Source organism: Lycium ferocissimum, chromosome 8 (assembly GCF_029784015.1).
Source record: "Lycium ferocissimum isolate CSIRO_LF1 chromosome 8, AGI_CSIRO_Lferr_CH_V1, whole genome shotgun sequence".
Taxonomy (NCBI): domain Eukaryota; kingdom Viridiplantae; phylum Streptophyta; class Magnoliopsida; order Solanales; family Solanaceae; genus Lycium; species Lycium ferocissimum.
Window position 1 is genome coordinate 32,138,440 of NC_081349.1, and position 131,826 is coordinate 32,270,265.

At 34.0% G+C, this 131,826-nt stretch overlaps 12 protein-coding genes across 16 annotated transcripts; 8 read left to right on the top strand and 4 right to left on the bottom strand.

Annotated features, from left to right (window-relative positions):
* The first annotated feature begins 10,596 nt into the window (after positions 1–10,596).
* On the top strand, positions 10,597–14,037 carry LOC132066258 (transcription factor bHLH126-like). The gene is made up of 6 exons (XM_059459603.1): positions 10,597–11,047; positions 11,232–11,265; positions 11,322–11,438; positions 12,019–12,360; positions 12,836–12,948; positions 13,598–14,037. Exons 1-5 carry the CDS (start codon positions 10,752–10,754, stop codon positions 12,911–12,913), a joined length of 867 nt encoding a protein of 288 aa, XP_059315586.1. The 5' UTR covers positions 10,597–10,751; the 3' UTR covers positions 12,914–12,948; positions 13,598–14,037.
* A 1,800-nt stretch (positions 14,038–15,837) lies between these two features.
* On the top strand, positions 15,838–19,751 carry LOC132068060 (transcription factor bHLH125-like). Its single transcript, XM_059461524.1, has 3 exons — positions 15,838–16,588; positions 17,428–17,775; positions 18,519–19,751. The coding sequence occupies exons 1-3, from the start codon at positions 15,974–15,976 to the stop codon at positions 18,597–18,599; spliced, it is 1,044 nt and encodes a 347-aa protein (XP_059317507.1). The 5' UTR covers positions 15,838–15,973; the 3' UTR covers positions 18,600–19,751.
* A 6,411-nt stretch (positions 19,752–26,162) lies between these two features.
* On the top strand, positions 26,163–30,408 carry LOC132068061 (DNA repair protein recA homolog 3, mitochondrial). Its single transcript, XM_059461525.1, has 7 exons — positions 26,163–26,311; positions 26,830–27,044; positions 27,368–27,455; positions 28,106–28,278; positions 28,410–28,556; positions 28,784–28,918; positions 29,475–30,408. The coding sequence occupies exons 1-7, from the start codon at positions 26,230–26,232 to the stop codon at positions 29,862–29,864; spliced, it is 1,230 nt and encodes a 409-aa protein (XP_059317508.1). The 5' UTR covers positions 26,163–26,229; the 3' UTR covers positions 29,865–30,408.
* Positions 30,409–31,666: 1,258 nt separating this feature from the next.
* On the bottom strand, positions 31,667–38,919 carry LOC132068062 (uncharacterized). Its single transcript, XM_059461526.1, has 8 exons — positions 38,860–38,919; positions 37,314–37,337; positions 37,090–37,195; positions 36,863–36,931; positions 35,877–36,370; positions 33,570–33,831; positions 32,088–32,296; positions 31,667–31,938 (listed from the first exon to the last, which is right to left on the bottom strand). Exons 1-8 carry the CDS (start codon positions 38,862–38,864, stop codon positions 31,872–31,874), a joined length of 1,236 nt encoding a protein of 411 aa, XP_059317509.1. The 5' UTR covers positions 38,865–38,919; the 3' UTR covers positions 31,667–31,871.
* Positions 38,920–51,830: 12,911 nt separating this feature from the next.
* On the top strand, positions 51,831–56,572 carry LOC132068069 (isopentenyl-diphosphate Delta-isomerase I). The gene is made up of 6 exons (XM_059461533.1): positions 51,831–51,901; positions 53,325–53,380; positions 54,815–54,906; positions 55,188–55,290; positions 55,381–55,518; positions 55,965–56,572. Exons 1-6 carry the CDS (start codon positions 51,837–51,839, stop codon positions 56,216–56,218), a joined length of 708 nt encoding a protein of 235 aa, XP_059317516.1. The 5' UTR covers positions 51,831–51,836; the 3' UTR covers positions 56,219–56,572.
* A 2,162-nt stretch (positions 56,573–58,734) lies between these two features.
* Positions 58,735–63,042, top strand: LOC132066833 (probable WRKY transcription factor 26). 2 transcript variants are annotated; one of them, XM_059460035.1, is made up of 5 exons: positions 58,735–58,959; positions 59,235–59,434; positions 60,510–61,153; positions 61,791–61,949; positions 62,062–63,042. In XM_059460035.1, exons 2-5 carry the CDS (start codon positions 59,336–59,338, stop codon positions 62,606–62,608), a joined length of 1,449 nt encoding a protein of 482 aa, XP_059316018.1. In that variant the 5' UTR covers positions 58,735–58,959; positions 59,235–59,335; the 3' UTR covers positions 62,609–63,042. The 2 variants fall into 2 exon arrangements, with proteins under 2 accessions (XP_059316018.1, XP_059316019.1); XM_059460036.1 differs by having other exon boundaries at positions 59,244–59,434.
* A 3,267-nt stretch (positions 63,043–66,309) lies between these two features.
* Positions 66,310–69,629, bottom strand: LOC132068064 (tyrosine-protein phosphatase DSP3-like). Of its 2 annotated transcripts, XR_009417307.1 has the most exons (6): positions 69,118–69,628; positions 68,220–68,313; positions 68,050–68,104; positions 67,780–67,823; positions 66,452–66,818; positions 66,310–66,402 (listed from the first exon to the last, which is right to left on the bottom strand). XR_009417307.1 is itself a non-coding variant. In XM_059461527.1 (5 exons), the coding sequence occupies exons 1-5, from the start codon at positions 69,261–69,263 to the stop codon at positions 66,564–66,566; spliced, it is 594 nt and encodes a 197-aa protein (XP_059317510.1). In that variant the 5' UTR covers positions 69,264–69,629; the 3' UTR covers positions 66,310–66,563. The 2 variants fall into 2 exon arrangements, 1 of the variants encoding a protein (XP_059317510.1); XM_059461527.1 differs by having other exon boundaries at positions 66,310–66,818; positions 69,118–69,629.
* A 2,730-nt stretch (positions 69,630–72,359) lies between these two features.
* LOC132068065 (uncharacterized) lies at positions 72,360–75,187 on the bottom strand. Its single transcript, XM_059461528.1, has 2 exons — positions 75,106–75,187; positions 72,360–72,643 (listed from the first exon to the last, which is right to left on the bottom strand). The coding sequence occupies exons 1-2, from the start codon at positions 75,154–75,156 to the stop codon at positions 72,386–72,388; spliced, it is 309 nt and encodes a 102-aa protein (XP_059317511.1). The 5' UTR covers positions 75,157–75,187; the 3' UTR covers positions 72,360–72,385.
* A 1,640-nt stretch (positions 75,188–76,827) lies between these two features.
* On the top strand, positions 76,828–86,923 carry LOC132068066 (probable methylenetetrahydrofolate reductase (NADH)). Its single transcript, XM_059461529.1, has 11 exons — positions 76,828–77,346; positions 81,971–82,031; positions 82,130–82,212; positions 82,704–82,877; positions 83,345–83,518; positions 83,609–83,709; positions 83,792–83,903; positions 85,078–85,158; positions 85,240–85,417; positions 85,894–86,228; positions 86,577–86,923. The coding sequence occupies exons 1-11, from the start codon at positions 76,945–76,947 to the stop codon at positions 86,658–86,660; spliced, it is 1,785 nt and encodes a 594-aa protein (XP_059317512.1). The 5' UTR covers positions 76,828–76,944; the 3' UTR covers positions 86,661–86,923.
* Positions 86,924–88,843: 1,920 nt separating this feature from the next.
* On the bottom strand, positions 88,844–91,780 carry LOC132068067 (L-ascorbate oxidase homolog). Its single transcript, XM_059461530.1, has 3 exons — positions 90,762–91,780; positions 89,887–90,346; positions 88,844–89,152 (listed from the first exon to the last, which is right to left on the bottom strand). The coding sequence occupies exons 1-3, from the start codon at positions 91,660–91,662 to the stop codon at positions 88,849–88,851; spliced, it is 1,665 nt and encodes a 554-aa protein (XP_059317513.1). The 5' UTR covers positions 91,663–91,780; the 3' UTR covers positions 88,844–88,848.
* Positions 91,781–96,981: 5,201 nt separating this feature from the next.
* LOC132068068 (2-alkenal reductase (NADP(+)-dependent)) lies at positions 96,982–101,054 on the top strand. 2 transcript variants are annotated; one of them, XM_059461532.1, is made up of 5 exons: positions 96,982–97,499; positions 98,860–99,037; positions 99,719–99,876; positions 99,998–100,080; positions 100,388–101,054. In XM_059461532.1, exons 1-5 carry the CDS (start codon positions 97,233–97,235, stop codon positions 100,764–100,766), a joined length of 1,065 nt encoding a protein of 354 aa, XP_059317515.1. In that variant the 5' UTR covers positions 96,982–97,232; the 3' UTR covers positions 100,767–101,054. The 2 variants fall into 2 exon arrangements, with proteins under 2 accessions (XP_059317515.1, XP_059317514.1); XM_059461531.1 differs by having other exon boundaries at positions 96,986–97,499; positions 99,710–99,876.
* Positions 101,055–102,866: 1,812 nt separating this feature from the next.
* LOC132068071 (protein transport protein SEC24 B-like) lies at positions 102,867–116,333 on the top strand. 2 transcript variants are annotated; one of them, XM_059461534.1, is made up of 24 exons: positions 102,872–103,016; positions 103,203–103,248; positions 104,368–105,116; positions 105,218–105,445; positions 105,623–105,697; positions 105,866–105,964; positions 106,532–106,643; positions 107,549–107,676; positions 108,192–108,311; positions 108,678–108,758; positions 109,050–109,127; positions 109,243–109,335; positions 110,176–110,230; positions 110,900–110,976; positions 111,205–111,276; positions 111,404–111,487; positions 111,659–111,778; positions 111,894–111,962; positions 113,122–113,199; positions 113,883–114,021; positions 114,211–114,375; positions 115,073–115,218; positions 115,332–115,511; positions 116,260–116,333. In XM_059461534.1, the coding sequence occupies exons 3-24, from the start codon at positions 104,391–104,393 to the stop codon at positions 116,293–116,295; spliced, it is 2,961 nt and encodes a 986-aa protein (XP_059317517.1). In that variant the 5' UTR covers positions 102,872–103,016; positions 103,203–103,248; positions 104,368–104,390; the 3' UTR covers positions 116,296–116,333. The 2 variants fall into 2 exon arrangements, 1 of the variants encoding a protein (XP_059317517.1); XR_009417309.1 differs by lacking the exons at positions 115,073–115,218; positions 115,332–115,511; positions 116,260–116,333 and having other exon boundaries at positions 102,867–103,016; positions 113,843–114,021; positions 114,211–114,349.
* The last annotated feature ends 15,493 nt before the right edge of the window (positions 116,334–131,826 follow it).

Here is a 131,826-nt window from a genome sequence, read left to right on the forward strand (position 1 = left end):
TTAATCATGAAATTAGCATGATTTGAAGTAAATATCAATTTTAGGTACATCTACGCTCATATTTTGACAAAACAAATCATAGATTGCAATTTACATGTGATGGCAAGTGTTTATGTTACCACTGAGGGTTGTAATAAGTTGAATAGGATCCATCCAACTTTAACTAGAGATTCCGAATTTGAATTTTAAAACTATTTTTTTTTAATAAAAAACATTAATCTTTTAATGGAGATCCTCAACTTAAGAGGCGGGGCGCTAGGTGAGGTGTTTTATGCAGTACAGGGAGAGACGTAAGCCCCAAGATACGAGGCATAAGTCTCGTGGATCTACTGGGACGTATGTCTCTTGTATCTTCAAATTTATAATTTCATTACTAAAAAAAAAAGGCAAAAATATGAATTTTCATTAAAATTCTGTAAATAAATTCAAGTACATCACCAATAATATAAAAATATTATTATAGTTATTATTTGAGAAAGGTAATAACACAAAAATTGATAATAGCCTAAATAATCTTTACGATGAAATTTTCTTCCAGTTCATCATCAATCTCCACATATGTTAGTCTTTCCCACCCTCAACTAATATCTGCACTGATTTTTGTTTATACATTTCAAACAAGAAGAAAGGCAAAAGGTGTAACAGCAATGACAAAAAATGGATAAAGTTGCTTCAGGAAGATAATGTTATGAAATCTCTATCCTATCAATTTCAGACATAATCATCTAAAAAAATTGTTTATGACAATGTTATTTTCTATGAGAGTTGTTTTATTTATTTATATATTTTAGAAAAATCACCACAACATGGAAAAATGATAATATGAAGTATAAATATCGTTATACCAATAACAAAAATCTAATCTATAGCAAAAATACTTTTAAAATAATAAAAAATCAAATTTAACGCCGGGGCGTATGCTTTTACTCCCAAGGCGTACACTTTTACGCCCGGAGCTTACGCTTTTGCTCTCGGGACTTACGTCCCAAATTCTAGTGCGTACGCCATATGGATCTATGCCTTTCATTTGTGCCTGGAGCGTTTTTTATACGCCCCGTTCCGGGACTAGCGACGAAAACGCCTTTGAATACACTGATAGAGATTACATATCGTGAACAGTGTTTTAAGAGGCAGGGGCCGAGGCAAGGTGTGTTACGCAGTACGGGGCGAGGTTTAAGCCCCGAGACACCAGGCGTAAGTCCCATGGATCCTCAAGGCATTAGTCTCATGTATCTTTAATTTTGTAATTTTATTACTAAGAAAATGAGTAAAAGTAAATTCTCATTAAAATAAATTCAAATAAATCACCAATTATACAGAAAAAATTATTACTGCTATACTTATTATTTCAGAAAGTAACAACACAAAAAGTGATTGTGGCTGAGAAAATCTTTAAAAGGAATATATCATCGATCTCCACATCTACCAATTCTTCCATCCTCAATTAATATTTGCATTGATTTTTGCTTATATTTCAAAGAAGGAGAATGATAAAAAGGAAAGAACAATGACAAAAAATGGATCACCTATCAATTTTAGGCATAATTATCTAAAAAACTATTTATGCAGTGTTATTTTCTATGAGAGTTGCTTTATTCATTTATATATTTTAGAAAAAATCACTACAACATGATAATATAAAATATTACTACAATTACACCAATAATAAAAAACATGATCTATAGCAAAATTACTTTTAAAACCAAAAAAAAAAAAAAAAAAGCCCGGGATGTATGCTTTTACGCCCGGGGCTTACGCTCCAAATTCTAGGACGTACGCCTTATGGATTTACCCCTTTTGTTTGCTCCTCGGAGCGTTTTTGATAAGCCCCACCTTGAAACTCGCCCCAAAAAACGCCTTTGAAAACACTGATCGTGAATTCAAATTAATCCACTTTAAAACGAGTTTGGACACCTAATAGAAAATCCAAAAAAAGAAAGGTGTGTTTATGTGTCCCAAATTAAGTGGGAAAATGTCGACCGAAGGGACCCACAACAACAATATCGATCGATATTTAAATGTTTGCATTATGCTTTTACGCTATAGTACAGCTACACATAATCCAAAGTCCACATTCATAAAATTGTTTGTCCTCATCCTAGAACAAAACCGTAATTTTGGTCAATTGACAAGTATTTTTCTTTTTTCTTTTAACATTTTTGATTAATTTAAATTCATGTCATATTAAACCTTTAAATGATTAACATATAGTTTATTAGAAATTTTATTCGAACTTAGTTATGTATAAAGAAATGTTATTTTTATCAATCACCCTATCATAACTTTTGATTAAGCGTCAACCTTGCTAATCAGAGGTGTTAATTGACAGCAAATACTTTCAATTCAAATATTTTAAAAAGATAGTCAAACTTCTAAAGAGAGTAGGTGATTGCAATATTTTATGTATGAAATTGTTATTTGATTGGATGTTTGATAAAGATATTATAGGTTGGAGGTCGACGCAGGGATGAAGTAATATATTGATTAACATAATTATTTTATTGAAATTAAGATTTGAATTGAACAGTGAAATTAATTACAAAAATTAACACACTGGAACAGTGAAATTAATTACAAAAATAAACACACACATACACATGCTAAATTTACAAACTAATAACATACAAAAAAAATTGTTTTAGAACCAGAGAAGCAGACGCATTAGAGTTGGGCCTCATATCAACGATGCATTCAAGCATCCGAAATATCGCAATTGAAAATGACATACCGTCGATGCTTTGGAAGTATCTATTGATGATAATAACGACCTAAGACGTGTTAAACTGTAAGGCTCCGAAATTATTGAGCGTGAATCTATATACGAATCATATGTAAACAGATTTAAAAGCGATAGATAGATTGATGGGAATAGATTGTTGTCAACGGAAGTAAAGAGGCAGTCGAGTAAGTTTGAACACTTTAAATTGATAGAACATAAAATATCTAAGATTATTTTATTTGTATTAGAGATGGTGACATTTCGTTAAAATAGAACCACTTCTTTCCAAACAGAGATGGTCAATTGTTATGGTTCTTGAAAAAACAAGAGAAAGGAAAGAAACATAAAACCGCACACACCATCTAGCCCAGACCACCAAAAATTGTGGTGAAGACGTGGTAATTAATTAGTACTCCCGGTTCTTAATTGGAGGTTTTGGTTTTGAGTCCCGAGAATGAAATATTTCTGATAGTAAGTGTTTTAGTTTGATTGGTCGAATTTCAAAAATGGTACCAAACACCGAGTGGAAACAAAATAACACACAAACCATCTAGGTGTATGATTGGTGATTTGGATCTCTTCGCTCCTAACAAAAGCTCTTGTGTTCAAGCCTTAAAAATGAAAAATTTCTTGAAGAGTAGTTTCATGCTTCGATCTGACACAAATTCGAATAAGTCAATTTAGTGAGTTTCAAATATTGAATATTTAAAGGAAAAAAACCAGTTTGTTGGGGTGAATCAGAAAAGTTTGGGTAGAGCCGGATTAGAGTGTTGGCTAAATAAGCATTATGATGGTTGTTTTTTAATTTCATCTCTACTGCGTAATCGGACGTGAGATTTTCTTCTCATCCAGCTCCTTGCGAATAAAAAGATTCTGAACTTTTTAAAGAGAAATATATTATGTTTGGTTTCATATATTGCTAGTAATATTTCCAACCACGTGACTCATGCTAGCTGCATGTAAAAGGACATCTCACAAGTTGCTAAAAAAGCAATTTTTTAAAAGTTAAAAAAGATTGGAGAAAAATGATTGATGACCCTTTCAGAAAATTAATTGTTGATAATTATAGTACCATATGAAGCCCTTTCTAAGTCAAATATTATTTTGAAACTGTAGTTGAATAAAATAAGTTTAATGTTATTTTCGATTGAGGAACTTTAAAACTTGTTAACCATATGAGCTAGATTTTTTTTGGTCCGCTTTTTTAGAGAATTGACTTTTTTTTTTTCTCTCTCTTTTGGAACCACTGCCAATTGCAATGGATTTGAATAATATTAAAATCTCACTTGAAAAATATCAACAGCCTATCATGAACAAATGTGATTTCATTCCTGAGACTTGGTCTTGAAACCTCTTTACAACAACAACAACAACACTCAATATAATGGACAACGTAAAGAATTTTGCATTATTAGTATGATTGCCTTTTTGAGGAACATAGTATAATGTATTTGCAATTGAGTATTGGACGGCAACAAAATGACCAATTAAGCAAAAAGATTTCTTTTGGTCCGCTTTTAGAGAATTGACTTTTTTTTTTTTCTCTCTCTTTTGGTTTAGTAACCACTGCCAATTGCAATGGATGTTTCATTGAGATTAATATTAGGTACAAGTCACCAAAAACTTGAAGAAATATCAACAGCCTATCAGTGAACTAGTAACTTTCTATTTTTTTTTTCTTTAGTAATAATACCTAGTTGAGTCAGATTAACACAACTAGGATTAGAATAAAGATTTAAGTTATAAACATGGACAACGTAAAGAATTTTGCATTATTAGTATGATTGACTTTTTATAGCGCATTAGTTATCATTCTTACTATGTTAATATAGATATTTACTTTAAATTATTTTATAAATAACTTAATTATGTAAATATTTTTACAATATGAGCACATAAATAACTCAAAATTTTGCAAGGATTGCCTTCATTTGCACTAATCTTTAATTCTTGCCCTTTATTAAATTATTAATTTTTTTTACGTTACTGTTATTTAATAGAAAATAAAAAAAATACGTTTTGGAATTAAGAAGAATTTTTCTAATCAATTTCATATCAACGGGGTGTTCAAGCATTGGAAATATCGCAATTGAAAATGACATAGCGTCGACACTTTGGAAGTATCCATTGATGATAATCACGAGCTAAGACGTGTTGAAGTGAAAGGCTATCGAATTATTGAACGTAAATCTATATATGAATCATATATAAAGAGATTTAAAAGCGATATATAGCTTGATTAGAAAAGATCATGGTCGATAGAAGTAAAGAGGATGTAGAGTAAGGTTGAACACTTTAAAGTTTAAATTGATAGAACACAAAATATCTAAGATTCTTTTATTGGTATTAGAGATGGTGACATTTCATTAATATAGAACCACTTCTTTCCAAACAGAGATGGTCAATGTCTGGTTATGGTTCTTAAAAAAATAAGAGAAAAGAAAGAAACATAAAGCCACACAAACCATCTAGCTAGGACCACAAAAAATTATATGGTGAAAACTGAAGACGTGGTGAGTACTCTCCATTCTTAATTGAAGGTCTCGATATTTTTGTGAGAATGAAATTGCTTTAATAGTAAAGGTTTTAGTCGGATTAATCAAATCCCAAACTGTCAAAATAACACACACCATCTAGGAGCATGATTAGTGATTTGGACCTCTCCGCTCCTAACAAGCGTTTTTGTGTTCAAGTCCTAAAAATGAAAAATCTCTTGAAGAGTAGCTTCAATGGTCAATCTGACATAAATTTGTATTAGCCAATTTAGTGAATTTCAAATATCGAATATGAAAGAAGAAAAAAAATCAGTCTGTTGGGGTGAATCAGAAAAGTTTGAGTAGAGCCGGAAGAATTGGCAGGTAAGCATCCTGATGGTTGTTTTTGAATTTCATCTCTACTACAGAACGAGACGTGAGACTTTCTTGTCATTGATCAACTCTTCACAAATAAAAGAAATATGGACTTTTTGAGGAGATATATGTGTGTGTGTATATATATATATTGTTTTGTTTCATATATTTCTAGTAATATTTCCAACGACGTGACTCATGCTACGTGCATGTAAAAGGACATCCCACAACTTGCTAAAAAGCAATTTTTTAAAGCTTAATAAAGGCTGGAGAAAAATAATTTGACGGTGACCCTTTGAGAAAACTAATTTTTTGTATATATAACCTTATGTAGCCCTTTTAAGTCAAACATTAATTTGAAATTGTATATGAATAACCACCAAAGGATGCGGTGCAGTGGAGGGGCTGCTCCTCCCTTAATCAGAGGTTTCGGGTTCGAGCCTTGGGTATAGAAAAATCCTTGAGAGGGAGCGCCTCCCCTCGAATGGGGCCCTAAATGGAGTGAATCCGGATATAGTCGGGCTCCAATGCAAGTACCGGACACCGGGTGGGAAACAAAAAAAAAAAAAATTGTAGTTGAATACAACAAGGCTCATGTCGTTTTCAATTGAAGAACATAAAAACTTGTTAACCAGATGAGCTAGATTTTTTCCTCAGTGACCGGTATTCATTTTGAAACTCGACCAATTTGGATTTGCATCGTAAAATCTCACTTTGAAAGTTGAACGATTCATATCAAATGCGATTTCATTCTTGAGGCTTGGTCTTGAAACCTCTTTACAACAACAACACTCCGTATAGTCTCACCAGGTGAGGTCTGGGAAGGACAACCTCTTTGAGGAACATAATATAATGCATGTGCAATTGAGTATTGGATGGCAATAAAATGACCAATTAAGCAAAAAGATTTTTTTTTTTTTTTTTTGGTTTTGGAGCCACTGTCAATTGCAATGGATACTTCATTGAGATTAATATTAGGTACAACAAAACATTTAAAGAAATATAAACAGCCTATCAATGAACTAGTAACTTTCAATTTCTTTTGGTAATTATACATAGTTGAGTCAGATTAACACAACTAGAATTAGAATAAAGATTTAAGTTATAAACATGGACAACGTGAAGAATTTTGCATTATTAGTATGATTGACTTTTTATAGCTCATTAGTTATCATTCTTACTATGTTAATAGTTACAATAATATTTAATATAGATATTTACTTTAAATTATTTTATAAATAACTTAATTATTTAAATGTTTTTACATTATCAGCGCATAAATAACTCAAAAATTTGCACGGACTGCCCTTCATACGGACTGGTCTTTAAAATTTGTCCTTCATATATGTGGTCTTTAATTTTTGCCGCTGCTGCTTATTTAATGAAAATCCAGATATGCTTATCTTGTAAATTGAACTTTTGCCTCGCTTGGCACAAGTTCTGTAGGAATTAAGTTAGCGGCATAAGTTGTGTAGTATTTTTCCAATTATGTTGAGTGTTGAAAGTTTTGCCTTTTCCGGCATAACTTGTGTGGATGTGATGATACATATGCAAAGCTAAACGCTAACTTGCCGAGCGAAATCTAAGCTTATGCTTTTTTTTTTCCAGATTATATTAAATGTTGAAAGTTTTGTCTTGTCCGGTATAACTTGTGAGATGTTATAATACATATGTCGAAGTTAAATGTAAATTTTGCCTAGCCAAATATAAACTTATGCTATTTTTCAGATTATGTTGAGTGTTAGAAGTTTTGCCTTGTCCGACATAATTTGCCTTGTCATACCAAAGCTAAAATATAAAGTGAAAGCAAAAATCTAAGTTATTTCGCGTAAGAAATGTAAGGACAAAAAATTCCGCCACCCCAAAATAAGGTATTCGCCTTTAAGTATTCGGCCCAACCGCGTTGGAGGTGGTCTTTAATTTGCTTAAAATGGTGAGTTTGCAAAATTTCGCCCTCGCAAAAATTCTGCGGCTCCTTGCGATATTTATTTTATTTTTTTGAAATTTTAATTCGAATTTATTTTTTATTTTTTTGGGTGTTAAAGCGATAAGCAATACTTAAAGACCATCAATTTGAAGGGCAAAAATTAAAGATCACCCCAAATGAAGGGCAATCCGCTCAAAAAAAAGTAAGTAGGCTCGTATAGATTTGAAGCCCAATTATGACTCCTAATGAGAGAAGGAAAGCCCAATACGAACTAGTAGATTCCATGGGCCTGAACTGACTAATTAAGTTGTTTGCACAGATAGGATAAATTGAGGTCGCTCTTTATATTTTGTCCCCGTTTATGGAAGTTTTGCAAAAATAGCATCCGCGCTACACAATTGGAAGAATAAAAAGTTTATGCTTGTTCTATTGTTCATAAGTTTTGAACGACCAAAACTTGATATTATTGGATTGTTCACAAAGTTTACCGGACTGATAAATCTTGTCTATATTGTTCATTTCACAAAGCTTTGCCAGACGAATAAATTTGATATTATCTTCATTCTGCCTATTTTCTTAAATTATTTATAGGTTTTACCGAATTGTCAAATCTTGCGTGTGTTGTTCAACCACTTTATGTAATTGAATTGCAGCTCCATTCAAAAACATTATGTTTAATGGCTTTCTACCTAATTATTATACATTATCTAATAATATATGCGACCAAAAATCCCTTCTCCTAGTTATTTCTCTTTATTAAAGTAAGCCCACGAGGGGTGCTAAATCTTTCTTGCATCATTGGTTGTTGTAGACCTAATCTCATTAAATATTCTTATAATTTAAAAGGTTCCATTAATGCATTGTTCAATTTCCTCTTTTTCTTGAACTTATATATATCACGGAATGTGTATTTTTTTCAAATTCTTTTCTCTCATTCCCATTGCAACAAGATGGACTTTACTGAGATCGAGGATAGACCAACTAATAAATCTTGGCTAGAATTTCATTTATCTACTATTTCTCCGTATAATCTATTATTGATAACTTTATCCCTTTTTTTAAAAAAAAAGAGTAGAAAAACTAGTATAATATTCTAGATTCTCGACATGCCTCAAACAGGTGATTATTTTTCTGGTTTATGAAAATTACGTTGAGGAGTGGTATTTATACCCCTTCATTGAAAAATTACATTGTATAGATAGGTAAATTTATTTTATGTGTATATATACTATATATTGAATATTATTGACTTTTTCATGTGTTTAATTCTTTATATTTTGTATCTTTTTTATAAAATCCTGACTCCGCCGCTATACTTGTACATATATAAACCCTAGAAAGGATATTAGAAACGGGTGGTGGAACTACAACTGCCGAAGGGTGATCAATTGAACGACCACTCCAAATTTGCTCCTCGTAGGTTCACTAAGGCAGTAAAGTTGATTCGAACATGAGATCTTTAGTGTTATTATATCATCGTATTATAAAAATATACCTACTAAATAATAAATAATTGTATCATCATTTAATTTTCATACTGTGTTATGATTTCGATATAATTTGTTTACCAACTAAATGACCCTTAAGAGTGCATAAATAGCTGTATGAAGTCCCATCAACAAGACACATCTCAGACAATTTATAATGCACTTGTACCCAAGTCCAAAGGACCATATAAGACATACCTTCCCATCTATCTGGATTTTTTTTTTCCTGTTAAATCAAATAATATTAGTGGTTTCCAAAAAGAAAGAACATAAAAAAATAAAAACGAGATCATGATTAGAGATACTTCCAAAAATATAATAGTTTAAAAAGGTAGTGGTCGATATTGCTCAAAAAAGGAAATTTTAATTTGGTTGCGTAAACCTTGGAAGCTTTGCTCACATGTACTTTTAGGGGACAAAATCAACAAGATCTTTTCTCTGATTAATTATGGTATGTAGCGTCATTAATAAGATTTGGTTGTTGAATTTGAATAACTAGGTCCTCTATTTATTATTTTTTAGTAAATAGTCCTCTTATTTCTTTGTAACTTATGGATCTTTAAGACTACGATCTAAAAAAACCTTTTGAAACAAGTTGACTAAGTTATGAGAAACGTTAGACTACGATATGACATTTTTTAGACTTTAGAGATCTAGTATAATGTTTTCTTAGTCCCAAAAATTATACTTGCACAACTTTTAAATTAAAAACAAAATTTAAATGATAATTTTAAAAAATGGACATCTACCTAAATCAACCCATTAGAGACTTAGCTTGGTTCACTTGGATAAGTCGAAATTGTGTGAGCTAGTATATATAGACTTATCATATAAGTAATAGTATTAATGCAGTCAATGTACACTTACAAGAATCAATCTTGGATAACCAGAGGTGGATTCAGTATTTAAATTTATTGGGTTCAATCTTAAATTCTTAGTGAACTATTATATTTTTAAAGTTATGGGTTCATATCAAATATTTATTTACAATTTTAGTAAATTTTTACACATAAATTTAGACACCGCATCAAAAATTTTGGGGTTGAACCCCTACCTTGTAGGCTAGATACGCCTACCCTAACGTAAAAATTAAAAGAAATATTTTTTTTTGCCCGAGGATAGCTAAATTCATAGCATGCCCACATACATACATACATCCATAAATACATACCGTCTAATACCCCGAATCGAAAAAAGAAAAAATGTATCGCTTAGGATAGGTTTCGAATTTCAATAAATACATTTCATTCTCTCTTCCTGTTCATCCTATTCGGGAATCCATCCCTTTTTATAATATATACAATAATTTTTTTCCATTTAACTTGTTTTATACTGACAATTTTGAAGTTATTCATAGTATATTTTAAGTTATTGTAGCATGTTAAACTTATTTCCAAGTTAAAATTACTACTTTAGAAACCAGTGAATTTTCGACTAGTTATCTTCCAATTGATCCGATACTGCAAAATTAATTTTTTTTTTGCACCGTCAGTGTATAGAGTTAAACTTGTATTTCTTCTAACCTTTTTTAAAAAAAAGATGCTCCTCCAAAGTGTGAACTAATCAGGATCAGAAAAATGAACAGTATTATATATCCATAATATCATTCATCTTTTCTTAATTAGTTTATGCCAAATCATTATATAATACTGTATATTTTATAACACCACACCACTGCACTGAAGATCTCAAACCCTAACCAACATATCTTTTGCTTTACATAAAGAGATTACAACCACAAAAAAGAAAGGAGAGAGGGAGGAAACACTATGGAATCTCTATGGGAAATCTTCAATTTTAGTGAAATCCAAGATTGTGATCATCAAGAACTTCAAATCCCCTCTACTCCATGTCAAATACCCCATCAAGATCTGGTCAAAAGGACGTCTCAAATACCGACAATAGCTCCTGCTGAAGCAATTGTAGCAGATTTTGCACTCATTGATTTTGAACCTTCTAACATCTTGAGTTTAGAAAGAAATTATATTAATAAAAAGAAAAGATCAAGAAGATTACCAAGTGATCCAAATAGAAGTGATGAAGTACAAATGAAGGATCAAAACAAGCTTTTTTTTTTTTTTTTTTTTTTTAATTTTAAGCCATCACCTTAGGTTGTGATCCCTATGGTGTGGGGGGTTAGGCTCGACCCCTACCATGTCTATTGATGCAAAAAAAATTACATATGTTAGAGGGGGACATGGACCAAACCTCTAACCAAGAGATAACTGCACATATATCCAAAAAGTTAGAAGAAGGATGCAGCCTATACAAAGTCCTTCTCTAGTTAGAGATTCTATCAACTTACAAAAAAATTACATTTGTCATATCTTCTTCTCAAGGATCAAAACAAGCTCATCAGAAGGATTGCACATAGAGATATTGAAAGACAAAGGAGGCAAGAAATGGCTAATCTTTATGCTTCTCTTAGATCACATCTTCCACTTCAATATATCAAGGTAAATAGCTAGCTAGCCATAGCTAATACATCTAATATATTCTATTTTCTCTTTAATTGTCAGGCTTTTATAGAAGTTACATGTTGGAGTTTAACTTCTATATATTGAAAGTGTAAAAGAATTTTTTCGCTATCGGCAGAAACAGTTTAGGGTTTGAAGTTTATGGGTTTTGAAGCTTATTATATATGCGTACGTATTTACTGGATTTCTCAATAAGTGTATAGGATTTGGACCAAAGTTATTATGTCGAACCCATACATCTCATGATAGCTTCCCCCAGGCCGCATCGGGGTCATAATGTTTACTAAATTGTTCATAATAAGTGGAACTAGCAACCTAAAATAAGACAAATAACTTGCTACAACTGGTGAAAATATGATAGTGGAAAATATTTTTATATTGTTTGTCAATATATATAAGTTAGATCCTGCCTGTTATTATAGGCCAACTTTACTCGATAATGTAAAAAACCGATACACTATCAATGCACATAACTTCAATTTTTACACAAAATCTAGCTATGTATATATATATATATATATATGTTGATCTAACTTCTTGATTTGTTTCATTTAATTAGGGAAAGCGTCCAGTATCAGAACATATGGAACAAGCTTTGAATTACATCCAACACCTCAAGAATAATATCAAAGAATTGGAAACAAGAAGAGATAAGATGAAAATTTTGGACAATTCTTCCAATGAGGATAATGAAAACATAGGCCAAAAATGCAATCTGGCAGAATATGTGAAAGTGAACAAATGTGAAGATGGTGTGGAGATTTTGATCAAAAACAAGTTTGCAAAAGAAGGGCTTCAACTTTCAAGAGTGCTTGAAGAACTCATGAACAGAAAATTAAATGTTGTTACATGTGTTTCTACTAAAGTAGATGAAACAATTCTCCACAAAATTCAAGTTGAGGTATATATATATCTATCTATGATGAACACATCTTGTTTTCATGTTTTTGAGAAAAAGATGATATATGTGTTTAGGGAATTTAACTTCTATACACTAACGGGCGACTACGTAAAAGAATTTTAAACTAATCATATGTCACTTAAAAGATAACTACAAGTAATTGTCCGTACAAATGAGATTCAGTAACCTAGAAAATAAGGCAATTAGTTACTTGCAACAGCATGTTGAAAGATCAGATTAATGTTTGTCTTAGAAGATTTACTTGTAATTACCTTATAATCAAGTGACTTGATTGTCATTAAATACTTTTGCTTCGTTAGTACATAGTACGTACTTTAAACTTCAATCATGTTAAGATATATTATTGATAGTTGTACACAAATTTTATACTATCAGTGTATATATAAGTTAAATCCAGGTCATGTTTAGCTAGGTGTGTATATATATAAACCTTGATCACTATTGATCTTTGCAGGTCACTGATTTTACATGCATGGATGTATCTTCACTTGAACAAAAGCTAGCTGAGTTATTGATGCTTAACTTGCCTTAAGGAAAGCTTCTGTATCAGTGCAGATTAATTAGTAGGTATTGATCATTTCTACTAAAACTTTAATCCAAGACTAGAGATTTTCTAATAGTGTTAAACTTATATATATATATATATAGTGATGGTATAAGATATTTTTATCGATCAGTTTACTTAAGATAATTACAAGCAATTGTTCATATAAGTGAAATTGTTAAAATGAACAATAGGACAGACAGCTTATCACAAAATGCTAAAATATACTAATAATGTGACCATTCTTTTCATGGTAATAAGTATATATAAGTTAAATTGTTACAATTCCATGCTTTATTAAGTATTTATCAGATCTTTTCCTATAAAATGAAACTTTTTGGATCAATATTGACAAAAAGCTACGGTTCGTTTTTCCCTGATGAAATTATGTGATTTACAATACATATTACTAGTAATTAGTAGTATCTTGGTTGCGTTAGTTTCACTTATAGTGAACTAAAGAGAAAATGGACTTTTAGAAAAATGAAGCTAGCAATATAACCTTAAACTTGTAGACCTCAATACAATATGACTATTGCCTATTTCTTTTTTTATAAAATATAAGAATATCATCTTTTAGAAAATCGCTTTATTTTCTTATCTTGAAAGTTGTAAAGTCAGCTTTGATCTTTGAAGTCGATCACTTCATGTGTTTTTTCTCGTCTTTTGCAGTACTTTGAAGTTTGAAGTTTATGTTTTCATGCATGCAATGCAAGATTATATAGCTCACTATCAAGGTTCAAAAGTATTACCAACGAGGATTGTGGTAGGATGAAAATAATTTATTCATTCTTAATCAGAGGTATTGAACCATGCGAGTGAAAAAAATCCTGATAAGGAGCGTTTTCTCTTTTGACGGGCCTTATATATACAACACATATCTGAATTAATCAGGATCCCAAAACAGTTATCAAACAAGTTCAAGCTTATTAGTATTCAGGATTTTTAGTATGGCTACACTTACTACCCTTTTGTTACAATGCATGTGAATATAGTGTGTGTATATACATATACATTTGTGTTTAACACATCATTAATTGAGTAAGAAAAGTGTACTTTAATTGACATTTTAATTTTTTAGATTAGATGACTGTCACACACTTCAACACAGTATCAAAGTAATCTTGCATCTGCAAATCTGCTAGAGGACGAAGATCGTTTATATTTGCCCATGCATTCTTTTAATTTGATACAGGAAAAAACAAAAAACAAGAAAAGTTACGGTGGGTGAAAATATAAGTATATTAAAAAAAGAATCAAGAAAAAGTAACATATAATTATTCACGTTAAAATGTGAATATCTCGATCTCTGTAAGCAAATTCAAGTTTACAATGCGGTAATTTTTTGTTGGTCCAAGGTAACAATCTTAACTTGTCTCCTCCAAGATGCTATAATCTGACAACGTCGTATGGCTCAAACAAACGTTAAACTAGTCGTTGAGTCCAAATTAAAGCTCCACTACTAATTAAGAACACATTTGCTTAACAAAGTAACTCTTTTTATGTGAATATATTGGGGATTTAGACTTTATTTTTCCCACAACTCTCTCTTATTTATACAGCAATACCTTTTATTTTTTTTTATTTTTTTTTATGCATCATAATGTAGGAATACTCCTATTTGTAGTATATAATTTTTACCATAGAATAAATAAGAAAGCAGCGAAATAATAAGGCTGTGAAAACATTGAATCATATGTTGTATAATTAAATGGCTATGGGGGGATGGATACACATATACAATGAGAATTAAAATCAAGAAAATCATCCATAGAATCAGAATTAAGTCTTCCTAAAATCTTATTAGTCATTTTATTATAGATTTTCCAAGATTTAGTTGTTAGAGGAAAGAAAAGAGCTCATAGTACTCATGACTACTCAATTATTGTTCTCAAAAAAATTGGAGAAAAAGATTAGGGACAAATATTAGATAATGCAGACCCACCATTGTATAAATTGACTCTCTAAGTTGGAACAAAATGTCTGAAAAGGTTATCAAATTCCAGGTATTTGATCTCATCCTGTTATGAACTAATTGTCCAGATATATGTGACACATATAAGAAAATAATTAATACACATGCAATATTATATTCTAGAATAACATTTGTATTTTTTAAATAAATTTTCTTGTTGAAAGGATATGCTGTGGAAAGCGCATATAATATATTATACTAGCAACTTGTAAGGTACTCTTTTGTAACTCATCTACCTATATGCCTAAGTTATTCCCCTATTTTTAATTCATTCTTTTAGTATATATTTTTTTTCTACTTGAGCAAATAATTTTAGAAAAGTTTCTGACAGGAAAAAAGGAAACTTTATCAAATAATTTCTATTAATCCTGCTGACTAAGAAAACGAGGCATGAATTCAAATTCCAAAGGACAGATTATTTCATTTAATCTGTTTAAGATTTCGTAAGTAAAGTTATTTGGTATATCGCCCTGGTGGGAGGTAAACGATACCCAATAAATAATCGAGATAGACGCAAGCTAATTCGGACATCACTATCATAAAAATTAATTAAAAAGCTTTGACCACAAGGAGGTCTATTCCAGTGTAGGTGCAAATGACTAGCCAAAATACATAAGCAAATAATATAAGATAACCTGTCACAAACAATTAAAAAAGGGCTTTAATAAGAAAAAAATTATACACTGACAATGCAAGTTTTTCTACACTATTAATATATTTTAACTTGTCGCAAATAACATGCCTTAATTTTCAATTTTTTACGTCCAAATTTTTATGGCATGAACTAATGTATAGTATGTTTTAATTACTGGACTGTTAGTATAAAAATTCTTTCGCACTATCTGTGTATTAAAAAGCTAGTGTGAAAGCAAATGGTGGGACTAGAAGCGTAGATATGAATAGTAACCATTCAAAAAACCAATAAACAACTATTGTGTGGTTTGCTTTGGTCAGTGTATTATCTTCTTGTTTATGAAGATATCAAAACCCTAACTAACGTATCTTGTTCTTTATCATCTTTCAATTAGAATAACAAAAAGAAGATCAAAATCTATTAGTGCTTAATTAGTTCAATGGATGATAATTATCTTTGGGAGATCTTCACTAATAAACAAAATATTAGTGAAGATCATGGAGATCATCACCACCAGCTACTTCAGATTCCTAATTTCCAATTAAATGGATTTTGCCAACAAACTCAAATCCATAATCAAGATTTGATAAGTGATCCTCATGTTTCTTTGCCAATTATTACGCCTCAGTTCCAAACAAGTTGTGATCAGCTTTATAAATCTTTAGCAGTCAAGAGAAGTACTTCAATTATTACACCTCAGTTCCAAACAAGTTGTGATCGGCTGTATAAATCTTCAGTCAACACAAGTACTTCAATTATTGCGCCTCATCATCAGTTTCCAACAAGTTGTGATCAGCTATATAAATCTTCAGTCAGCACAAGTACTTCAATTTTTGCGCCTGATCAATTTCAAACAAGTTGTGATCGGCTATATAAATCTTCGGTCAGCAGTGGAAGTAGTAATCTTGATGATGATAATAAGAAGGGGCTAAGAAGTGATGAATCAAATAAGCTCAAGAAAGTTGTGCATAGAAATGTTGAAAGGCAAAGAAGGCAAGAAATGGCAAATCTTGTTGCTTCTCTAAGATCTCTAATTCCATTTGAATTCATCAAGGTGATCTCTAGAACTTACACTTTCTATTTTCATTTTCCTCTCTTTCTCTGCTGATATATATATATATATATATATATATATATTTTTTTTTAAAGTTAAGTTATATCAATTACAAGAAATAAAGTTGCCTAGATCAAGTATATATCAGCTTGTATTTTACATTTTTACCCATATTTTCAGATAATATTTGTCTTATTGTATACTATATGTTGTTTAATTTGGACTCCCGAAAAATGCTAACGCGCTCCTGTCTAATTCTCTGAACTGCACTATTTTTGGAGGATCTGCCACACATCTAGCAGACGTTTTTGGAGAGTCCGAATAATATAGATTGTATATAGTGCATATTAACTTTTTCATCCATTTAAGTTGAAGTTGAAAAAGAAAAATTTGGAAGTTTGAACTGAAAACTGAAAAGTTGTGCTGGACATAAATTTCGCTTGCAAAAACAAAAATGAAGAATTTGTAAGTGAAACAAGCAAAATTGTTTCAGTTGGAATACTCCTCAAACAAAAATTTCAGTATTTCATTAGTACTTCAAATAGTTATTTGTAAGTGAAAACCAGAACTTGCAAACTCTCAAATGTTATCTGTGGCCAAGAAGCATATACACACCTCTTTATAACAACGTCATTTGTCTGGTTATTTTTTGGTTGCTATAGTGAAATGTTGTCACTGAGAACATATAATATAACCTAACATGATCAAAAGCAGTTCAGAAAAAAAAAATGGTTGTTATAATGAAATGTTATTATAGAGTATGAATGTTATAGATTGAGCGGTGTGCCGGAATCAGCTTGTGTTATTAATATGGGGTGAATTTTATTGCAAATTTGTAGGGGGGACGTTCAACATCAGATCACATGCAAGTAGCTGTGAATTATATAAAGCAACTTCAGAAGAATATAGAAGAGTTGGATAATAGAAGAAAAAAGCTCAAGAATATTTCATTGGATGATCAAAATAAAAGTTCAACAAATTATGCGCACAATCATAATAATAATTGTGTCACAGTGAACAAATGTGAAGATGATATGGAGATTTTGATTAATGTCAACAATAGCCATAAAGAGGAAATATTTTCATTGTCCAAAGTGCTGAGATGGCTACTTGAAGAAGGGCTAACTGTGGTTAGTTGTGTTAGTTCCAAACATGATGAATGGACTTTGATCAGGATCCAATGTCGGGTAAGACAGTTGAGCCATAATTTGTAGTTCAATATCTGCAAATAACAGTTTGGTTATTAGTATTTGAAATACTAGTAGAATATACTCTCTTATTTTTCTTTTTAGTATATTAAAAAGGAAAAAGAGTGACACGTTTTTATATTAGGTTTTTATTTTACCTTTTTTTCTGTAACTTCTCTTTCCGGACTGCTGTGGTTTGCTTTTCTTTGAGCCGAGGGTCTATCAGAAACAACCTTTCTACCTCCATAGTAGGGGTAATGTTTGTGTACAGTACTCTACCCTCCCTAGACCCACTTTGTGGGGTTATACTGGGTAAGGTGTTGTTGTGTTGTTATTTTCATTTTACCTTAAAAGGCACTCTTATACATAAATTTCGTGTCCAATTAAACTACGACACCTAAGATGAAACGAAGAGAGAGTATATGGCAAAACATGTTTGAGAAGTATTTCAGTGAAATAATGAAAATTAACTTACAAAAAACATCAGCTTATTTTTTGAGTGAAATTCATATATCTAAATACAACCTTACTTCCAGGTATTTTTCTTATTGTTTTCACTTCAACAAAAAATTATCCATACACTATCGTAAATGACATAGAATGAGTACCCCATGAGTACTTGGTTTAGGGGTTTTATCCAAGTTTTCTTATATATATATATATTTTAGAGTTAAGGAGACAACATGTCGTGCTCATTTATAAGGAATATTTACTCTTCAAATAAATTAATCATTATCTTGCAGGTGAGTGATATATCATCAGGTCTTACTGCAGCTGGGCTGCAAAAGAAACTGACAGATGTGATTAATTGGCACAAGGAATGAGGTGGATCCAGAATTTAAATTTGGTGCGTTTGATTTTCAACATTCTTATCACTGAACTAGCTACATTTCTAAAGTCATGGTTTCAAAATCTAACATCTGTTAACATTTAGTTGTTTTTCACGTGTATATATATCTACATTTTGTGTCAAAAATATTGAATTTGGTTTAGTACTCGCTATCTATCAAAGAATAACAATGTTTAGTCAGTGGCGTAACCAAATACAAGTTTGTGGGTTTGACGTTAGAGAACGAATTCGAGCTTCTACGTTAGTTTGTGCGACAAATAAATATACATAGAATCAGATATATATATATATTTCAAAATTCGCTCTTTAAACTCTAAATCAATATCTAGCGTCTAAATTCTGGCTCTGCCACTGCTGTATTTAGTTTGTGTCCGTACTACCTTTAGCAATGGCGGAGTCACATAGAACATATAGATCAAAAATTTGTTGTCTTTGTATATATGTTAAATCTTGAACATTCTTGACGAAATTTATGATTCCGCCACTGGGCTTTAGTGTTATACATGTTAGTAGTTGAATATACTGCTGCATGCAGTTTTTATTATTATAAGGACTTATCTCAGTGTTGAGAGCATTCGAGCATTTAGCTAAAACTAAGAGACCTCTTCGCTGGCTAATGTCCTTGCTTGCTTGTAAATTAAGTTACATATATATTCCAACTTTGTCTCTTAATTATTTGATTGCATAAGATATGGCTTCTTTTTTCTTTTTGGTCGAAGCATAAGATATGGCTATGAATTCATAATGAGAAGCATAAACATTTTCTTATGCTATTATAAGATTCTTGTTGCTACTAGAAATAGAAGTTTTCCCACCAACATTCGGTGGGAGATTTGTGCTATAGAACATGATTTTTTCACTTCATTCCCACTGAACCAGCTCACTGGGAAAATGCATGGTGCGAAACAGGTTTCCATTGAAACGCTGCGAAACTTCCTAATTTTTCCGTGTGATAATACTACTATTTAAGTTTTTTCTCACCGATATTCAGTAGAAATAGCGACTGAATAATTTTCAGTGAGAAAATAGTGATTTTTTAATAGTGTGTATTATTAAAAGTTAGTATGTGATACGTGTATTAGTGCTAACAAATCACGCAAGCTAATTCAAACACACCACCTTTATGGGCAAAAAAAAGTAATAATAAATACTAGTAGTATTTATTAACAGATACATTTATTTTATCATGTCCCATGTACCCACTACAATAATTGATCATGATATACTGTATCTTAACAACTCATGTTTGTCCCAAATCATGTAGCTCCCCGTGGGAAGCATAGTCTTAACTTTTGTCAATATTTTTTTATTAGGTACGCAAGTTGGATATTAAATGCTTTTCATCTTCCCTTTTTTGGCCTTTTCTTCTTACCCCTATATCGTCAAACTAATAAACATGCATGCTACTTTACTCTTTCTTTCAATTTGTGGATAGAGTTATTTGGTACTTGTGTTGGTGGGAGATAGCAAGTAGCCGATAGAATATGTAGTCACACTCAAACTAATGACATCACCATTAACGTATGGAGTATAAGTTTGTGTGTATTGAGAAACTTTTTCAATAGATAAACATATTGTGTATTGAGCAACTTTTATATAGTGAGCTTTTGTGTAACCATAAAAAACAAGAAGAATAAAAGATGCCTACACTTTAATTTCTTCATGGCTCGATTGCTAATTTGCTGCTTCTTTTAGTTTTAGGCTTGAAGTGTCTGGTGAGGCCGGTACTGTAGCTAATATATATTCTTGTAATATGTTTGGCCGGTTGGAAAAGCTTTATTATATGAATATTCTTTTGCCGAGATTTTAAATATGCAGCCTTTCATAGCATAGCAGAATTCTTCTTGGAGGAGAGTTGTTTGCCCGGGTGACTAATCCTGCCATAATGTACTTCAACCTATTATAACACTGACGCAAATTCAAATATATTAGATGAGCTTGCTGCAATCCGATCCTATATATCCCTGTTGGAGAAAGCTATTGATTCCATTACTGAATCAAACAAGATTAGGATTCTCAATAAAGCATCTGGTATACATTGTGATACTTTAAAGGAAAAAAGTGAGGGGGGCGGGGGCAGTGAAGGGGGGGGGGGAGGGGGGTTATAAGTAGCACCTATTTCAGTCCCTAGGAGTATAAGAAGCTGTATATACATCAGATTTTCTTGCTCTGTCAGCCAAAAATACTTCCCACACACAAACATGCAGGTATATCACTTCTTGATTTCAACACTGCCTCAATATCTTTGGAGTTGATACCAGCTATCGCGACCTGTTTGCACTTAACTCGATGAGTAACAGAGGCTGAGACGAAGCACTTTGATATGAAGACATCAAGCGTGAACAGTTCCATATATAATAAGCCACCGTATGTTGTTTGAATGAAGTTTGTTGTTGTTGTTGTTATGTTGTTTGAATGAAATATGTCTGTTTGGATTCTTGGACTTTTTCCCCTTCTGATATGTGTATGGCTGGGTATTGTCATCGTCTACGAAATCTTCCACCCCGAAAAAGCTTCTATGTGAATAACAAGCCTGTGAAATGACACAGTTGCTCGGAACCTCAAAAAATGCACTACTTTTGGAGGACCTGACACACACCTGTCGACATTTTTGAAGACTCTAAGCAGTCCAAGCAACATAAGATATGATATCTCGATTCAGATTAAGATTGGTTATAATCCAGCAATTGCAGATATCTTTCAATTCACACACTGGTGTTTTAAGGAACTTGCCAGAAACTTGAAAAAACTAACTTAAATGTTTTAGATACTCTCTCTGATCTATGTTGCTCGGACTCTTAAAAGGTGGTGTTGCTGTCTTGTCGGATCCCCCAAAAATGACTACTTTTGAAAGATCCGACATGCACCAGTTGACATTTTTGAAGAGTCCGAGCAACATAAGATATGATATCTTAATTCAAATTAATTAAGATTGATTCTAGTCCAGCAATTGCAGATATCTTTCAATTCACACACTGAAGTTCTAAGGATCAGAAACTTGAAAAATACTGTCAACTTAAAGGTCCTCGGCTACCTGACAACATAGATTGTGAATCCAGAGATACTTAGAAAAGATGGATTGGTTTAAAAGCATTTCTAGGCAAGGAAAATTCAACCCTTGATGGTTAACATGGAACATGAACATTTTTGTGTACTTGCTCAGTGCCAAAAGAACATCTGATATGTTATAAAATGTGTCTCATGAAAGCACCAAAGAAAGTCAAAGCAGTTAAACATCATGCTTGAGCAACCTCTGCAGTTTTTTTTCCCTTTTAGCCCATTATTCCTAAGAAATGCTCAAAACAAAGCGAGCGTGTGGTTGTTACAATAATCGCATACATAAATACATGGAAAGAGGGTCGCAGTGGAGATCATGTACTGTTAAAAGAACTATCCAGACATGGCAGGAAAGACACAACTGTGTAAACAGGGTGGAAATCATGCAACATGCTTAACTCTCGACTCATTGAAGCATTTACCACAAGTTCATACGACGAAAAGAGATTTTTTTGAGGTCCTTATACTCATTATGCCTAGCATTGAATAGACTGGGTATTCACCTTATCAAGATCTCAAATCAATACTCCTAAAAGACATATTTTATGCCAACAAGTCTAAATATGCATAACATCAGATCATATTGCTCTTGCCTGACAACAAGAAGTCAATTTGTGGCACTCCCAAACATGGAGTTATTCAACTTTTCGCTCACAAAACGTTAACTGTGTTTTCATGTCCAAACATAAATTAAAGTTAGATTTACATTTTTGTCAACACCTTAAAATAACAGAAAGACGTCATACATAATCTCATAGTGAAGCTCAAGTCTCAACAAGTTAATTAAAGATCATTTGCATAAACACAAGACAAGACAAGTAGGAAGCAAGCTAACAATTGTTGTGACTCCTAATAATTGAAATCTTTTTATGTTATTGTACAAAATATGGAGGCAGTGACACTTTACTAACTAACTCATTTGTGTAACAGCAGGTTATAAATGAGTCACTTTTCTAAACAAAGGATATATTTACTTTAAATCGTATAGTTCAGGAGTATATCGGCTCATGGTTCAAAGAGGGAGGGACCTAAAGACCAATTATAAGTAGGCCGATTTCTCATACAGGCCGTCACGCATTTTTTGCGTGGATTGTCCTTCATTTGGGGTGGTCTTTAATTTTTGGCCTTCAAATTAGTAGTCTTTAAGTTTTTCCCTTCGCCTAATACCCCGAGGTTATGGGTTCGAACCCCAACTCAGTAAAAAAATCAAATAAAAATAGCAAGGCAGAATTCTACCAAGCAAAATTTGGCCAAAAGTTAAAGACCACCATTTTGAGGGCCATAAATTAAGGACCGCCCCCAGAGACGGCCAATCCTGCAAATTGACGGTTTTATATATTTGGGCCTTTACAATAGTTCGGCCCATCATAATGCTTTACTAGTATGCTATTTGTTAGGCCCTTAGTCTGTTGTTATCTGTCAACATGAAGTAATGCATATCTGATTGATCATAATTCGAACTATAGATTTATCAATTTGAGATTTTTGAATTCGATTTCTCCTCTCCTGCTGATTTTTTAAAAGCAAAAATAAAATAAATTGGGTGTACATATACATCATATACTCCCTCGGTTTCAATTTATGTGAATATATTTTCTTATTTGTCTGTGTCAAAAAGAATGACTTTTTTTTTATGTTTGGAAAAATCTTACTTTTATGCTATAATTTATAACCACACAAAATATATGTGACTCATTTAACACTACAAGTTTAAAAATTTCTCTACTTTTTTAAGCTCCGTAACCAATCAAATGAGTTCATTTAAATTGATACGAAGGGAGTATGTAATAAGATAAAGGTTTATAAAACTGCCTAGTGGACAGTCTATACTACGTACATAATAGGAGAGGAAAAGGGCCAAATATATCCTGTACAATCGGAAGATGGATCAAATATATCCCTCGTTATATTTTGGGTTCAAATATACTCTTATCATTATACTTGAACATATATATACCCTTCATTTTACCGGATAGACACGTGTCATCATCCTATTGGTCTATTTTAAACTATCCCCTAATTAATTAAAATGCAATCTATAATCCGGTATCCAATTAAAAGATCCATATCCATACCCGATATCCAATTAAAATGCGAGCTTTGCCAAAATAGGAGCAAGAGACCCATAGATATGGGTCTTTTAATTGAAAATAAATATATATCAGTAAAGAATTTCCTTTCATTATCCAAAGTGTGATTACATTTAAGATTTAACAATTGAAAATAAAAAAATAAATTTTATACATTTTTTTATCTATAACATCAAAATATACACTCTCTAGTCACTTTTACTTGTTCAGTGTTCTAAAAATAGATTTCACTTTTACTTGTCACTTTTAGCATATCAAATTTATTTTTTCCTATTTTACCCATAGTATTAAATACTCACTTTAAATTATTTTTCAAATTCAATAAAAATATGAATCAATTAATATGGATACATTAGTAAATTATATGCTTCATTTATTATTTCTTAAATAGCATAAAAAGCCCAAAATAGACAAATAAAAATAAATGGCGCAAGTATTATTTAAGTTCAATGCTGCTGTAAATGTATAACAATAATTGATCTAAACAATAAAAAAATTTCGAATTCAACGATGATATGATATAAAGGTTTGACTCATTGACTGTACTACATATATAATTTTTAATTGACAAAAACACAAAAAAAGTTTTTTCAGCTATATTTTCCCTCTAAAACCTCAAAAACCCTAATAACAGAGAGAAGCTCTTGTTTTTCAACAATGGCTATGTTGCTCAGACTTATTCCTCGCTCTACATACAAAAACGTAAGTTGGTTTTGTTTATTTTCAGCATGTTATATTATGTATGTGTATTGTTAGATGATCTGAATAGCTATTTATAGCTAGTGATGAATAACATCAATTCTTGATTTTATTGTAAAAAGGTGTAAAGAAAACCCCATTTCACAGTATCTGTCTTAATGACGAGACTTTTGAATCTTGTGGTTTTAAATTAAAGATGTGTGTACTGTACTAAAATGTCTGTTCTAAACTTGTCGCGTAGGATGTTTAAATTGTCAAACTTACTATATATAAAAAGAGGCTCTCTTAACAGTGTCTTAATGGCGAAGCTTCTTCTTGGTAGTGTGCATACTTCTCTCAGAATATATCTTTTATCGCACCCCATAAGTGAGTTTATTTTGATACCCCTTTCATTTTTTTTGGAAGGAGTTATGATTATACAACTTACCCCACTGCACCAAGTGCTCCATAGCTAGGATTTTTTTTTTTTTTTTTTTTTTGGGGGGGGGGGGGGGGGGTTGTGGGGGGGGGGGGCGGGGCGGCGAGGGGTGGGGTGAGGGAGTTTGGACATAAGTAGGCTTTGCCCTTGCATTTCTGTAAAGAAACTTTTTCCAAGTTCCGAGCTGGTGATGTCGAGTAGGGATGGCAAACAGAGCGGTGCATGGCAAGGCAAAGGATAAATAGGGCGGGGCGGGTGAATCTACAATTGCAATTCTAAATGAGGCAGGGCAGGACGGGGCCTGTCAAATTCAGGTTGATATTTTTAAATGATACTCCCTCCGTTTCAAAATGTTTGTCTTGGTTTTGACTTGGCACGGAGTTTAAGAAAGTAAAGAAGACTTTTGAATCTTGTGGTCTTAAACATGTCATGTGAAAAGTTGGTGATCAAAGAGTTCCCAAAAAAGGAAAGAGGCATTCTTTTTTAAAGTTTTGGAATCATCCCGAGACCCATTTAGACAGAGTGTTTAGTAAGTACTATTTTATAATTAGGTTTGGCTATTCTGGTAGTATTATCAACTTTTATGTTACTGTAAAAACCCTTACATTTGACAACTTCTTCAAAGATAAACAGTATCCATAATCATGTGTAATTCTACTTTTGTTAGGAGCATGTTAGTTAATGCTTCTGTTATTAAAAAAAAAACAAAATGATAAACCAAATTTATGACATATAATTACGTGACAGCAGTTTAAATTACCAAAAATAATAATAATTACATGACAGCAGATACTCTTACATAAACTCCAACAAAGGATGGACCTTATTTAAGCATGATTAAGTCAAGAAATTGTTCGTTCAAATAAGTTGTCACAGAATACCTTATCCTTCAGTAAATAAACTGGAACATCCCCTCTTTGAGAATGAGTTAGATAGTAGCATTTATTTTTGAACATTTCCATCTGAAAAATTGTTTATTCCCCTCTCCTAGTTCTTGTATTTTGGTTGGTAATTATTGCAGATAACCGAGGTTGATAAGCACATAAATTGGCTATGTTGAAGAGAAGAGTTCTAGAAATACATCTTTTTCTTATTTCCGTTAATAGAAAAGTCCACTGTTTCTAGCTAATGGCCCGCCCTCTACCCTCCTACACTTATATGCTACACTTGGTTTACCAGCTAGGATTCTAGTTCGTGATGCATACCTATCACACAAAGCCCTGAGGGCAGCTGTACCAATATTTTTCCCTTAACTATTTCTGGGATGATTAAAAATTACTAGAGGAAATCATCAAGACCCTAATTTATTCGAACTCTGTGTACTCCACATTTGACTAATAATGCCGTTGTTTGTTAATTTGCAGGGTTTGAGAAGAAGCTTATTTGGGGCATCGGATCAGCTATGCTACTTTTCTTCTCGAGGTGTGTAAATTTGTGACTTGGGTTATAGTACTACTGATATACTTTTACATTCACTCATGTTGCACTTTGGTCAACCTATAGCGCGCTTGGTTTTCAAACCTTTTCCTATTCACATATTCTAATTTAAGAAGAAAAAAACCTGTATTTAACTATAAAATGTCAAGACTACAAGGAAAAGTAGATCAAATATATGTATATATATATATGTTTTTTGACGATGGTTAGATCAAATATATTAACACACTTTAATTTGAACTTAAGTAGGTGACGTGAAAGGCTGAAAGCTGCTAGTTGGGCTTTGAAGCTTCTATTCCCATATCCCACTTAAGTGTCTGTCCACCAATATATGGAATTCAAATTCCATAGAGATGTATAATTTGCTGATATATTTTGAATATTTTCTTTCGTCCCCTGTTCAAAATGTGACAAGGTTTCTCCATTTCTAAGCTTAGTTCTAAATAAACATGAAGTTTTCCTCTTTGGATGCTCATTGCTTCCTGTCCTCTGCTCAATTTCAGGTAAGAAAAAGGCAAACTCAGATAGCGATTCAGGCGAAGAGAATTTGTCCAAGAAAGACTTGGCTTTGAAACAAGCACTAGATCAGATTACTACATCATTTGGAAAGGGATCCATCATGTGGCTCGGTCGCACGGAATCCCCCAAACAAGTCCCTGTAGTGTCTACTGGATCTTTTTCTTTGGATATTGCCCTTGGGATAGGGGGACTTCCGAAGGTAAAAGCATAAAACCGTATCCTCTTTCTCTGGGCATTTCGAATATGGTGTATATAAATGGTAGTGTTAATCACTTGGCTCCCAAATATTATGTAAATGATCTTTAAGTAACATTTTACTTTGGAGAACTGGTAAAATCAGTGTTTAAACCAAAATTATTTGAGAAACTTTTGTCACTTTAGGCAGATCGGTGACTGTTTTACTAGATATGTGAATCTGCGTATACAGAGACAAACACATAGTTGTGATCAATGTTAGGTTGACAGGTTATTTTCTTATCATTTTCTTATCTTCGTTGGAACTTATGTCTTGCTTTTGTGCAGGGACGCGTAATAGAGATATATGGTCCTGAGGCTTCAGGGAAAACAACTCTTGCTTTGCATGTAATTGCAGAGGCGCAGAAACAAGGAGGTTTGTCTAGTTTGTACGTCACTAACATGCATTCTCAAAAAAGAAAGGAGAGGAAAAAAAACTACCATTCATTTTCTTTTCCACTTGCAACATCTATCAGGACCAGGATACGTCGAAAAAGGACCTGAGAACAGAATCTCCGGGCATCTTTCCCCTGAATGTCATTTGTGATTTGGTTCTACGTTGTTTTAAGCAAAAGATAAGATTTTATTACCAAAAAAAGAAAGGAGTAGAGGAGAAGTTGATCTAACTGAAATTTACGTTAATGAGCCAGAACTTTTCAAATTCTTCGGGAATAAGTCGACATGGTATGAGGAAGAGACCTACAACAGCATCACAGAGGACCAGAATGATACTCTTACACATGGTGTAATAAGATAAATCGATGTTGGAAAGTTTTTGTTTTATGCTCTAAATAAATACACCACACAGTAGCCACGAGAGCACCAGATAAGAATAACCTATCTTAAGATATGATGTCAGTTCTTTCGCTTTAAGAATCTGTCTGGAGTCCTAGGGGCTCTGCTGCATTTTATTTGCTTTGTGGAGAGGCTCAAGAATGCCTTTCGAAACACAAAGGATATATGCATTTTTTGCTTATTGCAACTGACACATGGAAACTACTTATGCTTCTTCTTGTTTCTTTGTAGGTTATTGCTGTTTTGTTGATGCTGAGCATGCTCTTAATCCAACATTGGCTGAGACGATTGGAGTAAATACTTCAAATTTACTTTTATCTCAACCAGATTGTGGTGAGCAAGCTCTTAGTCTGGTAGATACAATAATAAGGAGTGGTTCGGTTGATGTTGTTGTTGTGGACAGTGTAAGGCAGCTTCAAATTGTTGGTTCATGTTTCTTGTTTTGTTACTTTCAGAGTCATCTGCTTCAGAGTCAATTATATTAATAGTCTCAGGTATCTAAAACCCTTTTGTGGACAATTGACTTCTATGGCAGGTCGCTGCCCTTGTCCCGAAAGGTGAACTTGAAGGTGAAATGGGAGATGCTCATATGGCGATGCAGGCTAGACTGATGAGTCAAGCACTCCGCAAGCTCAGTCATTCTCTGTCGCTATCACAGACCATTTTAATCTTCATAAATCAGGCAAGAGTCGTAGGCTGCCTAGATTCACATCATGCATTGTGCCCTCATCTTTCCTTCTGTTGCAGACTTGGAGTTTCTCTTCTCTCACTCTCTTTTTTTTTTCTTCAATAAGATTAAATTGCATGTTTTGAATGATTAGTTACTTGTGTATTTTCCATTCTGATCGAGACATGCAAAATATCTAGTCGGCGTAAAGAACTTGGCTGATTAATTGCACCCTGGTTCAGGTCAGGTCAAAGCTTTCAACTTTTGGGGGATTTGGAGGGCCTTCTGAAGTTACTTGTGGCGGTAATGCCTTGAAGTTCTATGCTTCTGTGCGTCTAAACATAAAGCGAATTGGGCTCGTCAAGAAGGGGGACGAGGTATGTATGTTAATCGAGATATTAAAACTTCAAGATTTTTGAGCATATCTGACTTAGAGTATATGCAAGACTGGGATTGCAGGACCACCTGTAGTATTACTTGATTGACAGTTGTGTCCCTTTGTTCCTTTATTTTTTCCTTCCCTGAAATATGATTGCCAAAATTGCGTATGAGCGTGGAATCTGTTTTGTGTATTTGACATTTCGAGTGTCCAAAATTTTCAGATATATGGTTTCACATTTTTAGTAATCAGCTTCAATTGTTCCCATCCTTAATGTAAACAGACACAAGTTTAAACTTCATTATTATGAATGCTCCTTCCTTTCTTTAAGAAAGCAGTATGTTCTTTTGGTTCCAAAATTAGTTTGTGTGATCTTGCAGTGAGCAGTCACAGTAATGTGATAGCATAACTATATCCTCGGTCACTCTTTTGTTGAGATTTCTCTGTCGTGAGTTCCATGTTAGCTTTACTGACTTGAATGCCCTTTATTGAGTGAATATCAGGGAGTTGAACTGTCCCAAATAGTCCTTTTTGATAGAGTCTCTATTTTACAGACCATAGGAAGCCAAGTTGTCGTCAAGATTGTAAAGAACAAGCATGCTCCTCCATTTAGAACAGCGGAATTTGAGCTTGAGTTTGGTAAGGGAATTTCGCAGGAAGCTGAACTTATTGACTTGGGAGTCAAACATAAGTTCATTACAAAAGGTGGTGGCGGTTATTACAGTATCAACAATCAGAGCCTTCGTGGTAGAGATGCTGTAAAACATTTCTTAGTTGAGAACACTGGTGTAAGGGAGGATCTTATGACGAAACTTAGAGAGAAGCTTATTGACCACGGGGACAAACCTGATGTGGAGTCTGTACATGTAGACCCTGTTGAGGAGGTTGTATTGAATGGTACCTCCACTGATGAAGATGCCGCAACTGCAGTTGAGGCGTCATGAAGGTTCGGAAAAGCTTACCGGACTTGCCTTACCTAGTCTAATGAGACTGCTGGCATTCATGTCCATATCAGTGTGCCGGTTGAGTCTTGGGAAAAAAGTGGAGCATCCTCGGTTTATCACATGGCTTTGTATGTTGTGTGATTGTGTCAACATCAATTTTGATCGCATGGTCTATGGAATTATTGGATTAGATAAAGGGATGGGCCTGGCTTTAGTTCAATTTTTTCCCATTAATCTGCTAAAATTCTCTTGTACATAACAGTTATAACTTCAAAGAGAATCTGTATCCGATCATTTATTTCAGTAAAGCTCTTCCTCTGTCTGATTGAAGCCTTGACTCAGGCGGCGGGGATTCATTTTATCTCAATATTCAGATATATAGGGTGTGTTCGGGAACTTGTGTAACTTGTTTCCCTAGAGAATGTTTTCCAAAGCTTTTGACCAATCGAACATTGGAAAGCATCCATACCAAACACATACATAGTGGCAAGAATACGTTTTGTATAATTTGAGTTTGAGTTTGCCAAAATATTTAATATCTTTTAGACTGTGTTCATGCATTGTTATTGTTTTCCTGTACTAGATTGTACGAGCTAATTTCGTTGATGCATTTTTTGACCTCACTCTTCACATTGTATAGAAGGTTTCCTAATTTAAACTAGGCCATATCTCTTGCTTAGTTCTATTTTCCATTATCTGTTTCTGCCAGTCTTTAAAGAAAGTGTCGTCTGAAATGACTCCAAAAGCATGTTATCATGAAGAATCAATTTATTTATTTTCGGCTCTTACTTTGTTTTTCGTTTGGGATTCTAATTGTTGTACAATATTCAAGAGTCCTCCTGCAGGCACTTCGATTATTTAATCAGGTGTTTAATAACAACTAAGTTAGGGAGATCCCAATTTTAGAGTTGGAATATTAGGCACGGAAGCAAAGAAGTTTTTTTTTTTTTTTGAAATACGAGATTTAAATATGGGAATTCCATAGGCATAATCTAAGAATGTAATGTTCTAAAAGGCCTCGACTATCGGATCTAAAGCCCGTTTGGATTGGCTTATAAGTTGGCATTTTAATTTCATTTTTTTGAGTTTTGGTGTTTTTACCACAATTAAAGTCATTTTGTCTTAAAATAATTTAAAAAAAAAAAATAATTAAACTATTTGACTTTAAATTATCAAAAGAAATTATAAGTGAAAACGTTTACTTATAAGAAAAAAAAATAAGTTGGACTATCCCAACTTATTTTTTTCAGTTTATAAGCTGTAAACAGCTTATAGAAATAAGCTCATCCAAACACCCTACTAATCGCTTTATGAGTAATTTAAGACACCAATTAGTAAAAAGAATTGTCTGGACATAAAAATGTTATAATTTTCTAGTATTTGAAGAACAACCCAAAGCTGTTTTCACAATTCACTCCCATAGGAATAATCCAAGAATGTAATGTTCTAAAAGGCCTCGACAATGCTTTATGAGTAATTTAAGACACCAATTAGTAAAAAGAATTGTGTGGACGTAAAATTGTTATAATTTTCTAGTATTCGAAGACTACCCAAAGCTGCTTTCACAATTCACTCCAAATCACTTTAAAAAAAAAAACAATTCCACCTTTGTATGCAATTTTCAATTTGAAAACAAATACTACTTTTTTCCAAATGAGCTGAGATGCATCAGCGAACAAATAGGCAGATCAGCTCAATTTCTTCCTCCTCCTACTAACATTTTCTTACTAATGCAAGCTTGGTTGATGATAGAACCTAGTAAAATTAGTCAAGAAAATAAGACAGATGCACACGAATATATGGAAAATAAAGATCCAAAGGAAGCAAACCCATACAGATTATGTTTAAAACATCAAGAAGCATAACAAACTGTCAAATGTGGTGAGAATATTCAGAGGTCTTTCTTATTCTTTTCAACCCTTAAAAAGGGGAATATAACTACTACTCTCCAGGAAAAATAAATTTCATAAACGGCCAGCTAAATGGAGATGATACTTCACGAGAAATTCATTCCTCTTCCTCCGCCTCCTCCAGCCATTTCACAAAGGGCTCCAGCGACTTCACAAAGTTTTGCCTGCCACATTGTTTAAGACAGCAACCCCATTAGAAAAAGACGGATAAGACAGTATCCCAAATTACAATCTATACGACTCAAAATTTAACATCCGAGCGAGTCTCACCCGTTATTTTGGCCAAAGAAACTTAGAAGAAACACATGCTTACCTGCCCTTAAGGTTTGTTCCTTTGCGGAACCAGTGAAGAATGGTATCTTCTGCCAGCACATCTTGGTCATAAAGAGACCTTACGATTTCAGGGAACAGCTTCATCAGTTTAGCATCCTCGTAGCACTGGACTTGGACCTTGTACATGAGTTCCAATTCAAGCTTTCCAGTGGTGCAGAAAGTATTCAACAGTTCCGCCCATTTTTTCACCTAGACAAAAAGGGAAAAGAAGAAGAGAACCAAACAATTATTTAGACGTACCAAAAACTTTGGCAACTGAGTGCCATCTGAGCAGTATTAACAGAAAAACTACAGAAGCATTCATGTATTACGTAATTAATAATTAGACTGCACCAGAAGAAACATTCGACAAGTCAGACATTATGTTCCAAGACTTGAAATAAAGGCAAGCCTTCATTACTTTTTCGTACTAGCTGCACTTATCTTAGTCACAAAAGATAAATAATTCGATGTAGAAAAGTTTCTAGATGGTTAAACACCCTCCTACCCAACTCTATAAAAGAACCCATAAAGAAGAATTGATCGGCTCTACCTCCATCTAAAGTCTGACAAAATCAATCAACTATGATTCAATGACAAAAAGTTGGGGTTGGCTGTATATGATCAAACTTTATATCATGAACAGTTGAGGCTAAGTAAAGGAAAAGTAAATATAAAGGATTAAGTTGCTTTCTAAGAAACATGACGGACTAAGTAGGTGTTTGGAGATAAATTGGTCGAAATCTAAAAAAAAGTAATATTTGAAGTTAAGTTGTAAAAAGCATATTTGGAAGTTGAAGTTGTTTTCGGACATGAAAATATATTATGCGAAGCTAATAGAAAGACTAAATTACCAAAAGGACTGGGAAAATCCCGTCATGAAGTCCTTAGGAGACTTCATGATCAGCAAGTAGCCTAACACTGAATATGGTTGCCTATATGTAGCCCACTAGCACTGTCGATGCCTAGACATATTTCCATACGTAGAATATAAATAATTATTCAGGTACAATATTCATAATAAGCTATTGCTGATCTTAAAGTTGCCTACAATGTTTTGCCTACTAACACTTCTTTACAAGTACACTCTTGAAGCAACAATTATCTCATTGTTTCGAAATCCACTAGCATGTGAACTGCAATCAGCTCACTTTGCCATACAACACAAGTTTGTAACTAAAACGGGAAAACCAGGAGAAACTGGATAAATTAGGCTAAATTTTTCAAGCAGCATTCAGTCATCAGAAAGATATGCACACAATTTGAGTAAGCCAGTGCATTATGTGGCTCGTGCATTGTTATATAGGAAGTAGCTAAAAAATCTCTTCATTCCTGGAACTACAATGAGAATATATTTCATATGTTATAATTTGTTGGTTCCACTAGCAAGTTCTTTTTTAATTCTGAAACAGATACCAACTTGCAGACTTTCAGAAAATAAAGCTACATTACGAAGCTTGTAACTGACTTAAAGGTTAGTTACCTGGCGAAGAGCGGAATTAGCATTTTGCTGTTGGTTCTTTCCTGACCATTGAATAGCATCCATCAAGACATCCCACAAAATTCGCACAACTTCTATATCTGGTAATTTGGCATCTTTGACATGTTGCTTCACAGTTTCTATGACTTCAGAGATAGCAACTTCTTCTGCTAGCTGAGTTGTTAATGTAGATTTCATTTCCTTGAGCCTCACCTCAAATATCTTCTTATCATTATATTCCACCAAAGGTAAAAGGCCAGCTTTGCTGAAATAAGAAAGTCCATATACCATTAGACATAGCTTAAGTAAGATCGCTTGAACAAAATGACCATTTTTTCTCCTTTCAACCCTACTCTCTGACCAACCAAAAAGGGAAAGAGCAAATGATAGTACAATACCTCACTTTTTCAATTCTAACACCAAAATAAGTCCTGAATAGTACCTCTGTCTTGCATCATATTTTCAGTTTTATTAAATATTGTTAGTAGGAGTATAACAGTAGGCTGGCACAGCTCCTAGAAAATCCAGGCACCTGCCTTGTATTAAAATGAGAATGCTCTAAGTAGGACCAAAAGGCATACCAAATATGAACCCCTATTGGCCTGAGACAGCAGAAAAATAGCTTGCAGTAAAACTTGAAACTCCGTACAATGAAATCTCAAATCATGAGATCCTCTATCTTACCTTGTTCCCCATTTTAAGGAAAACATATCCAACCCAAAACAATTTCTCCATTTTTTTAATCATGATTAAATCTTAAAATGATGAAGCTCTAAATAGAGGTCTCAACAGCCAATGACACAAATCTTTACACAAACAATCAACGAGAAATTTATCGAGTTGGAGACGGACAGACAGTTGCAAATTCCACATTCAGTACCCTTGACAGCACCAAAAGCTCACCGGGAAAAAAATGTTTTATTAAAGCAAGTTACAATATACAAAACGGCAGTCCATATAGTCCACTTTTAGCTACTTTCACTGTCATGAAGAAGCTAATGCTACCTGTTATACCTACTATCTAGGAAGCAGCAATTTATTTGCATGTGACCTTTGTAAGAAAGCCATCTAAGTGGCCAATAACATAACATCTAGGAAGCAGCAATTTATTTGCATGTGACCTTTGTAAGAAAGCCATCTAAGTGGCCAACAACATAACAAGACCTTTTAACCGATGAATAAAAGCCGGAAAAGGAAAAAAAATCTCCTAATCAAGGAACTAAAGGAAAAAAAGCATTCAGAAGAAGAGGCATTGCAGGTAAAATCTTAGGAACAATAGGTATGTGCTGTCTGATATGTGGGTTCACTCAAATTTCTTAAATTATACAGGGCACTTTGACCCTTAATCAAATGCCTTAACCTTATTTCTTTGTCTATCATCCCATGAGGAAAATTATGAGACATAATATTCTACAGCTTAAGCACCAAAAAAATTCCCATCAGTCCACCACAACCCCCTCCCCCCAAAAAAACAAAAAAGAAGAAAGAAAAAAGAGCATGGGATGACAATGGGCAACTTCGCTTATATATTTTCATCGTGTGTCTTAAATCAAGCTTGAGAACCTACCATTACATAATATGAAAAAATGCCCTTTATTCTTTCTTATATTTGGGGGAGGGGTTTTTGGGACGCGGCACCAGACACTTCTTCATGTATGGTATCCATTTCATTAACAAAGGATAGTTAGCACTAACGAGAAAAAGAATAGGTCAGGAACAAGGATCATTCTACATAAGAAAACTATCAATCACCAGCAGCAGTAAAATGATGGCAAGGATAGGTTAAAGTAACTCTTGTCAGCCCTAGTTATAGCAGCGGGGCCTGTCAGAGGGGGTTGATGAAGCCTTAGCAGGGCAGCAATGGAAAAAAAACTTCTTCTTGAGCATTATCAATCAATTTATTTATGATAAATAATGCCAACTATTTCATTAAATAAAGTGAAATTTTATCTTTGTCCTTTATGAGATGAATTAAACATGTAAATAAAACACAGTGTTACTGATTGATGATATTACAGAAATTTGAGTTACATAGTATTAAAGAATATACGGTTGTTTAGCCCCACTTTGTGGGATTTCACTGGGTATGTTGTTGTTGAATAGTATTAAAGAATATTAAAAGATGAGAAGTAAAAAAAGAATATTAATGAAAAGAAAAGAGAATATTATGGGTATATGGGAAAAGAACAGAGCTAAGGCGGTGGAGGGTATGAATAAAAGAAAGAGTTAAGCAACCTCACAGTCTCTTCCACCCCACATCCCTACACAGCTCTATAATTCATGTAAGTTTTAAATTTGAGATTTACTCACGTGAAATGCTCAGAGACAGCTTCAGGTGTCCTCTTAGTAGAGGGGAAGAACTCAAGAAGATCATCCTCCATCTTACCCCGCTTAAGGATCGAGATCAAATCATCAATACTATTGTCAATCAGATATTCCTTGAAAAAGTCTGTGATGAAAGAGAGAACTAGCCCTTTGGCGACAAGGTTGTCTTTGAGCAATGGCTGGAGAACAGTCTCTGGGGGGAGGCCTGATAGCTTCTGGGAAAAAGCAAGGGCTGTAAAAATTGAGAGCTTAATCCTTTCATTTTCCTCAAAGAGCTCCAATGACTGCAACATTTTCCGCATGACATTTTCAAGGTTCTTTATAAGAAACGGCCTTCTTCTCAATATCTTCTGTACATAGATGACAGATGGCAAAATGGCTTCGCGTTTAGGTTCACACTCAATCACAGAGTAAGGGTGGCGCTCCCCTTCATCAAGTTTAACTGTTCCAGGTTGTGTACGGCCTCCAATGAAGACAACCTATCACACCACATGTTAAGATGAAATACTAAAGAGAAGCACCAACGACTCAGCAAACGGAGAGTGGTAATTGACATTGTATCATCCATGCAACAATAAACATTTTAAACACTAAACACGTTTACAAACAAGATATCTTCTTGACAAGCGCGTATGACATGCATAACTGCAGCAAATTCCAACAGCTCAATGCGGTATATGATCTACTTAAGTAATAACAAAAAGGTATCAGCATAAAACCTCCTACAACACAACAGGCACTGCTGTACTAGTATCAAAATTTTATACGAAATCAGCCTTCGTAACACAAGGAAAAAAAAAAAACTCAAAAAATAAACTAAATAGAAAAAGTCAAGACTCCATAGGACCAACAAAAGATACTTTTCATCCACCTACAATTATATCCTATGTATATGCACCTTGAGAACATTAGCGACAAAGGTCCTGTATGATGATAATCTTATAAGTTCATTATATAGTATTAGTATTTACCTCGAAAAAGGTATCACCATATCTTGAGAAGTTGAGATCTGAAGACTCAAGGTTCTTAGCAACAAGTTCCTGTGCATAATAAGATACTTAGTTGAGTTTTGTTCCCAAGTATTACCCGCATCAAACATTTAATTGAGATTGATCACCAAGTCTTAATGGCATAACATAATAGAATGGACAAAGAAAGAAGTATAAAGCTGGTGATCAAAATTAAATATCCAAATTACCAGATCACCAGCATTATCCAGATAAATCTGGACCACTGCATCAGCAAAGGCTGCAGGGTCCAGCGGCGCTGCAATATTCCGTTTGCGGGTCTTAATCCGCGTACCACTGTAATCATAGGACAAAATCAACAGATTCTTATGGACAGGCAATGAATAGCGGACAGCAATAACAACAGTAAGAAATAGGGACGGGAGAGAGAACAAAACAGAAAAAGAAACCTTACCCGAGAGTGGGCTTCTCCTTTGAGCTGTCATTCCAAAGCCAAAAAACAAAAGTTTAATAAAGGAATAAGGACAAAAAGCATAACACTGCAATCTCACAGACTATGCAGCAGACAGCATATCACAAAAGCCACTGCCTACAGTGCAAAAATTTTACACCAGAACGACGAAACTCAGAGGAGAAGTTTCTATCTTTTTTGGCTATCAACATACAAACAAGAACATTCCGGGAAAACCAACAGCAGACAAGTACTACAGTGGATTAACATACCTCAACCAGAGACTACTAGAAAGTATTAAAAATCAGAAAAACGAGCATGGACACATTCCTTTACATAATCAACCTACAACATACACATACTTGTATCTGTAATTTATACTCAGCAGAGATACTAGTTCAGCAGTCATTGACTATTGCACTTCTGGTGCTGTACATTCTTTAACAAATGTACAAAATGTCTATTATTTATTTGACATTAAGTCGCACAATCAGAAAGGGTTCCACGCTATCCTTATCATTAAAAAGTAAATCGAATACGGAGGCTGTGAAGGAGTCATATTGCCACTTAAAAAGAGAGATTGATTCATATCAGTTAGTCCGTGAAGGAAATGATCGATGCTTTGATAAAAATAATTTATAACTTCTTCAATAATGTATAGTATTTGTTTTAGTGAAGCTGAGATTCTTCCATGTAAACGACTCTTTTTCATTCTGGTTTTTGCAACTGAAGCTTAAATACAACATGGTTCTAATATGTTTCCTCATAAATAAATCTTCTGAATGTAAAAGGAATTTAAAAAAAAAAAAAAACCTAACTGACCAAAACGTAGATCGATTTATGAAAATTTTTTATAACTAAACACTCAAACAGACGCATCAAACACAAATGCAAAACACATAGCGGCATAATAAAATCATTCGTACTGAAAATCGACAACAAAATCCTAAATTGATAAATACATCAAGCATTCTACTCTTTTTCTTTTTTTCTTTTCTCTACATAGCCCAAATATGCTTTTATATATATAAAACAAATTTCGACAAAAAGCACATAGCAAAAAAATGCTAATTTTGACATGAAAAACTATTACCTAGTAACTTCCTATTAACAGCTGGTAAAATTTAACAGTTTAATTATTTTCATACAAACTCACATCAAAGTATCACAAACACACAATTCTTATGTTAAAAATAAAAAAAATAAAAAAAAAATTAGCTCTATACAATATATACATATATAACCACAAAAAAAAAATGATAATTTCGACATGAAAAACAATATTAAAACAAGAGAAACATAATTAAACTACTAATTACTTTCCTCATAAAAAAAAGCCCTAATTTACCAAAAAGTAGATCGATTTCTAAGAAAAATACATCAAACACAAAAAGCAAAAATAAAACAATCATTAATACCTCAAATCGATAACAAATTATCAGATCGTAATACCTAATTAATTACACATCAAGCAAAAAAATCGAAAAAAAATCGAAAAAAATTGGCTTAAATAAGGAGAGAGATATATATAATAAATCGTAATCGTTACCTCATAAACTAAGATGTAGAAGAATCGAGAAACTTTATGCGCTTTTAGAGATTTGAGAGAAAAATAGCGTTGGAAATGTTGTATTAAAATGAAGAAAAGAGGCAAATAGTGCTCATGAAAGCTTGTGGTAAGATATTTATATGGAGTAGTACTATCCCTTTTAGTTGAGGGTTGAGAGTCGGGTGTTCACGGTTTGGTTAAAAATCGACCCAAATTGAAAATTAAAATCAAATTGATTAAATAAATTGACATTTATTTGGGTTAAATTTGGTTTGATTTTGAATTTTTGAAAATCAATAATATTTAGTTTGATTTTAGTTTTACTAAAAGCAAATTGAAAAAATAAAAATGAACTAAATCGATAAATTTTATACATAATTTTTATAATTATATATAAACAATATATTATAAATAAAATGAAGAAAAGAGGCAAATGAGTTCTCGTGAAGCTTGTGGTAAGATATTTATATGGAGTAGTACTATCCCTTTTAGTTGAGGGTTGAGAGTCTGGTGTTCACGGTTTGGTTAAAAATCGATCCAAATCGAAAATTAAAATCAAATTGATTAAATAAATTGACATTTATTTGGGTTAAATTTGGTTTGATTTTGAATTTTTGAAAATCAATAATAATTAGTTTGATTTTGATTTTACTAAAAGCAAATCGAAAAAAAAATGAATCGAATCGATAAATTTTATACATAATTTTTATAATTATATATAAATAATATATTATAAATAAAATGAGTTCTCGTGAAGCTTGTGGTAAGATATTTATATGGGAGTACTGAGTATATCCTTTTAGTTGAGGGGAGTTACTAACAAGTAACGACCCGAAAATCCGAGTTCGGATCTCACTTTAAAACATCTAAGTTGAGAAGTTTGTTTGGTTTGCGGATTAAATTATTCCGTGATTATAGATATAGGATTATAATCTTTAGACTAATTTATTTTATTTGAGAGGTTGGATAAAATAATCTCAAGTTTGATGGTATGAAGTTGGATAACTCAGGATTAAGTTTGAAATTAAATTTATACTGTGTTTGGTTGACGGTATGAATTATCCTGTTATTTCGGGATTATTATTCTATGGTTTTATCCCACCCCATATAAATTTATCTCAAACTTAATTCTGAGATATTTCGCATACCAAACACAAATTGCTTACTTTTTTGAAAAGCACTTCTTAAAATAAGCAATTTTTAATCATTAGGCCAAACAAGCTCTTATAATGAAAAAAATATCAGTAAAAATCGTTTTTAGTAGGGTTTATATATGAGACACAAATCTAAATTAATTATGTGGATTTTGATCATTCAAGTACAAGATGATTAACATATGTTTGATCAAACTCATTACAAGCTAAAAGTGCTTATCTTTTGTTGTAGATTAGCTGAGAGGATAATGTGTTCCTTATCAAAAAAATTTAAAGACTCAAATTCGAAACCTTTTATTAAAGGTAGAGAAATTCCAGCCATCTTGACAGGTCTATAGATAACAAAAATTTATTAATATAGTGGTAAGTACTTTGTTATTCTTAACTATTGATTTTGAATTCGAGCTTTGAGTATGAAAGCGACTATATAGCGAGAACGTTATCCTTTAATTTAGAATTTTTTTTCCGTAAATTTGAATTTAATCGGATCACAATGTTACTCCATATTCTTAATTATAGATTTTGAATTCGAGTTTTGAGTATGGAAGCGACTACATTAGCGACAACGTTATCCTTTAATATAGAAATTTTTCCCGTAAATTTGAATTTATCACAATGTGAATATGAGGCGAGAAATTAAAGAGAAAAAAATTGAGTGGTGAAGCTCGAAAGACAATGCCACGAGTTTAATTTGGAGAAGGTACGTACGTGGCTATAGAATAGCTTGTGGAGGCCCGGTTGATTTGACAATACTTACTTAGCCCATCTAATTGGAGCTTTGACGTTAAGTCCGACAATGGACAATCTCAATAGGCAAGGGGACATACACAAGTTGGAATGAATGAGATGTTAAGCATTGAGCCCACCTCCAAATGGACACGAGCTCATGGCAAGACAAAATCACAAGGCAAAAGGTAAACGATAAGAGCAAATTTAGAACTTGGAAGTTTATGAATTTTTATGACGAGATCTCGAGTTAATATACAATAATAATCGAATTCATAGTCGAATATATATATAGATATTTAATTAATCTCTTAATACATATATAAAGTCTAAGTAACCGTTACTGATTCACGTGAACTCATAGAATACAATCTAGAACGGCCTCTGAGTAATGAATCTCCTAAAGGGTTATAATTTGAAGAAATCGAAGAAAATTTTTGCTAACTATAAAGCGTCTTGCACGAAAATTCCTGCTTAAAACATGTAAATACAAACATTAAGTTTCATGAACTCAAAATGAATGTCAACCAAGCATACTCGAGAAGGAATAAGCTTGTAGGAACAAGAACTCTGACGCTAAATTTTGTATAACATCTTTTAGAAAGAGTTAGCGACCACGTGTTCTTCCTACTTAATCACAAATACATGTCAGAGTATAACTATATGATTGTCAAAACAGTTTAATCGACTCCCATTTACAAATGTAACAAGTTTATATATATTGTTACATTTATTCTCTTTGGTGTGGTGCTATATTAACTTTTGATTAAAGAAAAGTTTCAGTGCTACAAAAATGGATGCTAAAATTCAAAGAAGTGCACTTTATTAAAGGAGAAGCACACCATGGTTGTATCATTTGACATGTTCACTGTAGAGCATTAAGGTTGAATTGAGTTAAAGCCCATATTAACTTAGTTTAGGAAGAGCCCATGCCTTGGCCCAAGTGTTATATCTCATGAAGTTGGGTTGTATTGACAATTTTTTACACTTCTGTGTTTTTGTGTTTTCCAACTTACGGTCTGTTTGGTCAAATTTCTAAAATTAATTTTTTATTTTAAAGTGCTTTTTAAAAAAGTATTTTTGGCCAAAATCAGTTTATATTTGGCCAATTAATTTAAAAAATATTTTTGAGCAACAATTAGTATTTGACCAAGCTTTTCAAAAGTGCTTTTAAGTGATTTTTCTCAAAAGTGTTTTTAGGCAGAAGCTATTCTTTTTAGCTTCTGAAAAAAAGCTTCTACTACTCCCAGAAGTACTTATTTTCTACCAAAAATTTGGTCAAACACCTGACTTTTTAAAAATAACCACTTATTCTAAAAAATAAGCTCGGTTTACATGTATCTTTGCTTAAGTAATCAATTGAGGTAAAAATATATTAAATGGTCACGATTAAGCGATAAATATTAAGGATAAAGCATTTTTTATTCTTTAATTATTGATAAATTATAATTTTGGTTCTTGTGATATTTGACCAAGCACGTTGAGTCTTCAATTAATTGAAGTGGTGCACTTTTAATCTTTCTACTCACAACTATTAACCGTTACACTACATTTACACCTAAAAAGACTAACTATATTATTTTCCTGTAAATGACACATATCTTGAACTTGTTATTTTAATCATGTTATGTTCGATTGAGTTTTTCTAGATTAATTACTCCGTCAATTTTAATTCATGTTGCGTAGTTTGACTAGATATAAAATTTAAGAAATATTTTTCTTTTTGCTTTTGGAGCTTGTTGTTTTAAATATGCTGTGAGATATTTATGTCTATAAAAAAGATACTACTTCATTACGCATCCAAATATAAAATATTTTATTTTTAAAAAGTAATAGAAAGATAGTGCCACATAATTAAACGAGGGATTATCCATTAATCGGCAATTCGCATATCTTTGTGAGCGCAGCCTATGGCTTATACTATTAGTAGGATTTAAAGACCGAAAATATAAGTTTGTTCTCTAAACATAGTCACATTACTCCAACTACTATATATATATATATATATATATATATATATATACACTAGCAAACTATGCACGGGGTCCAATATGATTAATTTGATTCTCAATTTAGTTAGTCTTTATGGTTTGTATATTTTTGCAAAGATCTTGCGATTTTTCCATAAGTGAGTCTCCATATTTTTTTTTTCTTTTCCTCTTATTTGTTGATGTTGTGTTCGCCCCTTTTGGACACTTATATATATTAGAAATTTTTAGTAACGTGGCCAAGTAATATGGGACGGAGGGAGTACTTCATTTATTAATTCTTAAAGAACGTGAAAAGTCAAAAGTGAACAAGTATAAGTGCACGGAGAAAATAAATGTGTCGCAGAATTAAAATTAAAGTGCATACGTGTATACATTAGAAGAGAATAAATATTCACTACTATGACATATGTCCACATGGGATAAAAAAGTAGTTGGTTAAAGTGTACAACCAAATAATATGGGATAAAGGGAGTACTTCTTAAAGAACGTGAAAAATCAAGTATAGTAATGTGGCCAAGTAATATGAGACGAAAGGAGTACTTTATTTATTAATTCTTAAAGAATGTGAAAAGTCAAGTAATGTGACCAAGTAATAAGGGACGGAGGGAGTACTTCATTTATTAATTCTTAAAGAACATGAAAAGTCAAAAGTGAAAAGTAAAAGTGCACGGAGGAAATAAATATGTGTCGGAGAATTAAAATTGAAGTGTATACATATATACATGAGAAGAGAATAAATATTCAGCAAGAACGTGAAAAGTCAAAAGTGAACAAGTAAAAGTGCACGGAGGAAATAAATATGTGTCGGAGAATTAAAATTGAAGTGCATACGTGTATACATGAGAGAAGAATAAATATCAGTATTATGACATATGTCCACGTGGGATTTATTAATTCTTAAAGAATGTGAAAGTCAAAAGTAAACAAGTAAAAGTGCACGGAGGAAATAAATTTGTATAGAAGAATTACAATTGAACTGCATACGTCTATATATGAGAAGAGAATAAATATTAAGCACTATGACATATGTCCACGTGGGATAAAAAAGTTATTGGTTAAAGTGTACAAGTTATATAGGCTTTTGGTACAAGCATTTTTTGCGTGTATAATTTGTAAAGCTTTGGATACAAGTAGGTAATGCGGTGTTGGTCCCTCTTAGCCACATATATATAATATATATATATATATATATATATATATATATATATATATATATATATATATATATTATTTTATTTTTTCAAACGGGGGCCATTATTGACTAACATAATTCACCTGACAGGATTAAATTAAAAAATATATATCCGGGACCATGGTGGTTGCCACACTTGACCATGTGATGATACATGAACAAAAAAATATATATATACTTTACTGTCTATCAACATATTGTTTTCTTTTAACTAATAAAATCAAGTAACAGATAGTAATTGTATTCCTTCAGAAGTTCATTCTTAATCGGAGATCTCAGGTTCGTGTTGCCTTTGGTGTGAAGTGCTATCTCCTCAATGTCTGATTTTTCAGTGCAAACTCGAATTAATCAAGCCCAAAATGAGTACCGAGCACTTTAAAAAAAATAAAAAATAACAGATAATCGATGAAATAATCAAAGTGTATGCAAGATAAACCATACACAAGCGTTATAAATGTTACACTAATCTTAGAGTGAAGTATAAAATTTAGAACTTATTTAATGGTGTTAATATTTGAATGAAAAAGACGTCTTCCTTACACATGATCACTAATTATTACTTTTGAGGGTGCAATTTCTTTTCATTTCTAAATACTTTTAGGGAATAACACACAGCAACAACTAAAATCTAACATGTATGCAAATTTAATTGTCTTGATATAATACAAAAAATCAAATTATTTGTCTGATAAAATGAAATTGTTTTAATGGTAAATATTTTTAACACAAAAATTTAATTCTAAGTTTAATCAGACAAAAGAAATACTTTTAGTATCATACTAAAACAAAATACAAAAAAGAAATATAAAGGGAAGAAATTTAAAGAACGCTTACGTTCAGAAGATGAAGATAGCGGACATGAGGATGCTCAGATGAATGTGTGGGCATATCTAGAGTGATGTGATTAGTTAGGAATGAATTTATACAGGACAATGTGGGAGTGGCATCAGTGACAAACAAGATGAGAGAAGCAAAACTGAGTTGGTTCGGTCATATGAAGAGGAAGGGCGAGGATGTGCCAGTAAAGAGGTGTGAGAGTCTGGCAATAGCAGGAGTTAAGAGAGGTAGAGGTAGGCCGAAGAAGAATTTGGGGGAGGTGATTAAACAAGACATGACACAACTTCAGCTGACTGAGGATATGACCTTAGATAGAAAGATATGGAGGTCGAGGATTAGGGTAGAAGGTTAGTAGGTAATGTAATTCAGTTATCGCGTATTCTCTTATGCTTTGATGTGTATTACCATTTGTTCTTTGCATTTGTTTTGCCTCTTGTTATTAACAATATTATTTACTACTCACGTAGTTTCTTGAAAGAATTAGCTATAAGTGACCTTTTAGTTTTTGAAATTAATATAGGCGACTCATGGGAACCACTTGAAAGCAAAATCCAATTAAATTTGGGATTAAGAAAATTGGGGTCCAAAATGTATTTTTTCAAACTTTTTAATCTTTTACAAAATATAAAAAGACCCCAACTTAATCCAAAAAACCCATCAACCCCCTTCTCCTCCTCCTACCCCCCGCCCCCACCCCACACCCCTCCAATTTTTTTTTTTTAAAAAGTTTTGAATTTTTTATTTGCTTTTTCACCAGCCACCCCCTTCCTCCTCCCGCCCTCCCCCTCCCCCCACCAAAAAAAAAAAAAAAAAAATTTTGAATTTTTTTATTTCCTTTTCATGACCCGCCCCTCCCAATTTTTTTTTTTTTTAAAAAAAGTTTTGATTTTCTTTATTTGTTTTTTCATCCCCCTCCTCCTCCTCCCAACCCTCCCCCTCCCCCCTCGCCCCAAAAAAAAAAAAATTAAAAAAAATTTAATTTTTTTTACCGACCTCCACTCCTCCTCCTCCCACCCGTTCCCCCTAATTTTTTTTTTAATTTTGATTTTCTTTATTTGTTTTTCACCCCACCTCCTCCTCCTCCCAACCCTCTCCCCCCCCCCCCTCGATTTTTTTTAATCGACCCCACTCTTCCTCCTCCCCACCTTTTTTTTTACCACTCCTCTTCCTCGCCCCCAATTTTTTGTGTTTAAATTTTTATTTTCTTTATTTGTTTTTTCACCACCCCTCCTCCTCCTCCTCCCCCCCCCCCCCCCTCTTTTTTTTTTTTTTTTTAAAAAAAATGTTGAAAAGTTTTTCTTTTGGTTTTTGCACCCTTCGCCCTCCGAAAAAGAAAATTGTTTTGAAAAAAAAAAATTTTTTAAATTTTTTATTTTATTGCCCCCCCCCCCCCCCCCCACTCCAAAAAAAAAAATCTTGAAAGGAACTTTTGATTTTTTATTTTTTTTTTGGGTTTAGGAAAAGTTTGGATAAAATCCAGGTTATTGTTGTTATGTGTTTGTAGTGAAATTGATGTTTTTTCTATTGTTGTCCTGGTATGGTTTAGGGTTTAGGAAAATATATCCAACGAGATAGTTTTTTGTTCTTGTCTGGTATTTATCGGTTCTTTGTGAAGATAACCAACATTTTGTACTTGTTGCAACAAATTCTACACTTTTTGCAACAAATAGACAATCTGTTGCAACGACTCACTAATCTGTTGGACATAGCATCTGTTATTATCTTCTGTTTATAAAGATATCAATGATTTTTAGTTGTGTGACAAGTTCTACACTTGTTGTAACAAATAGACAATGGTTGGACATAAGCTCGATTATTTGGTTACGTTTGTAGAAGATATCCAACAGATTTTTTAGTTTGCCGCAACAAGTTCTACACTTGTTGCAACAAGTAGACAATTTATTTATGAATCGGCAAATGTTGGAAAGATATAGTCAAATTGGCGGCCAACCGACAATCAATCCTCGAAAAGAGATGAAGAACGAGAGCGAAAGCAAAGATATACAAATGAAGAAAGTGAAGAAGAACTAGAACATGAAGAACCGATGATGGAAATGAAGGAGATGAAGTAGATCAAGGAAATGCTACACCGGAAAATGTAGTTCTTTGAACAAATTATTGCTTAAGTTGTGGTATTTGGAGAGTACATTGAACAATTTCTCGTTTTTTTTTTTTTTTTTTTTTTTTTGTCCTTTGTGTTATTTGTGAATGATGTTTATGAACTTATTTATTTTGATTAGTTGTGGTATTTGGAGCCAAGGTGGTGTTGAACAATTTCTATTTATGAACTTATTTATTTTGCTTACTAATTATTGCTAATATATCGCATAAAGAGAATTGCTTAGTTACTTAGTTGTTCGACAAATTACTCACCTTGTTGGAAAAAAATCAAACAATTGCTTAAATTATTGTAAAAACTAAAAATATGTCGACGAGATGAGTTAATTGTTGCAACAGATCATACACTTGTTGAAGAAGTTGCAACAAGTTACTAATGCATTTCAACGAGATGGATGGGCTTTAAACAAGTCACTAACTGCTTTAGACAAGTTGCCTAAATGATTGCAATAGATCATACGGTTGTTGAAGTAGTTGCAACAAATTACTAATGCTTCAATAAGTTACTAATCCGCTCCAATAAGTAACTAATCTGTTTAAACAAGTTACTAATCTGTTTCAACAAGTTACTAATCCGTCCCAACAAATAACTAATATGTTTAAACAAGTTACTAATCTGTTGCAACCAGATCATACAGTTGTGGAAGAAGTTGCAAGAAATTACTAATGATTTTAGTATATATATATATATATATATATTGATAACTAAATATGGTTGATTTCCACTGTTTATCACTAAATATGGGTGAATCAAGTAGTTCATACCAATTCACTCCAATGATCACTCCATTTAGTGCGATTGGACTTAGTTGATCATCTATCCCACCCAAAACACCATCAAATTACTTAAGTATATATATTGATCACTAAATATGGTTAATTTCCATTGTTTATCACTAAATATGGGTGAATCAAGTAGTTCACATCAATTCACTCCAATGATCACTCCGTTTAGTGCGTATTGGACTTAGTTGATCATCTATCCTGACCGAAAACACCATCAAATTGCTTAAGTATATATATTGATCAATAAATATGGTTGATTTCCATTGTTTATCACTAAATATGAGTGAATCAAGTAGTTCACATCAATTCACTCCAATGATCACTTCGCTTAGCAGTATTGGACTTAGTTGATCATATATCCTGACCGAAAACACCATCAAATTGCTTAAGTATATATATTGATCAATAAATATGGTTGATTTCCATTGTTTATCACTAAATATGGTTGATTTCCATTGTTTTTCACTAAATATAGCTGATTCCCTTTATTGATCACTAAAATGGGTGAACAGTAGTAAGATTCGTTACGAAGTACAAGTGTAGTATTCATTAAATAAGTGTAGTATCTATTGGAACAATGTAGTAGCCGTTGGAACAAATGTAGTGTCCTTTGTAACAATCGAGTATACATTTGTAGCAAGTGTAGTTTTGTTGTAACAATCGTAGTATCCGTCAAAGAATCAGGTGGTGTCTATTGCGTAAAGAATCGTAGTACATTTTTAAGAATACACTTAGAATTACCCATCTAATGCATGAAATTACTATCTAATCCATTAAGGATGTTATATATATATATATATATATATATATATATATTCATCACTAAATATCGTTGATTTCATTTGTCTAACACTAAATATGGGTGAATCAAGTAGTTCACATCAATTCACTTTAATAATCACTCGATTTAGTGCATACTGACTCAGTAGATCATCTTTCCTGACTCAAACTACTATCAAATTGATAAAGTATTATATATTGATCACTAAATATCGTTGATTCATTTGTTTATCACTAAATATGGGTGAATCAAGTAGTTCACATCAATTTACTCTAATGATCACTCGATTTAGTGCATACTGACTTAGTAGATCATCTTTCCTAACTCAAAATACATCAAATTGATTAAGTATTATACATTGATCACTAAATATAGTTGATTTCCTTTCTTTATCACTAAATATGAGTGAATCAAGAAGTTCACATTAATTCACTATAATAATCACTCGATTTAGTGCATATTGACTTAGTAGATCATCTTTTCTGACTCAAAATACTATCAAATTGATTAAGTATTATATATTGATCACTAAATTCGTTGATTTCATTTGCTTATCACTAATTATGGGTGAATCAAGTAGTTCACATTAATTCACTCTAATGATCATTGGATTTAGTGCATATTCGACTCAAATTACCATCAAAATGATTAAGTATTATATATTGATCACTACTTATTATTGATTTCCTTTGTTTATCACTAACTATCATTGATTCTCTTTGTTGATTACTAAATATAGGTGAATCAAGTAGCATCCGTTGCAACAACTGTAATATCTGTTGCAACAAGTGTAGTATCTGTTGCAGTAAATGACATAGTTGTTGAACAAGTCCTTACTCTTATTGGATAAAACACAAGAAGTTACCCACTTTCTGTAACAAGTCACTCCACTTGTTGGAAAAACCCCAACATGTAACTTAGTCACGTAACAAGGCCTATCGCTTGTTATAACGTATTGCTTATTTTGAAATCTTTAGTGATTGGATAAAACACAAGTTACTAGTTGTTGCAACAAGTCCCGCATACTTGTTGGATAAAACCCAAATAGTTACGTAGTCAGTTCTGCATTCATTACTTGTTGAAAACTCGTTCGAAGAATTTATTAACAACAATACACACATTTGTGATTTGAACATGATCAACATATCATATAAACCAAGTTCACAAGCACAAAGAACAAATTACCATTCTAAAAAAGAATAACATTAAAATGTCATAAAGTTCCAACAAATAACTATTATTACGTATAATGCTGCAATTAACAACTATGGAGCATTTTTACTGACAACAACTACAAATGTGTTGAATATTTTCTACAAACAGGATCAAATAATCAAGCTATGTCAAACAGATTTATAGTTGTTGGAGCAGACATCTACTTGCCACAAGTGTAAGAACTTGTTGCAAACAATCCGAATCATTGATATCTTCTATAAACAACTAGATAAATACCAAGATAAGAACAAAAAAATCATCTATTAGATATCTTTTCCTAAATCCTGAATAATACCAGGACAACAACAGAAAAATCATCTATTTCACTACAAACACACTACAACAACAACCTGAATTTTATCCAAACTTTTCCTAAACCCCCAAAAAAATCAAAACTTCTTTTCAATATTCTTTTTGAGTGGGGGAGGGGGTGGTGCAAAAAAATAAAATAAATAAAAACAAAAACTTTTCAAAACTTTTTTTTTTTAAAACAAATTTTTTTTGGAAGGGTGGGGGTGGTTGGTGCAAAAAAATAAAAAGAAAATTTTTTCAATTTTTTTTAAAAAAAAAGCAATTTTGGAGGGGGGGGGGGGGGGGGTAGTGAGGGGTGGGAGGAGGAGGGGGTTGGTGAAATTTTTTTTAAAAAAATATCAAAATTTTTTAATTTTTTTTTTGGGTGGTGGGGAGGGATGGGAAGAGAGTGGAGGCTAGTAAGAAAAAATCAAAACTTTTTTTTAATTTTTTTTGGAGGGGGGGGTTGTTGGTGAGGGGGTGGGGGGAGGGGGTTGTTGTTGGTGAGGAGTGGGGGAGGGTTGCGAGGAGGAGGAGGACAAGGGATGTGAAAAAATAAATAAAAAAATTAATTTTTTTGGGGGGTGGGAGGAGGAGCGGGGTCGGGTGAAAAAATAAAAATAAAATATCAAAACTTTTTAATTTTTTTTTTTTGGGGGGGGAGGGAGGATGGAGAATTTTGCAAGAAAAAATCAAAACTTTTTTTTTGGGGTTGGGGGAAGGGTTGCGAGAGACGAGGAGGAGAAGGGGGGGGGGGGGGATGAAAAAAAACAAATAAAGAAAATTAAATTTTTTTAATTTTGGAGGGGTGGGGTGGGGATGGGAGGAGGGTTGCGAGAAGGAGGAGGGGCGGGGGGAGGGGTGAAAAAACAAATAAAGAAAATAAATAAAAATTAATTATTTTTTGGGGGGGGGGGGGGGGGGGGGGGGGGGGGGGGTTGGGAGGGGGGAGAGGAGGGGTGGAAAAAAATAAAGAAAAAAATTTGGCAAGAGGTGGGGGGGGGGGCGGGGGCAAGGTAGGGGCGTGGGGGGCATGGGGTCGGGGCGGGGGGGTGCGCGGGGGTGGGTCAAAGTGTTAAAAATAAAACTTGAGTGCAAAGTGTTAAAAATAAAGTTAAGGGTCAACGTGTCAAAATGAAATTTTTTGGGTAACTTCAAAACCCCTTAATCACTAATAGAAAATTATCAACTCTACCTAATAATTAAAACTTGACTCACCTCTCCTAAAATAAAAAACTAAAGAGTCACCAATAAATTAATGCCCCTAGTTTCTTACTTTGCGATGTGCATTACCATTTGTTGGACATTTGCGTTGCATCTTATTATGTTACTGTTATACTTTTTGTATTTACTTCGAAGTACTTTTCTGTTCTCTTCTTTCCTTCTCTTTTTCTTTATTTGAGGCGGGGGTCTTTCAGAAATAACCTTTCTATCTCACAAAGGCAGAGATAAGATCTGCGTACACTCTATTCTCCCCTCACTTGTGGGATCACACCGGATCACACTGGATATGTTGTTGTTGTAAGCTTAAAAAAATATGGGTCCTAAACTTGTTGGTATAGGCGTCCTCTGTTGACTGGATTTACTTCATAGAATGATGGAGGGGAATGGAATCTGGCACGTTTCTTTTTTTGTCTGTTTTAAGGAAATAAAACTTAAAACATTAAGTAAGTGGAAAGGTGTCAGGAAAAAAAAGAATCAAAAATAGATGGCGGAAACTCCAACCAATCCCACATGTCACTGACTATTATTAGAGATTACCAATATTTCATATCTGTCGTACGCTTATCTACTTTCCCTATAAATTCTCATCCTTTTCTTCTTTCTTCACTCAAATCTCATACTATTTGTTTTAACATAGTAGTTTTTATTAATTGTCATCAAGAATGGGTGATGTTGTTGCTGATGCAAATATGGATGCTGTACAACGTCGTCTCATGTTCGAAGACGAGTCAGTTCTCTCTCTCTACCCCTTTTGGTCTATATGTATATCAATGTCTAATAAGTTTGAGGTTCAAACAATCTATAGAACCTTCATTTGCTTTTTAGACAATTTTTAACACCACCATGGTTATCGAGTCACTCTAACATTTAAGCTTATGCTAGTAATAAACAGGAGCAGATCTATGATTTAAGTTTATGGATTTCTATAGATATCTCAAGTTATTTTTTTATATTATAATTGTGGTGTCCGAGTCAACTTGTGTGCGACTCGACTAATTTTCATGGGTAACTACTACCGGTGGTGGATCTAGTGATTTTTAAGCGTAGTTCGGAAAAAACGATAAAAACTAAACGTAAAAAATAATGCTGTCCCTGGTGATCGAACCTTAGACGCTGCAGAGCATTTTTAATACCCTGGACTGCTTGAGCTAACCTTTTGTATATGTTTAGGTTGTTCAAAACTTTTATATGTACAAAAACACATAAAATCTTTGCCGAGGGTGTTCGGGTGAATACCCTCCCACACCCTTAAATCCGCCCCTGATTGCTACCTCCCACTAGTACAGGTACCACATAACTATGTCCACCAAACATAGTTTGAGTTAATAGTTTATGGATTCAGAATTTTAATGGAAGTAGCTTAATGGGTTCTTAATAAATTATTTATTCAAATTGAGTGAATTTCTTAACACAAGTATAGGCTGAACCAGTAGCTTTCTCTCTAGCTGTTTTTGTCTCTGCTGGAATTTGAATGTGAGACTTCGTGTTGTTTAAGAAATAATAAATGAAGTGCATAATTTACCAATATTCCCATATTAATCAGTGCGCATTTTTATTGGATTGTTAATTTTGGAGTCTTGAATTGATGGGGTTTGTTTTTGTCCAGTTTGACTTTCATGATTCTGAACTCATTTCATTGTCTACTAGGCCACACCCTTGGGTTTACGGTCAAATATGTATAGATATTTAGTGAATTTCTTAATATACATATACGGTCTGAGCAAAACCTATTGGGTTGTGGTGATTGGTTTTAGTTCTACTTACAAGTTATGATCATGTACCTGCAATTTGCTTCTGAGTATAAATGACCATGACTTTACATGTATTATACTTGAGTACCAAGCCCAATTAGTGGTTGTTGTCAATGAATTGAAAATTTGTTTTCTAGCTGTCATGTACAAAGATTCTTAAAATGCTGACCTTCTAATCACTTCAAATTCAAGATGCGTTACTTATGGGATATTAAAAATTCAAAATCTTATGGTAGTTGTTACAAGACATGCTTTCGTGAACATTTAGTGAGTGTGATTTCATAACTCAGAAAGCCAATCTGTTCTTTTAACTATGTTTGATCTGCATTCTGAGAGTTTCGGGAACTTTTTGACTGGTTTCTTGCTGCTTTAACACTTCCTCTTCTTTAACACTTGCAGATGTATTTTGGTGGATGAGAATGACAGGGTTGTTGGTCATGAATCCAAGTACAATTGTAAGTTTAGTTTTTGCTTCCTCTTTGGAATTTCCTGGTGTTTATCTTCTTGTGTACTTCCCTAGAGGCTATATCTTATTTTGACATTGAAGGCAGGGGTAGAGCCACAACAAAAATGTGGGGTTCGGCAAAACCCAGTAGCTTTGGCTCAAATCATGTATTTGTATTAAGAAATTTAATTAATATGTATAAATAATGTATCCGAACTCGGTAAGCAAAAAGAGTTGTAGTTCAGAAACTAACTATAAACTTAAAATCCTGAATCTGCCTCTAATTGAAGGTTTCTGTGATTCAATGTCAACGCTATCTCACAATCAAGGGAGTTTGGTGGTGGAGAATCTAGAATGCGCAATTGTTCCAATTTTCACTTACTTTACATATGTTAGATCCCTTTATAAAGTGAATATCCTCCTACTTTCAGTTCCATTCTTATCTTCTCTATTGATTCAATCAGCATTTTTTTTCCTCTAAGAGCTTTGTTATCAAAATGTGTTATCTTTGCATTACTGGTAAAAATCTCAGAAATAGTTGAGGAAGTCCAGATTCTTTAACTACATCAAGTGTTGTCAAAAGCAGTAAGCTCTAATAAGCCTTCAGGTCTATTCGGGCATGCAATCTAAGTATGGGCTTTAGTGAAAAAAGCACAATGAAGGAAAAAAAGTAAAAGCATATTTGTAATTTAACAATAAGGTAACAAATTCATTCATAATTTTTTCCTTAACAACTAATACAGTTATTTGCTGATTATATTTCTTGTTTAGTACTGGTAGATTCGAGATAGAACTCATGGGCAATGAGGCGCACGCATCAATGGCTTGCCTACACTGAACCGCAGCATAAGCGAGGCGAACCACCCTCCCTGAGCTTTTTTGAGCTTTAGGGCTTATGCACACCTTAGATGAGCCTTTGACAACAGTGACTACATTGGTTGGCTATTTGGTGATTATCTTTTGCTCCATGCAAGGATATTTTTTTTAGAGTGGACAAATAGAGGGGCATGCAGAGGCACACGATCTGTTGTGGTCTTGTTGCACCGACTAAAAGTGTTTTATTGTACAGAAAGGAATATGAAACAAGTTACTCACATTTGTTTCCTTAGTTAAAAGTGACACACGGAGAGACTGGAAGAGTAAACATTTTTCCTTTCTGTGTATACATTTCTGGTATACAAAAGGTGTGGATCTTCTTGATTGGTAGCTGAGTAAACACTAGGATATGAAGTAGAGAGGACGAAATAGTACGATTAGTGTTTTAGCTAAGGATGGTCACTATCTCACATTAGCTTTTAGCTGTCAACAAAACAGTACGAGAGTAAAATTTCTCTGATCTCCTCTCACAACTGGAACAAGAAAAGAGAAAGCATCACGTTCTTGTCTATGTGATCATTCGTTCATGTCTCCTATTTTGCCCCAATAACCCGCTATTGATGTGCAGGTCATTTGATGGAAAAGATCGAATCTGAGAATTGGCTGCACAGAGCTTTCAGTGTTTTTCTTTTCAACTCAAAGTATGAACTTCTTCTTCAGGTATGTGGCATAAACAAATCGCAAGTGTTGCAGTGTAATGAACGTCAAACAGGTCAAATTATTGTACAAATTGTTGTCGGAATGGCTCGTAGAAGTAATCTCAACATTAGAATATTCATATTAAGAGAAGCTATAAAAGTAGTAGTCATATCATCAAATGAGTTGTAGTTGATACCAATCAAAAAAAAAAATCATCAAATGAGTTTTAGTTGATATGCATCTTTGTAGCTTTTGAAGATTAGTATTACTTAATATGCGTTATTCTTGTGTTGTGTGTATAGCAACGATCTGCAACAAAGGTAACTTTTCCTTTGGTGTGGACGAACACGTGCTGCAGCCATCCTCTCTACCGAGAGTCTGAGCTAATTGAGGAGAATGCACTTGGTATGTTTTCTGTTTGAGCTGAAACTTTTAACTTTTACCACCCTCGGTTCTCGTCTTCAACTTATTTTGTGTTGCAATTTCAAATATTAGGTGTAAGAAACGCTGCACAAAGGAAGCTTCTTGATGAACTGGGTATTCCTGCTGAAGATGTACCCGTTGACCAGTTCACACCATTGGGCCGTATGCTTTACAAGGCACCATCTGATGGAAAGTGGGGAGAGCATGAACGTAAATCACACATCTTCTTTGTATTGATCTTAGTGTGCTTATAGCCTGTTTGGCCAAGCTTTTACGAAGCCAAAAGTGCTTATGTTAGAGAGTCGGGTTTTTTGACCAAGCTTTTAGAAAAAAATTCAGTGTTTTTGAATACTAGCTGAAGCTGTTTTTCAGAAGTTGAAAAAAGTAAATTTTCTTGAGAAACACTGATATCACCTTGGTCAAGCACAAATTGCTGATGTAACACGGACAAAAGTGCTTTTCAAATTGATTAGCTAACACAAACTTCTACTCTAAAGTACTTTTTCGAAAATGTTTTTCAAAATAAGTAGATTTCGGAAGCTTCGCTAGACAGGCTATTAATATCTGTGGAACTACTTCTGGTTTTTTGCAAGGGATTTACTGGTATCAAACGTTTGTTGGTATGACTCGTGGCTGATCCGTCTTTGTAATTGCAGTCGATTATCTTCTATTAATCGTTCGTGATGTCAATGTGAACCCGAACCCTGACGAAGTTGCTGATATCAAATACGTGAACCAAGAACAACTGAAAGAGCTATTGAGGAAAGCAGATGCTGGTGAAGAAGGTTTGAAGCTATCCCCTTGGTTTAGACTTGTTGTTGATAACTTCTTGTACAAATGGTGGGATCATGTTGAGAAGGGGACTATCCAAGAAGCTGCTGATATGAAAACCATTCACAAGTTGACTTAAAAAGCTACGTCGCTCGGATTCTCCAAAAATATTGCCCGAACCGTGTCGGATCCTCCAAAAATGCATACTTTTTGAGGATCCGGCCACACCCATCGGCATTGTTGAAGAGTCAGAGCAAACATAGCTTAAAAGGAGTTAGCCAACTGCTTAACATGGTTGAACAAATACATTCCTATTCCTTTAGACAAATAAGTTTGGTGGTAACATTTTCAAGATTTCCTTTTGCATCCCTATGTTTTGTTGTTGTTGTGAGAATTAGAGCAAAGTACTTTTGAACTGATCGGAACTTCGTGTACCATAGATGTTTGTCTGTTGAATTCTAATAAAGTAGCTTCTGGTTTTGTGCTTGGCAAATTTTATGTAGTACAAAATTTTCTGTATCATATGATTGAATTTGCCATTTTTAGCTTGATTGAGAATGTGTTATTGGAATAATTCTCATTAACACATTGAAGGACTTTGGGAGAAGTTATGGAGAAGAGCTTTTTTGGTCATTATGTTGTTTTATTCCGTTGTTAGACCACTCTAAAACAAAGCGTTATCATTTTGGAACTAAGCACCACAGTGAAATTAAGGATGAAAGAATCTCAACCTAAAATATCTGGACTTTAATTTTGTCGACAGACCTTTGGTATTGCTACCAAAAACTTGTTGTCACGGTTCAAACCCAATAGTCAAGATATTTTCAACTTTGACCAGACCTCTCTGAGCTATCCAAAGGTTTGAGCCTCATAGTTTTGTCCCCTTAGATTTAACCCATAATCCTCTTGAACTGTAGTATGCTAAACTTACCTTTATACGACCACTAACTTCTCCTACTATTCTGATGTGGAATTTGCCTAAAATAAGTTTCACACGAACCCATTTCGAGTTCAACCGCCGGCTCTTCGCGAGCTGTAAATGTTGTGTAGGCTTGGCTAAGGAATTCACAACTAGTTACTTTTATTATCATAATATGAAGCATACAACTACAATTACCGCTCAGTCCCAAGCAAGTTGGGGTTGGCTTTATGAATTCTCATTTTATTATCATATAAAACATACTATTGTAATACTCAATGACTGAGATATTTCACATGATCTCATATATCCCAATAGACATTAATTCTTGAAGATTTAAAAATAAAAAAGTATTGAAGCCATGGTGCAATCTTAAACTTCTGGAATAATATAAAGACATAATACATAAATAGGCCTTCAAATTTGGCCTCAGCTGCAAGTATGCCCTCCAACTCCGGATGTGCATAAGTAGGCACCTCAACTTGTCTCTACTTTGTAATGGGTTGCCAACACTCCAATTTACAAAATGATCATCTAGACACCTCCAAAATTTATTTGTCACGTCAACATTTGTGTTTACGTGTTCAACTTTATACAAGTTGAAGTGTCTACTTGTGCACACCCAAAATTGGAGGGCATAACGCCAGCTGAGGCCAAGTTTACGTATTATGCCTAATATAAATTGAAACAAAATTTCCTTTAGTGCAAAAGAAATTATTAGGTTCGTTAATCAGTTAGCTCTCATAACGCAAAAATAGTGAACTAGTGATTAAGTTTGATTTTGACGTTACAAGAATAAGGTAACTGTATGCTTGATTCACGTAAATTTTATCCAAGTATATGCACGATTCTTTGAGAAAATTCTCTAAAGAACTCATTTCTCCTTTTCTTTTTCTTTCAAGATTTAGAAAATGATTAGATCTCTTTGAAGTCTACATACACTAGGAATAATATTTGGAAAAATTTACACGCTCTGTGTTTACACCAAACAAATAAATGCATTTCATATTTTTTCTAGATGTACTTTTATTACTCGACCACTATTAATTCATATATATTATAATCTCAATTTATAGTTAATCATGATAAACTCATGCAGTTTGGTGTAAATATTCAATGTTTGCGAGAGTAATATATACCTCAAGTTCTATGCACTGATTGTATAAATGTATACAATCCGATTATTTTATAAGATAATTACAAGTAAATCTCTATAAGTACGTAGTAACAGATAACCTGGTAAAAATGATAATTGACATGTGTTATCTAGTGTATAATAACATACTCTTACTTCACTTTATATTAAACAAGCATAAACTTGTATAATTTGGTGTAAACACCATATAGTAGTGAACTTTCGAGTAATATATTCCTCCAGTTCTATGCATTGATGATGTATTTTTTTTAATATATATGTGTGTGTACACAATCAAATTATTTATAAGATAATTACATATAATTATCTATAAGTTTCAAAAGATAACTTGACATAAATGGTAATTGATATGTAATCAAAGGTTATTAAATTTAAATCATCATATAATTATCATTATTTCTTAAAGATAAGAAAGTTTTGGATACTAAACGTGGCCCTAATCCCTATATTTCTCAACCTTCTAAAAACCTCCTTTCACTTTTTCCGGCTAACCAACTAAGTTTCCTATTTTCATGCTAACTAAATACTTAAAAAACTCAGTACTTATACTTGCTTTTTCCCTTACAATAAAACAAAACTATTCCACTTTTCACTCACTCTACATGAATTTGTTGAAAATATAGAGTACTCCAAACAAAAACTTGAGTTTTGAAACTCAAGAAACTACTCTTAAAGGTGGAAGTCTTAATAAATGATTAGTGAAAATTGCTCTTAATTATTAGCAAAAAATAAGCCTAGCATTGTTGAATGCTAGGCAGCCAAATGTCGATTTCGAGGCAAAAGAGTTGACGTAGTGACACTTCAAGTATGATTCTAAACTCATTCGAGGATATAAGTCGAAGAAAATGTAGTTGTTGAGAATATAATTAAGTTTTGTGCATGTTTATATCTCAAAAAAAAAAAAAAAAATCATTTGACATTATTCGAGCATTTCTGAAGATAATTTTCTATATTTGATTTTTTTGTATTTCTATATTTTTCTCGACAATGGTTCTGTATTATGAGAATTCATCGTAAAATTACCTAGTTTTACTCTGATCATCAATTTACCGCAACTCTAATTTCTTATTTGTGTTTGAGACTGACAAGGTGAGCAAACTCTCTCTTGGGATTGAAGCGTTGTTATTGTTGCTGGTGAACGTTATTTTCAACAAGTTGCTAGCTATCTCGGCTTACGCGCCATGTTGTATCCACCTTGTCGGACGGATTTCCTGACGATACCTCCCGGCATTAGTCCGGCGGCATTGCTTGATTCAACCATCATGCTCCCAAAATCACTGGTATATATTTTCTTTCTTTTTTTTAAAATATTTTTTTTATGACATTCTTGAATATATATTTGGATGATCATCTTTTGTATGGATATATACGAGACATTGAAAGTTGCGTGGAAGTTGGTATGTCAGTTAAAGTCAAAATTGGAAATTTGTTGAGCCAAAAAAGTAATGAAATGGACAATATGTTGAACTAGATTTTGGAAAAGAAATTGATTACGAATAAATCCTTTTTTCTTCAGATTTTATGCATGATAGTGAACATAAGTTACTAATTACGAGTAATACTTATCAAAGTATTTATTTGTAATTGCCTAATAAAAATGATCTGATTGCCTAAATCTTAATGGATAGAACTGAAGAAAAGTTCGCTTTGGTTTATGCCTAATGCTCACATCAAGTAGTTGAGATTAGTCCTCTTTTAGCTTATGTTGCTTGGATTATTCAAAAAATATTGTCGTATCCGTATTGGATCCTCAAAAAGTGCATTACTTTTTGAGGATTCCTACGCACCAAACGGTAATTTTGAAGAGCCGAGCAACACATGTTTTAGTTGGGTCTATATATTTCAATACTTGATTTATGATCTACCTTCATAACATAAGTTATCTTTTGAAATTAAAAAGAAAGTATCTTTTTGCACCTACAGAAAGATACCTTTTTGCACCTACAGAAAAAGACAAGGTATTACGATAAAACAATTGCAATTTTAAATGGGCCAATTATCTTAATCCAATCCAATTTTGTTCTTTCCTATTAAAAAAGGATACAGATTTCAATATTTCATATATAATCATATAATACAAAGTGAGTAGCATGGAATTTTGGCAAGGCTAATCTATACACAGGGGTGAAGCTACATTTTTAAGTACGGATTCAGTCGAACCCAGTAACTTTCGCTTGGACTTTTTATTTGTATTAGAAAATTCATTAAATATGTATAAATATTTAATAGAGAACAGTAACTAAAACGAGCTATGAGGTTGGTTGCAAGTTCATAACACATAAACTTCAAATCCTGGTTTCGCCTCTTTTTATACATTTATTTAGTATGTAAGTTTTGTATTCCCCTCAATTGCAGGTACCTAATGAAACAAATGTACCACAAACTTTGAACTACATTGATTCAACAAACAATCAAATCCCTCAGCAGCAAGATTTCACCAAGAAACAAAACCAATTTGAGCAGAGGGGCATATTCAGCACTAGCATTAATACTAGCAATTCATCAGATGATGGGTACACATGGAGAAAATATGGACAAAAGCATGTTAAAGGGAGTAATTTTCCAAGAAGTTACTACAAATGTACTCAACAAAATTGCCCTGTTAGGAAAAAAGTTGAATGTGCACCAAATGGACAAGTCATAGAAATTGTCTACAACGGTGCTCATAATCACCCGAAAACTCAACATCTTCGACGAAAAACTATGGATGATTCCTATGTTGTTAGCCAAGAAGATGGATCATCAGTATGGAGAAATGATCAGCAATTTACAAGTTGTAATGGACTAGAAAGAGCATCCTCTGCATCTGTCTTGTCTGATGTCTCCGATCCAATGTTGTCGAACAATTCGAAATCCATGAATATGTTTGAATCAGAAGGGACTCCTGAGCTTTCTTCTACACTTACTAGTTATGATGGTGAAGATGAAGATTTTGCCACTCAAGAAGGAATTTTCATTGGTGATGGTGACAATGAGTATGAATTAGAGCCAAAAAGAAGGTATATTTTTCTTCCTACCATTCTTCTTCTTTCGTTTCATTCATTTTTTGGGACGAGTTTAAAAGTATCAGGCCGCCTAAAAGATAACTACAAGTTACCGTTCTTAAAAAAAAAAGGGATAAGTAACCTTGAAAATAAGGCAGGTTACCTGCTACAACAAGTTAAAATAGACCGATAGTGGAAAAAACTTTGAGAGGAGGGCTATTGTGTGTGTGTGTGTTTGCAACACAAATGGTGATACATCGAATACTATGCATTTTTTTGGAATGAGTTTACCTCTATACACCGACGTTTATAGTATTAGACCGCGTTAAAAGATAACTACAGGTAATCGTTCTTAAAAAATGGGATCGGTAACTCGGAAAATGATGTAGTTTACTTGCAACAACAGGTCAAAACTATGTTGCTCGGGCTCTCCAACAATGTTGCCATGCTCGTGTCAGATCTAAAATGCACTACTTCTAGAGGATCCGACACGCATCCGGCGGCATTTTTGAAGAGTCCGAGGAACATAGGGTTAAACTACATTGATAGTGTGAAAAACTTTTAGAGGGTTTTTGTATGATGTGTGTGTCTTTACAACACAAATGGTGATCCATTCAATTTATTTAAGTTGTGGATTTACCCTCGACCTCAGGAAGAAAGAAGGTTATTCAGTTGAACCAAGTTTATTGTCAAGAACAGTGAGAGAACCAAAAGTAGTCCTCCAGGTGGAGAGTGAGATCGATATTCTTGAAGATGGCTATCGCTGGAGAAAATATGGACAAAAAGTTGTCAAAGGAAACCCGAACCCCAGGTATCTATTTATCGGATACATGTAGTTTAGACAACTTTCTGCATTTTTGAAGAGTCCGAGCAACATAGCTCTTAACTCAGTTGATATTTCTAAAGAAATGTTTCCTGTGTAGGAGCTACTACAAATGTACAAGTGCTGGATGCATAGTGAGGAAACACGTCGAAAGGGCATCAGATGACTTAAAATCAGTAATCACAACATATGAGGGGAAACACAACCATGAAGTGCCATCAGCAAACAAGACGAACGGAGTCGCAGGACCCGTCCGTTCAGCATCTACATTAAATGGGCAACAACCTTGCACTACATCTCGAAAAAGTCTCAAAGATTCAAATATCAGAGTGCAATTTCAAGATCTACCGATTCCATTCGAAAGGAAGCATTTTGTAGGAAGAGAATATTTAAGGCCAAGTTTTGGTGGAAGTTACCTTGACAACTTGAGTTTCGGAGCTTGTTCTTTGCAGCTTCCGGACTTCCCATTGTCATTGCCATTGCCAGCGCGAATGAGTTTTCCTGCAATACAGAACGAGCCTTGTCTTGGTGACTTCCATTTGCCATCCAATCCTTGTCTTGCAGTTGGGAATATGCAACATATTAACGATGACAACAATAATTCGAGATTCCTTAAAACCAAAGAGGAGTTTCAGTACTGGACGTAGCTCGGGGTACTGTCTTCTGATACATCGTTAAGTATAGATTCTTTCATCTAGTGGATGCAGGTGCACTCACTTCTTTCAACTCAAATAATAGACATATACAGTTCAAGATTTAGAAATATATGTATTTATCCTATCGATCAGGGTGGCACCAACCGATGCTATGACACATGTATGTTGGAACCAACAAGAAGCTATATGGAACATAACTTCAACGAAAGGCGATACCTGTGCATTTCAAGAACTTGCAACTTGTATAACAGGCCAAGAGTACTAATCGGTTACATGGCCGAGTAATTGGCCTAATTTTTTGGTACTGTCAGTAACATGAACACCAGTCTTTATGAACATTTGTTGCTCTCGTTTTATGGCGTTAATCAAGCAGATGTAAACGATTCATTAGGCAACAATGAATCCTAATGGAATTAACCTATTTACATTTCATGGATAGACACACTTGACCACTCAACAATATCATTAAGAAGCGGAAATACAATCAATATTCTCTGTTGACATAGCCACATTTCTGAATTCTCGGCTTTGTGACAACCTATGTTGCTCGGACTCTTTTAAAAAAATTGTTGGATGTGTGTTGGATCCTCCAAAAGCTATGTAGTTTTGAAGTATCCAACAGGGGTGCGGAAAATTTTTGGAGGGTCCGAGCAACAACTAGAAAAACGCAGAAAATCTCCAAAAGAGCTGTCGTTTATCTTCAAATTATTTAGTAGCACACCTGAGCCTTCAAGGGGGTGGCCTAGCGATCAAAGAGTTGGAGTAGTAATCTCGGAAAATAAGATCCGAATCCCAGTAGAGGAAACACTAGGTGAATTCTTCACGCCAACCTAAACCTCGGTAGGAACATAACCTGACAAAGGGTTCAGTCCAATTAGGACTCCAATTAAGGAGGTGCCAAACATACCCCCTCATTGATTTGAGATCTTGATAAGGTGAATACCGAGACTATTCGATGCTCTAGGCATAATTAGTTGTTAAGTTACCCCATACACGTGCTGGTGGGAGGAAGTAGATGCCGAGTAAATAGTCGAGGTGTGCAAAAGCTGGATCCGACATCACCATTATAATGAAGCAGCAAAAGAACCCAAACAAATGGATCATAAATGGGGTCCATAATTAGAACTGACTTCAACTAGAAACCTTTTGAACATTGATGAATGGCCTAGCTGCAATCACCGCAATGCAAGTGATGCAATTACAACCTAAAAATAATGACAGTATACAAAAACTTCTGTTGGACAAGGCTATAAAAGTCTATCCATCAAACTTTTAGAAGATTCAGAGGCCAACATTTAGGGCTGGGCGTTCGGTCGGTTCGGTTCGGTTTCACAAATTCGGTTCGGTTTTTCGGTTTGTAAAAAATGGAAACCGAAACCGAAACCGAACTGAAATAACTTCGGTTCAATTCGGTTTTTGCAATTTCGGTTCGGTTTATTCGGTCGGTTTCTTCGGTTTAGATATGGAAACTTTCCCACAGCCACAAGTAGGAGTTTGGACAATTTCTAGCAATTTTTAACAAACATAAGCTAAAACTAGCTACAGGTAATGGGATGCTAAGCTCACAGGAAACAGTACAACCAGAGAAAGCAACTAGTGCTACTGCCTACTAGTGAGATTACAATAAGAAACTAGCTACAGCCTACAGGTAATGGGATGGTAATTGCCTATATATACCTTCTCCAGGCCTTTGTAACTTTCGAATTCCTTGGAGCCATTTTATATTACTAATGAAGAACTTGAAGGGGCTCAATGAGGTTGAGGTATAACTTCTTCCTTTGAATGCGAAAAAAAACAAAAAAAAACCGAGAGAAAACATTACATCTCCATTTCAACCACAAACAAGAAAAAGCAGAAACACACTGAATTTTACCAACATAAACAGGAATAAAATTTAAGCATAGCATACTAATAAAATCCACTGGGTATGCTGTTGTTTTGTTTGTTGTTTTTATAATAACTAGATGACAATCCATGTAGAACAGTATCTAGTATATATTTATGAGGACTCCTAGCAGTTCTTTCGGAAGCTAATAGGAGGTGCAGAATGTTGGTTATATCAAATGCTACATCAATAGAAAAACAGACTGTTTGACATAGTTAAGCATCAAGCCGATACTTCATCATTCCAGAAAATCCTAATAGAGCTCGGTGTGAGACAGTAGAAGTGTTGACTGCATAATAATCACTTCATCAGCCAAAATACAAATTAATGCAGTGGCAGAACTTTTCCCCACATTTCACTTAAGTCCTCTATTACTAGTATTTCTTGTTTATCAGCCAACATCTTCTCTACAATCCAAGAGATATGACAGAGGGAATGGAGATTTGGGCCTCTTTAGTTTATTATTTATGGGCAGAAGCCCAAAATATTTATGCTTCAAGAAAAAAGTGGCTTGTTCAAATTCGGTTTTTCGGTTTAACCGAATTAAATTTTCAGATAAACCGAAAACCGAATTATTGAAATCTTATAAATTTAAACTGAACCGGACCGAATAATCCGAAAAACCGAAACCGAAATTAACTTCGGTTCGGTTCGGTCGGATTTTTGGGTTTGAACCAAAATATGCCCAGCCCTACCAAAATGCTAATGTAAAAATATCTTTAGATAAATCCCTTAAAAAACTACTCATTTTAACATACATGCGAGGCGACTTTGTCTCCCCAGAAGAAGAATAAGCCCGCTCTCTAGTTGTAACTTTCAAAACAATCGGAATTTGACCTCTTGTGTGTCTGTGAACTAAAGAATCATCCTAGATTTTAACATATACGTGTATGAACTATTTTTTGTCCGACAAAAAATTTAAGTAGCGAGTATAATAAAGATGTTTCCGTAGCTGGACAGTAAGACAAATAGTGCAAAGCATAAACGAAAGACATGATGCCTCGACTCAGGAAAGAAGAACTCTCAATAAAATAAAATAATATGTAATGTCCAGTTAATTCAAACTCCGGATATTGGCAACCAATTGAACTGAACATCAGGAGAGCACTAAGAATGGGAAAGAAACAGCTCATACATTGGCAGAAAGAAAGCATGCTCATAAAAGGCTGATAATATTTTTATATTTTATCTAGTGGAGCATTATAGGATGTGTCAATTTGCACAACTTGGTAAGTGCAAATACTAAAAGACTGATGTACACTTGCAAGATTTTAAGACCTGAATATGCATTAAGATGCATTTAGTTAGACCAAAACATCCACATTCTTTATTGGTTTGTTATGATTTACTGGTCTGATCCCAAATCACAGGCCTGATATGTTTCGAGATATAGTTTTCTTGTACTTTTAGCCACTGCTTAGAGTTTGTCTCTATTTTTAAAGTTGTGCAAAATATAGTCCTTAAGAAATTACCATTTCGGACTACATTAGACTCGGGTCAATATATGCTCATATATTGCTCAACCTTATAGACAAAACGTTAGACGTTCAATAACTTACAAAATTTTAGATCGTGGAACGTTTTCTCATAAGATCTTCAGTTTGCTCAAACGATATCTTTAGACCATGGTGTCTAAAAGGTCCATAAGTTGCAAGATAAATAAAAAGAAGGTCATTTACTAACAGCCGTCCCAAAAAAAGGACAACCAACGAAAATTTCTGAATTCTGAAGGATATTGGAGAAGAGAAAAAGAAGTCCATAAACTAACAAGTTTTTTTTTTTTTTTTTCTTTTCAGAAGAAATGAAAAGGAAGAATAAGTACTGTCAATTAAGTTATTTGTCAAACAAAGTTTGGTATAGATAGATCCAAAGTATTGTAAAAAATACAATGAAGCTTAAGCTACAAGACCATTTGGTGAAGTAAAGAAGGAGATGTCGCCGATTGCTACTAAGAACCTAACAGAACTTTTCACTTACATGACATATGGAACGGATTTTTACAATTGAAAGAACAAAAGAATATCCAATCCCTGCCAAAAAATAAAAGGACGGATAATCCCTCTATAGAACAGAAGTCAACTGAGGCTTCTGCAGAATTTCTTCTATATATAGCAAGCGCCTTTTTGTTGAACCATAGTATGTGTAGATAATGCTCTCAAGGCAATGCCTGACGCACGAAACATCATAAGTCTCGAGAAATCTCACGTCTGTTTCCCTCCATTTCGCGCCAGCAAAATGCTTGTACTCGTCCATCACGGAAGACAAACACCAACTCTGCCATTTCCTTAGGCAACCAACAATACGACCAGTTCGATGCTGCAGGATCAGAAATACTATGCATTATAATCATAGCACAAGAGTAGGGAATAAGAAAAGGTTTTGCTCATTTGAACTTGAAAGCAAATCGGATGAGATTCAAGTTTAAACATCCAAACAGTTCATAGTCCTTCTAGCCTCTATATCAAGAAGGATATTTTATTAGGATTTTGAGTTATATGCACTGACAGTGTAAGAGATATTTGCCGAATCAGTGTAATACCAGTTATAGCAGGTTAGTTAACATTTTTTCCTTTAATTACCTAAAAGTGACCTGATTATGTAAATATCTTTTGTACTGCCAGTGTATAGAACTTAAAGCTTTTTATTATTGTTAGAGCCTAGCACTCCAGACTTTAAAGAGAAATCAAATACTTAAAGCTCCATTTGATACAGAAAGCTGGATCAGTAGGATGTTGTAAATCTATGTTGCTCGGACTCATTCAAAATCTCACCAGGTGCGTGTCGAATCCTCCAGAAGTAGTGCGTTTTTGGAGGATCCAACACGATTGTGGCAATGCTTTTGGATAATCCAAGCAACGTAGCTGGAAATAGAGAAAAGAAAAGGCGATAACCATTTGGATTTGTAAACAATGCAGACAATGAAATAGTTCAGATTCAAATGCAACTTAATGAGAATATCATTTCAATATTCTGCAGCAGTATGAGGATTCTATTAACCTATGTTGCTTGAACTCTCCACAATTGTTGCTGCACCCGTGTCTGATCCTACATAACGTGTCGGTTCCTCCAAATATGCATTACTTATGGAGGATCATTCAACATTTTTTAAGTGTCCGAGCAACATAGAAATTAACAAAACATAAATTTCCTAAGCAGGCATAAATTGCACAAAATGGAAAGGTAACAAAACAAGGTAAGTGTAAACACCAAAACGAATAACTATATAAAAATACACATCTAAGAGCTGCTCAAACTAAAACGAAAGAACTTAATGCACCTTTCCGCGCTTGCAGTGGATAAGAACCGGATGGTTTCTAACATCTGGAGACAAATACGAAAAGAAAGTTAACATTCATAAACTAGAACCTATATATGTTGCTCGGACTCTCAAAAAAAGTTACATTTCTCCCATGTAGGATCCTACAAAAAATGCACTACTTTTGGAGGATCTGACACGTGCCCGGTAGTATTTTTGGAGAGTCCGAGCAGCATAGACTGGAATTATAGGTCTAAAAACATGATTAAGAGAATGCTAAAGATTGTATACCAGTTAGCACTTTCAAAGCCTCTGTTATAGCACTTCTCGACATAGCTGATGGCTCCTATACAGAAAAAAATTCAACTTTTCAACCAAGTATTTTAACTCAGAGAATAGAAACAAAAGTATAGTCCATTCATGAATCTCAACATCTTTTAAGATGCAAAATGAACTAATACCTTAGTGCCATCCATTCCAAATTGGAAAAGCTTTACTTTGTTAAATCTAAGAAAATCCAAATTCTCTTCAGGATAAGGCTCTGGACACAAACATCTATAAACAAGTGAGAAAAATAAATTAATCCTTAATTCCTCACAATGATATAAGAACAAACTCAAAAACTCTTGGAAAAAAAAAAAAAAAGAATGAGAAATTGATATTCAAGAAGATTATTCCTTTTTTTCCTCTCTTCCTCTCTTGTTCTTGGAGAATTTTACTAATATGCACTTATAGGTTTTTATTGAAAAATTATACTGTGCAAATAGGGCAAAAACCAATGTTTTTGGTCATATATATATACGTTGTTGAATCGCCTTGAACTACCAGAAAATTCCAGTGAAGTGGCAAACTGTTCAAAAACTGTTACTGTTGAATCTCCTTGTATAAATTTCTAGATCTGCCACTGGTTACAACATATTATTACTCTATTTTTTGAGTTAATAAATTAAACTTGATATGAAGAGTTACCTATTGTTATAGGCCAACTTAATCAAATAGTGCGTCAGTGCACAAAACATAAGTTCAATGACAAAAGGCCCTTTTTCCTCTCTTCCACTCTTCTTGGGAAATTTAACTTATATATGCACTTACATTAAAATTTAACAACGTCAACAACAACAACAACAACGACTTCTACACTAAAATCTAAAAAGTTATTTTTAAGTTACTATAGTCTATATCAGACTTGCTATGAAGAGTCAACTATACACAATTATTTTCTAGGTTACCATGTCAGACTTATACAGAGAGCCGACTATTGTTATAGGTCAACTTAATCGAACAGTATAAAACTTTTTTCACTATTAGTGTACAAAACATAAACTTGATTAAAAAATAAATAAATAGAGAGAGACTAACATGATAGAGCTCAAATTGAGTGACTGCAAAAATGGGAAATTGGAGGGCTGAGGAAATCCAGATCTGTAAATGCAACTATCTTCCACTGCTGAGAAATTTATAGGTGGCACCAAAATACCTTCCTGTTCATGCAAAATCAAATCCATTTGTCTACTTTTTTTTTTTGGGCTGCTCTTTAATCTCACAAATTTCACAAAGAAAACAATATAACAATAATTACACCTCAATCTAAAAAATTTGGAATTATGACTCGATTCCAAGAAAGTTAGAGTTACGCCTTAATTCCAAGAAAGTTGAAGTCGGCTATGTGAATCGTCACGGAGAAAAGGCTTCAACTAAAATCAAGAAAATGTTTAAGTTGTCGTGTGGAATTCTGGGATAAAGTTTCTTCTAATAATTCAACTGAAAAAGTTCATTTTTTGTTGAAATTCTTGTGGATTTGGTTCAAGTTTTTTATAGAACTATAATATGTCCACTTGGCTACGTTAAAAAGTGCCCCCCTACACTATCCAATTGTTTTTGACCTTTCAAATTAACTAAATTATGTTTATTTTCTTTAGGAATTATCATGTCCAAGAGAAAATATCATGCATATATTACTCTTACGTGTAAATGTTTGTTTCCAGATATGTAGAAGAAAATGAAACAAAAAAGAATTGAGTGGTCACAATCAGCACTTTTTGAGATTATATATGTAGTTTTATTTTGCATGGCAAGTTGATTTTTCTGAGGTCATAATAATCAGAGAAGAAATTTAATAAAAATAAATTCTTCTTGAACGAGATATTGAATAATAGCGTAAACTATTTCAGTCAAAAACTTATTTTTCGATAAGTGATTATTTTAAAAAAAAGTTGTTTATTTTGGGAGAAAATGTCGATGAAAAGATTTTTTTTTGTTAAAAATAATTTTTTGCCCAAAAGACTTTTTTGAAAAGTATTTTTGAGAAAAATTACACATAGAAGACTTTTTAAAACGATTTTCAAACACTATGCTTTCAAAAACTTTTTAAATTAATTTGTCAAACATGGCTAATCAGCTTTTAGCAAAAATATTTTTTGAAAAAAATCTTTTTAAAATTGTTTTTAGTAATAAAATATTTATAAGTCAAGCAGTCAAGCTCAAGTGGCTATTGTATTATTTGAAAGTGTCGATCACTTCAAAATTTTGACTTAAATATTAAATGCTAGATGTAAAAGCATGCATAAAATATTATTGTGCTGGATTATTAGATTCTTATAATATCATAGTAAATCTCACCGCAAAATCACATGTGATTTTCCGATGAGATTTAGATAATTTTCTGACTATAATTATTTTTTGAGATACCTATAAGTTGAATGACTTTACAGTAATATGATGAGACATTAAATTATTATCAGCTATAATTATAAAGAGAAGCTGCAAATTTTCCTTATTGTCACTAAGCAGCACATGCCACAAACCACATGGTTTAGACAATAGATTCAGATTTAATTGGACCACCTCTCCTCCACCCCTCACCCCACTCCAAAATAACTCCCACCTTCATTCATTTTTTTTTTTTTTTAAATAATTGTGGTATTTGATAAATTTGTGTGCATCTTAACTATTTTTACTAAGTGATGATTTCTTTCATCAATATATGTATCGAATAACTCAACTCACACACTAAAACTAAGACATATGAAAATTAATCATTTAAATTCTTAATTTGTCCCCCGGAATTGGTAGGTCAGTCCCCTTCTTTCCACAGCTAGGACTTGTGGGGGCTATCATTTATCAGATATGGACAACATATCACAAGAAGACCCCTTCAACATCAATTATAACCAACAAAATAGACTCAGTATGAAAAAGGTTCAATTCAGCCTCGCTCAATTGACCAGTTGCTATGACTATAAGGGAAATACTAACTTTTGATATTGTAGAAATTTCCGAGGGCTAGTGGCGCACGATTTAAATCTTCGCAGACAATGAACCTGTCCTCTGTTCTTCTCTATTTAAATACCATATTTTTATGGGTAAATTACAACTCAACACTTTTGGGTGATCTAGTTTATAAAATGGCCAATAAATGTGTAGGATTTATATATTTATATTTAAATATACATATACTATATGTATAATATACATATCCATGTATGGGTTCTGTATATTTGAGCTACTGCCGGTAATTAAGTTTGGCTGAAGGGACATAGACAAAAGAATCCCTATTTTTATCTGCGTAGTATGAATCCGTGATGGACGTCTACACATCACACGCTATGTTCTTACTGCTAGACCCATAGGATCAATAAAGAAATAGTCAATCTGACAGCAATGAAATGGATCTGACAATGCTATTTCCACATCACAAAACTCTGTGTGCATTAAAGTCTTGACTTAACTAATGACCCAAACATTCAGATAAGAAACATATCTTTATCCCATGAGCACCCCATCGACATCCTCATTAAGCAAAACATTATTTTAAAATAATGTTGATATATATCAACATCACTAAAATATAACAATCTTGATAATCAACCCCACTAAGTGAACTTTATCACCTCACTGATTGACATTTGCTTAGCATATAAAGAGATTTTATGAGTCGGATATGAGGTTTTTGGCTTAAAAAAATCAAGTGTCACGTTATTAAAGAGCTATAGCACTTCCCTACTTGAACAACCTTTATTAATACAAAAGAAAGAAAAGTAATTTTGTTCACTTATTTCCAATAGTTCAAAAACCGTTTAAGCAATGGACTCGAGTTATTTGTTACTTGTCTTTGGTGGAAGGTGATAGAATCTTCAATGCAAAATAAAGTCAAAGTGTTATCGAAAAAAAGAGAGGAAAACTTGACTTCAGAATTATCGTTAGAAAAAACAATTACAAGTTTTGGAAGTGAAAGCACAGAAACCAAAAGGCCTGTTTGGTATATTACAATTGATGGCATAGCAACAAGGAGAGGGCAAGCGGCAGCCTTTGGCCCCATCACAGGATGCGCAAAGTGCACAAATTTATTGCTCGGACTCTTCAATAATGTCGTTGGGTGCGTGTTAGATCCTTAAAAAATGATGCATTTTTTAGAGAGCCCAAGCAACATAGTTCATTGAAAGAGAAATACTTTGATTTCTTTTTATCTGCCTAAGTCTTTATAGCAAGAGTTATCCGGTACCTGTCTTTGGTGGAAGGTATCAGATACTCAGTGAAACAATCAAATTGCGAGCAAACGGACCTAGACATCACCATTACAAACCAAAAAGTAGAAAAAAAAATCAAGAAAGATGCTTTGATTTCAGTATTAGAGATGGCATCCAAGACAATTACAAGTTTTAGGAGTGAAAGCACAGAAACCAAAAGGCCTGTTTGGTATATTACAATTGATGGCATAGCAACAAGAAGTGGGCAAGCAGTATCCTTTATCCCCACCACAGCAAGTGCAAAGTGCACAAATCTGAAAGCTGCCAAGTTTTCTCCTAGTCTCATTTAGCATCACCATCATCTTTTCCTCAATTTGTGGCACCATTACTGGCTTTGCTGACACCATAGTTCCATTTGCCTAACAAAAAAATAGTCCAAACTTCAGTAAAAAATTCAATCTTTTACAGTTTTATTGTCACTCCAGTTGTTGAAGACATAATCAAGTACCAAAACTGCTATCTCTTTAACAAATTTCAATAGGCGTTTGGATATGAATTGAGTGATATTTTAAGAAAAGTATTTCTTTGAAGTTTTAGTTGAAAAATGGTATGTGGAAGTTGAAATTCTTCTTGGACATGCATTGCACTTGGGAAAAAAAAAATTGAAGCTTTATGAGTGGGAAAAAACCTCACTTGAAAAACTGGACAAAAACTAACAAAAGATCATTCTAATGTGCAACCAAACAATATTTTGAAAATACTTAAGAGAAAAATTCATGTCCAAATAGGCCCTTATAATCACACAATTCAAATGTCAAAACAGCCAGAATTCCTAGGTTCAAGTTTCGTCATCGCCCATTTTCCTATGCTCAGCCCATAAAAAAGAATCAAACTCGCACATGAAAAGATGTATTAAGATATAATTACGAAAATAGAAGTGTACATCTCTAACCGCTTAACCTTTTAGAAGAAAAGATCATACAATTTAATAGTCATACACCAGAAAAATAGAGCAATCCTCTACAAAAATTCAATCTTTACAACTCCTATTTGCTCATATCAGTCCCTAAACACTTTCAAGACTGAGCTCTTAGCAACACATATCAGCAAAATTAAAGCTCAATTTTCTACAAAAGATTCAATTTTCCAGTTGTTCTTTCTACTGTTATCTCTAACACTTTCAAGACTGAGCTCTTAGCAACACATATGTAGCAGCAAGATTTTTTTTTTCTTTTTTCGATCAAGATATATAGCAGCATAATTAAAGCTCAATTTTTCTATTCAATTTTCCAGTTTTTCTTGCTACTGTCATCTCTAACACTTTCAAGACTGAGCTCTTAGCAACACATAGCAGAGAAATTAAACCTCAATTTTCTAAAAAAGATTCAATCTTTCCTGTTTTTCTTGCTACTGTCATCTCTAACACTTTCAAGACTGAGCTCTTAGGAGTCTTAGCAACACAGAGCAGCAAAATTCAATCTTTACACACAATTTTAATAGTCAAAACACCAGAAAAATAGTTCAATCCTCTAAACAAAATTCAATCTTTACAACTTTTATTGTCCGAACACTTTCAAGACTGAGCTCTTAGCAAAACATATCAGCAAAATTATTCTAAAAAAGGTTCAATCTTTCCAGTTTTTCTTTCTACTGTTATCTGACTTATCTCTAACACTTTCAAGACTGAGCTCTTAGCAAGCAGCAAAATTAAAGCTCAATTTTCCAAAAAAGATTCAATCTTTCCAGTTTTTTCTTGCTACTGTCATCTCTAACACTTTCAAGACTGAGCTCTTAGCAACACATAGCAGCAAAATTAAACCTCAGTTTTCTAAAAAAGATTCAATCTTTCCAGTTTTTCTTTCTACTGTCATCTCTAATACTTTCAAGACTGAGCTCTTAGCAACAAACAGCAGCAAATTTAAACCTCAATTTTCCAAAAAAAGATTCAATAACTCCAGTTTTTCTTTCTACTGTCATCTCTAACACTTTCAAGACTGAGCGAGAGCTCTTAGCATTTTAAAACAGCAGCAAATGTTTTAACATAAATTTTCCTAACAAAATTTTTAATGATCCAGTTTTTCTTTCTACTGGGATCTCTAACACTGTCGGACCGGTCACTAATAGCGTAGCAATAGCGAAAATCTATGTTGCACGGACTCTTCAAAAATACGGTGCATTATTTTAACATAAAAGTAGTGCAAATTTTTTGGAGACGACGACGGATAACGAAAGTGAAGAGTCCGCGCAACTTAGGCGAAAATACAAGTATATAGGTCAAATATGTGTAACAAATAAAATTTAACACAGTGAAGCAAATGAAAGATCTAAACGAGCTCATTTAACGCTTATTGTTTTCCTAAAAATAAAATATAATTTAACACAATGAAGCAGCTTGCAACCAACGTGAAAGACAATTTCCGACGCGATTAAATATATACTAATTTAACGTATATACACATATATATATACATAAAAGTGCACGTGCACTCTGACCCTTCCATTTGGGTCCGCCTCTGCTCTTAGCAACACATAACAGCAAAATTAAACCTCAATTTTTCTAAAGGGATTCAAATTTTCCAGTTTTTCTTGCTACTGTCATCTCTAACACTTTCAAGACTGAGCTCTTAGCAACACATAGCAGCAAAATTAATCCTCAATTTTCTAAAAAAGATTCAATCTTTACAGTTTTTCTTGCTACTGTCATCTCTAACACTATCAAATATATCAGCAACACAAAGCAGCAAAATTCAATCTTTAGTATTAATATATATATACCAGAAAAATAGTTCAATCCTCTAAACAAAATTCAATCTTGACAACTTTTATTGTCCTAACACTTTCAAGACTGAGCTCTTAGCAACACATAGCAGCAAAACTAAACCTCAAATTTCTTTAAAGATTCAATCTTTCCAGTTTTTCTTGCTACTGTCATCTCTAACACTATCAAGACTGAGCTCTCAGCAACACAAAGCAGCAAAATTCAATCTTTAGACACAATTTTTTCATAAAAGAAAAATAGTTCAAATTTTCTAAACAAAATTCAATCTTGACAACTTTTATCTCTAACACTTTCAAGACTGAGCTCTTAACAACACATAGCTGCAAAACTAAAAAAAAAATTCAAACAGTTTTTCTTTACTGTCAAACAACTAACACCTTAACAATAAAAGTTTAGGCAAAACAACTAAAATAAATTGATGGATTCTATGAAGCAATAAATATAGAAAGAACTCACATGGGAAACTTTGGCTCCATTAAAAATTACAAAGAACACAAGTAATAGAAGGGGAAAAAGAACCCCACTAAAAATAGACATATTCTCTTTTCTTTTTTATCCAAAAAAAAGGGGTCTTTCTGCTATATCTCACAAAATTGGGGGTAAAGATTGAAACTTTTAGTGTGATTCTTGATTTTTCTGCAAAAGGGGTTTTTGATTTTCTCATAAATAAAGTAGTTGAAGAGGTATTGAACTGTGAAGAATTGTGGTCTTAGACATAATTTCTTGAGAGGAAATTGTGATTGGAAATGAAAAGAGAAAAGAAGGGAAAATTTGGGAGAGGAGGAAAGTGAAATGAGTTTTATGGTTTGGGTCACACAGTTGTTAATTTTTTATTATTTATTTTACATTTTTCAGTCATAACTGAAAATTATCAGAGATTTACTTGTACTTAGTAATCTCATTATTGTGATATTTGTTGTACAAATAATGCCTATAACTTAAATTTAATTAGAAAAATGAGTTTTCTTATAAATTCTAAAACTCAATCACAATATTTAATTGTTGAGGGATGTCAATGAGTTAAATAAGATATTTTCATCTTTACCCAAAAGTACTTTTTCTTGAATTTCTACCAACACGAATTTAAATTAATTGAATCAAAGAAATTTTTAATATTTGAAAGTCCTGAAAGAGTAAAATATGTTAGTAAGACATTTTTTTCCTTTTATGAATCTTGCTTAATGCAAATCTCAATTAGTTTGAGTCAGTGATTTTGAAGAGAAAATGACAAAAATAGTCCCTCATGTTTAAGGATAGGTTCAAAATAGTCTCTTAGTTTGAGGTAGGAGTGGGCATGATATGATAGATACCAATTACCATATCAAAATCAAAATTTTTTTATATTGCGATTTAAGGATAGGTTCTCATAAAGAAAATAGTCGAAGATATAATTACATAGTTTGAGTATTATTAGAAAACTAATTGTTTAAACATGTTCAAAATATTAAATATTTTTTTTTATAATGTAAAGGATCATTTTGAATATACCTCATAATAAAGAATGGACTATTTTGAACCTATCCAAAAAATCTTTAAAAACAAAAAGGGTACATTTTTTAAAAATGAAAAATTAAAATTCATTTGAAATTTTCGTATCATAGAAACAAAGTATGTTCAAAATGTTAAAATGCCAGGTAAAGGATCATTTTGAACATACCCTCAAACTAATGGACATATCCTCAAATAAAAGGGAAATTTTTGAAAATACAAAATGAAGGTTGTTGTTCAGACTACATGGTGGGTCCATAAAAGGTTGTTGGATCTTCCTACACCAAGACTCCCACCCCCTACCCCACCCCCACGCCCACCCCACCCCACCACCCTCACTCACCCTTACCAACTTCCTCATCTTCAACCTATAGTACCTAACCATTTTCAAGAATTCTTCACAAACTTCAAATTCCATTACACATTCTTTAATTTCCCCTTCAAAAAAACAAAATGAAGGTCATTGAGAAAATTCAAGAATCTGCTAAAACAGACAGAGTAGTTTTCTCATTTGAGTTCTTTCCACCAAAAACTGAAGATGGTGTTGACAATTTATTTGAAAGAATGGAAAGAATGGTGTCACATAATCCATCTTTTTGTGATATTACATGGGGTGCTGGTGGTTCCACAGCAGATCTAACACTTGAAATTGCTAATAGAATGCAAAATATGGTTTGTGTTGAAACAATGATGCATTTGACTTGTACTAATATGCCTGTTGAGAAAATTGATCATGCCCTTGAAACTATTAAGTCTAAGGGGATACAAAATGTTCTTGCTCTTCGTGGTGATCCACCTCATGGTCAAGATAAGTTTGTTCAAGTTGAAGGTGGTTTTGCCTGTGCCTTAGATCTGGTAATTTTCAAGATTTGATTTTGATGGTATATACATTTTGAATTTTTAGTGGTTTTGCAACTTTATATATATGACACCTATGTTGAGGATTAAAAACCCCCTGAACTTGCAACTTTAAGTGCCCACACCTTTTAAGTGTCCACACCCCTCAGCCGTGTAAACACGCGCTGTACACGGTGTAAAAAATGCTGATGTGGTTGTCCACGTAGATATCCACGTAGATAATTACAACCCGACCCAAGTTACCCATTTATTTTAACTTTAAACTAAACATTGGGATTTAAACCTCTTTTATCTGTCAAAATTTCAACCCTCACCGATGGTTTGTCTCCTTCATATGTTCTCTGAAAGCACGTTTCATTGTACAGTTCCATTACATTTGTTCTTTAGGAAGTATAGGGGAGTGAGTAGATTCATTTCTCCTCCACCAATGAGCTAATCTAATAAATAATTAACTTTAAGAAGGAGCCAAACAATAAGCATTCAAGGATATCGGCTAACTCCCCGCATTTTCATATTTTCTTTTGTTATTTCTCTATGATGCTTTCCTTTCCAAAATACTCAACTCTCTCAACCCGAAAATCATATTGATCAATGTATTAAGTTTTCCTAATACTAATAACTGGACAATACAAAGAATATAAGAAACGATGAGAGTACAGGCATAACTAAACATAACTAAAAGTCGCCCCCCTGACTTTTTTAGTTAAACACAACTAAAAGTCACGGGACCAAGCATAACTAAACATAACTAAAAGTACGTTTCTCCGCGGACTTTTAGTTAAACACAACTAAAAGTGCCACCGGGTGATAACTAAACATAACTAAAAGCCCCTCCTTTTCAGACAGACTTTTAGTTAAACACAACTAAAAGTCCGCCGGATCCTAGATAACTAAATATAACTAAAAGTCTCGCCCTCCAAAGATATTCACTTGCATTTCTAAGAAAGTATGCCTCGGATCGAGCTTGCATTTTAATCTTCTTATGCAGATATTGTTCCAACTCACATGCTTAATCTCGTTTACAAATTAACAACAATTAACATAAGTATGAATTCAAACGAGACAAGCAACCCAAGCGATATGTCCAACTTAACGGAATATGAGTACTAGATTTTTTCGAACTGAGCTATTAAATTTAAAGTAACCATAAAACTTTGCGTCCATGACGGTGAGTTTGTGGTAATTAAGTTATATCCCAAAGAAATTAACAAATCAATATTCTGTGATTCGTGTGGATCCTCGTATATATACTTCAAAACCTAACAATAAATTGTTCGAATTAAGCGAATAATAGTAGTTAGTATCTCACGTTAATGACAATGGGTTCGTGCCTCCGTGGTGTTTAACAATTAACATCTTATATACAATGCAACCCATAATTAGTCTAGTATTATAAATCATTGGTTCAAAGATTAATGGAAAGGAAGAAAATTGATGGCAAAGAGAAGAAATTTAATGGAGGAATTCTTGAAATTTCTAATATATGGTGGAGGAGAAGGGGTTGTGGTGTATAAATAGGAAGAGAATAGAGAGAGAGACGTTGGGGAAGGAAAATATTAAAGGAAAATGGTTATTTTAAGTTTTTAACCGTTGGGGGGTCTGATGTGGACAAAAAATGACCCCTCACGCGCCAATGAACATTTGAAGTCATGCCATGTGGACACTTAAGGGGACGCGACGCATAAAGTTGCAAGATTCGGGGGGTTTTTAATCCTCCGCATAGTTTAATTTTATAAAAAGTTGCAAGTTCAGGGGGTCCCAAGCGCTTTTGCCTTTTTTTTTTTTTTTTGCATATATATGTATGTTTCGTGTCGAAAATGCTGAGTTTAGTTGGACCCATTGATGATAATATGCTGCACATATTGCTTTTAGCTTGAAACATGTAAATATATGGAAAAAAGTTTGAACTTTATATATGTTGGATAAGATAAGTTTGTTCAAGTTGAAGGTGGTTTTGCCTGTCCTGTATATTATTCAAGATTTAATTTTTATGATACCCATGTTGAAACTTTAGGCTTAGAATTTAGGCAAGTTACACATTTGGCCGGTTGGCCAAAAATAATTACATTCGCTAGCCAAATATACAAAAAATATACACTATCATTTGAGAAAATACAAGAATCTGTCAAAACCGACAGAGTAGTTTTATTATTTGAATTTTTTCCACCAAAAACTGTAGATGGGGTTGACAATTTATTTGAAAGAATGGTGTCACATAATCCATCATTTTGTGATATTACATGGGGTGCTGGTGGTTCCACAGCAGATCTAACACTTGAAATTGCTAATAGAATGCAAAATATGGTTTGTGTTGAAACAATGATGCATTTGACTTGTACTAATATGCCTATTGAGAAAATTGATCATGCTCTTGAAAATATTAAGAGTAATGGGATACAAAATGTTCTTGCTCTTCGTGGTGATCCACCTCATGGTCAAGATAAGTTTGTTCAAGTTGAAGGTGGTTTTGCTTGTGCTTTAGATCTGGTAATTTTCAAGATTTACTTATACATTTTGAAATTTTGGGCTCAAAATTTGATCTTTGTTGAAATTTTAGTAATTTTTTGCCATATATATGTATGTTTCGCGTCGAAAATACTGGGTTTGGATTCAAAATTTGATCTTTGTTGAGTTGTTAGTAATTGCAAGTCATATATATCTATGTTTCGCGTCGAAAATACTTGGGTCAGCTGGGATTTGAACACATTGCTTGTAGGGGTTTAAACTGAATACATTGCTTTTAGCTTGAAACATGTATACATATGTAAAAAATTCAAACTTTACATACCAATTCAAAAATCTAAACTTTATATATATGTTGTCCAAGATAAGTTTGTTCAAGTTTAATGTGGTTTTGTCTGTGCTTTAGATCTGGTAATTTTCAAGATTTAATTTTGATGGACCCTTTACACATTTTGAAAATTTGGGTTCAAAATGTGATCTTTGGTGAAATTTGAGGTACTTTTTAGGTATATATGTATGTTTTGTGTTGAAAATGCTGAGTTTAGTTGGACCCATTGATGATAATATGCCGCACATATTGCTTTTAGCTTGAAACATGTAAATATATGGAAAAAAAATGTAAACTTTATATATATGTTGGGGTAAGATGAGTTTGTTCAAGTTGACGGTGGTTTTGTCTGTGCTTTAGATCTGGTAATTCCTCATGTCCTGTACATGATTCAAGATATAATTTTGATGATTACCCATTACACATTTTGAAGTTTGAGCTTAGAATTTTATATTTGTTGAAATATTAGTAATATTTTGTCATATATATCTATGTTTCGCGTTGAAAATACTGGTTCAGCTGAATCCTGTTTAAAATGAACGCATTGCTTTTAGCTTGAAATATGTAAACATATACAACAAATTTAAACTTTATATATATGATGGCCAATAGCAGATCCAAGATGTAAGCTTGACGGGTTCAACCTTTAAGTTTTGATTACTGATCCCATTACACATTTTGAAATTTTGGGCTTATATTTAATATTTGTTGAATTTTAAGTTCTTTTTTGCATATATATGTATATTTGTATTTACCTCTATACCTCCTAAGGTGGGGGTAAGGTCTGCATACACTCTACCCTCCTCAGACCCCACTTGTGGGATTACACTGGGTATGTTGTTGTTGTATTTCGTGCTGAAATTGTTGGGTTTAGTTGGACCCATTGATGATAATATGCTGCATTTGCAAATGTTCGTAGCAGTTTCAACTGAATGCATTGCTTTTAGCTTGAAACATGTACACCTATGAAAAAAAAAATGAATTTTATATATATGTTGGGCTAAGATAAGTTTGTTCAAGTTGAAGGTGGTTTTGTCTGTGTGTTAGATCTGGTAATTCCCCATGTCCTATTCCAAGATTTGATTTTCATGGGCTCAACAAGTTTTGATTACTGAACCCATTACACTTTTTGGAATTTTGGGTTCAAATTTTAATCTTTGTTGAAATTTTAGTAAATTTTTGTCATATATATCTATGTTTCGCATAAAAAATACTGGATCAGCTGAATCCTGTTTTAACTGAACACATCACTTTTAGCTTGGAACATGTAACCATATACAAAATATTTGAACTTTATATATATGATGGCCATGTCCACTCTGAACCTATTGAATATCTGGTAATTCCTCATGTCCTATACGATAGTAGATTGAGATTTAAACTTGATGGGTTCAATCTTTAACTCTTGATTACTGAACCCATTACACATTTTGAAGTTTTGGGCTTAGAATCTTATGCTTGTTGAAAATGTAAGTAAAGTTTACATACATATATCTATATTCCGTGTTGAAAATACTGGGTTCAGTTGGACCCATTGATGATGATATGCTCTATCTGCCAATGTGCATAGTGGTTTCAATGGATTCAGCTGAAGACATTGTTTGCAGCAGTTTTAAGTGAACACATTGCTTTTAGCTTGAACCATGTATTCATATGAAAAAAATGCAAACTTTATATATATGATGGCCACGTCCACTTTGAGCCCTTTGATCTAAATCCTGAATCCAGCCTAGGTTATTTGTAGTCTTTGATCTGGGATTTGGTAGTCTCATAGTAATTCTTCTACTACTGCTATAATAGTTGTGTTATAATGTGATTGCTTTTTTGCAGGTAAAGCACATGCGGGCCAAGTATGGTGACTACTTTGGGATAACTGTTGCGGGTTACCCAGGTTAGTTACCAATCTCTTGGGCATTTTTGGTGTATTTCCTTACTTCCTCACCGTTCTTTTGTTCCTATGCTATTATTGACTATGTTATTGCTTCTCAGAGGCACATCCTGATGTTATACCTGCTAATGGACTAGCTACACCAGAGGCATACGAAAACGACCTTGCCTATCTCAAAAAAAAGGTAACTATTGCCAGCATTATGTTCATCTTCGGCTGAATATATTATATAGAGGTGTCTACTGTCAAATGGGCTGAAAAGTTACTTGGGCTGAAATGGGTTAAAACCCGGGTCATAACCCAACCTACCCAACTCTTACTAAGTATTAAATTCTTTGTTTGCCTACTTATAATCTGTTTAAGTACCTAATAATTTCCCCCCCTTGTATTATGGCTATATATAACATATTAAACAAAAAAACGTCTTCTTAAAATATTTACACAAAATTTCTCATGGGTCAATTTGGGCTGATATCAGCCCAGTTTTTAAATGGGCTGAATTAAGCAGGTCAATAACCCGACCTAACCTAAGCGGGTTGCGCGGGTCATGATTTTATGGTCTGATTTTGCCACCCTAATATTATATGTTACATGATTCTGCAATGAAGAAGAAAAGTGAAGTGTTCTAGTTCCGTTTGTAAGTTTCTGATACTTGTGGGAACTTGTATTCTTTAGGTTGATGCTGGAGCTGATCTCATTGTAACTCAACTCTTCTACGATACTGATAATTTCCTCAAGTTTGTCAATGATTGCCGTCAAATTGGGATAACTTGTCCCATTGTTCCCGGAATCATGCCCATCAACAATTATAAGGGCTTCTTGCGCATGACTGGATTTTGCAAAACTAAGGTATTCCCTTATTTTAGAGTACAATCCATTTCTCAGTGTTATATTATGTCGGCTCAAATGTTTCCTTTTGCATATTGTGCTGCATGATAACTCCAATAATTTGGAAATGTGATAGTACAAAATATTCTGTTAGGTACTATTCTATTGGTGCTTTATCTCGTGTAATGTTATGAAACTTTTAGGGGTCGTTTGGATGCTGGTTAGGAAGGGAGTTATTCATGTATTAAAACTAACATAGGTGATTTCTTCCCATCTGTCTAGCCTTGGTGAAAAGAGTTACCCGGTACCTGTTGATGGTGGGAGGTGACAGGTATCCCCTGGAATTAGTCGAGATGCGCACAAGCTGGCCCAGACACCACCGTTATAAAAAAATATGTCTTTGAATAAGATACACGTTAATTGTCTTGGATGTTTAGCTGCTCCTGTATTACAGATACTCATTTTTTCCTTTCTTAATGACATTATAGATCCCGGCAGAGATTATGGCTGCCTTGGAACCTATTAAGGATAACGAAGAGGCTGTCAAAGCATATGGAATTCACCTTGGAACTGAAATGTGCAAGAAGATTATGGCCAGCGGCATTAAGACTTTGCATCTTTATACATTAAATATGGAGAAATCAGCACTCGCCATTTTGATGGTTAATTCTCTTACTTTGTAATTGCTGCTTTAAAATATGTTGAAATAGTCTGAATTTTGCTCACAGTTGTGAATTGTCTGGGATATGCAGAATCTTGGATTGATAGAAGAGTCCAAAATTTCAAGGCCGTTACCTTGGAGACGTCCTACAAATGTTTTCCGTGTTAAAGAAGATGTCCGTCCTATATTCTGGTATGTAGAGATAGAATTTAATGTCAAAATATTGCTCCCTTGTTTTGATTAGCAGCTGATCTGTCATTTGTGATGATGGTAGGGCCAACCGTCCAAAGAGCTACATCTCAAGGACCATTGGTTGGGATGAGTATCCACATGGCCGATGGGGCAACGCTCAAAATCCATCATATGGAGCACTTAGTGATTATCAGGTGATTTCCACTGAATGAGATAATACTTTTCAGTGTTTTAGGGGTCTTAATTAGTTGAATAATTTACTAAAAGTACAATAGTTATAAGGTATAGTATAGCATGCCATCCACTCCTAGAGCATTGTTGAAGCCCCTTTTTTCAGTTTCTTTTTTAATCATATTGCTATAACATGGATAAAGTTTGGTTGGGCTGGATGAGAAAGGCTATTGTTCATTCCATTTTATTTGTGGAGCTTTGAACTTATTTAAGGCTAAAGTAGGCCTAACACTGTCAAACTAATATACTGTCTCCGTCACAATTTATGTGATGGTTTTTGACTGGACGTAGAGTTTAAGAAAGAAAGGAAGACTTTTGAAACTTCTGGTCTAAAACAAGCCATAGATATTTGTTTGGCTATAAATCATCTCATTAAGGGTGAACTGGGCATTTTAAAGTTAATTGTTAGTAAATATAAAAAGGTGTCATTCCTTCTGGGACTGACTAAAAAGTCAAGATGTCACATAAATTGGGACAAAGGGAGTAAATATTTGAGTAAAGTCCCATGAGAACTGTTTGTTTCCTAGGCTGATCGGTCTAATTACGTATACAATACTTGAATTCTCAATTTTGAAGCTGCACATTTGTTTCTCATCCGTCAGAGACAACAGGTGTAAAGAGCATCTGTCGACAAACGGATCACCCTAAAATGATATTCTCGTGGCAATTGCATGCTTAATATACTCCTCTACAATTGTTTCTTAGCTTTTATTTCCATCTAATTAAGCTTCGATTCTTACTTTTATTCATGCATAGCTTTTCCTTTCATCGTCTGTCTTGGAATGCTTTTCCCAACATTACTCAGATATCCTAATTTCCTTAAATCAAAACAAAATAAGTACAAAATGAAGATAGAGATCACCAACTTTATGCATTTGCTCTAGTGTTCTAGTTACAGAGGCGGAGCCAGGATTTCAATTTTATGGGTTCTGAACTTTAGAAATGACGACTTTTAAGTGGTGATAACTGAGCTCAAAGTTTAATATTTGTACAATATTTAATGAATTTCTTAACATTCATACATAGTTTGAGCAAAAGCTACTGGGTTCAGCCGTATCTGTATCCGGGCTGCTAGCTACGCCTCTCTCTATTTACTTTGGTTACCTCTGATATAGCTGCCTTGTCACTCTCCAACAGTTCATGCGGGCACGTTCACGTGATAAGAAACTTCAAGAGGAATGGACTGTTGCTCTCAATAGTGTGGAAGACATCTATGAGGTACTGTTTTTGAGTTACAGTTCACTTATTGTCAAAATTGGAAGTCATTTCCAAGTCCTAACGGAATTTTAACATCACCAGAGATTTATGAACTACTGTCTCGGGAAGCTGAGAAGTTGTCCTTGGTCCGAGTTAGATGGGCTTCAGGAAGAGACAAAGATCATCGATGAACACTTGGGTAATATAAACACGAAAGGTTTCTTAACTATTAACAGCCAACCAGCAGTTAATGGTGCAAAATCTGATGCTCCTTTAGTCGGTAAGTTTGATGCTTAAAACTTCTCAACTGTATGCGAGGAAATTAATTTGTTTTTTTGAAGAGTAAATAGGTTAAAACCCCCCTAAACTATCACCACTTTGCGAGTTTCATACCTTAACTATTGGGTGTTCCTGTTACCCCCAGATTATAACTCACTTTATATTAAAAAAACCCAGTTGAATGCGGCAAAATGTTTGGGATAACTTGCTGAGAGGTGCGGAGACATGTAAAAAAGTCATAAAATTGAGTCATCTGGCACAATGACTTCATGGGGTGTGTGTGTTGGGTTGTGGAGGGGGGGGGGGGTGAACTTATTCACTCCAAGAATTTCTACGTGTACTGCCTCTTGGAACTCTTTGGAAGAGCTTTTGGAGTGTGATGTTCACGTAGCATGTAATATCCCTCAGGGGGGGTATTTAATATGAACTCAATCACTATTTTAATTTCAAATGACTTATTTTGCCTTCTTTTTGCAGGATGGGGTGGTCCTGGTGGATATGTTTATCAGAAGGCATACTTGGAGTTCTTTTGCTCGCCTGAGAAGTTGAATGCTGTTGTTGCAAAATGCAAGGCTTTCCCCTTCCTTACCTACATGGCTGTGAACAAGGAAGGAAACTGGATTTCCAACGCCAACCAAACCGACGTCAATGCAGTGACATGGGGCGTCTTCCCAGCTAAGGAGATTGTTCAACCAACCGTCGTTGATCCTGCCAGCTTCATGGTATGGAAGGATGAGGCAATTGAAATCTGGTCAAGAGGTTGGGCTCAATTGTACCCAGAGAACGATCCATCAAGGAAATTGCTCGAACAAGTATGTTCACACACTTCCTCTCTGTCTTGATTAAAGAAATTTGTCCCGTTGTCCTGCATCCTAGTTTGTGCTGTATGTTTGATGAGTTAATTTCACTGCCGGTCTCGAAAACACAAGTTGGCTGTCACTTCTTCAACTCACTTTACATGATATCCATTTAGTGCCACAAAAAGAAAACAAAAAATTTGTTCTCAAAACGACCTAATGCCCGATGTGTTTCAATATATGGCACCTCGTGGGGTTAAAAAAACTAGACTTTTTATATTTTAAGTTGTGCTACGTGGTGAAATTACTCCTTTTTTTGCTCGTGGTCTACTAATAAAACGGATTTTTCATTTTGTTTCACAGGTTCAAAACAGTTACTACTTGGTCAGCCTTGTTGATAACGATTACATCAATGGAGATTTGTTTGCCATCTTCAAGGATATTTGAAATTAGCAGCCATACAAAGATCCTAATCATTTACTCAAAATGAAGTTTCTTCTTTGGATTTGAGTAGAAATTTTATAATTATTATTGTTGTTTTTATGGTCCTGTAACATGAATAATTCATTGGTGTATCTGTTCTCTTCATTCTTTTTGAACTGCAAATTTAATATACCTTGCTCCTCAATCTTTGGAAAATTTATGAGCATCTCTATACAATTTTTATTTAGCTTATTTATAAAAAAATATGGTTTTTATCTTTGAATGAATATACTATGTCTGTTCAGTTTTTTTTTTTTTTTTTTTTTTTTAAGAAAAACCTTGAAAATAATGATTAGTTACAAGACAGATGATTGAAATGGGAACATAAGATTTGTATTATGAAATAAAAATTTGGTCAAATTTTGGTTTGCCTTTAAAATGTTAAATAAGGGAATATTTGAAGCGGAGGAATTCAAAGTTGCAAAAAGAAACCTATTGGATTTAATGCAGACCGGGTAAGAAAACTTCAATGCACTTAATTTATATACATTGTCAATATTAAGATTTTTAATGCTATCAGTATAGTTTAACCTATAATAGCATGTTAATCTCTAATATTTTTACTGTTGTTATACCAATTACTAATATTTGTATTAAAAATTAACTGCAGTTGCTTTATAAGTAAATTGATTGTGTAAATAATTTTTACACTGTTGGTACATTAAACTTAATAAGTACTCTTTATGATGATATGATAACCGTACCAAAAGGAAAAGTTACTTATTGTGCAAACATAACTGAATCTGTAAGCTATAAATCAAGTACACAGAGAATTGAGGGAAGTGCATAGATAGCCAAGCCAACTTTAGGATCCCCATTTAAGACATAGTCATTTGCAAGTTTAGCTGTTTTTAAATAACTCAGACGCGTGAGTATGAAGTTTTAAAAACTTGAGACAATTTGGAAGTAAGCAAACTTCCGACATACACATTTGAAGTTTCGCTTGATAATAAGGCTAAACTTCTGACATTTTTGTCTGAAGTTGTTGACACTTATGGATGATCTTTGACCATTTATTCCTTAATTTCAGACACCTAATGTCTCTCAAAATATCCTTCTTCCTCTAGTATGAAATATTAAAAACATTGATAAATATCAAACAACTCGATTATATTAATTATTTAATTCAGATAATCAATCATGAATCGACTAAATAAATTATATTTGTTCATCCTAAATGAAAAATTACTGTATAGTGTATACTATGCAAAAGCAAAAAAATTAATGGTTTCTTACCAGGAGGCTGTTGTCACAAAAAGAGCATCTAAATCAAAGATTTGTTTTAGATCGATCTACTAATACACTGACACCACTTCAAAATAAGATAAAGTAATATCAATTTGAGATAAGAAGTAACAAGCTGAATAATGATAATAGATCAGCCGTTCGCTCAAAATTTTGTATATGCTACTGAGTTGGATTGAATTTGGCCAAAATGCCAAAAAAAGTGAATAATGACTTAAATTCATGCATTTTTTCTTAAGAAAATTCCTCATCTCGTATTGGTCTGAGATGAATTTAAATGAAGTAATTCATATAGTCTACCTCAAATTGCTTGAGAATGAGATGTTGTTATTATCGCTGTAATTATAAAACTACTCATTTCACTCAAAATGAGACATGAAAATATAAATATGTTTGAATTTTCTTGAAAGATGTACAATTGGAAATCCTAGTAATTAATTAAGAGCACAACAAAAAGTGATTTTTTTAAGACAATTAAAAAAAGAAAGAAAAAAGAAGTGTCTAGTAATATGTAGTAAGGTTTTGCAAGAGGCAATTAGTCCTTGAAAATGCGCCATACTAATATATTCTCATTTCTAAGTTTCTTTTTATGCAAAATTGCATTGAGGAAACAAATAACAAATTCATTTCGCTGCATTGAAAAAAGAAAAACAAGACAAAAGGAATTTAAGTACAAATTGCGGAATGTATGAACAGAAAAGAAATTGCAGGTGTCGAATGAATTGGTAGGTCCTCCTACAAATGATCCGAGGTACATGTGAAGAAAAAATCACTTGAGACATGAAAAATATCATAAATATATTGATTTTTCTTTGAAGATGTACAATTGGAAATCCTAGTAATTAATTAGTAGCACGAAAAAAAGAGATCTTTTTTCAAGAGAATAATACAAAGCAAAAATGTTTAATTATATGGAGTAAGGTTTTGGAAGAGGCAAATCCTTGATGACACCACACAAGACATCATTATCAGGCATGTTGTACTCATCTTTCAAAGATCTAGTTGAGGATAGAACACTAAAGTAAAGTTGGTGGCCCAAATATTGTTTCTCTAGTACATTGGACCTTAAATTCCAAAGTCCAGCATTGTCAAGAGTTGTCATAATTGCAGCCCATGAGTTTGGGTACACTTGGATTGTGCTCCTACTCACTGCATCAAGTAAGTTGTAGGTGTTTTGCCTCATCTCTGGTTTCCACCTCCCAGGTTGAATCCTGCAAGCGACCGTACAGTGGTGGAGTCAGAAGTTTATGTAAAAATATTTAAAAAGAAAGAAAGATAAAATATCCCGTAGGAGGATTTGAATATGTGATCTGAAACAATATTCGAACCCCCTTTTGCCAACTTTTTCCTTATATTAAGGAAATTCAACGGCTTATATATAACCAAAAATGAATTACTTTACCCTAATTTCCACTTAGTTCCACCACTGCATGTGACTACATGTTATATTCCATTAATTGTGTTTTATTTATGGAGATAAAAGAGACTACGTACGAACGTTAGAGGGTCGAAACATTGGCGAATTTTGTATTTTAGGTCAGTGGCGTAAAGTTCAATAGGTCGATGAGAATTCATATAGCTAGCTCCAACTTGCTCGGATTGAGATATGATTATTGTTTTTAAGAGAAGGAAATAATCCTCTATGCATACTTACCATTTGAATAGGAAAAAAAATGACTTTACAAAGATATACTCACGTGAAAAAAGTCATATAACTGGAATAACATTTGTAACGCTGCCAGCCTATGCAGAGTTGGAATTTTAGGTATGGGATGCACAATTCAACAATGAGTATGCACTCGATATGTACTTGTATGCATATGGTGAAAAATCAGTAAAATTTCAACTAATATTAAATTATGAACCTATAATTTCAAAAGTACGGTGAATTCAATATTAAGAACAATGAAATTAATGTTTAAAAGAAGAGAATTGAGGTACTCACGCAACAGCAAAGAAGTTGTATCCATCCAAGTGCCAAGATTGAACACTCTTCTCATGGTTCTCAAGTATGATTTCCACAAAATTGCGGTATGTAGCATTAACCACATTTGGTGCAACTGTGATTTTTTCATTACCAGTTGGTGGTATATACCCATCCTGAAGTAGGTCATATTTGAACACCTTGTCCTCAACACCATAGTATTGAGCCAACTTAATCGGCGTCTCGGGGTCCACGTGTGAGACGCCGTTGATGGCGTACCTACGCTTCCCGTCAACAATGCCAGCAGTGCTCACCAACCTGATCGTCCGCGTGATGTTGATTTGCCCGTAGTGGTAACTACCTTGTGGGTTAGGTCTAGCTGCACTCGCGGTCAAATTCCAACGGAATGAGTTGAATTGGTTGAGAGACCATTCCCAACCTTCCGGGGCGTCTCCCAAATCTGGTGAGGCGGGGGCTTTACCTGTTGAAACATAACATAATTAAGTAACAAGAATGTGTTTTCTCTGATGACTTAAGCTATTAGATGAGACGGTCACACAATTTCAACTATGCATTAGAGCAGACATAGGTCCTAAGCATTTAAAATTTACCAATAAAGCAAAATCTATTTTCACGTGTTTGACTCATGCAAAAGAATCAAGCCTATGCCTGGCATATTCAAACATAATATAATTAGGTAATTGAAAATGTCGTTACTAGAGTAGATTTCCCACGGACGTGCCGTAGAAAATTCGTGGTCGAAGCAATTTTCGTAGAGCACATGTTCTGACGGATTTAATTGGAAATTCCATAAGAAGTACGTGTGTTTCTAGTAATACGTGTTCTCTCTAACAGTTTAAACTTTTAGATGAAATGGTCACAGAAGTCAACATTACCGTTGGTATAACGGATGGTGGCGGTGGCGACACGGGGTTCCTTGGTAAAGCGTGAAGAAGCCACAATGAAATAGTCCTTGGGGTCTTGATCAGCAGTCACCAAGACGGATAAGCATTGTCCCAAGTGAACATCCAACATTTCATACAAGTTTTGAACTGTATGAGATCCTTCCATCTCAACAAGTTTCATCGTATGGCCTTGGATTCTAACATTGATAGTATCCTTCATGCCAACATTGCAAAACCTAAACCTATACGTCTTTTGTGAGTCCATTGAAAACATAGGCTCGTCCTTGCCATCACCTTTGCCACTTTTACCATTAATAACTATCCCTTCTGGCCTTCCAAGTGAACGCCCGGTGTCTAAAAGGCCTCTCAACGTTTTGTGACTTTTTGTGTACCAATCACTCACAAGAACGTTGAATTCTTCCGCGGGGGCATCAAATGGGACAGGGATCAAAGCACGACTATGGATATTTATAGGACCATAGCCACCAACTGACCTGTGTAACGCGGTGGTGGGGTGGTAGTAATAGCTACCTATCTGGTCCTTGACCTGGAAATGATACGTGAAATTTTTTCCAGGAGGGATTGGACAATTCGTGCCAGGGGTACCATCTTGCCAAGAATTCTTCCTTTGTTGGATACCTTTCCATGTTATAAGGAATGGTTCATCCAATTGGTTGAATACATTGACAACTATGTTGTTGTTTGATGTGCAATTGATTTTAGGTCCAGGCAATTGACCATTGATTAAAATGACTTGTTGAGGCACGCCAAGTGGAGAAATAGTACCATAAGTGACATTCCATTCGAAAGTCAGGTAAGGATCCTCTCCATGTACCGTGACCAAACATGAAAATAGCAAAAGAAGAACAAAACTTAGTATTTGTTTATCCATGTTCTTCTTCTTGCAAATATTTACTCAATTTTGTCCTCTTTTGAGTCTAACATATAAAAATTTCCCAATTTGTCTTTTGAAGTTTATATGTTTAGGAAGGACAACTAATTGAGGACAAGTTGACAATTTTATGCTGGAGGAAAGATATTGCACTTTTATATATGTGACAAGAAAAAGACAGCCATTTAATTTTTCATGCGTAGCCCGGAAGCACCGTTTGCTCTTTGGTTTTTTAGAATTGCTCTTCTTGCGCTATGCCTTTCTTTATTCTTTATATTTTTTTAATGCCATACAAAAATTTCAAATAATTTATTCTTATGTAAAAATAGAATATGTAAGTACAAGAAAAATAATGCAAGAATATTGATTTTTTACTTAGAAAAAAAAAATTGTTTATTACGAAGTAGAGAAAAACAAAGTAAATTTTATTAGATTGCGTGAAATAAGACACTACGTAATAAAGATAAAATATGAGAGATGAAAGTGTTGAACCTAGTTTATCATATGGAAAAATTTCGAGACCTCCTTCAAATATGGTTTCATCTTATTAACAAACCTTGTGGTTTGTAATATTACACTTACTTCCTATGTTTTGATTTCTCTTTAACAAGTATTAACATTTTAATAATATTTTTTATACTATTCCGAAATTTTATCTTTTCTACTATTAATTAGTCAATATTAAACTTTGACGGTAACCTATAGCAGTTACCAACACTCAATCGAGATATTCGCCTTGTATTGTAACGAAGATATATAAACAAACAATTGAGCCTGGAATTGATGGAATTTCCGCCAAAACATACTCTCTCAAATTCTATGTATTGTACAAATTAATATGAAAAAAGATAATTCGAATATTAACAAAAGATCCTAATTAAGGATCAATGATCAATACCCAATTTCCTATCCTATGAGTTTCTCTTGCAACAAAAAACTAACCTCCCAATAACTTTCTACTTAAACAAGAACTTCATGAGGCCACCAATCTATATCTATATATAATATAAAGTAAAGATAGCAATTGTGACGCGTACAGATCTCTTTATGGCCACCATTCAAATTTATCTTTTTTCTCCTTTTTTTGCCTTTTTTTGTTTTTCCATTTAGTTGCTATTTTTAAAAAAGCTAAAGAGTTGCTCCTTTAACTCTCTTAAGTATCTCTTAATTATGTTAAATGTGCTACATTTAGTTCTCTCTATACCACCCGGTTATAATGTTTTAATTCCCTATTCAATTCTATCATAAAATATCAACAATGAAGAGCATTTTGCGATTTGTACGTAACGTTTTTGATCACTTCTTTCACAGTTTAATTTATCATAATTACCAACAAAGTTATTGTGCATGTTAATGAAGAACTGAAAAGGCATCTAGGTAGCATATATCATTCCTATCCTCATTTCATAATTTGTGCACAGAAAGTTTTCTCCCTTTTTTCTGCCTTTATTTTTTCATTGTTAATGTTTTTGTCCTCCATTTTCTTCTTGGTATTCCTATATTCGACTCATCTACAATCCACACTATGTGAGCCTTTTCATATCCTGATAGGTTTCGTTTTTGTAAATATAAATTTTTTTGTACCTTTTTATGTGAACGGAAATGATTGTAGGTTGGTTGAAGGATAAATCACACGAGATAGTAACGATTTGCAAAACGGAGATAAGAGTGTTTTGAGGTATTTTTTTTTTTTTTTTTTTTTTTTTTTTGGTGATGCACATTATGGTAGAATCTCTTCCAATTGTAGGTTGAGTTGGAAGGTAAATCACATGAGACAGTGAAAATCGTTCGAGATAGTTTTTTGTGATGCATATTGTTTTTTTCCTTAATCTCTTTTATTTTGTTCATTTTTAAATGACTTTGAATTTTTGTTAGGTGGTGCAATTATCAGACGGAAAGGAAAATAAAAAAATAATATATGTATATATTATTACTCTTTTAATATTTTGCAGGCTTGTAGTTATAGTTCTAATTGATTTTTAATATAACTCTGTCTTTTGCTAGGCTTAAAATGCTTATTTTGAATTTTATCAGTGATTGTACTAAGTTCTGTTGGATTTGATTATTTTTACGTTGTTTCTTTTTAAACGTAAACCTGCATTTTATTCATCTTTCAAGGCAAAAAAGTACGTTGATTTGAGGGATTTTTACATTGTTTACAATTAAATTAAAAAAGAAGAGAGAAATACATTATAGAAGTATTATTATCCATGCTCCCAAAATAAATGACATATTAGAAAATGTAATTAGGTTTCTTGAAAAAAAAAAAAAAAAAGGATATTTTTTATATCCATATACAAACAATAAAGAAAAAAATAAAGAACCAAAACGACAATTCAACTTCCTCGAATCTACTAAAGGGCTTTTGACGGGCTTTAACTTTTGGATAGGTTGTCTCAACAATTTTTCTTTACATCTGCTATACTTCTCCATATGGTAGGGGCTATGTATTTATCAAGTTGTATTTTCTCTTGATTTCATTCTATTGAATTTATAGAGAAAATGTATTGTAATGATCGGAGGAACTAACCAAGATGGTGAGTTTTGGGATTTTCGAATTAATTAGTAAAAGTAGAATAAGGAATTGATTTGGTTAATCAATGAAGTGTATCAATTTTCAAATTTCCAGAGGGATTTAAGTGTAAGAATATAAGAAGAAAAAAAAAAAGGAAAATAAAATTTTACAATGTATATTGTGATTTACAACATGTAATATGTTTTGTTAAATATTTAAATATCAAATTTATTTTTAAGATTAAAATTGTGTATGCGAACCTACAATTGATTAGATTATAAATCCTTTATAGAAAGAGTATTATATTTGGATGGAAAGAGTAATCTAATCTAAAATAGTGACTGATGCCACTTGACCATAACAAATGTTGTAGAATTATTTTATTGGACACATAAGATGATAAAATTATGATCTTTGAGATTCCAAAATTGTAAGGCTATTTTGTGGGAGAATATACGAAAATGAAGTATATAAAAGCAAAACAAATCTAGAAATCGCGTATGAAATTATAAGAGCAAGGTCACTCGAGAAAGGTTCTCATCAATAGTAACTATTGAGAAACATTGAATCAATGCAATTTACAAGCACGTAATTGTTATTGGCTGAATGACAAGTAATGTGTGCAAGAGAGAATCTAAGATTTTTCAAAAAGTACTTTTTGATTTTTTTTAAAATTTAAAATCAAGCATAAACCATGAAAGTAAAAGTAAAAACTTAATCAAGAGTTAGATAAATCTTGAAATTTTACATAAGATTAGTAAAAGGAAAAGGGAAAATTTGCTTGATTTAGCTCAAAATGTGTAAAATTCTGAGGAAAGAAGTAACTAAAAACAATTTTTGACCTAACCATTTAGATAAAATTAAATATGAAACAGACGTGATTAAATGTTAAGTATTATTTTCAATCTTTGGGAAAAAAATCAAAGATTATGTTGCTAATATTACTGCGCAAAGCGCGGACATATCCACTAATATGTTTTACTAACCAAAATATGTTAGTAGTACTACATCACACTAAAATCATGACAATGGTTTGGTGAGATATTTCCATATTAGTGTGTAACATGCATAAATTTAATTTTTAATATCACTTTTACTCCCTCAATTATAGGTAAATTCCGATTTAGTCTTTGTGATATTCAACAAAGAACTTGAATTTCAATTACTTGAATGTGCATGTTTGATCCATTTGCTTGTGAATGATTAAAAATTTCCTAAATAATTAACTGTACGACTATTTAATTACCCATGTGCTATGTTAAAAATATATTGTGCTTCATATTTGAAGGTAATATACTTTCAAAAAAAGGCTCTAAATATAGGGACCAAAAACATATATTTTAATTAATTGAAGGTTAAATGTGTCGATTCATATATTACTAGGATCAAAATCAAAATTTACCCATAAATGAGGGATACAAAGTATTGTTATCCTTTAATTTTTGAGAACTTTGTGTTACAAGTTATATATTCGATAATTAATGCCACAAAGGGGCAATTTTGGAAATATTTAACTTATAGTAAGAAATTTGTCATAGTACCAAAACCTATTTTACTGGTTGAGTTTTTTTCGTATTCATAGCTGAATGGTTAAAGCGCCCAACTCATAATTGGCAAATTCGTAAGTTCAATATATTTTTTTTTAATCAAATGATTAATTTATATTTGGGTCGTTTGGTAGAAGGTATTAGAGAAAATAATACTGGTAATTGCTTTGGTATTATTTAATCCCTTGTTTGGTAGTGTTTTCAACCTATGTATAACTAATAACCAATATTAGTTATACAGTCAAACCTCTCTATAACAACACTGTTGGGTCCAAAATTTTTCAGCTGTTATAGAGAATGGCTGTTATACACCTATAACAGCATTGACATTTAAATAATACTTCGCTGTTGTGGGCAAAATAGATGCATAAAATCTAATTTTCATTTATTTAATTGCCAAATTCTAAGCTTAATCACACTTTGTATAACGAAGGAAAACCGTTTAACGATGAATATATATATATATATATATATATATATATATATATATATATATATTATATATATATATATATATTTTTTGGTCATAAATAGTGTATTAAATGATCAAATATTTGGTCAAAATCTCTACTTTTATTATTGGTAATTATATATATTTTATTTTTATAAAGATGGTTAATTATTATGTTACCAAAAAAAGAAGATAGTTGTTATATGGGGGGTAATTTTACAAAGAGCGTATTGGTATAAATTTGGATGTTGCTGTTATAGGTGAAATGTTATTATAGAGAAGTAAAATATAACATAAAAAATCGGTTCCGAAAAAATTTGGCTGTTATAGAGAGGTGTTGTTATATGCGGGTGCCGTTATAGAGAGGTCTGACTGTACACCCTATTAAGTACTACTTAAACATAGTAAACCATGACATTAATAATACCAATACTATTCCTATTCTAATACACTGTATTCCCGACATTATCAATACACCTTATTCAGTACTATTATTATACTTATACACCCGATCGAACGACCCCTTAGTGCATACCTTATTTTTCAATTTTCTAATTTCATATTTTAGGGACAATTACCGGCTGTAGTTATCTTTTGGAAGGAAACATTAAGGTTGTTTCCACACCTATAAATTAAAGTTCGAACTGATGTGTCGTCATAAAAAATTCTAAACTTATCTGTTTTTTATCTATAATTTTCTTTACGTGATCTGATAGTAATTATTTTTTTTTGCATACATAGGAAGTGAATACTGTACTAGCTACGTGCTACATCTTGCACCTTTCAATATACCACACACTAACAGAAACAAGAATAGGGTAGTTAGGTAGGTACCTAACTCCAGCTATGATTACACATGCACTTCATCAAACCCCCAACTTCCCAAAGTCCAACTAGTTCAATTGATGTGGACAAGTGTAGCTATGTATTGAACAAGATTTACAAAAACTACCATCTAGGATCAATCTAATTAAACCACTGCAAAAACCAAAAAAAAAATTATTGTTCTTGATTCTTGAATACATTACAATTGTTTGTCTAGGAGAAAGAAGCAAACATGGAGGAAAAAGCAGGAAAAGAAGTGGAGCAGCTACTAGGGACGACAGTGGAGAATAAACAAGTAATATTCAAAGGGTACATTGAAGGAATTCCAAAAGAAACTGATATGGAGTTGAAAATTGGAAAAACAATGAATCTTGAAAAAGTATCAAAAGGATCAAATGGGTTATTGGTGAAGAACTTGTATTTATCTTGTGACCCTTTTATGCGTGGCCGAATGCGCGATTTCACTGGATCTTACATCCCTCCTTTCACTCCTGGAGAGGTAAGTCTCTAAGGATTTAACTTATATACACTGATATTGTCGAATTTCTTTTAGTTAGTTTAGTTTTACTTGTTATAGCAGGTGTCTGTAGTTAATTTTTTGTTAATTTTTTGGCAACATGATAGTCAAGCCAAATTGTTACCTACTGTACTATTAGCCTGTTTCGGCTTCCAACATCTGCTTATTTTGAAAATTATTTTTTGAAAAAGTGCTCTTGGAGAATAGCAGTTTGTGTTTGGTTAATCAATTTCAAACAAATACTTTGAATTATTAGAGCAGAAATTTGTGCTTGGCCAAGGTTGCAAAAGTGCTTTTGAGGAAAAGCTGTTTTTTCAGCTTCTCGAAAACAGGCTTTGCTGCTGTTGATCAAGAGCACTTTTTTTTTCCCTAGAAGCTTGAACAAACACCTCAAGTCTCCAAAATAGGCATTTTTGGCTTCCCAGAAGCTTGGCCAAACAAGCTATATGTCTTGTTACTTGCTTTATAGCAATTACAAATATGCCTCCATCCCAAACAAGTTTAGCTTGACTATATGAACGAATCCTCACGGTCAGTGTCACTCCATCTTAGCCCGTTTTGCAAAACTTGACCTGCTCTTAACATTGTGTTATTATTGGTTTAAATAGTGGTGCTGTTGAGCCTATTTGAGTCTTTATTTTCTTGAACACTTGCCAATCTGCCATTGTCATCATAATCCCTTTGGTCCTGGAAAGGTGAAAAGTTAGGTTGCTCGGATCATGTCGGAACCCTAATAAATGCACTACTTTTGGAGGATCCGACTCGCACCTGTCGGCATTCTTGAAGAGTTCGAACAACATAGGTGAAAAAGCTTTCTTTTTTTTAGCAAAACTGGATGTTAGTGTAGTTATGCCTAGTTTCCTATATGAAGTGTCATAAGTTCCATTACATTTATCTAACTGATACATTTGATGACAGGAATTTGAGTCTTCATGTTCTTTGAACACTGCCATTGTCATCATAGCTGGTTCCATTTTTTTCTGGAAAAGTAAAGTACATAGTGGATTACTGGATTTATATGGCTATGTGTGTCCGAAGTTCAGAACAATGGTCTAACAGATACACTTGATGGTGGTAAACCACATTTACACAACAATTAAGCTGCTCATTTTGAAAGCAATATATGTTGTCAGTGCATAAAAAAAAAATATGTCGAATTCTGGTGGCCAATATTTACTTACACCAGAAAAACCAGTTCTAGCAGCTGCATTTATAATTGAACTTTGATGTAGTGCAAAGATCACATGCTAGTATTCGACATTTAGTAGACATTCTTTTCTATTTTGTCTTAGCCATAAGTTTAGTGTAATGAAGTTTATTCCTATACACGCTTTTTGGAAAGGTAATTGAAGGATTTGGCGTCTCCAAAGTTTTAGACTCAGATAATCCAGACTTCAAGCCAGGTGATATAATCTCAGGTTTCACTGGTTGGGAAGAATACAGCTTAATATACAAAACCGAGCAGCTGAGAAAAATTCAGGTGGATGATATGCCTCTATCGTATCATGTCGGTCTTCTTGGTACGGTTAATCTTGAACATTTAGTCTCTCAATTTTTTATTAGCACCATAACATCCGTACTTATATTTTTTGTTTCTCTTCTTCTGAGCTTTTTGCAGTCTTGTTGTCGCATCTTTAGTATCATATTCGCTTATCACAAAACTAGTGTTTTTGTAAGTTCAGTAGGATGAACTTAAGAAATTATAAATGCTTTATCCATTTCGTTGTCTGAGTTATATCCGAAACAGAAAAATATGCAGTTTTTAGTTTTCTGCGCCAAAATCTCTTGATCTGCATTTTCCCTCAATACAAAGTTACTAATAAGACAATAAGTAAGACTTCATCTTGGAAGAGATCTATACCTGGAGTCAATTGCTCTTTCCCCATATAGTTTTTTTATGACCAAGAAACTTGTCTGGGGTTAACCCTTAAGTTCAAACACAGCCTTCGATACTCGGGGATAACGGGCCCGTCTCTCTATTCTTCTCTACTTAAATACCAAGCTTAGTTCCTATGGTGTTGGGCTCGAACCTGTGACTTAAGTCACAAGTCCCTCAATCTCTGCATCTTGAACTAAGCCCTGGGGGCAAAAGAATGGGATCATATAGGATGGACGGATTGCTTTTTCCCCATATTGTTAGACATGATTTTCTAGTTATATTATGATGTCTAATGAATGTGGACTTCATTCAGGCATGCCAGGTTTTACAGCTTATGCTGGATTTTACGAGGTTTGCGCACCTAAAAGAGGGGATTATGTTTTCGTCTCTGCTGCCTCGGGAGCAGTTGGCCAGCTTGTTGGCCAACTTGCGAAGTTACACGGATGCTATGTTGTAGGAAGTGCCGGGACAAAACAAAAAGTAAGTCTCGGATTTTCTTTTAGAAACATTTGTTGATTGTAACATCTCTTAGGAAGATGCATTGTCCTACCTATTTTATGTTGTTTCATGATTGACTGCAAATTCAACCACATATTATCAGGTTGACATATTAAAGGATAAGCTTGGATTTGATGGAGCATTCAACTACAAGGAAGAAGTAGACCTTGATAAAGCTCTCAAAAGGTGAGGAAAATGTCTAAACAAACTTCAATAACAGTTGGAAAGACATAAAGTAGAATAACTTAGAGCCATAGGTGGATTTAGGGTCGGTTATGTGGGTTCGAATAAGTTCATTGTTTTTTTGCTAGGATTATACATATGACCGGAAAAAGTCGAAATTCATACATACAATAAGATCACATTCATTCTGCTCTTAGCAGAAAGGCAAATTCAAAATTTAGAGTCAGTGAGTTCAGAATGAGTGTCACATGAATAGTACATTTTCATAGTAACGGTCGAATCTAACTCTTACTTTTACTTTGATTGATAGACATTTTCCCGAGGGCATCGACATATACTTTGACAACGTCGGTGGATCCATGCTAGATGCAGCATTGCTCAACATGAGGATTCATGGCCGAATCGCCATTTGCGGAATGGTATCTCAGCAAAGCCTTTCTAATCCACAAGGGATACACAACTTGTTTATGCTCATCACGAAGCGAGTTAAGATGCAGGGCTTTCTCCAGAGCGATTATCTACATTTATTCCCGCGATTTCTTGAAGACGTTACTAGTTTGTTCAAGCAGGGAAAGATTACGTATTTAGAAGATATGAACGAAGGCCTCGAGAGTGGTCCGTCTGCTTTTGTTGGACTGTTTTCTGGACAAAACATTGGTAAACAGGTCATCCGTGTCGCCCACCATTGATCTTAATGGATCCTCGGATTTTTTCTAGAGACAGAGATCTTACTGCTACCTCCGAGCTAGACGATCTAGTCTTCTGGTCTTTATTTGACATCTCAAAAAGGGACCATTTTTGCATTAGCAACAAGGCCTATGTAGACTGAGTTGTAAACTGATAAGACAATATTGTACTTGCAAGTTTCCCCGCAAAAAGCTCCCGCACCAACTCTTAGAAAGAACACTGATTTTTCTCTATAGTTAGGTAGTTTAATATATTAAACAAAATATTTAATAAGAATTAATTCACGCATTGTATCTTAGTATTACTAATTAATCACTGCATTGCTAATTCATGCATAACTTGTCATGAACCAAATGACTTCTTAGGCTATAAACGTTTAATGCAAACTAGCCACTCAAATGCAATAGGCTTTCCTCCAAACAACAGCCAGTTTGACCAAGCTTCTGGCAAGCCAAAAATACTTATTTTAAAAAAATTATGCTATTTTGTAGAGTTAAGGTGTTTGACCAAGCTATTTTTTTTATATAAAAAAAGATGCTTTTCAGTAGTAATAAAGGGGTTTTTTAGAAGCTGAAAAAGTAATTTTTTTCCCGGAAGCACTTTTGAAGCTTGATCAAGTACGAATTACAAATATTCTTCAAAATAAGCAAATTTTGAAAGGTTGGCCAGACAAGCTAAAATTTAGGTAAACTGCATTTTCTCCGTTTCAAAAGTTACCTGCATCCGGTATTTACTTCAACCCATATCAACTGTAACTATGGTTAAGCTAGAGAAGTTCATTGCAAATATATACCATTAATATACAGATATATACCATACATTTATTTATTGGCATAATACTTTAATAGACCCTTAAACTTGGTCTCAGCTGACAAGTATGCCCTCCATTTTTGAGTGTGCACAAGTAGGCACCTCAACATGTATAAAATTGAACACGTAAACACAAATCGACGTGACACACAAATTTTAGAGGTGTCTAATGATCATTTGTAAGTTGGAATATTCAACCATTAACAAAGGTCCTAGTTGAGTGTTACACTTGCGCACATCCAAATTTGGATATACTTGCGGTGAGGTGAAGTTTTGAGAGTTTATGTAAATACTTATTCGGATTAGGTGTTTAAGTTAAATCAATTCAAGTTACCATACTGAAAAAAATAAAAAAAATATTATCATAGTTAAGTGATATTATGAAGTAGAAATATACATTAACTAATACATTCTGTCCTATTTAAACTCTCGCTTTAGCTAAAAAAAGGAAATTATCCCTTAATAATTGCCATCCAAAACTAAAGTTGGCAATTATTCCACCAATACCCTTAGGGTAGTTCCTTTTTGGTAGAAGGTAATTCTTAAAAAAATAAAAACTAATTTTATACTATGTTTAGATACAAGGTATAAATTTATCCTGGATAAATTTATCCCTTGACCCGTTTGGACACAAAAATTTGTCACTAGGATATCCTTTATTTGGAAATTATACCTTCTTATCCCATTTAATTAAAGGGATTATTTTACCAATAAATGGGATAAATTAGTCCTGGGATAATTTCGACTATCTACCAAACGACCCCTTTGCATTAAAGTAGTTCCTTTTAGTTTTGCACAATTCTAAAAATAAAATAAAAAATCTATTAATAAATAGAGACAAATCAGTAGGTTACACCTTATATTAATTTTTTGTTAGGGCCCGTTTGGCCATGAGAAATTTTCATTTTATTTGGAAATCAAATGTTTGGCCATAAAAATTTCAAATATAAATTAAAGTTGTATTTGAAATATGAAAAACACCTAAAATCTTATTTTCACTTTCAATACATTTAAACAACCAAATATTCTTTACAAAAATAATAACCAAACGCAACTCCATCTCCAACTCCAACTTCAAAATTCCAAATAAGTAAAAATATTTGGTGCACAAACGCCTATTAAAGTTGGATCAAGAATATTAGCCAAGGGCCAGGCCAAATTTTTTCACTTTTATGTGAATATTATTTATGCCAAAATCAAAAAAAAAAAAAAAAGTTTCTTCTTTTTCCTTTGTTAACGTCATTTCCATAACTTTTATCCAATCACAAAACATTAAATTCTTCCAAATCAAGAATATTAGTAGGAAACTAAAATAGTATTTAGCAAATATTTATATTCCCTTCTCCCCCGTTTAATTATTTTTATTTTTTAATCTATAAACCCATTTCTCCCCTAAATTCCCTCCAAAATTCCCTAGCTTTTCGCCTTTCAATCTTCTTCAGGTTTTCTTCTTTCTATGTAAATGCTTATTATTATTATTATTATTTATACAGAATAAATGAAAAAAAAAAGTACTATCTTTTATCATAAATACTGTATGATCACTCTCTAATTGATTTGGTTTTTTAATTTCTGTCCCTTTAAATTGCACAAATGCGTGGCTTCAATTTTGTTATTTTTGGAATTAGATTGGACTAAAGGACACTGTCTCAACGACGTCGTATTCCAGCAAAGGTGTGTTTGTTACAAGGAAAATATTTTTATGACTCTTTTCGAGAAAATGACAAAAATGGTCCTTTATCTTCTGTAGTAGGTTCAAAATAGTCCCTTGAGTATCACTTGAGCAGTTTTGGTCAAAAGTGAGCACTTCTGGTCTCCGTCTAATATTTACCAAACTCTGATCGTTAAATTTAATTAGAATTGTGAAAGTAGAAATTTATATTTAATGGGAACTCACATTTGGAAGTACATCTTTTGTAGTTTATGTTATATTTAGTCTCCCTAGACCCCACGTTGTGGGAATACACTGGGTATGTTGTTGTTGTTATTATATTTAGTCTAATTTTTGTGTCTGGTATAGTTTTATATGTTGTGATTTCTGATATTTTGTAGTTTATGTTATTTTTTGTGTCCGGCATAGTTTTTTATGTTGTGATTTCCAAAACTTGTTTCTAGTTATTATTATTATTATTATTATTATTATTTTTTTTTTTTCACAGTTTCAGTTAAATTTGACAATTGGAGTTTGGTAAGTATTTGATGGAGATCAAAAGGGCTCACTTTTGGCAAACTTAAAGGACCAAAACTATTCAAGTGATACTTAAAGGACTATTTTGAACCTACTGCAGAAGATAAAGGACCATTTTTGTCATTTTCTCTACTCTTTTCACTTACAAACAAGAGTTTATAACTTTATATGACTTGCATCAGGTAGACACTGATTCTAATATCTAATACTACTAAAAGATATCACAAAAAATGCATTTTTGGTACTTTAAATGGCTTATTCTCCTGTTTTTAGGAGCTTCATATGTTACTTAGTAGATGTTTGCACATAAAAAAATTGTGATATTTGAAAAAAAGTAGTATTTGAAGTTAAGTTGGAAAAATATATTTGGAAATTGAAGTTGTGTTTGAACATTCACTTAACTTGAAAAAAAAGTTGAAATTTTGTGAGTCAAAGAATTTTTACCTTTTCAATGATTTAGTTTTCTCATTATGTCCTGTTTTTCTTATAAAACATTTTTGCTCATATCAAACTCACATGGTGTAGCTATCGTGTTTTCTGTGTGAGATCAAGTGGTTCTTGGACAGAGCTTTTGCCATTTTTCTGACTTGGATTTTTGAATTTAGGTGGGAAATTTGTTTAATAATTGATGACAGCTCCAAGGGGACCTAGACCAGGGAATGTACCACCCAATTATAATCCTAATGCACTTGCTGATGGAATGCAACATTTGCAAATTAATAGACTGAATCACCCACCTACAAATCCCACTGGTGGTCCTAGGCCTAGCGCAACGCCTTTTGGGCAGCCGCAGGCACCCTCTTTTGCCCGTGGCCCCCTTGCGAATCGTCCAGGACCTCCTCCACCTGGCACATTCCAAAGGGGTCCTCCACAGACTACATTGCCTCCAAATATAGTTTCTAGACCAATCGGTCCTGAGAGTCCTGCCATTCGACCACCACCTGGTGCTTTGCCTTCTGCACTAGGTCCTCGTGCCAGCCCACCAGGACCTTTTGCAGCTTCAACAGGTGCTCTTGTGCTGCCTTCAGGTGTTTCTAGTTCAGCTAGTAATGGGCCACCTGCACTTGGTCCGGGGACAATGCAGAGTGGACTGCATTTTCCTCCTCCAAGCAATACAATGAGGCCACCAGCTGGAGCTCCTCCTTCTCAGCCTCCAGGGATACGTCCACCCTTTGGCAGTCCACCAGCAAGCACAACGTCAGTTACTACACAACTGCCACCTCCATTTCTGGGATCAACTCATAATATGTCACCTCCTTCAAGTTCATCCCCATTTGCATCACCAGCCCAAGCCATGCCGCCTCCTATGGGTGCTCCTTATGGAATGCAGACATGGCAAACGCAGCCCCGACGGGTAAATTATGTTTTTTGTACTTCTCCAGCTTTTGGCATGCTTTGTGTACTATATTTCCAATTCAATATGAGGTACATATGCTGAATTTACTGGGTTTATAGGTTGCTCCGCCTTCTGCTGTCCCTGGTTCAATGCAACCACATATGATGTTTGGGATGACATCTCCACATCCAAATCAAGCAGAGGCTGCAATAACTCCTATGGGTCACGCTGGATCTGTATTAACTGGTCAATCAAGAGTTGATTCCAGTCAAATTCCGCGTCCAATTCCAAATTCTGCAGTAATCTTGCATGAAACTCGTCAAGGCAATAAAGCCAACCCCCCTCCGGTAAACTATATCTTCATTGAGCTGTGCTTTTCTGTAAATAATATTCCTAAGGCATTATAAATTTTTTGTATAAATTTACTACTTATAAGAAAAAAGAAGAAAAGGTTCATATTAATTGAATTTTCTTTTCCTTGCTCTTTTTCTATTATCCTTCTACTTTCCCTATCTCCGTTGAAGCCTGCCACCAGTGACTACATTGTTTGGGACACTGGAAATTGCAGCCCACGGTACATGAGGTGTACTATTAATCAGGTGCTGACCTTCTTCACTTTTGTTATCTGTACATTACTATTCCATCTAATCAATTTTGTATATTTATACCTTTCCCTCGTCCACCAGAAAGTGCAAACTTATTGACCAAAAATTTGTGACCATGAGAACTGATTGTAGATGATTGTGTCCTTGTTAATTGTTCAACAGATTCCATGCACCGTTGACCTTTTGACGACCTCCGCAATGCAGTTGGCTTTGTTGGTCCAACCCTTAGCTCTTCCTCATCCGTCTGAACAACCGATTCAAGTAATTCATCCTTTCACCTTGTAAACATTATAAATGTACTGTGTCAGACAGAGCCATAGTTCTTGCCAGATATTTCATATTTATCTTGTTTCCTGTTGTCAGGCTTCTGTCCATTTGGATGTATGTTAGAAATTATAACTAAAAGAATACATTTCTGTCTTTTGATGTCCAAGAAGAACTTTAATCTGTTATTCAACATAACGTTCGTCGTTCTCGTCCTTGTATTCTTGTTTGTCATTTGTAAATCTCTCAGTTCTTTTGTCAAAATCTAAGGGAGAATTGATATAGAAATAGCTGATGCTATGACTGCATAATTTATAACATAGTATGCTTTAAAAAGTAGTGGTCAATGAAGTGGGTGCAAACCTTGGAGACTAGGGTTTGAATCCCAACATAGACAAAATACACTAGGTGATTTCTTCCCGAGTGTCTAAGCCTTGGCAGGCAAAGTTATCCGATACCTGTACTGGTGAGAGGTAACAAGTACATGGTGGTATAGTGGAGAAATGAATGCTTGTATTGGTGCCTTTACCTTCTTCTCACACGAACTGTTGCATTGTTTGATAGGTTGTTGATTTTGGGGAAAGTGGTCCTGTTCGTTGCTCTCGCTGCAAAGGCTACATAAATCCTTTCATGAAGTTCATTGATCAGGGAAGACGTTTCATTTGTAACTTATGTGGTACGAGTGAATTCTTTTCACCAAAATTATGTGATATCTGGAGTTTTGCTTCTTGATGACCTCTAGGGTATCATAATTGAATTCCTATGGGCATGGAAACACAGACTCGGACAAGGGTGCGAGTCTGACATGTGGGCATGACAAAGTATAGGATGTATAGGATATGAAACGGCAAACATTTAAGCATAGAATTTTCATATCCTAAGTCTGCTCGAATTAGTCCTTTTTTAATAATTTCTAAAGAACATTCTTACTTATCAACTGAGCCATGTGAAGCATTACTCCTTGCATTTCACGCGAGTCAAAAGAGAGAAAAGTACCCTAATAGATGGTACTTTCTGGACAAAGTTGAGGCATGTTGATGAGTCCCACTGTTTGGGCACTGGGTTTGTGTTAGAAAATTGATTCTAGTGTTAAGCATATAATTGACAATCTGTTTCTCTGGAAAATATTTGGTGGTAATATATTGGCAGCAGAAATTTATATATCCAATGACTGGTTTGATGCTTGAGAATTATTTGGTGGTTGGATTGGTGCAAAATATATTGGCGATTGTCTCTGTATTAGTGCCTCCTGATTTGGGTATCTAATGAGTTACTCTTGCTTCCACTCAATTAACTGTGCAAGACACATCTTTTTGCTTCCAAAATTACTTTTCCTTTTAGATAAGTATAACTGCAATATAACAGGAAACGATCAAATTTCATGATCAAAGACTGGGAATTTTACTTTTCATAGTGCAATAAATCCGAAAAGTATAAGAAACACGCTAATAAATAGCTGCAACTGATAAAATTAAGGCAGAAACTGAACTTGAAAACTCTTACCAATTCCCAAATACTGAAGTTTGAATGAAATTCTGAAGTTTTAAGTTTTAATTCAATATGCTTGACATCTTTTTGCAGGATATACTGATGAAACTCCTCGGGATTATCACTGCAACTTAGGTCCAGATGGTAGGCGTAGAGATGCTGATGAAAGACCAGAACTATGTCGAGGAACTGTTGAATTTGTAGCTACTAAGGAATATATGGTTGGTGACATTTTGGTGGACTTTAGTCTTTAATACTGAATAAGTTTATTGAAGTAGAGTCATTTAAAATTTACATTCCAAGCTTTGCATAACTTGATTAGGTGGAATGGTTGGACGAGTTTATTTAAGTAGAATCAGTTTTTAATTGAACTCCAAGCACAGGGTTATCGTAAACTTGAGAGAACAAAGAATTTCCGACTGCTATCTAGATTTGTTTGATATTTAGGGAAGCTAGCACATCACCTAATACTTATATCCATTGCAAATATTTGCTAATGTATATATTTTCAGCAGTAGTTCATTAGTATGTACTTACTGTTCTATTGCCAATTGACAGAGTTGTTTATTGACGGATAATTCATGCTTTCCGCTCAAGACTACTCTTTGTTTATAGTTGTTTCAATCAGCTAGCAATTGAAATTTATGCACTTCTTGTTCTTGATGCAGTAATTTCCTCACTATATATGATGGTAATGTTTTTGATTTTAAGTGATAATTTGGAATTTTTTTTCCAGTTGCGTGATCCAATGCCTGCTGTATATTTCTTCCTTATTGATGTCTCCATGAATGCCATACAAACTGGTGCAGCTGCAGCTGCTTGCAGTGCAATAAGCCAAGTTATTTCTGATCTTCCCGTAAGTCTGTCGATTTATTACTGGTAATTTAATATATTAATAATTGGCAATTTCTTTACATTAAAGACAGATTAGAATATGGCCTTTTGTCTTTTCGAGTTTAAATCCTGGCGAAACAACTTCTTTCATACTAAATTTGTTGAAGTGACTCGAAGTTCAGTTTTATGTAAGCATGTTCAAGCAGCTAATTTTCCCTTTTTCCCTTTGAGATGGTGACAACGGTTATTGAGGTTATTGATTTGAGGAAATTCCAGTTTGTCTTGAGTCCTTTATAGTGCATTATTATTGTTTGTTTATTTTTTAATGCACATCATTTATGGAGAGAGTATGTGAGCCGTCTCTAACGTTGACAACTTGATATTGCAGGAAGGTCCTCGGACATTTGTTGGAATTGCTACATTTGACTCGACTATCCATTTTTACAATCTAAAACGTGCACTACAGCAGGTTTTACACTTTGGGAATTCATTTACCCTGCTAGATATAGCTACTGTTCCTATTAAATAAAACGTACTTTGGTAGAAGTGTTTGATACACCTTGAAGTGGGTTTTCTCCTATTGGTATGCATAAACTAATTTACTTCATAAATGAAAAGAAATGATGGTATTTTTTAAGTTTAAGACTGATACCATACTACAAATTAAGATTGTGGCAAGTGGTTTGATGTACTTTGAAGTATAAGTGCATGCTCATTCAATCATGAAGCTATTTTTTTGATCCTGAGTCTGTGTTTGCAGCCATTGATGCTTATTGTCCCCGATGTCCAAGATGTTTACACTCCCCTTCAGAGCGATGTTATTGTGCAACTCTCAGAAGTTAGTCCTGCAAAATGTTGACTTTCTGTTTATTTTGAGTCTACTTTTACTGAAAGGAAATGGCTAAAACATATCAGTTGTGCTCAGTGAAAGTGTTACCTTTTTGCATTTCCAGTGTTGTCAACATCTAGAGCTTCTCCTTCAAAACATCCCAACAATGTTCGAACATAACAGGACTGCTGATTCAGCTTTTGGTGCTGCAGTCAAGGTATGAATACTCTACATGATAAACTTGGGATAATCCGTCAATAATTGCTGTTAACAAAATTAAAGAGACAGGACACAAACCATTCACCAATAAATTTGTTAAGGCCATCAGTCACTCTCTTATCACATGGTAAGAGGATACTCCTAGCTTTCCTTTGGCATCCGCAGGCGTCCACTCGGCCATATATTACCCTATAATCTTGGAACCTATGTTGCTCTGCCTCTCCAAAAATGCTCCTGCACCAGTGTCGGATCCTCCTAAAATTCACTACTTTTCGAGGATCTGACACGCATTCGACGGCATTTTTGAAGAGTCCGAGCAACATAGCTTGGAACCATCTCAATGGCAATTTTGACAGTGCTATTAAAAGCCATAGCTTTGTCACATAAAACGTCAGAACAATGTAAAGCCACAAACTTGTTTGGATTAAAAAATTCAAACCTTTAATGATTTATTATCTACTTTCTGTTACTAAGTACTCTGTTCCACTGGTTATCAAAAACTAAGTTCTTTGTTCCATTATCCTTTTGTAATGAGAAAAGTATTCTCCCGACTCTCCTTAAAGTTAGCTATTAACTCTTGGCTTTGAAGATACATGCAGCTCTCTAGTGTGTCAGATCTGCTATTTGCAATGCACTTGTCATTAGTAGTTAGACAAAGAAATAATTTTCATGCATGCACATTGAAATAAAGAAGATTTACGGCTAGTGAATGATATATAGACATTGAAAGTTTGAGAAATGCATTATTGTGTTACTGCATACAGGTGAGTGATATAAGTCAAATCAATTTTGGAATAACAAGTTGACTGTTTTTGTTATTTTCTTCTTGTTATTCTAGGCTGCTTTCTTGGCAATGAAGAACACCGGAGGGAAACTTCTTGTATTTCAATCAGGTAAATCACGAAATATAATGAACCTTCATTCACATGTACATACTCTCCTATCCAATCAATTGGAAGTGAAAAAATCACTTGTCTTTGTTGGACCATTTACACTTAAAGAGGGAATTGACAGTATTGTTGGGTCTAGTGCTACCCACTTCTTTCATAGCCCTCTTACTTGAATGGATCGACACTTGATGATGGTTGTTCATCTGGAATTCTTCTATTTCTATTTAGGCTTGATGGATAAACCACTCTAAAGTGTACCCATTCGACCTGTGGAACCCCTTAATTCATCAAACTTCTAGATTTCAGGGCTATACTCTCAACTAATAGTTATTCCGTCAATGCTGCTTTTCTTGCTTTGGTTCTCATGTAAAGGTGGAAAAAAAAAAACACTCATATTGTGGATGCGAACGCCTCCATGTAATGCTGCTTCCTCGTTCCGTTTGTTGGTTTAGACACCTGCAAGTGAATTCTGAAGAATGATGAGACTTTGTGCTGAGACATTATTGTTTCTGTGTAAATTAGACGATGCATGAACTGATTAAAAATTGTTTAAGTAGCAACCAGGTTGTGTTTCTGTAATATAGTTAATAACCTAGCGACCAATTGCATAGATCATAGTCTGTGTATTTTCTTGTATAATATCGTGAGTTCACTATACTTGCTGTGTTACAGTCTTGCCTTCTACCGGTGTGGGAGCCCTTTCTGCTAGAGAGGCTGAAGGAAGAAGCATTGTATCAGCTGCTGAAAAGGTAAAATTGTTGCATTTTCTACTTTTGACCTTTCTAACTTTGAGGCAATATGACATTGATGTATGATAGTTGAAAAGTTGCATGATTCCTTTCGTCGACAGCTCAGTGGAAGTATTCCTTCTATAAAATTAAATAGTGGTTCTGTCTTGTCACAGTAGTTAGCTGACTTCTCAATCAAATTGAACCAGAATTTATTAAGAAAACTGTTGTATGTAAATTAAATTTCAGGAGGCTCACAAATTGCTCCAACCGGCAGACAAAACCTTGAAGACAATGGCTATCGATTTTGCTGAGTATCAAGTGAGCTTTCACTTTCTGCCTCTGGAACACTTTTTACTTACACATAGCTAGACCTTCTGTATGCCGTTAGATCTTTTTAAATTCATTTGCCTACCCCTGTTGATTGATTAGATCTCAACTCCTTCAGGTCTGTGTTGATGTGTTTCTTACAACACAATCATATGTAGACATTGCTTCCATTTCTGTCATTCCTAAAACTACTGGAGGGCAGGTATGTTTGGAGTTGCATACAGTTCTAGGTTGTATTTCTCCAAAATGTTCTTAGCACCATAAACATTTGTAATAGTCGACTTATGTATGTTCTCATTGCGGTTTCATTTCATGCTCCTTCAATAATTTTTGTATTTCAAGCCTTGGACCTTAATTTTTTCTCTTATTTCAGGTGTACTACTATTTCCCTTTCTCTGCTATTTCTGATACTGCAAAGCTTTACAATGATCTTCGATGGAACATTACTAGGCCTCAAGGGCTTGAGGCAGTAATGCATGTAAGATGCAGTCAGGTATCTTCCTTGTTTTCTAGATTCTTCTGTGCTCCTCTCTAAATGATTAGCAGCAACATAATGCATTGATGACTACAGAAATGCAAAATTCATGCTGGATTTGTTTCTTTTGTAGGGTCTTCAAGTTCACAAGTACTCTGGAAATTATTGTAAACGAGTTCCATCAGATGTTGACCTACCAGCGGTTTGTTTATCTACCTCCTTTCTCCTGGATAGACTTTTATGCCCTTTTCTGAGAAAACGGGGAGAACGAGCAGAATAACTAGCATAGTTGGACAATGACAAAAGAAGTAGACACGTGAAAAAAAGATTAAATTAGACATATCTATACCATATTTAAAATATCCCTGGCAGATCTTTTGAGTTTGTCTGAGACTTCCATAAGCTATTTGACTTTTATCTTATTTCTGGCCACAAACATGAGCTCCTTTTGTACTGATTTCTGGTATTCTACTTTTCCGTCCCTGCCTGAGCTACTCAGTTTGGTTCCATCTGAGTTGACTCTCTGCGAGCCTTTGATTTTTTCTTCTTTTTGCGGGGAGAGGATTTGGACGTCAGGCGAAAAGAGGCTGATAAATCTATTTTCTGGAGATATGTCTAAGTGCAGCCTTTAACACTCCTTTGTGTGTCATTCCATACTGAAAACTGTTTGCAGATATTAGGAAATAATCCTCATGGTGCTTACAACTTTTAAATTCAAGTCAACATCAATGCATCGTTATATTCTTGACCACTAGAGGGTGCAGAATGGGTAAATGTGTGGCAAGGATTAGCTATAATAGATTATAAATGGGCATGTACACAGAATTTTTGAACGAGAAGTAATTTTCAAATTCATGTGCGTGCTTTTCTCTCATTACGTTTTTACTATCTGTTCTATAGGCTTGTAACACTGTCCCTTTTTTTCTCTCATCATATCACCCAAAAATAAACCTCTAAACTTTCTTTGTGGGCTTGTCTGTTATTAGGTCCTAATTGATAAAGGATGGACCTCATCCGTGTTATACATATTAATAACTTAATCAATCATTTAATGAATTGATTACTCATCAATTTCAAATCAGTTAGGACTGGCTTATAAATCTCTATACTCATTTCACTCTATTCATCAGGTCATAATTTCATTGATATGATTTTTTTTCTTAGAAGTAGGAATACTGGAAAACCTTCTTCTTTGTTTCAGCACCTTATTTTTTGTAGTATAGTTGTATCCAGTTTTGCCTTTTCTTTGGCTGTGCATATAGGATACCTATGTTCCTTCCGCTCAATTGCTATTACGTGCTTGTGTGACTTAGATTTCTGATTTAATGTGGTCATATCTAACAGAGCTTTCTACCATGCAGATTGACTGTGGCAAAACAATAATGGTGACGTTGAAGCTTGACGACAAATTGCAGGATGGTTCAGAATGTTCTTTTCAGGTTCAAATTAGTGGTCTTGGTCTGTCTTGAATAATGTGTGTTAGGGTGTCTCAGAATGGTTGAGGGAATGGGCTGTAGAGTCTTTTTATGGTTTTGGCCAAACCTCACCTTGAGCTAGCTTTCTGGTTGAGTCGGGTCCAGGATTCATTTGCCGTTCATTTGCTTAACATGGTCTCAGAGTTAGACTTATCATTGTTGTATTACCCCGTGTTGGACCATCATATTATGTTATTCAGGCACCCAAGGGTGTGGCCTAGTGGTCAATGAAGTGGTTTGAGAACCATGAGGTCTCAGGTTCAATTCCCAGCGGAGGCAAAAACACTAGGTGATTTCTTTCCATCTATCCAAGCCTTGGTGCATAGAGTTACCCGGTGCCTGTGCTGGTGGAAGGTTGCAGGTGCCCCGTAGAATTAGTCGAGGTGCGCGCACGCTGGCTCCGACACCACTGTTATAAAAAAAAAAAAAAAAGTCTCTTTTCTCTTTATATGGTCTTGGGCAATCCTCATATTGTGACCTAGCTTTTGGTGCTGAGTATGATCCAAGTTTCATTTTTCTTTACAATGGGTGTCTGGTCTATCTTATATTGCATTGTTCCTCTTCTATTCCCTGCCCCAACCTTTCTGCCCCTTTTCCCAAGCTGCAGCTTGATGGCTATTTACAACAGATTTTTTCCATGTCTCCAGTGTGCTCTCCTTTACACCACCATCTATGGCCAAAGAAGAATCAGGGTTTCAACTTTCTCTTTGCCTTGCACCACTATGCTTAGTGAACTGTTTAAATCAGCTGACTTGGATACCCAATTTGCTTGCATCTTAAAGCAAGGTACTGATACTATATCATAAAGAACACATATTTCTCAAGTACAATTTCTTCCTCCCCGTACCTAAATTTTCTGTATTAAAGTTAACCACTCACTATTGCCTAAAGTTTAATTGCATAATATTCTTCTTTATTCTCTGCTTCTTTTTTGCTTAATTCTAATCATACAGATGACTTTTATCTCTCATGCAGCGGCCAGTGAAGTTCCAACAGCTCCTCTCCCACAAATCCGAGAGCACGTGACAAACCATTGCATCAACATTCTATACTCTTATCGTAAATTCTGTGCTACTGTCTCATCCTCTGGACAGCTTATTCTTCCTGAGGCGCTTAAACTGCTTCCTCTTTACACACTGGGTATGTATTCCATTGCTTTTAGCCAAGGCTTTCATTTCCTAATGATTTTTTATGGAGTTGATTTATCCATACAGTTAATTATTCATTTTACTCTTTGCTGGAATTTGCTGTTTTTATCTTTTTATATTTTGATTAAAATGTCCATGTTCCAAACAATCCTCCTCATTTAATGTTATTCCAATTGGAGGAGCAATTAGTCCTCTTTATTATTAGTCTATCAAATGCAGCTGTGGCTAATGCTAATGGTAGTGATTGACGATGTAATGATCGCTTGTGGTTGGATACAGTGAAGAAAGTAGTCTCAAGAATGGCTGCATAAATGAACGATCACCCTGTTTTTGTCACTAACAGATATATCAGTGGTGAAGCCAGGAATTTCACTAAGGTTTTCAAGGTTTACTACACAGCATATTGGCCTATATACACAGTATAATTTCTATGTACTCAGCATATTTTTCCAATGAAGGTTGGTCCAACTGACCACCCACTGATGGATATGTGTGCTTAGCTACAGAGTCATGTCATTCTATTACTATGCGCATTTAGCTTTTGAATGAGTTTTTATGTTTTGTTGCATCCCGAACCGCCAACTGTGGTTCCCTTTGCTACTGCAAAGACTTGTTGAAGGAATTGCATGTTGTGCAAAACATTATGTTAAATAGATCTACTAACACAAGTTTTCCTGATATTATTTCAGCTCTTGTTAAAGGCACGGGATTGCGAACTGATGGACAGATTGATAATAGGTCCTTTTGGATTAATTATGTTTCCCCACTGTCCGTTTCATTGGCTGTCCCTTGGGTGCTCCCTAGATTGATAGCCATTCATAACCTCAATACAAAAGTAGGGATTATTCTTGTATTATGGACTGCATTTCCTTTTCTTCTTGCTTTTCTTTCAAGATTTATTTTCTGTTTTCATTTCTTACATTTCACTTTCTGTCTCTGAACTTGCAGGAGAACGAGGAATCTCTTATTCCTCCTCCTATTCCACTTTCCAGTGAACAGATTAGTGACAACGGTATCTATCTTCTCGAGAATGGCGAGGACTGTTTAATTTATGTTGGGAACTCTGCAGATCCTGGTGTTATGCGTCAACTGCTAGGCATTTCATCTGTTCAAGAAGTTCCTGCACAGGTGATTTTACGTGGCTTCACTATTTTGATGTAAAATGAAAACTGTGGTAAATACATGTAAACATCCTTAACACCTGTGCTCCTAGGGACGAGAATATGACAAAATGGTCCTTTATCTTTAGTAGTAGGTTCAAAATAGTCCCTTAAGTATCAATTGAGCAGTTTTAGTCCTTTTTAAGTTTGCCAAAAGTCAGCACTTTTGGTCTCCATGAAATATTTACCAAACTCTGATTATTAGATTTAACCTAAACATTTAACAATCAGAGTTTTGTAAATACCTGATGGAACATTTAATCAGAGTTTTGTAAATACATGAGCCTGAGAAGGTGCATTAAATATGTATTTTTTGTTAATGCATTTTGGTCAAACTATATATGTACCATGTGTCTCGACAACGGAGTTAACGATGTTATGGAAAATGAAGGATGAAGTCATGGAGTCTAAAATATCCCCCAATTTTGAGTGTTTGATTTTGGCCATAATCCTGTAACAAAATTTTCATCTTGAAAGTCAAGGCTTGTCCTTTTTAGGTTTTCTCCTCTATAGGTCAGAGATGGTTCTCAACTGAGTTTACCTCTCGTAAATTATTCTGCTCATAATTGTCGACGATGCTCACATCGTATGGACCAAAAAAAAAATCAATTTTTTCTCCCTTGGTGGACAGGATAAGAAACTACTCCAAAACTTATAAGGACATCTGTCCTACAAATTTGACGGTTGGGACCGACTTTTTCCTGTTATTTTTGTAGTTTGTTCTGCAGCAGCACGACACATCCACTCTCTAAGAAGCTCAATGAAATCATTAATGAAATTAGACGCCAAAAATTGCGCGGACACACCAGTATGCAGACACCCTGCCTTCTTTTTCACTTCTGTTGTTTGGCATCGCCATGTTTGCTACGCGGAAGTCGAGGCCGAGATGCGTTTTTGGAGGAAGAGAGAGAATGAGACGTCATTTCCTGGAGTGCGTGAGAGTTTGAGGCGATGGTTTCTCGTTTAGAAATTGATTACTTGTAAAATCAAAATGGAGATTCATTTAATTAGATATGTTATCCTTAGCATGTCCACCAAATGGACATCATTTGATTTGATCTATGTTATCACTTAGTATGTCAGATTTCTGATGTATTTTTATTTTGGTCTTGGCAGCTTAAAACTATCATTTGATTCATCAGGTTTGTTATATCATACCCATCTTTATTTTCTTCCGGCCCCTCCCAACGGATTATTTTAAACAAGGAAACAAACAAAAAAGAACCCTTTTCTAAAGGAGTTCTACCATGAAAAACAAGCAAGTATCGTTTTATGCATATTGTTCTGAAAGAAGGGGAAATGGGTCCTGAATTACCATATTATGTGGATGATCTACATAGATTTTCCTCTTTTAACCAAGTGGACTATGCTCTCGAACTCTTCAATGCCGTCTACCTTTCTGCGCAATGTGGATCCTCACAGACACTCTACTCCTTTGGAGGATCCCGCTACGGCGGGACTATACATTCGGGCTTTGTCACGTGGTCAACACTATATATGTATGCATAATTCTTCATATGAGATCATACGGATAACATGAAGGATGAAACTGCAGCCATCTGTGATACAACGAGTGTTTGATTTAATGCAAATCCGTAACATAAAATTTTCCATCTTGAAAGTCAAGGCTTACCTTTTTGGTTTCTCCTCTATAGGTCCGAGATGGATATCATTTCCTTACCTACATTCAATTATTCTGCTCATTTTTCATCGCGTCCTTTTTGCCAAAAAAAAGCATCAATTTTAATATTTTGAACGAAGTAACTACTTAAATGTAATAAAAATCGGACCTCTGTCTGTCAAATTTTGACATATTACCTCTGTATATTTTTGTAGGAACTTGCAGCAGCACGACAATTACTGTGTAAGATAAATATCATTAATGAAATTATTCATCTTTGGTATTCTCCTACTGTTTTCTTTTATGTTTTGGAAATTCTTTTCACTTCTGTTGTTTTTTCTCCTATGTTTGGCCGGACAAGACATTCAAAACTTCCGTATGTCGATTTCTGGAGGATCCATCCATCGGCATATTCAAAGCAAAATGTCCGAGCAACATAAGTTGTTCATAAATTTTGATTATAAAAGGGGTTACTTGTGAAATCAAAATGGAGATTCATTTAATTGGTTTTACCTGTACCCATTGAAAATCCAATGGACATCATTTGATTTAGGATATGTTATCACAGTTTAGATGTCAGATTTCTGATGTATTTTTATTTTGAGACATTGGCAGCATTTAAAATGAATGAAAAAAAGATGGTCTCTTGTTTTTCGGTGTCCATCTTTGTTCCTCTCTTCCTGAATGCCCCTCCCAAAGAAAATGTAAAACGATTTTGGAAACATATACAAATTTAGTGCCTCTTCAAAGGGAGAATTAAAGAAATAATGCACGTTCGTTTTATGCATACCATAGGTTGTGTGATGGGGAAGGATCTTCCGATCTTTAACCAACATTATGTGGATGATCTACTAGATTTGACCCTTGAATAGATAACAATGCAATATAAGCATTTAAAGTAAGCTTTCTTAATGCGGAAGGAAAAAGAAGCTGATTGAAACGATGCAAACCAAGCAGAAAGAAAAAGTTACTTCGTGTTATTGTAAACATCATAAGTGCTTATAAGCATAAGCGAATTCAGAATTTAAATTTTATGAGATCATATTTTAACATTAAAACATTGGATCAGCCATCTTCTTAAAGTTACGGATTTATCTAATTTAATGCATTTTGCTTACTCATTTTTTTAATGCTCGGTACCTAAGTATTGAATATAATTAATATGCAAACGCCTATGATCATTTATAAGCCAACACTCATACCAATTGATTGTGGCTCTTCCTTTATAGGCAATTTTTTATTTGACGTATTTACTATTTTAACTAATATCTTTTCTAATTCTCAAATAATCTCCCTAAAATAAAATTTCTAACTCTTATCATTTCATTTTCATCATTTGATTTTTGCTTGTACATATACTTTTTAATTATTATTTATGTAAATACATATTACTTATTTTATTGAAAAATTTCTTATCTTTTCGTATTCTCCTAATGTCCCGGTTTTTATGTTTTGGATAGATAGATAGCGGTATGTTGTTAAATCAGTTTCAGCCCAAACATTTAATAAATCAAGCGGAAAAGGGTCAAATATGGACTTCCGTATGTCGGAAAAGGGATAAATATATACGGGCATATTCAAAAGCAAAATGGCTTGAGAAATATTTCTCAGTTATTTTTCGGTTTAAATATTTTGATTATAAATTAAGTTGTTAAGATGGGCATCTCAAGTTGAACAAGGTGCAGATAATTGGTTTTTCCTTGTTTGTCCTTGAATGGCCCCATTTATCCCCTCATCTTGGATAGCTCTTTGTTTACAGAGGATAGAGAGGTATCTAGCTATCTATTTTAGCATTATAGCAAAAACTTGCTTGAACCTTTTGTAATGAACTCTAAACGTTGGACTAATTATCCAGACGTGTTTTAAATTTAAATTAGATAAAATATGTTTTTGATTGAATATATCTTCTGTAATTAAGGAAGAAGGTAATTCCAATTGGATTAATTCTTGATTTGGGTGGACTGAGGCATATGCTTATTACAGTTAATCGGATTAGCCTGAGCTCTAATTTGTTGGAAAGATGGAATAGATAAATGTACAGACTAGTATAATCAAGTTGCCCCCCTGGATGAAGATCGTCAAGCTTATACTGGGTCTAATCTAGTCTAATGACTCCACTTTACAAATCTACCCAAATATTATCTCAGAATATACAAAATTTCCTCCAACTAAATCCAAATTTGTTGCAGTGGAAGTTACATTTTAGTGGTATTAGTTTGTCATGAAGGAAGAGAAAGCAAAAGTTAAAGAATTTTTTAGAAGCTTGAATGGACGAGTTAGCCTCTCAGTTGAGGAGGCTAGTATAAGCGAAATTCATTAACTTTGGCCACTGGACTACCTCCGTTTTGAACATTTTTATTTCATTCAAGTAGTTTAGGCTAGCATATTATAAATTCATTAACTTCTCAAATATTCCTCCCCTAAGATAAAATTCGCCGGACAAAAACTCCCACTCCAACCCATTTTCATCATTTGGTGGTGGAAGTATAAGGTGAGGGAGAAGTATAATGGGTTGGGGTGTGAGGTTTATTTTATTAAAAAATTGCTTATCAACATTTTCGTAATACATGTTCAACTATTTATTATCGGTTTTTAACACTTTTAGAGCATAGATAGATAACGGGAGGGGTATATTTATAATCAGTTTCAGGGGTATATTTCAGCCCAAAAAATTTAATAAATAGAAAGACAAAAAGATCAAAATAAAATAAAATAAAATAAAGGGTAACATAAAACTAAGTGCATGTGAATCTTTCATTAGTCATTAGCCGTTACACCACCAAATATTTTTGTATATTTTCCCTTTGTCCTAACGGTCTTATTCCAAATCAACCTCAAATTTCAAATATGACCGTTGAGACAACCTGGTACAACCACCCCCACACACACACAAAAACACCTATATATACAAAATTCATCTGTAATACTCCTTACTTCACTTCTCTACATCAAATTATCCAAACCCCACTTTCCAAAATCTCCAAAAAAAAAAAAAAAATCATCAAAAATCCAAAATTTGTTCAAAAGATCAAGAAACAGAAAAATGGGGTTCAACAATTATTACTCAGATTCAACTGATCAACCCCATAACAAAACACACAAAATCTTCCTTTTTTGTAACTACATTCTTCTTGGTGCAGCTTCTAGCTGCATTTTCTTAACTCTATCGCTTCGTTTAATCCCTTCCCTCTACGGGTTCTTCTTCATCCTCCTCCACATCCTCACTATTGGTGGCGCAGTCTTTGGACTGCTGCTACGTCAAGACCGAGGGTGCAGAAGTGGTACGAGCCCACATGGTATCGTACGTAACTTGTGGCGATATTCCGGGCTCCGTATTCGTGTTGATCTTCACGAAAAACGGGGGATTTTCTCGGGCATTTGAATTCGTATGTGAGGAAGAAGATGGTGTTGTGATCTTGAGATTGGCTGGTGGATTGTGTGCTTTGATCTTTTGTCTTGAATGGGTTGTGCTCACACTTGCATTTATCTTGAAGTATTATGCTTATGTTGAAGGAAATAATGGAAATGTTGCAATGGGGAGCAGAGCTAAGGTTCAGGATGAAGCATATGTCAAGAATTGGCAGCCTTTTCAAGTTTAAGTGAAAAACTAGCTGTTATTTTTGGAAATGTAAACTTTTATTTGCTAATTCATTCATTTATTTGGTTTGTTTTTGTAATTGATTGGACTTTCCTTTTGAAGGTTCAGTATATGAATATGTGTACTTTTCTAATGAGGAAATTGAAATTATGCAACATTTGCTACTACTAGTGTTATGAGATGATATTGTTTTTATTGATGTGTTGTTATCCTATTGAGAAGGGAAAATCAGTTCATGACTTTCTAATTCTATATGAACAAACTCAATGAAATCTTTCAATTTCTTATTTTTACTTAAATGGATACCACGAAAAAGGGTCAAATATACCCACCTGTACTATTGAAAAAGGGTCTAATATATACAAATTCGATTAAAATATCCACTGTCGTTATCTTTTGGAAACAAAATATCTTTCCAGCTGTTAAAGTTGGCCAAAGTGAACATGTGCGTTGACATTTTGGTGAAATGGGACATGACGTGGCGTATGCAATTCACACTCCCAACCCACTCTTCACTACCACAAACTATCTTCATCATCTCCGCCATACAATAACAACTTCGCCCGGTGCCGTTAACCCATCTCTTTTGTCCGTTCAGTTTTTTATTATACAGTAAACTCGATTGTTCTTAAAAAGAGAAAAAGAACAAACTTTTGGTACAGCAAATACTAATAGTAAACCGTTGAACAGAGAAAATGGAGTACTTACTTAATTGAGTAGCCAACAAATTACAACTAATATTGGGTTGTTCCCAAAAGAACGTACGTTGCTATTACTGTATTATTGAAATACTAGTTGATTTTTTTTCGTGTTGAGTAGTCAAAAAGATAATTTTAACAAGTCTTTTAGATGCTTTTAACTTAAAATGATATATTTTATTTGGTTTTAAAATTTAACCGAAAATTATAGCTTATTTGGTTGCCATTATATGGAGGAGATGGGTGGTAGCTATGCCGGCGGAGATGGTGAAGATAGTTTGTGGTTGTGAAGATGTGGATTGGGGGTGTGAGGTGGCATGCCACGCCACGCCTACCTCACCAAATGTTAATGCCACATGTTTGTGTTGCGCACATTCAACTTTGGCTGTGGAGGGGTATATTTGTCGCACGAAAATATAACTTGATGAGGTTATAGTTGGATCAAAAGTATAACGAGGGTTATATTTGATCCTTTTCCAATAGTACAGGGGTATATTTGACCCTTTTCCGTTTCTTTTATTCGTATTAACAGCTACTCTAGGGAGAATGTCCTTATGGGGTACGGGGGATTTTCTTGGGAATTTGAAGTTGTATGTGAGGGAAGAAGATGGTGTTGTGATTTTGAGATTGGCTGGTGGATTGTGTCTTGAATGGGGTTGTGCTTACACCAGCATTTTCCTTGAAATATTATGCTTATGTTGAAGGCAATAATGGGAAAGTTGCCATGAAGAACAGAGCAAAAGTTCAAGATGAAGGCATTTGCAGCCTTTTCAAGTTTAAGTGTGAGAGTGGTTAACCATTTTTGGAAATGCAAACTGTTATTCATTTGTTAATTCATTCATTTATCTGTAATTTGATTGGATTTTCCTTTGGAAGGTTCATTATAATAATAAGTGTACTTCTATCTGTAATGAGGAAATTGAGAATTATGCAACATTTGTTACTAGTGTTATGAGAAGCGAAGCAGTATTTGAAGGTTATGAGTTTGGGGTTTTAAGTACATTTAAGTAAGCGTGTGATAAATTAAATGGATATCTTAAGATAAATAAAAAGTTGTCTGAACCCGACCTTAAATACCAGCTTATTTTGAGATTGGCTGATGGATTATGTCCTTTGATTACTTGTCTTGGAATGGGTTGTTCTTATACTTGCATTTTTCTTGAAATATTATGCTTATGTTGAGGGCAATAATGGGAATGTTGCAATGGGGAACAGAGCTAAGGCTCAGGATGAAGAATATGTCAAGAATTAGCAGCCTTTTTCAAGTCTAGTAAAATTGAGTGGTTACTTTTGGAAATTTGATTTCTTTTGCTGCTGTTTATTTGTTAAATTCATTTATTTATTTGATTTGTTGTTGTAATTTGATTGAACTTTACCCCTATATTAATGTGTTTACCCCTATTGAGAAGGGAAGATCAGTTGATGAACATTCTAATTCTAAAAACTAAAGATTATGGTAAACATCTAATCTGGGAAGAAAGTACAATGTTCTATGTCCTCCTACACTTTTCTGTCAATCCATAATATACTACTAACAAAGAAAATGAATAAGTGAAGGAACCTAAAGCGGTCTAGTAATGTTTTCAGATTTCATACTCCAACAGAAGTTCTATTGAATTTCAGAGAACATATGGAAGTGGTGGTGTTATCAAATTTATACTACCAATTTGAAAGCATCAATGAACAACACTTTCAGTTCCTTTACTTTAATTCATTTTCAATGTAGCCTTATATCTTACATGGTCGTCAATCAAAAGGATCTCCTTTTAGTATTAATTTGCTCCTTTTGGTGGACCAACAAAAAAGGGTAGCAGGACAAAAGGTGTCTACCATATAATCTTGTTGCTTTTAGAATGTTCATTAACTTTCCCCTCTCAATAGGTACATACTCGGGGCCAACGCTGAGGGTTTATCGAATACCTTTTCTAAAAAAATATATATAGTAGATGTTGAATTTCTGTGATTTGATTGTTTATTTCTATATATCTTTCAATCTCCTTAGTAAATCTGCTCCGCCGCTGCATACTAATGAATACAGATATCAGCTCATAAAGCTAGCAAGCAAATGTTGCATAATTTCAATTTCCTCATCATAGGAGTAGTACACATATGCATATATAAATTACTCCAAAAAAATCACATAAATGAATGAATTAATAAATAAATAAATAGCAGCAAAAGAAATTAAACATACACCAGTTTTTACATTTTCAGGAATAACCACTAATTTTTTTACTTAGACTTGAAAAAGGCCATGGCCAATTCTTGATATCTTCCTATATCTTGAACCTTAGCACTGCTCTTCATTGCAACATTCCATTATTGCATTCCAGATAAGCATAATATTTGAAGAAAAATGCAAGTGTGAGACCAACCCATTCAAGGCAAAAGATGAAAGCACATAATTCACTAGCCAATCTCAAAACCAGCTACCGTTTAAGGTACGGGTTCGGACGAACCCAGGTCCAACTATTTTTCATTTGAAATGCACCATCACAATAGTATTTGAAATTTTCAATATATATTGTTGAAAGGTGTAAAAGCATCTCATTTCAAAGCTTTAAGATGTTAGGAAATGCAAAACTTTTATTTCATAAAAATATGTCTTCAACACGTCCTTTACGTACGATCACGATTCACATGGTCAAACATGTGGATTTTTTTTTAATTTTTATTTTTTTGATAGTGAAGCAGTGAGACTCGAATCGACGACCTCTGTCTATTCTGTACGTAATGCTTGTTAGCTCATATAAACTGGACTCATGCTATTGTTGGTTGTTGATGTGTGATTGCAATTTTCTCATGTTCAAATCTAACTATAGTTTCATTATACTTGTAATTAGCTAATTATGCATTCTTCTGTTTTCACATGGTAAGAAATATCTCCTTGTGAAACTTGTATGGCCCTTTCTTATTCTATGACACTATTCACCCCGTTGGCTTATTCTCCAAGCCCCTCACGTGCTAGTCTGATTCTCTTTTTGATGGCTAAGCATCTGCTTTTTTTCTAATAATAGGTAGCAATAAGATTAGACTCATAACCTTAGTCTGCTCTGTTATACTAAGAACATAGAAAAAAGGGTCTAATCTTATGTGCTTCAAAGGCAAAACTTATTTCCTCATACAGAAATTAAGAACATAAGATTGATTCTTCTCTTTCTTGTTCACTTTTATGTAAAAAGTACAATTTCATTTTTTAAGTAAATGAAACTCCTTATTAGCTGCTTCTTTTGGACAGCTATGACGCATATACAACAACAACAACAACAACGTATAACCAATGTAATCCCACAATTGCGGTCTAGGGATGTGCACGCAGCCTTACACTACCTTGTAATGTGCGCGAGGCCACTGCCTTATTGCAGCCCAATAAAGGACTTTTCATTATAAAGTGGAAAGGAGGACTTTTCACCACCTATGAGAGACATTTTGCATTCATGAGGACAAAAGACAAGTGAGAGACAAAATAACACACAAGGAACTTTGACTTTGCATTACCAACAAAGAAATTACTCTCCATAATACTCGCACCTTAATGCTACGGATTCAACCTAACACAATATTTTTGACACGAAACATAAATATATGTGTGAGAAGTAATTATTACTAGCTCATAGGAAATGGACTCATGCAATTGTTAGTTATTGATGTGTGATTGCAATTTTTCTCATTTTCATATCTAACTATACTTTCATTATACTTCAATTAGCTAATTCTGCAATCCTATGATTCCACATGGTGTGAAAGATCCCCTTATGAAACTCGTATGGCCATTTCTTATTCTACACACCTAAATGCTCTTCGCCTTCACATGCAAGCCTGATTCTTGTTTTCATGGGCAAAGCACGTGAATTTTTTCTTTTGTTGATAATAAGTAGCAATAGGACTTGAACTAAATTTACCTACTCTTATACTATGTTAAATTGTCATATTATATCTCATCTAAAAGCTTTTGGTACGTGTACACTTTATTCAGTTAATTATGTCTTCAACAAGAAGGATGTTTTTGTAAAGCTTGGATCATCAAGATCACCTGAAGTATGGGCACTTTAATTTCTTATGCTATAACACAACACTTATCTGTTGACTTTGTACTTTTCCATTTATTCGATTCTTTGTAAGAAAGAGGAAGAGCCTCTAGGCCACATATAATTGACTCCTTTACAGTTTGTAGGTTGAAAATCTAGAACATAAGCTTTCTAATTCGTCTCTTTTCTATGTTCAATTTCATAGAAGAAAACTAAGTGTACATTTTAATTATAGGTATTATCAGAGATCATAAAGGGGATACAGTTTTGGCCTTTGCAGAATTCTATGGCCAGTGAGTCCAGCAATAATATGCTGAGGCTAAGGCTATGCTCCATGGAATCAAAATGTGCATTAGTAGTGGCTGAGTAACACTATGGTGGGATCAGATTCATTTGTTAATTACACTACAATTAACAATAAGACAAAATCATCATGCATGGAGATAAGTCATGTTATTAAGTAGATTAAGGAGTTTAACTGCCACAGGCGAGTTTATCTTTGCACATTCCTTTAGAGAAGCTAACATGGTTGAGAATCAATTGGCATATGGGAGAGAGGACGAAATATTACTCCATCGTCAATGAAGTTGTTTCGAGCTTCATTGAAGTTGGATCAAGAGTGTCTACCTAATCAATGCTTCTATTAGTGTTAATGTTGTTTTTAGCAACCAACCTGTATCGCTAAAAGCAGTGCAAGTAGTTATGGAGGAATGCAACAACTTTTGGTTAGTTTTATTTGATCAAAAAATGAACATCACGATGGTTCCACATCGTTCTACATCATGTAACCGAGTCTAAGGTATATGTCCTCCGTGTGATTATTATTTTTGATATACACAGGTCGGGTCTAGCCTAAATCCGACCTGTGTATACGATTTATTTATTTTATGTCTTGGAAGTATCAATTTGGTAACACCACTAAATCAGAACATATCTCTCTGGTGAAATCATCCAAAAATACTATCTTCTTCTCACGAATAATTTCTGGCAATATTTTTGTGCCACTCAACCACGAGTGCGTGTTTGGAATGATTGTGGAACCCAGGAAGGACGCTACAACGATTTGCATCTGTTTTGGCCGAAATCGTTTCAAGGTTAAAAGTTGGGACACGGTTCTGTGATAAATTTGCATCACCGGTAGCAATGGCAGAATCTATCTATGAGACTAAGCTCACGTTCAGCTTGGCCGAAAAATTTACTAAGTATACATATAGAGGTGTGTATGGCGTATTAAAAATATATTTATGCAGTATTATATCTATTAAGAGATGAAACCAAGTTAACATATTGATTGAAAAAATTAAGTTATATAAATCGTCACTGTAAAATTATTTTTAACAATGGTGCAATGGTCAAGCGGGTTCATCTAATATGATGCGGGTTCTTACCCTATAGCAGGTGCATGAAAAATATGTTAGGTTAACTCCAAAGTATCTTGTTTTGTAGGTTCGAAATAGTACCACTGACATAAAACAAACATCTCAACTAGAGCTGAAAAATATGTCAAGCCAACTTAAGGTCATTCATTAGAATAAATATTCCACATACTTACAACAATAATCACAATAAAATGACAGGAATAAATAACACTATACAAAAGTCTGATAGCAATATGTTACTTTAATGAAAGGCGTTCGATTGGATGCCCCTTTGTCGAAACAAATTATTCTTTTATATGTATATAAAAAAATTTGTATCCCCGTAATATAAGAGAAATACAGGTTCAAATCCAAAGTGTGACGACATTTTTGGATTTCTTGAATCTCTTTGAGAAACTACGCACTCAAAGAATAAATCTCTTTTAGCACCCCCACAACTTGCTTTCAATTTTTTCTCCACAAAGAATCTCGTACTCTATATATGGACTGCTTCTTTCTATTCCAGAAATTAAAGATCTTTGGTGAATTGGATTCCTTGTGGATGCTCTCTAAATTGGGCAGAAATGCCTCCATTTATAGATGACACATGCCTCCATTAATAGATATACACATGCCTCCATTTATAGATGTACATGTGTACAAAAAATTTACTGCACAAACGTCATGCATTGCGTTGGATTTTTCCTCTCAATTTTCTCCTTATGCATCGGGTTTTAGGCAAGGATGGAGTCAGGATTTAAAGCTTATGAGTCTTAAATATGTCGTCGAACCATTGCTCGTTTTAATTATGAGTTCACAATAATATTTTTACATATTTAATTAATTTTTAAATATAAATAATAGAGAGTTTAAGCAAAAACTACTTAAATCATTCAAACTCATATCTAATAATATAACTGTGCCCCTGTCTTTAGGTGAAGTTGGCGAAGTTGGCAACTCCTATCATTTTCAGTCTTTGCTTTTTTCATTTGCCTTTTTGTCATCACATGGGCAATGATCACTTGCCCACAATAGTAATTCAAGACTTAATTTGGCGGTCACTCTTGAAGAGTATCATGGACCACACTTTTACCATGTGACAACATTCTAGTCATCACATGGGTCTGATGTTCCACTTTCGAAATCTCACATGGGAATGAGAAGAGAAAGTTAGGTGCCTTATATAAAGGTGAGTTGCGGACTTAACTATTGAGGCGCCTTTTAGCTAGGTTAGCCCAAAAGGACAAAACAGTGAGGCCTCAAATTCTTGAGGTGGCCAATAGGGATCATTTTTTTGCGCGGATTGCCCTTCTTTTGGTGGTCTTTAAATTTTCGCTCATGTTGTGGCCTCTAAATTATCACCTATATTCGTGTCTTTAATTTTGCTCTTCGCATTGCAACTCTAAGCGTTCGCGCGAAATCATGAGGTTTTGAGTTCGAACTCCCGCTCAAGCATAAATTAAAAAAAAAAATTGCAAGGAAGATTTGGGTCGCGTATATCTGGGACCGACATACCTTGTTAAGGAATTACCAAATTTATGTCGGACTCAAAGATACTCATGCCTTATGGGAAGACTTAGCATAAGTATGTTCGGTCCATGATAACTTTGTAATTCCTTAACAAGTTTACGGGTTTAGGCATACTTTTAATGGGTAAACTTTTATTGGGAACCGGCGTAAACTTGGAAGGAATTACCAAAGTTATGCGGGACGGTGATACTTATGCTAAGTATGCCCATAAGGCATAAGCATGTCGGTCCGCATAACTTTGGTAATTCCTTCACAAGTATGCTTGGGGCACGGCGAAATTTAAATTGCGCTCTGCGATTTTTTTTTTTTAAAATTTTGACCGTGTGGGGTTCGAACTCCTAAACGTTTTAGCCAAAAGGCAAAATTTAAAGATTTCAAATATGAGGGGCAAAATTTAAGGACCACCCCAAAAGAAGGGCAATTTTGCGAATTGCCCATAGGGATTGAACCAAAGCGGACAATGTTGGGCTTGGGTCGTGACAGAGTGTAACAGTCCACAGACCAATGATGGTTGAACTTGAAGGGAGATTCATCTTGAAGCTTGCCTTAGTAAAACCTCATATCTAAATGGGAGGGAAAATAATTAGGGGCCTTATAAGGGAAGTTCTATACTCAATTGCTGAAGCACTTTTTCAGTTAAAGCCCAAGGGGACAAAATCATGACGTCTGACAGATAACATTGTTTTCATGTGATCTATACATCACGTGTTCGAACTGTGAAATCAACTACTAATTCTTACGTCAGAATAGACCTTTCCTACATCACACCTCCTTGAAGTGTGCTCTTCTCGAACCTTAACGTCAACGCGAAATGCTTCAGGCCTCAAACTACCTTTTATACAGTTGGAATTAATAGTTGGTGCTTGGTTGTAGTTAATTTTTTTAAGAAGTTTTGAGGATATATATCGTTGGACTTGGTTGTGAGAGTACATTAGGATAGGGAGAATCATTTAACCGTACAACGATGGAGGCTGTAAAAGTAAAAGGGAGAATCATTTAGCCTTATAACATTGGAGCCTGTAAAAGTAATAGGGAGAATTCATTTAACCTTATAACGAATATCTTTTTTTTTTTTTTTTGTTGGGATCGAACTAACATGGCGTCATGCGGAAGTTAATAATTACAAATCTTGATGGTGATAAATTAGACAACAAAAGAGCTGTATTAAAATAAGCATAATATTCTTATATGGTTTGGTCAATTGACCTACGTATGATAAAACTAATATAAAATAAAATATAAAAACTATGAGGGAATAATCTCCCCATAAACAAAGCTCGTTACTGACTATAATGCTTTTCTGTGCGTGTTGTGTGAGAGAGACGGATCTTTAATTTATAGAAATCCGAAACTTTTCCTCCAAGAAAGAATTATTCAAATATGAAAGAGATCTTTTCTACCAGTTTAAATCTTTTCCATCGAGAAATTTTTTTTAAAATAAAATACAATTATGATGTAGAATCATATAAGGTAGAAAATTCCGGACAATTCCTAAGACTTTTTCCATTTTTCAGATACCTGTTAAAGATAAGAGATAGGAGCTAGAGATTGTTGTGTTCTGAAAAGATCATGAAACAATGAAAAAGGTCCGTGCCACTTTCCTGTTGGAATTTTTTTATCCAAGAATATTGTCTATCCAGGCCCACTGAATTGGCTAGACATATCCCTTGGCCATACGAATTGCCCTTCTTTTGGGGTGGTCTTTAAATTTTGCCCCTCATATTTAAAATTTTTAAATTTTATCTTTTTAATTTAGGTATAGGTTAGCATTTGAACTCATACACAATTAAAATTTTAAAAAAATTCTCAGACAAGAAGCTTTAAATTTCGCTATACTTGTCCCGGGTATATACTTGTGAAGAAAGTCTCGTGCTTATCGCCGACTGATCTTATGTATATGGGCAGACTTGGCATAAGTATGCGGGTGCCGCATAACTTCGATAATTCCTTCACAAGTTTATCTGCGGCCCGCATAAAAGTTTGCCCATTAAAAGTATGCCCCCACCTAAGATAAATTGTGAAGGAATTATCAGTTATCTTGCTGGCCGACATACTTATACTGTACGCCCATACTGGCATGAGTATCACCGGTCCAAAGATAAATTTGGTAATTTCTTAACAAAAGGTATGTCGGTCCAGCATCACGCGACCCAAACCTTGCTTTGCAATTTTTTTAATTTATCTTGGAGAGCAGTTATGTGAATCCTATGATTTGCTCACGCTCAGTTATAATGCGAAGGGCAAAAATTAAAGACCAGCAATATAAGGGACATAATTTTAAAATCACAAATATAAGGGGCAAAATTTAAAGACCATCCCAAAAGAAGGGCAATCCGCACAAAAAAATGCATATAAAAGTCAAAAGGAAATTGATTGTCTTAAGATTTTTAAACAGTGCAGTCATTCGTAATAGTACTATGTTGTTTTGATTAAGTCATGACTAATCGGACCATTTATTTACTACGAGGACACGTGTATTAAATTGAAGACCCAACTGCGAGAAATGGAGAGATCCTCCACTGGAGTAGAGTTTGATAACCTGTCGCTAATCCGTTATTAAATAAAATTAAAGAATTTTTGCTATTCGGCGACAAATTGTCTGTCGCTAATTTTTTTTTTAGTAAATCGACAAGTATCATAAAGATTTATTAGATAATTTTTACATGATTAATATATATAACTTAATATATTATCAAATCTCCAACCTAGAACTTAGGAAGCAACTTAAAGAAAGAAAAGAAAAAAATAGGTCAAGCAAAAGTCAAAGGTCATTGACTTCCCCTTTTGCATTTTCTCACTATGATTGTATTATTATAACTATAAATATATAGAAACATGAGTTTCTATATAGGATCGTCGCTGTCACGACCCAACTAGGGCGTGGATTTTAACCCGATACTGCATACGAGCACCCCTTACCTATCATTGTACATGTACCTCTTAACAAGTCGTATGAACGGCTCTTTTTCTTTCCAAACTAAACATTAACATTAGCAACAATCATTAGAAACATAGACCGATTTAACCGCTACTTTATACAACGGCATTAGGATGCCACAAATACCACATATTTAACTATACATAATCGATCGTACATAATACGTCTACGACCTCTGAACCATATAATACACTTATACATGTAGTGCCGACCGAGTACTGTCAGTGTCTTAAAATATATACACAAAAGATACCACGGAGCGAGGTTCGAACAACCGAGCGCCCGCGCGCGCTCACAGCCGTAAGATCAAACCGTTCGTCGTACCTGCGCACGAAACGCACGCCCGCGCGCGCGCGCACGAATAAACGTACGTACGTAATACGTAATATACGAACATAACCACGCATACGCACATAAAAAGAATTACACGAAGTCCCCGGATAAAAAATAACCCCGTATATATATGGGGGCCCCCGGTGCGGGTTTTCTTTAAATTTCCCTTTCTCTTTATA

Coding starts and splice junctions, on each gene's coding strand:
- LOC132066258 (XM_059459603.1), top strand. CDS start 10,752: ATGGAATCTCTATGGGAAATCTTCAATTTTAGTGAAATCCAAGATTGT. Junction 11,439..12,018: donor TTCCACTTCAATATATCAAG/GTAAATAGCTAG, acceptor TCATTTAATTAG/GGAAAGCGTCCAGTATCAGA. Junction 12,361..12,835: donor TCCACAAAATTCAAGTTGAG/GTATATATATAT, acceptor TGATCTTTGCAG/GTCACTGATTTTACATGCAT.
- LOC132068060 (XM_059461524.1), top strand. CDS start 15,974: ATGGATGATAATTATCTTTGGGAGATCTTCACTAATAAACAAAATATT. Junction 16,589..17,427: donor TTCCATTTGAATTCATCAAG/GTGATCTCTAGA, acceptor GCAAATTTGTAG/GGGGGACGTTCAACATCAGA. Junction 17,776..18,518: donor TGATCAGGATCCAATGTCGG/GTAAGACAGTTG, acceptor ATTATCTTGCAG/GTGAGTGATATATCATCAGG.
- LOC132068061 (XM_059461525.1), top strand. CDS start 26,230: ATGCCGTTGTTTGTTAATTTGCAGGGTTTGAGAAGAAGCTTATTTGGG. Junction 27,456..28,105: donor AGAGGCGCAGAAACAAGGAG/GTTTGTCTAGTT, acceptor GTTTCTTTGTAG/GTTATTGCTGTTTTGTTGAT. Junction 28,279..28,409: donor ATGTTGTTGTTGTGGACAGT/GTAAGGCAGCTT, acceptor CTTCTATGGCAG/GTCGCTGCCCTTGTCCCGAA.
- LOC132068062 (XM_059461526.1), bottom strand. Junction 36,371..36,862: donor ATGGTGATACCTTTTTCGAG/GTAAATACTAAT, acceptor GTGGTGTGATAG/GTTGTCTTCATTGGAGGCCG. Junction 33,832..35,876: donor GCTGTCTCTGAGCATTTCAC/GTGAGTAAATCT, acceptor TTCTTATTTCAG/CAAAGCTGGCCTTTTACCTT.
- LOC132068069 (XM_059461533.1), top strand. CDS start 51,837: ATGGGTGATGTTGTTGCTGATGCAAATATGGATGCTGTACAACGTCGT. Junction 54,907..55,187: donor AGTATGAACTTCTTCTTCAG/GTATGTGGCATA, acceptor TTGTGTGTATAG/CAACGATCTGCAACAAAGGT. Junction 55,519..55,964: donor AAAGTGGGGAGAGCATGAAC/GTAAATCACACA, acceptor TTGTAATTGCAG/TCGATTATCTTCTATTAATC.
- LOC132066833 (XM_059460035.1), top strand. CDS start 59,336: ATGTTGTATCCACCTTGTCGGACGGATTTCCTGACGATACCTCCCGGC. Junction 61,154..61,790: donor GAATTAGAGCCAAAAAGAAG/GTATATTTTTCT, acceptor CCTCGACCTCAG/GAAGAAAGAAGGTTATTCAG. Junction 61,950..62,061: donor AAAGGAAACCCGAACCCCAG/GTATCTATTTAT, acceptor TTTCCTGTGTAG/GAGCTACTACAAATGTACAA.
- LOC132068064 (XM_059461527.1), bottom strand. CDS start 69,263: ATGGATTTGATTTTGCATGAACAGGAAGGTATTTTGGTGCCACCTATA. Junction 68,314..69,117: donor CTCAATTTGAGCTCTATCAT/GTTAGTCTCTCT, acceptor ACTTGTTTATAG/ATGTTTGTGTCCAGAGCCTT. Junction 68,105..68,219: donor TTGGAATGGATGGCACTAAG/GTATTAGTTCAT, acceptor TTTTCTGTATAG/GAGCCATCAGCTATGTCGAG.
- LOC132068065 (XM_059461528.1), bottom strand. CDS start 75,156: ATGACAGTAGCAAGAAAAACTGGAAAGATTGAATCTTTAAAGAAATTT. Junction 72,644..75,105: donor AATCTTTAAAGAAATTTGAG/GTTTAGTTTTGC, acceptor TTTTTTTGTTAG/GCAAATGGAACTATGGTGTC.
- LOC132068066 (XM_059461529.1), top strand. CDS start 76,945: ATGAAGGTCATTGAGAAAATTCAAGAATCTGCTAAAACAGACAGAGTA. Junction 82,213..82,703: donor TTGCCTATCTCAAAAAAAAG/GTAACTATTGCC, acceptor TGTATTCTTTAG/GTTGATGCTGGAGCTGATCT. Junction 86,229..86,576: donor CAAGGAAATTGCTCGAACAA/GTATGTTCACAC, acceptor TTTGTTTCACAG/GTTCAAAACAGTTACTACTT.
- LOC132068067 (XM_059461530.1), bottom strand. CDS start 91,662: ATGGATAAACAAATACTAAGTTTTGTTCTTCTTTTGCTATTTTCATGT. Junction 90,347..90,761: donor CACCATCCGTTATACCAACG/GTAATGTTGACT, acceptor ATGTTTCAACAG/GTAAAGCCCCCGCCTCACCA. Junction 89,153..89,886: donor TACAACTTCTTTGCTGTTGC/GTGAGTACCTCA, acceptor GGTCGCTTGCAG/GATTCAACCTGGGAGGTGGA.
- LOC132068068 (XM_059461531.1), top strand. CDS start 97,233: ATGGAGGAAAAAGCAGGAAAAGAAGTGGAGCAGCTACTAGGGACGACA. Junction 99,038..99,709: donor GTATCATGTCGGTCTTCTTG/GTACGGTTAATC, acceptor GACTTCATTCAG/GCATGCCAGGTTTTACAGCT. Junction 99,877..99,997: donor GTGCCGGGACAAAACAAAAA/GTAAGTCTCGGA, acceptor ACATATTATCAG/GTTGACATATTAAAGGATAA.
- LOC132068071 (XM_059461534.1), top strand. CDS start 104,391: ATGACAGCTCCAAGGGGACCTAGACCAGGGAATGTACCACCCAATTAT. Junction 114,376..115,072: donor GCTTCCTCTTTACACACTGG/GTATGTATTCCA, acceptor ATATTATTTCAG/CTCTTGTTAAAGGCACGGGA. Junction 115,512..116,259: donor TTCAAGAAGTTCCTGCACAG/GTGATTTTACGT, acceptor TTATTTTTGTAG/TTTGTTCTGCAGCAGCACGA.